This window comes from Stegostoma tigrinum, chromosome 25, assembly GCF_030684315.1.
Source record: "Stegostoma tigrinum isolate sSteTig4 chromosome 25, sSteTig4.hap1, whole genome shotgun sequence".
NCBI classification, from domain to species: Eukaryota; Metazoa; Chordata; class Chondrichthyes; order Orectolobiformes; family Stegostomatidae; genus Stegostoma; species Stegostoma tigrinum.
In genome coordinates this window covers 2976087-3120265 of record NC_081378.1, presented here as the reverse complement: position 1 = coordinate 3120265, position 144179 = coordinate 2976087, and the positions used below count along the sequence as shown (strand labels likewise).

The 144179-nt window shown below is 43.4% G+C and overlaps 1 protein-coding gene across 2 annotated transcripts; it reads left to right on the top strand.

Annotated features, from left to right (window-relative positions):
• The first annotated feature begins 25288 nt into the window (after positions 1-25288).
• On the top strand, positions 25289-142483 carry elapor2b (endosome-lysosome associated apoptosis and autophagy regulator family member 2b). Of its 2 annotated transcripts, XM_048554024.2 has the most exons (22): positions 25289-25552; positions 72853-72973; positions 76497-76689; positions 77939-78086; positions 83443-83529; positions 87820-87925; positions 95036-95188; positions 102930-103018; positions 106467-106647; positions 107726-107854; positions 109887-109977; positions 110076-110178; positions 113598-113735; positions 113843-114106; positions 119409-119582; positions 121495-121684; positions 125976-126072; positions 126968-127069; positions 129022-129148; positions 132223-132401; positions 137278-137443; positions 138606-142483. In XM_048554024.2, exons 1-22 carry the CDS (start codon positions 25448-25450, stop codon positions 138663-138665), a joined length of 3003 nt encoding a protein of 1000 aa, XP_048409981.1. In that variant the 5' UTR covers positions 25289-25447; the 3' UTR covers positions 138666-142483. The 2 variants fall into 2 exon arrangements, with proteins under 2 accessions (XP_048409981.1, XP_059510800.1); XM_059654817.1 differs by lacking the exon at positions 119409-119582.
• Positions 142484-144179: the final 1696 nt, after the last annotated feature.

Here is a 144179-nt window from a genome sequence, read left to right as displayed (position 1 = left end):
AAACCCAATCCACAGATTGAGGAAACCTTCTGAATCTCCAGTTGATAACTGTTAACCAGGGCTGCCTCATTGGCTTTCCACATTAAGCAGAGGTTCACCTGCACATCTGCCAATGTGGTATACTGTATCCATTGTACCCGGTGTGGCTTCCTCTACACTGGGGAAACCAAGCGGAGTCTTGGGTGCCACTTTGCAGAACACCTCCGCTCAGTTCGCAACAAACAACTGCACCTCCCAGTCGCAAACCATTTTAACTCCCCCTCCCATTCCTCAGACGACATGTCTATCGTGGGCCTCCTGCAGTGCCGCAACGATGCCACCCGAAGGTTGCAAGAACAGCAACTGCTATTCCAATTGGGAACCCTGCAGCCCAATGGTATCAATGTGGACTTCACCAGCTTCAAAATCTCCCCTTCCCCCACTGCATCACAAAACCAGCCCAGCCCGTCCCCTCTCCCCACTGCATCCCAAAACCAACCCAGCCTGTCTCCGCTTCCCTAACCTGTTCTTCCTCTCACCCATCCCTTCCTCTCACCTCAAGCCGCACCTCCATTTCTTACCTACCACACAATCCCGCCTCCTTGACCTGTCCGTCTTCTCTGGACTGACCTATCCCCTCCCTACCTCCTCACCTATACTCTCCTCTCTACCTATCTTCTTTTCTCTCCATCTTCGGTCCGCCTCCCCCCCTCCCTATTTATTCCAGAACCCTCACCCCATCCCCCTCTCTGATGAAGGGTCAAGGCCCGAAACGTCAGCTTTTGTGCTCCTGAGATGCTGCTTGGCCTGCTGTGTTCATCCAGCTTCACACTTTATTATCTTGGATTCTCCAGCATCTGCAGTTCCCATTATCACTGCCTCATTGGCCCAGGTTAACAAAACCATTCAAGGATCTCATAGTCAAGGAGATCCACCTGGCCCTGGTTCCAATCACTACAGAGACCTTGCAGGATCAGTTTCAGGAGTTAGGGAGGAGGTTGAAAAACAGGACCTCCAGGGTAATAATCTTAGAAATACTAACCGTGCCACAAGCTTCACCATTTAGTCAAAGACAGATCAAGGAGATAAATGCATGGCTTGAGGGATTATGCAGAAGGAAGAGATTTTAGATTTTGGGATATTGAGATCACTTGTGAAGGGAGAAAGCTGTTCAGTAGAGGTTGGTTTCATTTGAGCAGGAAAGGAAATAGTCTCCTGTCTGAGAGTGTAAATAGTGTAGTGGGATGGATTTAAACTTGCAATTTTGGGGTAGGTTGACAAATGGCATAGTTTGGGAGTCTCACAGAAGGCAAAAGAGAGAAGATGGGGAAAAGAAAGTTAAGCAAGGCTTGAGTGTTGATAGTGAACATAGAATTGATTGCCTTCCAATAGGCAAGAAAATGACAGCACAGAATAAAATTGTATATATGTAAATGAATGGAGTATCATGATGAAAATTTGGGAAGTGTAAGCAGAACTTGGTCAAGAAAGGTATCATTGATGAAAAGGTGGCTCAAACCAGAACAGGACTGGGTACTTGACATCCTGGATTATAGGTAGTGAGTAGAAACAGGGTGAATTAAAAGGAAGGAGATGTAGCAATCTTGGTCAAAGATAGCATTATTGTCTCTGAACAGGATGCAGTTCTTGAATTAGAATCCATATGGTGGGAGGACAGAAACAGGAAGAAAGTAGTGACCTCGTGGGAAGTTTGCAGATGACACTAAGATTGGTGGGGTAGCAGATAGTGAAGGGGACTGTCAGAGATTACTGCAGAATATGGATAGACTGGAGAGTTGGGCAGATAAATGGCAGATGGAGTTCAATCCAGGCAAATGCGAGGTGATGCATTTTGGAAGATCAAATTCAAGGGTGAACTATACAGTAAATGGAAAAGTCCTCAGGAAAATTGATGAACAGAGAGATCTGGGTGCTCAGGTCCATCGTTCCCTGAAGGTGACAACGCAGGTCAATAGGGTGGTCAAGAAGGCATATGGCATACTTTTCTTCATTGGACGGGGTATTGAGTGCAAGAGTTGGCAGGTCATGTTGCAGTTGTATAGGACTTTAATTCGGCCACATTTGGGGTACTGTGTACAGTTCTGGTCGCCACATTACCAAAAGGATGTGGATGCTTTGGAGAGAATGCAGAGGAGGTTCACCAGGATGTTGCCTGGTATGGAGGGTGCTAGCTATGAAGAGAGGTTGAGTAGATTAGGATTATTTTGATTAGAAAGACGGAGATTGAGGGGGGACCTGACTGAGGTCTACAAAATCATGAGGGGTATAGACAGGGTGGATAGCAAGAAGCTTTTTCCCAGCGTGGGGGACTCAATTACTGGAGGTTATGAGTTCAAAGTGGGAGGAGGAAAGTTTAAGGGAGGTATGCGGGGAAAGAAGGCATACAGTGTTTTAGCTTTTATTAATAGAGGGATCGAGTTCTGGAACCAAGAGGTTATGGTGAAGCTGTACAAAACTCTGGTGCGGCCACACTTGGAGTATTGTGTACAGTTCTGGTCACCGCATTATAAGAAGGATGTGGAAGCTTTGGAAAGGGCGCAGAGGAGATTTACTAGGATGTTGCCTGGTATGGAGGGAAGGTCTTACGAGGAAAGGCTGAGGGACTTGAGGCTGTCTTCATTAGAGAGAAGAAGGTTGAGAGGTGACTTAATTCAAACATATAAAATAATTAGAGGGTTAGATAGGGTGGATAGGGAGAGCCTTTTTCCTAGGATGGTGACGGCGAACATGAGGGGGTATAGCTTTAAATTGAGGGGTGAAAGATATAGGACAGATGTCAGAGGTAGTTTCTTTACTCAGAGAGTAGTAAGGGAATGGAATGCTTTGCCTGCAACGGTAGTAAATTCGCCAACTTTAGGTACATTTAAGTCGTCATTGGATAAGCATATGGACGTACATGGAATAGAGTAGGTTAGATGGGCTTGAGATCGGTATGACAGGTCGGCACAACATCAAGGGCCGAAGGGCCTGCACTGTGCTGTAATGTTCTATAAATCCTTTACACAGAGGGTGGTGGGTGCCTGGAACGCGTTGCCAGCGGAGGTTGTAGACGCAGACACGTTAGTGTCTTTTAAGATATATTTGGACAGGTACATGGATGGGCATGGAGCAAATGGACACAGACCATTAGAAAATAAATGACAGGTTAGACAGAGGATCTTGATTGGCACAGGCTTGGAGGGCCGAAGGGCCTGTTCCTGTGCTGTAATTTTCTTTGTTCTTTGTTCTTGTTCTTTATTACAGACTTCCAAATAGTCAGGAGGAAGTAGAAGAGAGCATTTGTAGGCAAGTTATGGAAATCTGCAGAACAAGTTGGGTTGTGTTGGTTGGTGATTTCAATTACCCTTTAGAGTGGGAAAAAGATAGAGTGTGGGGCACAGGAGGGTAGAAACTCCTGCAACATGTGTAGGAGAACTTTCTGGAACAGTGTACTTCCAGTCCTACCAGGGAAGGAACTGTCCTAGGAAATGAGGCAGGCTGAGTGAAGAATGTCAAAGTGGGGGACCATTTGGGAAATAGTGATAATAACAAAATTAGGTACCATATTAAGTTGGAAAAGGATAAAAATCAGTCAATGATTAAGATCCCAGAACTGGAAAAGGGCAGATTTTAGGTAAAACTTGAACTGGAGCATATTGATTGGAAATTCAATTTGGCGGATAAAACTATGGATAACAAATGGGTGAATTTCAAAAGAGAGATGAATAGTGTGTGCTAGGTACATACCCATGAGAAATAAATATGGGATATGTAATGTTAGAGTATGCTGGATGACTAAAGATATTGATGAAAAAATAAGAAAGATAAAGGGGGGATATGATGCATGTCAGAATAATATTAGCAGTAGAAATGTGGAAGAATATTTCAACTGTAGGCTATAATTAGGAAGGCTAAGAGGAAGCATGAGGAAAGAATGGCAGTCTCCACTCAAACAAATAGTAAAATGTTCTTCAAACATATTAATTTTAAAAATTAGTGAAGGATAAAGTGGGGTCCATGAGGAACAAGCAGGATGAGCTACTCACTGAAGCAAAGGATATGGCAGATATACTAAATGAATACTTTGCTTCTGTCTTTACCAAATTAGAAATTGATGATAATTGATGATAGTTGAAACTATGGATGTTAAGCAACTGATTAGTATATTAGTAGAGAAATAAGAGGTGCTAAAAAGGCTGGCATGCTCCAGGTGGGAAATTTGCCAAGCCCAGGTGAGATATGTACTGAGGGAGGTAAGGGAGCAAATTGCAGAGCCTTGGGACAGAAATTTTTCAGGCCTCTCTGAACATGGAATTAATCCTGATAGACTGGAAGGTCACAAATGAGACACTGTTGTTTATGAAAGGGCCAAAGGATAATCAGGAAACTACAGACCTGTCAGCTTGACATCAATGGTGGGAAAACTGATGGAGGCCAGGGTAGGGGATACAGTAGAGAAAAATAAGTTGGTACTATATTGTCAACATGGCTTTGTTAGGGGCATGTTAGACAAATTTCATTGAGTTCTTTGACAAGGTAACAAAGGCAGTGGATGAGGGAGTACTAACAGTTTGTATTTTTGGGCTTTAAGAAAGCATTTGATACGGTGCCACATGGCAGGTTGGTTAGCAAATAAGAAATATTTGGGGTTGATGAGACCTTGGCAGCATGGACTTGAAACTGGCTAAAAGATAAGACACAGAGGTAGGTATAGATGGGCAGTTCACAGATTGAAAACAAGTTGAAAGTGGTGTTCTCCAAGGATTAATGTTGGGGCCCTTGCTTTTTTGATTTATATAATGTTTGCAAGTGTTTGTTGAGGGCCAAATCTCGCAGATTTAATAAATTCACAGATGATATTAAACTAGGGAGAATAGTGAATTGTGAGGATGATGCTGAAGAACTTCAGAGAGATATTGACAACTTGGTATGTCAGTAACTAGGGATCACAATTTCAAGACTGTCAGCAAAGAGCTAAAAGTGAGATGAAAAGAAATTTCTTTACTCAGAGTTGTTAGGGTTTGGAATGATTTGCCTGGGAGAGTGGTGGAGGAGGATTTAATAGAAGGTTTCAAAAGACAGCTGGATGTGTATTTGAAAATGGTGAATCTAGAGGGCTACAGACATAGGGCCAGAGAATAGGATGAGCTGGGTAGCTGTTTCAGGAGTTGGTACAGAAACAGTGGGTCAAATGGGCTCCTGTACTGTTAAATTCTATGATTCTGTAAATTAATGCGCAGAAGCAGTAAAGGAGGGTGAAAAGGATTTAACAAAGATAAAATCAAATGATAAAAAGTCAATAAATATCACATTTGTTGAAGTTTGAAATGCAGAAGCTCCGAATGGTTTTAATGGCAGTGGTCAGTCTGTGAGTAGCTCTCATACCTCTGATTCATTATCAGTCACTAGTCGGAGTATGATAAAATTCTCTCCACTTGTCTGGATGATTGCAGCTCCAGCAACACTCAAGAGGTGTACTCAAAATAATCCAGGATAATAAAATTGGAGATAACACAGTGTGGAGGTGGAGGAACATAGCAGGCCATGCAGCATCAGAGGAGCAGGAAAGTTGATGTTTTGGACGAAGAAGGGTCCTGACCCGAAACATCAACTTTCCTGTTCCTCTGGTGCCTGACTTGCTGTGTTCCTGCTGCTCCATATTGTGTTATCTCTGACTCCAGCATTGGCAGTTCTTACTGTTTCTAATAAAAACTGAAATTGCTGGCGAAACCCAGCAGGTCTGGCAACATTTGTGGGAAGAAAGCAGAGTTAACATTTCTGGTCTGGTGACTGTTCATCAGTTCTGATGCCAGCAATTTCTGTTTTTTTTTTCTGTTTCAGCTCTGCCATCTGCAGCTCTTTGTTTTATAATCAAGGATAAAGTTGTCTGCTTGTTTGGTATCCCATCCATCGCCTTCAACAATCACTCCCGGCATTATCTGTGCATAATATGGGCAGTGTCCACCAGTCTAAAAGGTACACTGCAGCAAATTGCTGTGGTCCATTTGACAACATCTTCCAAAACCTGCAACCTTGATCAACCAGAAGAACAAAGCCAGTAGAGGCATGGGAGCAACACCGTAACTTACCCTCCAACCCACACGACATCCCGACTTGGAAATGTATCAGTGTTTTTGTCAGCATTGCTGGTAATAAAAACTCACAACTCCCTTCCTAACAGCATTGTTAGTATGCCTACGCTGGATGGACTATGGCGGTTCAAGAAGGTAGCTTGCCATCACCTTCTCGAGGGCAATCAATACTGGCCTAGCCAGTGGGACCTACGTTGCATGAAAGAATAAAAGTAAAAGTCAGAAAATGGTAGGCTTAAATTCCACACCGGGGTTTGAAAAAATTTGTCTGATACCCAGGCAGAAAAAGAATGCTGTATTATCAGATATGTTATCCTTCAGATGAATGTTAGAAGATCCATCTACCATAGATTGATGTATTGGAGCCCATTGATCTATTTTAAAGAATAGGAAGTATAACCCCAATATATTTGTACTTTAATAAACATTGGAAAATAGATTATCTGGGCATTGCAACTTTGCTGTATGTATAAAGTAAGTAAAGTCACCACAATTGCATTGTCTCATTAGAGAGAAGTGACTGGTAGTGTTTTGACTGAAGTTCACCATGAAGGAAAATTGTGGTAACCTCATCTGGTGCAAGAACTGAACCCATTCTGCATCGCAAACCAGCCACCCAGTTAATCAATCTCCTTTACTGTAACTAAATCCCAGATTAGAATAGAGTCTGCAAATCAAAAGGTACTTTTTATTCATGTTATGTGAATATCTTTGCTCATTCCTAATTCCGTTGGAGAAGATGATGGCGAGCTGCCTTCTTGAACTGCTGCAGTCCATTTGGCGTAGAAACAGCCACAATGCTGTTAGCAAAGAAGTTCCAGGATCTTGGCCCAGCAACACCGAAGAAACGCGATTGTATTTTCAAGTCAGAACAATATGTGGCTTGAAGGGAAATTTGCAGATAGTGCTGTTTGCATGCATCTGCTGCCTTTGTCTTTCCAGATGGAAGAGGTTTCAGATCGGGAAGGTGTGTCGAAGGAATAAAATTGGCTATAAGTACTTAGGGATGTTGTGCGAATGTGAAACAAGCATTAATGTAAGTCTTCTCCCAGGTCTTCAACCCCTACCTCGTGGTATTTGGATGGAACCACTGGAAGTTGCTCAAAAAAGCCTAAAACGTTTGCAAAGGTTTGTACTGTATGAGGTTAGAAGGAACATTCTTTCTGGCTGTACAAAAGAATTGTGACTTCTGCTCACCGTCCTCACACAATTGTACTTTTCTGGGCTTACTAATAAGACTCCGTATGCAACAAGTGCAATTGGAGAGGTCTCTGCTGTGAGTGTCAATGAGGTTTATTCTGACAATGTCCTGAGGAGGAATTCAGTTCTTTACTTGAACCTGTCCAATCTGTCCAGATATTGCAGCTAGCCTGGGATTCTGCTGAGATATTTAGACTCCCATGTTACGAATTGTATGACATCTGATTTGTTAACCTGGTCCAATCAGGGAGCCCTGGCTGACAGAAATAAACAGGAGCGTCAGCGTTCTGGTCACTCTTGAGAACTGGCTCTGAGGAAGTCGAACCAGAGTCACGGACTATGCACTGTAAATAAAGGATGACTTGTGACAGGATACCAGCCTCTCTGGAGTTACATCACAAGTCACCCCGGAAATGAAACTTATTTTCTTTTCCTGACAGCTCCAGTGAAAACAGTGACTATCATTTCTGTATTTACCAACCTTTTATTTCCTTGTTACAACAGATTTCAAAGTGTAATCTTAACCTGTTTAACTCTGCCACTTCAAACAAAGAACATGTAATAGGCATGGTATGTGTTTACTCCCACACTCTCAATATACGGCATGTCACTGATTTGCCAACCAAATAAAACATTAAAATCTTGGACACTTACAATATCCATGTAGAATTCAACCAAAATGATTTAATGAGAGGAGTAGGTTTAAAGGGTATAGTTTTCAAAAATTGTTAAAAGTCTGTTCAAGCTAGTATTCTTTTAACACTAAATTTCACAGGCACTTTAAACAGGTACCTCTCAATTCCTGAATTAATAGAAAAAACTCCTCTATTATCTACTTTCTTACAGGCAGTAATTTTGCTGCTGTAATATTCTAAAAGCCTTGCATTCTTCAAGCAAGTTCCTGTTGTTCATAATTTAGCCGTAGATGGTGAATATTGGAAGGCAGTATTACAACTGCCCTTCAACATACCACGATAATTCCGTGCCAACATTTCTGTCTCGGACTTGCTGTGGTACTCTAATAAGGCTCAGTGCAAACTGGAGCAACAGCATCTCATTTTCTACTGCAGCCTGAAGGACTTAATATCAAGTTCAGTCATTTTCCCCATGTGCTGTCATGACATGAGCTGCTTTTAGCACAACCAAGACATTTTTACCCATCCACAGTTTCCAACTTTTTTCCCTGGTGCGCTATCAACAATATCTTTGTTCCTCTCTCTTTCTATCTAGTCTATATTTCTAATTCCATTCTAATTCCTTCACACCCACTAACCCACTCAACCCTTTCTTACAATGATAAATACCACCTTTTGTTTCAGATGCTATCAGTTCTGAAGAAGACTCACTGGATCTGAAATGTTAAGTCCCTTTCTCTTTCTACAGATGATGTCAGACCTGCGGGGTTTTTTTTAATCATTCACAGGATGAGGGTGTCCCTGGCTAGGTCAGAATTTGTTGCCCATCAACATGTAGGCCAGACCAGGAAAATAAGGCAGTTTCTTTCCCTAAAGGACCTGCTTCCACACTGTAGGGATTCTGTGACAGGACAAAAGGACATTAGTGAACTGAATGGGTTTTCCCCAATGATTGGCAATGGATTCATGATCACCATTAGACTCAGAATTCCAGATATTTATTGAACTCCTCCATCTGCTGCAGTGGGATTTGAACCCAGGTCACCAGAACATTGATAACAAAGTGTGAAGCTGGATGAACACAGCAGGCCAAGCAGCAGCTCAGGAGCACAAAGGCTGACGTTTCGGGCCTAGAGCCTTCATCAGAGAGGGGGATGGGGAGAGGGTTCTGAAATAAATAGGGAGAGAGGGGGGAGGCGGACCGAAGTTGGAGAGAAAAGAAGATAGGTGGAGAGGAGAGTATGGGTGGGGAGGTGGGGAAGGGATAGGTCAGTCCAGGGAGGACGGACAGGTCAAGGAGGCGGGATGAGGTTAGTAGGTAGGAAATGGAGGTGTGGCTTGAGGTGGGAGGAGGGGATAGGCGAGAGGAAGAACGGGTTAGGGAGGTGGGGACAAACTGGGCTGGTTTTGGGTTGCAGTGGGGGGAGGGGAGATTTTGAAGCTTGTGAGGTCCACATTGGTAGCATTGGGCTGCAGGGTTCCCAAGCGGAATATGAGTTGCTGTTCCTGCAACCTTCGGGTGGCATCATTGTGGCACTGCAGGAGGCCCATGATAGACATGTCATCTAAAGAATGGGAGGGCGAGTTAAAATGGTTCGCGACTGGGAGGTGCAGTTGTTTATCCGCCTCCCCCTCTCTCCCTATTTATTTCAGAACCCTCTCCCCATTCCCCTCTCTGATGAAGGGTCTAGGCCCGAAACGTCAGCCTTTGTGCTCCTGAGATGCTGTTTGGCCTGCTGTGTTCATCCAGCCTCACACTTTATTATCTTGGATTCTCCAGCATCTGCAGTTCCCATTATCTCTCACACCAGAACATTGTCTGGGTCTCTGGATTAACAGTCTAGTGATAATACCACTAGGGCATTGCCCAGCACTTTCTGTTTTTCCATTACAATCTCCGTTAATCTGATCCTAATCTGAAGTCTACAATGTGCAATTTGCAGTAGGGATGGTGATCAAGGAATGTCAATGTTACATAAACTTTCTCTTTTTCAGCACAGAAACCAACTGGAAGGACTGCCTGTCCAATCTTAACTGGAATACATTTATGACTTTCTGGTTAAAAAATAAAGATTTGGCCAGCAACATTTTTTTTTCAAAAATAATGTCAAAGTAATAAAAATTGGTCAGGTTTATCTGGGAAAACCCAAAACTGTTTTATATCTATCAGATGCTGTCGAACTCTTACATCTCAGATTGGACAGAAGATGTCAATTTCACTGCAACATATTTTAAAGAAAAGCTGTTTAAATAAATCATGACGAAAGAAACATTTTTATCATCATTGCAAGGAGATTTCTCCTTGGTATTTACTGACTGTGTTGTAAGATTTACAGGATTTTTTTTTCTTGACGATGTTAGTTGAATCCTATTGCGGTTTACCATGTTGTGACATGATAAAGAACTCATTAAGCATTTTGATATAAATACTCTTGATCCCTGATATGACCAATATTTATCCTTCAACTAACATCACTGAGCAGCAGAATATCTGATCATAATCCCATTACTGTTTATGAGAGCTTGCTGTGTGCATTTTAGTTGCTCATTTGAATTAGCTTTCAAAGATACTTTGTGTTAAGTTTTCTAAGTGTTTTGAGATGTCCAGAGGTCATGAAGGGCACTGTAGAAATGCGAGACTTACTTTCAGGAAATCAGCTTTTGATGAATTGCTACAAAACAAATTACTTTTCAGCTTTGAAAAGTGTTGAACAAAAGATAATTTATCAGAGCTATTAAGGTATTAAATGGATTAGAAAATTATCACCGAAATCACATTTTTAGTTAAACTTTATCTACAGGACAAAATGGCATAAGTTGCAGAACGAACACGCATTTATGCAGGATTTTTTTTACATTTCACAGAATCATTTCAGTCATGTTTCAAATTTAATGAATTCCTTTGAAAGGAAGACGCTGTGGTTATGTAAGCAAGTCTCCAGCCAGTACACATAGTAATATCTTGTAAACAATAAATGACTAGTCAATGATAATGGGAACTGCAGATGCTGGAGAATCCAAGATAATAAAGTGTGGAGCTGGATGAACACAGCAGGCCCAGCAGCATCTCAGGACCACAAAAGCTGACGTTTCGGGCCTAGACCCTTCATCATGACTAGTTAATCTCTTTTTATTAAGGGACAAATTTTGATGAGCTGAATTAACAACAGTTCTTTAATAAGTGCTATGAATTCATAGACATTCTCCTGAAGTATGGGACTGGGTCCTATGTAATTTATGTGTGGTATTTGGCATCTTCAGAGGAAACTAACCTGCACCTCACCAGTCTGAAAGCCTTGACAGAAACGTAATCTATCAGGAGCCTCGAGACTGCAGCATGGTGGCTCAATAGTAAGGATTGCTGCCTTACAGTGCCAGGGACTCAGCTTTGATTCCACCTTCAGGTGACTGTCTGTGTGGCGTTTGTATGTTCTCCTCGTATCGGAGTGGGTTTCCTCCGGGTGCTCTGGTTTCCTGCCAGTCGAAAGATGTGCAGGTTAGGATTGATTGGCCATGCTGAATTGTGCCAGTGTCTATTGATGTGCGGGCTAAATGGGTTAGTCATGGGAAATGGAGGATTACAGAGATAGGTTGGGTGGGGGAAGATGTCTGGGTGGGATGCTTTTTGGAAAGTTGTTGTGGCCTTGATGGGCTGAATGGCCTGCTTCTACACTGTCAGGATTCTATGATGACCCAAATTCATCTTCTGAGGTTAGTAGGTAGGAGATGGGGGTGGGGCTTGGGGTGGGAGGGTATAGGTGGGAGGATAGGTTAGAGAGGTGGGGATGAGTGGGCTGGTTTTGGGATGCGGTAGGGTGGTGGGAGATTTTGAAGCTTGTGAAGTCCACATTGATACCATTGGGCTGCAGGGTTCCAAGCTGAATATGAGTTGCTGTTCCTGCAACCTTCGGGTGGCATCATTGTGGCACTGCAGGAGGCCCATGATGGACATGTCATCTAAAAAATGGGAGGGGGAGTTGAAATGATTTGTGACTGGGAGGTGCAGACTGAGCATAGGCGTTCTGCAAAACGCTTGGTTTCCCTGATGTATACTGCATCCGCTGTTCTTGTTCTGGCCTCTCCTACAACCAAACGGAGGCTTGGGGACCACTTTGCAGAACGCTTACGCTCGGTTCGCCCTAAATAACTGCACCTCCCATTCCTCACATGACATGTCCATCCTGGGCCTCTTGCAGTGCCACAACGATCCTATGCGAAGGTTGCTGGAACAGCAACTCATATTCCGCTTGGGAACCCTGCAGCCCAGTGGTATCAATGTGGATTTCACAAGCTTGAAAATCTACACCCCACCACTGCATCCCAAAACCAGCCCAGCTCGTCACCACCTCCCTAACCTGTTCTTCCTCCCGCCTATCCACTCCTCCCACCTCAAGCCCCACCCCCATCTCCTACCTACTAACCTCATCCTGCCTCCTTGACCTGTCTGTCCTCCCTGGACTGACCTATCCCCTCCCTAACTCCCCACGTACATTCACTTTTACTGGTACCATCCCTGCCTCTTTGACCTGTCTCTCTCCTGTCTACCTATCTTTCCTCTATCCATCTTCTATCTGCCTCTCCCTATTTATTTCAGAACCCCCTTGCCCTCCCCCATTTATGAAGAAGGCACTAGGCCTGAAACATCAGCTTTCCTGCTCCTCTGATGCTGGTGGACCTGCTGTGTTCATCCAGCTCCATACCTTGTCACCTCAGGAAAGGAGCTTGGCTTTTCACCTTATCTGTGCCTCTCATGATTTTATAAACCTCTATAAGGTTGCCTCTCAGCCTTCAAATCTCCAGGGGAAAAATGTGTCTTGCAGATGATAATAAACTCTTTTTTTAAAATCTACCTCCACATTCAAATGCAACTAAAAATTGCATAACAACATTGAAAGTTGAAAAGGTAGCATGTTCCCTCTTTCATTGAAAGCGTTTGTGGACTGAGATTCTTGGTGTTCCACAGCTTGGAACAACATTTCTTCCACTCTTCACTTCATGAATTATGGTGTTCAAGATGCATTGTACTGTTAGAGAAGTGGAAGCACTCACCACTGATGGCACCATAGTTACAGCACAACTGCATACCAGACACAGTAAGCCCAGAATGTGTCCTCACATTGTTGTGCTGAAGCCACTAAATTCAGGATATGGCCCAGAGGAAAGGAAAGTTTACTTCTTGCTTTGCACACAAGGATGTAAAGATGTTGGTGGACCGGGTTGTGAAAAGGACGGTGGTCCATTTTCCAGGTGATTCCCTAGAGAAGGCAATGCCAACGGACCAAGCCAACATGGGCACACATTGTGTCCCACGTAAAGCAAGAAGTAGAGAAAAATGATCATTGATCTGCTGCACACAAAGGTAAATGCCACTGTATTCTCGCTGCTACCTCACACTTCAAGGTCACCACTCACTCTAACCTTGCCACTGTAAACACACACATTTCACATGGCTCGAGGACTACAAATCTCAGTATTGTGCACAATAATAAAGTGTGAAGCTGGATGAACACAGCAGGCATTAGTGAACTGAATGGGTTTTCCCCAATGATCGGCAATGGATTCGTGATCACCATTAGACTCAGAATTCCAGATATTTATTGAACTCCTCCATCTGCTGCAGTGGGATTTGAACCCAGGTCACCAGAACATTGATAACAAAGTGTGAAGCTGGATGAACACAGCAGGCCAAGCAGCATCTCAGGAGCACAAAGGCTGACGTTTCGGGCCTAGACCCTTCATCAGAGAGGGGGATGGGGTGAGGGTTCTGGAATAAATAGGGAGAGAGGGGGAGGCGGACCAAAGATGGAGAGAAAAGAAGATAGGTGGAGAGGACAGTATAGGTGGGGAGGGGATAGGTCAGTCCAGGGAAGACGGACAGGTCAAGGAGGTGGGATGAGGTTAGCAGGTAGGAAATGGAGGTGCGGCTTGGGGTGGGAGGAGGGGATGGGTGAGAGGAAGAACAGGTTAGGGAGGCAGAGACAGGCTGGACTGGTTTTGGGATGCAGTGGGGGAAGGGGACGAACTGGGCTGGTTTTGGGCATCTTGGGGCCTGGGATGGGGTGAGGGAGGAGGTGTGGGCGGCAAGTGTAGCACTTCGTGCAGTTGCAGGGGAAGGTGCCGGGTGTGGTGGGGTTGGAGGGCAGTGTGGAGCGAACAAGGGAGTCACGGAGAGAGTGGTCTCTCGGGAAAGCAGACAAGGGTGGGGATGGAAAAATGTCTTGGGTGGTGGGGTCGGATTGTAGATGGCGGAAGTGTCGGAGGATGATGTGTTGTATCCGGAGGTTGGTGGGGTGGTGTGTGAGCCAAACTCGTCCTCACCCTCAACAACTTCTCTTTCCATTCCTCCCACTTCCTACAGACAAAGGGGGTGGCCATGGGCACCCGCATGGGCCCCAGCTATGCCTGCCTCTTTGTAGGTTACGTGGAACAATCCCTCTTCCACACCCTACACAGGCCCGAAACACCACCTCTTCCTCCGTTACATTGATGACTGTATCGGCGCCACCTCTTGCTCCCCAGAGGAGCTCGAACAGTTCATCCACTTCACCAACACCTTCCACCCCAACCTTCAGTTCACCTGGGCCATCTCCAACACATCCCTCACCTTCCTGGACCTCTCAGTCTCCATCTCAGGCAACCAGCTTGTAACCAATGTCGATTTCAAGCCCACTGACTCCCACAGCTACCTAGAATACACCTCCTCCCACTCACCTTGCCACAAAAATTCCATCCCCTATTCCCAATTCCTCCGCCGCATCTGCTCCCAGGATGAGGCATTCCACTCCCGCACATCCCAGATGTCCACGTTCTTCAAGGACCACAACTTTCCCCCCACAGTGGTCGAGAACGCCCTTGACCGCGTCTCCCGCATTTCCCGCAACACATCCCTCACACCCCACCCCCACCACAACCGCCCAAAGAGGATCCCCCTTGTTCTCACACACCACCCCACCAACCTCCGGATACAATGCATCATCCTCCACACTTTATTATCTTGGATACTCCAGCATCTGCAGTTCCCATTATCTCAATGTTGTGCACATTGTGTCCACTCCAAAGCCCTCACTGACATCATCCTCCCAAACTACTAATTCTTCTAGTTCTTTTCACTTCCTACTCATTCGCTGGGGACAGATTACCTCTCCTACGAGTGTATCACTAAATGTTCTTCCATCCACATCCATCATATTCAAGCCTGCATTTGTTTCATTGCAGGAAAGACTGGCCCACTCGCCACACTCTGACTGATGTGCATGTAAATGCCAGACTGGTTGCAAATGACCTGCTAGATTGAGAGTTGTTCAATCCTTTTAACTGCAAGGACATGGATTCTTGGACTCAGATACACCAAATGTCTGACTGGCTGAAGGCAACACCTGGACTGGAATAGGATGGCTGCCTTGACTGACTGTAGTAATACCCTCTGAGTGACCATAGTTCCTGGTAAACCCCACTAAGAACTGCTGTCTTTTGATGTTCACATATGGCCATCTGCTTGATGCACGTGTGTTTACCATGTAAAATCTAACACATAATGCAGGTGTGACATTGCCAAAGTGTAGAGCCACACAACAACATGTCCATCCCCCTTGACTGTTCAGATTTGCCCACAATGGCAATCTGCCTGCCTCTCTTTCTCAGTACTAAATAGCAAGCCACAGACGTAGCCTGTATCTGAACACAAAAAAAACCCCATGTATACTAAGAAAGCAATGTTGGTCACACAGAGGCTGGCAGCCCGTAAGTCAGGGAATGCAGAATGAAAGCAACGTGAAGTATCCAGAGACTGGTAACCTCCAAGTAGGTGCAAAGTAACTGAGCACTGAGAAAGCTATCTGAGATATTGAAGAAACATCAGTGAAGATGCACGATAACAAAGTGTGAAACTGGATGAACACAGCAGGCCAAGCAGCATCTCAGGAGCACAAAAGTTGTCGTTTCGGGCCTAGACCCTTCTTCAGAGAGGGGGATGGGGAGAGGGAACTGGAATAAATAGGGAGAGAGGGGGAGGCGGACCGAAGATGGAGAGAAAAGAAGATAGGTGGAGAGGAGAGTATAGGTGGGGAGGTAGGGAGGGGATAGGTCAGTCCGTCGAGGCGGGATGAGGTTAGTAGGTAGGAAATGGAGGTGCAGCTTGAGGTGGGAGGAAGAACAGGTTAGGGAGGCGGGGACAGGCTGGGCTGGTTTTGGGATGCAGTGGGGGAAGGGGAGATTTTGAAGCTTGTGAAGTTCACATTGATAGCATTGGGCTGCAGGGTTCCCAAGCAGAATATGAGTTGCTGTTCCTGCAACCTTCGGGTGGCATCATTGTGGCACTGCAGGAGGCCCATGATGGACATGTCGTCTGAGGAATGGGAGGGGGAGTGGAAATGGTTTGCGACTGGGAGGTGCAGTTGTTTATTGCGAACCGAGTGGAGGTGTTCTGCAAAGCGGTCCCCAAGCCTCCGCTTGGTTTCCCCCATGAAGAGGAAGCCACACTGGGTGCAGTGGATACAGTGTACCACATTGGCGGATGTGCAGGTGAACCTCTGCTTAATATGGAAAGTCATCTTGGGGCCTGGGATAGGGGTGAGGGAGGAGGTGTGGGGGCAAGTGTAGCATTTCCTGCGGTTGCAGGGGAAGGTTCCGGGTGTGGTGGGGTTGGAGGGCAGTGTGGAGCGAACAAGGGAGTCACGGAAAGAGTGATCTCTCCGGAAAGCAGACAAGGGTGGGGATGGAAAACTGTCTTGGTGGTGGGGTCGGATTGTAGATGGCGGAAGTGTCGGAGGATGATGCGTTGTATCCGGAGGTTGGTGGGGTGGTATGTAGGAACGAGGGGGATCCTCTTTGGGTGGTTGTGGCGGGGGCGGGGTGTGAGGGATGAGTTGCGGGAAATGTGAGAGACGCGGTCAAGGGTGTTCTCGACCACTGTGGGGGGAAAGTTGCGGTCCTGGAAGAACGTGGACATCTGGGATTTGCGGAAGTAGAATGCCTCATCCTGGGAGCAGATGCGGCGGAGGCAGAGGAATTGGGAATACGGGATGGAATTTTTGCAGGAGGGTGGGTGGGAGGAGGTGTATTCTAGGTAGCTGTGGGAGTTGGTGGCCTTGAAATGGACATCAGTTTCTAGCTGGTTACCTGAGATGGAGACTGAGAGGTCCAGGAAGGTGAGGGATGTGCTGGAGATGGCCCAGGTGAACTGAAGGTTGGGGGTGGAAGGTGTTGATGAAGTGGATGAACTGTTCGAGCTCCTCTGGGGAGCAAGAGGCGGCGCCGATACAGTCATCAATGTAACATATTAGTGAAGATGCATGAGATATGTATATGTCCCTGCACACAAAGGGTCTTCACAGATGTGTGCTGTGGAGGTGTTGGTGTTGGACTGGGGTGGACAAGGTCAGAACTCACACAACACCAGGCTATAGTGTCACAGGTTTACTTGAAAAACACAAGTTTTCAGAGTCTCTGTCCTTCTCCAGGTGTTAGTGAGAAAGGTAGTATCCAACACAGAATTTAGAAGTAAAAAATCAAAGTTCACACCATTGATGAGGATGTATTAAACAAACCGGAGATGTTGTTAAATCTTTCATCAGTTAGAAGGTTTTAATTAATATGTATACAAAAGTCTCTGAATTTCTTTCAAGTCACGGTCCTGAGAGAACTAAATGTTTTGTCTGTGTAAAGAAGGGGTAGCATTTTATGTCAGACAATGCATGTTAGGTGTGAGACCTTGTTTAGAATCGGTGTTTTAGTCTGGAATCAAACTGATTTTATTTCTAAAGTAAGTAAGTAGTAAAATGCCATATTGACTGACTATCTGTAAATTGTGCGTTTTTTGAACAAAATAAAATGTATCTCCAAATACATGAATAGGAACGGAAAAGAGGGGTACATTTCCTGTAAGTGAAGACAGTTTTAGTATGGAAGTGCAAAATCTGCTGGCGCAGGCTTGCTGTATTGTTCTCTGTTTTCTTTGTAATTCCCCTCTAAGCCACTCACTATCTTGATTTGCAAAATATATCACCGGCTCTTCAGTTTGGTTAGGAAAAGAAATTCCTGGAACTCCCTCCTGAACAACATTGTGGGTCTATCTACAGCACATGGGCTGCAGTGGTTCAAGAAGGTGGCTCACCGTCACTTTCTCAAGGGCAACAAGGGATGGGCAATAATTATCCAGCTGGCAATGCCCATGTCCCACAAGTTTTAAAAAAAAGTGGCTGTTTAAATCACAACAGGCCTCTGACTTAATTGAAATTGTCTCTAGCAGCAGCTAGTGGTGTCAATATTGAGAGCTAGGAGCGCTCAGACATCTGGTTCTAATCCAGATTCCTGTCCTACTTTCTACTGATTGTCTCATCAATTATATTTTTTGGTAACTGATATCTGGAGGGATCTTTGCAGACACAGTTTGTTCAGGAGATGTGGAGAAGAAATATTTCAGAGGTTTTCAGGTGAGTAGAGGGATCAGTATTTCAGTTATCATACTGGACCATCAACCGTGTTTTTTGCACTCAACAGGACATTTTGCAAGAATGAAGATTCAAGGGGAAAACCAACATTTATCCTGCATGAGAGAATGCTGATTAGTTGGTTATAGGACTGTGATTGGTCAAAGTTTTTTCAAGGTCAACACATTTATTAATGTTGATTGGCAGTTAATTATTAAATTTTAAACCAGGCAGGTTGGTCAGAGTATTGCCCAGAGAAATGATCCAGCAAATGGCTGTCATATGATTTGTCAAGTTGAAACAGATGCAGAACAAATGCATGTTCTTTCAATCTGCAAGGAACACAGCTCTGCGTATGAATGAATATAGCTTCTGGTACATACAAGTATACCGTGCTGTGAGCCCGAGAGAAAATCCTTTTCAGCAATACTCATGTTCTGTACTATCAAACATAACTAGGACTGTGAATTGGGCTTCAAACCAAATAGTGGGGGATGTGGGTTCAGGTGCATGGAGAAAGTTAAAGAAGAGGAAGGCTCAGCAGAAGTTATTAAAGTTTCTAGAACAAGTTCCCCATGGAAGGCTCATTCAGAAGGTCAGGAGGAATGGGATACAGGGGAACTTAGCTGCTTGGATACAGAATTGGCTGGCCAACAGAAGACAGCGAGTGGTAGTAGAAGGAAAATATTCTGCCTGGAAGTCAGTGGTGAGTGGGGTTCCACAGGGCTCTGTCCTTGGGCCTCTACTGTTTGTAATTTTTATTAATGACTTGGACGAGGGAATTGAAGGATGGGTCAGCAAGTTTGCAGACGACACAAAGGTCGGAGGTGTCGTTGACAGTGTAGAGGGCTGTTGTAGGCTGCAGCGGGACATTGACAGGATGCAGAGATGGGCTGAGAGGTGGCAGATGGAGTTCAACCTGGATAAATGCGAGGTGATGCATTTTGGAAGGTCGAATTTGAAAGCTGAGTACAGGATTAAGGATAGGATTCTTGGCAGCGTGGAGGAACAGAGGGATCTTGGTGTGCAGATACATAGATCCCTTAAAATGGCCACCCAAGTGGACAGGGTTGTTAAGAAAGCATATGGTGTTTTGGCTTTCATTAACAGGGGGATTGAGTTTAAGAGTCGTGAGATCTTGTTGCAGCTCTATAAAACTTTGGTTAGACCGCACTTGGAATACTGCGTCCAGTTCTGGGCGCCCTATTATAGGAAAGATGTGGATGCTTTGGAGAGGGTTCAGAGGAGGTTTACCAGGATGCTGCCTGGACTGGAGGGCTTATCTTATGAAGAGAGGTTGACTGAGCTCGGTCTCTTTTCATTGGAGAAAAGGAGGAGGAGAGGGGACCTAATTGAGGTATACAAGATAATGAGAGGCATAGATAGAGTCGATAGCCAGAGACTATTTCCCAGGGCAGAAATGGCTAGCACGAGGGGTCATAGTTTTAAGCTGGTTGGTGGAAAGTATAGAGGGGATGTCAGAGGCAGGTTCTTTACGCAGAGAGTTGTGAGAGCATGGAATGCGTTGCCAGCAGCAGTTGTGGAAGCAAGGTCATTGGGGTCATTTAAGAGACTGCTGGACATGCATATGGTCACAGAAATTTGAGGGTGCATCCATGAGGATCAATGGTCGGCACAACATTGTGGGCTGAAGGGCCTGTTCTGTGCTGTACTGTTCTATGTTCTATGTTCTAAGTAATAGAGCAGAGACTATGGAAAGGGTCAGGAATCTAGCTTCAGGTACAGAATGTAAGGGAACAGCACTGGAAAGAGGCAGTCAACACAGGACTGAGGGTGTTGTAATTAAATGCACACAGTATGCAAAACAAGGTAAATGAACTTCTTGTGCAGACTGAAATGAGCAGGTATGATGTTATGGATATTACAGATACATGTCCACAAGGGAATCAGAGCTCAGAACTAAATATACCAGGTAGGCATCCTATTGTAAGATCAGGCAGACGGGCAGAGGGAGTGGGTTGCCTTGTTCGTAAGAAATGAAATATATCAATAGTAAGAGACAAAGAAGGGTTGGAAGGCATTGAATCTGTGCGGGTTGAGTGAAACCACTGCAAAGATAAAAACGACCCTGCTGGAATGATGTTCAGGTCTTCTAGCAGTTGTCAGGATGTGGGGCAGAAAAGAAATCAGGAGATAGAAACGGCTGGTGTGAAAGACACTATTATAGTAAGCATGTGGGACTTCAATATGCAGGTGAACTGAGAAAACCAGGTTGGTAGCTGATCCCAAGAAAAGGAATTTGTGGAATGAAGGCTCCCAACCCGAAACATTCTCTGCTGCCAGATTTGCTGTGCTCCTTCAGCTCCGTGCTGTATCAACGTCTACAGGATGGGTACTTTGGAATAGTTTGTGGTAGACTGCACTAGGAAACGGGCAGTTCTGGATTTGGTGATGCGTAATGAGGCACACTTGATTTGGGTTCTGAAGGTGAAGGAACCCCCTCGAGGACAGTGACCATAATATAATAGTATTCACCTGCAGTTGATTAAACGATTGTGTTATCCTGTGTCGTGACCAATGGAGTGACGGATTAGAGAGAGAGAGTGCACTTTGCAAACTCGGCCACAACATCAGTTAAAACATTAGTTCGATGCAAAATAGACATCAAATAAAATAGTGTGCAAGCATCCAAAATGAAAGTAGAAGCTATTACCATTTCAGTATCATATATTTCCATTTTTCATTCTGGCACTGTTGCAGCCCTGAGACCAGACAGACATTCATCACGTTGGCCTCAGCTGAATTTACCCTCTGGTCTGAAAGGAAAAAGTCAGTATCTCACCCAGAACGCCAACAGGTTCCTTACAATAAGGGTTTTTAATTGAAGTTAATAAAAATTCTGAAGCGCTGCAATTTTCAGTTTAAATCAGAGTTTACCAATAATTGACGTGTTTGTAATCTCATGTAACCCACTGTGATCTTCTGTACTATAATTAAGACATTTCAGCTGTGTTGTTGATGGAATGTTTTTGTTTCAGTTTGTTAGCATTTTTTTTCCCATACCATTTCCTCCCTTCCTTTCCCGAAGACATGGATTCCTTGCCAAGACTATGTTTCTACAAATGCTAGTCATGCTCTGCCACTTTCCTGTACTGAGCTATTACTCAGGTTTGAACATGGAATATGGCTGTTACCAGGTTATGTCGGTGAAATGGGCATCAGAGATAAACATTGACCTAGTGAATTGAAAATTAACCCACATTGTTACTGGACTTGTCACAAATGTGAAAAAATTTAGTCAAATCATCCAAAGTCCTTAACTTTCTTGACTGACGAATCCAGGTTAGAAGAAAACACTCATTGTGATTTTGTACTCAACAAGAAAATATCAGCTGGTTGCAATAAAACAACAGAACTGTGGATACTGGAAATATGAAACAAAACCAGAAAATGCTGGAGAGACTCATAAATTCTGGCAGCATCAGTGGAGAGATAACAGGGTTAGAGTTTCGGGTCCAGTGACTTTTCTGAAGAAGTGTGGACTTGAAATGTTGACTTTGTTTTCTCTCCACAGGTGCTGCCAGACCTGTTGAGTTTCTTCAGTATTTTCTGTCCTTGTATCTATTTGTTTCAAACGGATTTTATTTTCTGACATTGGGTAAAAACAGTCTAATTACTAACTTCTAACATAAAGATATGTCTATCACTCAAATTCCACGCACATGTTGTCTTTTTGTGAATTTTATACATGTATATTACAGGTAACGAAGAAACAAAAAGGGTCAGTAAAACACACATCCGGCAGCAGTCTGGATCGCAGGAATCAATTAGATTTGATTTCTTCAACTCATTGATGAGGACACGAGTTTGTGGTCACGTCGATTCTCAACATTGCATTCACCAGTTGAAGATTCACTCTTTAGTGTGTCTGAAGATGGTTTTCCCCTTTATCTTTCAAGAAGGCAACTTGCAGAGAGAGACAGAGCGATGAGTTGCTAAGTGTTAACTTCAACTGCTCCAATCTCAGAAAGAAGATGCTTTCTCCTTCACCGACTGGATGTTTCTGCTATGTCGTCCAAACACAAAGCTATATCCACTTACCGAGGTACCAGTCAAGAAGTTGTTATTATGCTGAGTAGTCCTGAAGATGCACATCTGGTCCTGCTTGAAAAACCAATCAAAAGTCTCTCACTGAGCGGAGCTCAGTTGTCTAGTTGTTCTTCATCAAGTGTTATATTATCTCCATATCTCTTGATTTGCTATTTGTGCCCAAAAATCATCAACCTCAATCTTGATTATACTGAATAACCAAACAACCACAAGTGTCTGGGACAGACAATTCTACAATTATTAACCTTTGAAGGAAGAAACTTCTCTGAATCCCACTCCAAAATGGTTGAGCCTTTTTCACCGATTGTGACCTCCAGTTGTAGAATACAGCAGAAGCACAGGAGGTTGTTCAGTTCATTGTGCCTGCACTGTTTCTATCTCCTATTGCCAATTTCTTGCCTTTTCCCAATATTCCTGCATACTATTTCTGTCCAGAGAATCATCCAATTCCCTCTTGAATGTCTCAGTTGATCCTGTCCCCACCAAATTTCCAGGCAGTGCAATCCAAACCCTAACTACTCACTTTTCCTCACATCGCCCTCGCTCCTTTGGTATATTGCTTTAATGTATGTGCTCTCTTTTTGCTTTTTCCAGCAGGAACAGCTTCTCTGCACCTATTCTGTCGGACAGCCCACTCATGGTATTGAAAATCTCTATCAGATCTCCTCTTAGCCTTTTTCCCTCCAAAGACAACAGTCCCAACTTCTTCCATGTATCCTCATCACTGAGGTTTCTCATTCCCGGAACCACACACATAAATCACTTCTACACTCTCTCCATTGCATTCCCATCTTTCCTATAATGTGGTGCTCACAACTATTACAGTATTCCACTTGAGGTCTAACAGGTATCTTATACCAATTCAACATCACCTCCTTTCTTGTGTACTCTAGGTCGCTCAATGTATATTTTATTAATTGCTCTTTCCACCTTTCCCACCATCTTCAATAACCTGTGCATGTGTACACCCAGGACCCTCTGTTCCTGCAACCCCTTTACAGTTATACCCCCTTTTTTATCATCTTTCAAATATCACAAATTCTGGAATATTTTGGATTCTGGCACAGGAAATGAAATAGCTGGGCTGAACTTCAAATCTTAATTTTCAACTTTTGTTTCTTTTGAAGTACAGCAAAAGTGATGAGTTCCATTTCCAGGCTGGAGAGATTGAATTTGTAAGGATGGCACAGTGGCTCAGCGGTTAGCACTGCTGCCTCACAGCGCCAGGGACCCGAGTTCAATTCCAGCCTCGGGTGACTGTCTGTGTGGAGTTTGCACATTCTCCCTGTGTCTGCGTGGATTTCCTCCGGGTGCTCCAGTTTCCTCCCACAGTCCAAAGATGTGCAGGTTAGGTGGATCGGCCACGCTAAATTGCCCGTAGTGTTCAGGGGTGTGTGGGTTATGGGGGATGGGTCTGGGTGGGATGCTTCAAGGGGTGGTGTGGACTTGTTGGGCCAAAGGGCCTGTTTCCACACTGTAGATAATCTAATCTAAAGAGTAGAGGAAGTAACAGTGATTTCATATTATGGGAAAGACTGGTTTAGGCAGGAAAACAAACAACCCTTAAAGGCCAGCCTAATCATTAGCAACTCCTTTGTCTGTCCAACTGTGTTTCTCTCTCTTTGGGCTCTATCCTATTGTTTACTCCCTACCCCACCCACCTCCCTATTTTCTGCTGACAACAAAATGTGAAGCTGGATGAACACAGCAGGCCAAGCAACATCTCAGGAGCACAAAAGCTGACGTTTCGGGCCTAGACCCTTCATCAGAGAGGGGGATGGGGAGAGGGAACTGGAATAAATAGGGAGAGAGGGGGAGGCGGACCGAAGATGGAGAGTAAAGAAGATAGGTGGAGAGGAGAGTATAGGTGGGGAGGTAGGGAGGGGATAGGTCAGTCCAGGGAAGACGGACAGGTCAAGGAGGTGGGATGAGGTTAGTAGGTAGATGGGGGTGCGGCTTGGGGTGGGAGGACCGAAACGTCAGCTTTTGTGCTCCTGAGATGCTGCTTGGCCTGCTGTGTTCATCCAGCTTCACACTTTGTTGTCTTGGATTCTCCAGCATCTGCAGTTCCCAGTATCTCTCACCCTATTTTCTGCTGACGTTTTCCCAGCCACCATCAGTTCTGAGGAAGGGTCACTGGACCCGAAACGTTAACTCTGTTTTTTTCCTTCACAGATGCTGCCAGATCTGTTGAGCTTCTCCAGCAGAGATAGTAGGAACTGCAAATGCTGGAGAATCTGAGATGACAAGTTGTAGAGCTGGATGAACACAGCAGGCCAAGCAGCATCAGAGGAGCAGGAAGGCTGACATTTCGGGCCTAGACCCTTCTTCAGAATTTTTTTTTATGCAGAAGTGTCTGGGCCTGAAATGTCAGCCTTCCTGCCTTCGGTTTAACCCTCAAAAGATTTTATTTTCTGACATTGGGTAAAAACAGTCTAATTACTAATTTATAACAGAAAGTTAGATTGGGGAAGAGTCATAGAGTAATACCGGCCCTTTAGCCCAAACTGGTCCATGCGACCCATGGTGCCCATTCATCTAGCTCCAATTGCCCACATTTGGTCCATATCCCTCTAAACCCTTCCCTATCCAATTTTTTTTAATGTTTCTATTATACTTGCCTGGACCACTTTCATTCCATGTACTCTCCACATGAAGAGTGCAGCTTCACCAACCACTTATGTACTGTAACATAACGTCCCCACCTCCGGTACTCAATGCCTTTTGGAACTTGGAATATGTCTGATGATGATCATGGTGGCGCAGGATATATTGATAAACAGGCACACAAGTTTGAAGTGTGCGTGCACCGTGGTGCCGAGAACCGGCGCGCGGTCGACCAGGCACAGGGGACGCGCCTGAGAAGGGGTGCGCGCATGACGTGCCGGCTGGTCCCTGGGAGGTGTACGCGCAGCCTGGGTGGAGGTGGTTGGTTTTATTTGTGTCACAGGGAGAGGGTGAAAGGCAGAGTCCGGAGCTCTGCACTGCCTGTGTGTGAGTGTTGAGAGCTGCTGCCTGGTGATCAGTGCACAACAGCAGCCAGATGTTTTGGTTAGAGCTTGCCCCTGCCTCTTGGGTTCCGAAAGCTTTCATCCTGGGTTCGCTGCTGCTCTCGGCTGTGGCTTCAGATCTCCGAGTGTGTGGCAAGGTGAGTCCTTGAGACAGCTTCCTCGCCCTTTCGTCTGCCATGATTTAATGACTGAGGGGCTCTGCTGCCAGGGTTTGATCGCGGTTGGGGGTGGGTGGGGGGGAAGAATGTAACGATGAATGCACAGCATCAATGTATCCTTCTCCCACTCCAGGCAGCATCGCCCCCTTTAACATTCATAATCATTATTTCTATGTTGCATTTACAACAGTCCTTTCAAATGAAGGTGTGTTGCGCCTTGTCAAGGATCTAACCGACTAGCTGGCCTTATGATTCTGAATTCACTGTGTTTCAGCAGTTTCCAGAAGCCTGTCTGCCTTATCGCGTCGGGTAGTAATTGTTGTGTTTTGGGTGAACGCTTAATCCTCTGGGACTGTGCTCTGAAGCATCGGAGTCATTTCCAACGCTGCGATGCAGTGAACTAATGTCATTTCCTCCTTCTCTACAAAGCGTGAAGTCGGGAGTTTTGAGGGATTCCAAGCTCCCCTCTGGGGTGGTGATCAAACAAAAATCTTACTGTTTGTAGCCAGGGATTGAAGCCACTGAACTGGAACTGCCTGCCTATCGCTTTAAACCCTCTTTAATTGCCCCAGTCTCCTCTCTGACAACACAGCAGCGTTAAAAGCACAGATTTGTAACATGACATCTTGCCTGTTAAAAGAACCAGCAGAGACTAAACCGCAGTGAGGTTTTCCTAGCCGTTTATCGACAGGTGAAAGCAAATTACAATAGACTTGAAACCAAACGAATGCCTTTTGTTCTGGTTTTTAAACTATTCTGACAACTTTTGGGGATCAGTAAATAATTGAGAATCCGTTTCATTGTACGCAGGTTTCAAGTTTTTTTTAAGCTAACATTTTGAGAATTTGAACGGCGTTTTAGTTCACGGCAGAGGCTATTTGGAGGGAGGGGGCTGCGGAGTGTCACGGGAGGGAATGGGAAGATATTGACTCAAGTTCATTTTCTGGAGAAACTGGGAACACTGCTTTCGACAGCTCACCTCCAACCCTACTGTGGCATCTGCTGTTATCTGTTAAAATGTGCTTGTTATTTGCAAAAGCTTTTTATTAATTTTATATTCTTCTTTAATTACACCCAAATGGTTGAGCCAGCACCTATGCACTTCATATCCACCTCATGACTAACCAGTGAGCAGTTTTGGTCCCCTTGTTTGAAGAAAATAAGTCATTTTATTGGAAACAGTTCAGAGGAGGTTCACCAGCTTGACCCTGGTGTGGTCTGATGAGCAAAGGCTAAAAATGTTGGGACTCTACTCACTGGAGTTGGGAAAAATGAGAGGTGTCTCATTGGAACATACAGGATTTTTAACAGGGTATGTGCTGAGAGGATGTTTCCCCTCATGGGAGAGTCTAGGGCCAGAGGGCACAGTCTCAGAGTAAAGTGGTGCCATTTTATGGAGGCATTTCTTCTCTGAGGGTTGTGAGCCTTTGGAACTCCTTGCTACAGAGAGCTGCGGGGGCACGAACCTTGTGGATATTTAAGGTTGAGTTAGGGAAATGATCATTCACTTTAAAATGGGGGCTTTTTGGGTGCAGTGGTAATGTGAGCCAGGAGTCCTGTGAGCCAGGAGTCCTGGATTCATGTTCTCTCTGCACCAATTGTGTGCAGTAGCCTCTCTGACTAGGTTGGGGGAATTGTATTGAGATGGATCGAAAACTGGTTGGCAGACAGGAAATAAAGAGTAGTAATTCATAGGTCCTTTCAAATTGGCTGGCAGTAGCTAATGGGGAGCCACAGGAATCGGTGCTGGAGCCTCAGCTATTTGTAATATATATTAATCATTTGGAAGAGGGAACAAAATGTAACATCTCCAAATTTGCAGATTCCAAAGTGAGTGGGAGGATGAGCTGCAACAAGGATGCAGAAGTCCTTCAGCATGATCTGAACAGGTTGGGGTAGTGGGCAAATCAATGGCAGTTGCAGCTTAATTTGGATAAATGTGAGGTTATTCACTTCAGGACTAAGAATAGGAAGGCAGATTCCTACCTGAGTGGCTGTAAATTGGGAGAGGGGAGTGTGCAGTGGGATCTGGGTGTCCTTGTGCATCAGTTGCTGAAGGTAAGCATGCAGGTGCAGCAGGTGGTAAAGAAGGCAAATGGTATGTTGGCCTTCATTGTGAGAGGTTTCTAGTACAGGAGCAGGGATGTGTTGTTGCAGTTATATGGAGCCTCGGTGAGGCTACGCCTAGGATATTGTGTGCAGTTTTCATCTCCTTTTGTGAGGAGAGATGCTCTTGCTCTTGACGGAGTGCAGCGAAGGTTTACCAGACTGACTCTGGGGATCGTGTGACTGACATATGAGAAGAGGTTGACTAGGCTGAGATTGTTTGTTTGTTTTTGCTGGAGTTCAGCTGAATGAGGGGGAATCGCATCGAGACTTACAAGATTCTACCAGGAGTAGGCAGGCTAGATGCAGGGAGGATGTTCCTGATGGTGGGTGTGTCCCAAACCAGGAGTCACAGTCTGAGGATTTGGGGTAGATCATTGAGGATGGAGATAAGGAGATGTTTCTTCACTCAGAGAGGTGAGCCAGTGAAATTCATGACCACAGGAAGTGGTTGATGCTAAAATATTGAATGTATTCAAAAGGCAGCTGGACATAACACTTGGGGTGAATGGGATCAAAGGTTATGGGGAGAAAGCAGCATTAGCCTATTGAGTTGGATGATCGACCATGGTCGTGATGAATGGCAGAGCAGACTGGATGGGCTGAAAGGCCTCATCCTGTCCATATGCTGATGAAGGGTCTAGGCCCGAAACATCAGCTTTTGTACTCCTGAGATGCTGCTTGGCCTGCTGTGTTCATCCAGCCTCACATTTTATTATCTTGGATTCTCCAGCATCTGCAGTTCCCATTATCTCTGATACTATTTTAACCTCACTGCGAAGCCTCTTCCAGGGATGCCTAACCTGAAGAAGTTACCCTCCTCCCTCCGGACCAACCTCAGGGAATCTCTCTCCCATTGCAACTCTCCATCTTTGGTCCGCCTCCCCCTCTCTCCCTATTTATTCCAGTTCCCTCTCCCCACCCCCCTCTCTGATGAAGGGTCTAGGCCCGAAACGTCAGCTTTTGTGCTCCTGAGATGCTGCTGGGCCTGCTGTGTTCATCCAGCCTCACATTTTATTATATTGGAATCTCCAGCATCTGCAGTTCCCATTATCTCTGCTCCTATCTTCTACGTTTCTATGTTTCTACATTTTTCCTAAAGGGAGATTCTCTTGAAATGGGAGTAATACTGTATTTGAAGGTGATTCAGTTTTGGCACAAAAATTATAGAGCAAGATGTTTTCTACATTGCACTGTATTTAGTGGGAGTGGATGTGTACTGGTAATGCCACTGACCTAATAATCTAGCACCTGAGACTCTCAAGCTGGTCCAATGGTGACTCTGTAGCCACTGGAAATTGTTGCAAGAACTCAATTGGTTTATTAATGACCTTTCAGGAAGGCAATCTAAGCTTACCCAGTCTGGCCTATGTGTGTGTGGACCCACAGTAATGTAACTGATTCTTAACCGCTCTCTGAAACACCCTAGCAATTAATGACTGGTGACAAATGTTAGCCTTGCCAGCAAGGCCCTCATCCTATGAAAGCAGAGAGAGGAAAAACTATAATCTTGTTGAATGACAGAATGTGCTGAAGGAGCTGAATGATTTCCACCGCACCCCTTGTTCATATATTCCAATGTCGAGGAACGTAATGTTGAAATGACGTTTGAAAGATAAAGTCAGTATTTGTGCATAATTTCTACCTCAAATCTGATTTAATTTAATTACGCTTCTCTATTCTAATTTGTTTTAGTGTCCTATGTCAAAATTTTAATTGAAGTAAACTTGCTGTGGTAAACAGATACTGTTTTTATATGTAAATACAGCATGACATTTGGGTCACTGTCATGTGCTATTGATATCATGTTGCAGTGTGATTCGTCATGGAGTACTGTTTGTTTACAAAGAAGTTTATTTTTTGTAAAGACTATTTCCATTTTGAATTGAGCATCCATTATGTATGAATAACCTCTTTGTTAACCCAACATTCATGTCGTCTTCTGTTTTGTTGATGTACAAATACCCAATAAAGCCTACATGATTGACCCTTCTATCATTTAGTGGAATTTTAACAGATCAGAGTCTTGCACAAGACATGGTCACATTATATCAGAGATAATGGGAACTGCAGATGCTGGAGAATCCAAGATAACAAAGTGTGGAGCTGGATGAACACAGCAGGCCAAGCAGCATCTCGGGAGCACAAAAGCTGACGTTTTGGGCCTAGACCCTTCATCAGAGAGCTGATGGTCTAGGTCCGAAACGTCAGCTTTTGTACTCCTAAGATGCTGCTTGGCCTGCTGTGTTCATCCAGCTCCCACACTTTGTTATCATGGTCACATTATATATTATTTGTATTTTGTAGTTTTCTTCTGAATAGAATTGCATAATGTTTCTTTTGTTGGGGTGTTGAAAGTATTTACAGTACTTCAGGTGTAAGGCCTAAGTTTGAGGACTCTTGATTGTGTGCTGGAGAAGGGCTTGTTGGCTTAATTATGGTGAATAATGGGGTTCAGTTGCAAAATTTACTAAGTAAAATGACAAAATTTATTGATAGAAAAGCTTTGCTATTGTATATAATTTGCATTATATATAAACGTATTAGAATAGTCCTATTATCATTTTAGTTATCTTTATTTTGTGGAATGACCATGAACATTTTGATCTGAAAACTGAGTTTCCACACCTGTCATATTGATCCATGGAGCTGCTTTCACTGCAGCAGACACAACGTGTGATGCATTCACATTGGCTGTTTCTATTTTCATCTCGTCAATCTTGTGCTGTTTACCTCTTCTTCACCTCAGCCAGTGTACTTTAGGGATATCAGTTGGGCCCAGGTGCGCTGTGTGATTTGCAAACATGACACAATCCAACCTAATAAGGTGGAGAATTGCAGAGGTTATGCTTATGTGGAGGGAGGGCCAAATTCAGATAAAACATTCTACCTCCAATGGTTTTAAAACGAAGCGTGAAGTGTGCTATTTGGACACTAATCTTTATAGTTACACTTTGAACAAAACACATAACTCATCACTGAAATGTTAACTTCTTTAAAATTCATTTGTGGGGTGAGGGTGTTTATGGCTGGCCTGGAATTTATTGCCCGTCCTTAGTTGCTCTTGAGAAGGTGGTGTTGAGCTGCCTTCTTGAACTGCCGCAGTGCAGTAGGTGGACCCGCGATACCCTTAGTGAGACAATTCCAGGGTTTTGACTCAGTGACACTCAAGGAATGGTGATATATTTCTAAGTCAGGATTGATCTCTCAGATGCTGCCAGACCTGAGTTTCTCTAGCACTTTCTATTTTTTAATTTCAGATTTGCAACAACTGCAATATTTCTTTATTTGAAAAATTTACACAGTCCGTTATAATTTTGTAAAGAAAACAGTAACAGCAACATATCAAATGGGTGGCAGAGGTGGCTATTTGAGCAAATTTAATTTTAAGTTCTGAGTTATGATAGTGGAAATCAATTAACCAAAGGTGTTAGATGTAATTTAGCTCCTGGAGTGCCAAAGGGATTGTAAAGGCTACTATTATTTATAATACGTTAATGACTTGGATGAGGGAAGTGAAGGTTCTACTGCCACATTTGCAGATGACAGAATAATAAATAGCAAGGCAGGTGGTGAGTGTGACAAAGAGTCTACAAAGGGATACATTCAGGTTAAACAAGTGGGCAAAAGCATAGCGCATGGAATATAATGTGGGAAAATGTGAGGCTATGCATTTTGGCAAGAAATGTAGAGGACCTGAATATTACTTAAATGGAGAAAGACCCCAGAAAGCTGCAGCACAGAAAGATTTGGGAGTCCTCTTGCATAAACGTCAAAATGCTAGCATCGAAGTTCAGCAGGTAATAGGGAAGACAAATGGAATGATTGCCTTTCATTCAGAGGAAATGGAGTATAAAAATAGAAAGGTCTTTTTAAAACTGTGCAAGGCACTAGTCAGGCCACACCTAGAAGGCTGTAAAAGTTCTCTTCCCCCCCAGATAAGAGAAATATTTTTAAAGCGAAAATAAAATTAAAACATTATTTTTGAGAAAAAAGTATCTTTTCCCATATCTGAGGAAAGGTATATTGCCGTTGGGGGCTGTCCAGAGGAGGTTCACTCATGTGATTCTGGCTATGGAAGGATCTTCTTGTGAGGAGAGGTTCAATAGATTGGGCCAATCGTCAGTGGAATTAAGAAGGAATGAGGTGTGACCTTATTTTTTTCTTACGGGGCTTGATGGTGCAGACACTGAGAGGTTGATTTCCCCTTGTGGGAAAATCTTGGACAAGGGGTTAGAATCTCAATGTAAGAAGTCACTCACTTAGGATTAAAATGAGGAAGAATTTCTTCTCCAAGGTTAGTGAATCTATGGAATTCTTAATGCAAAAGCTGTAGAAGCTGGTTTGTTAAGTTTATTGAAAGCTGAGACAAACAAATTTTAACCAGTAAGGGAATCAAGGTTTACAGACAAAAGGCAGGAAAATGGAGTTGTTGATTATCAGATCAGCCATGAAGTGGGCTTGATGGGCTGAATGACTTACTTGTGCTCCTATGTTTTATGGTCTTAATGTCTGTAAGTAGAATAAGCCCATTGTTAGCAGATTGTGATATATTTCACATTGCTTCTGGAGAAAGGAACAACATCTTCCAATTCTGTTTTGTGTCTTTGAGGATTTCAGAAAAATCAAAGAAAATGTTGTTTTTGTTAAAATGATTTTGCTGACGAGAATTCGGTTTTCTGTGCTGACTACTAACACAAAGAAGTGCTTTTGCCAGTGCTCGTTTTCTCAGGCTTATGATGTTTAACTGGGTGGCATACCTCTCCCATGCCCTACTGTAACTTGTTTGCCTCAAAACAGGGCAAAGTTTATGAATTGCACTGAAGCAGCAAAATTGCTTGATTTGCTTGTACCATTCCCCTGCTATCAATATTAGTTGCATTCAAAACAGAAGGGCCTAGGCCCGAAACGTCAGCTTTTGTGCTCCTGAGATGCTGCTTGTCCTGTTGTGTTCATCCAGCTTCACACTATATTATCTTGAATTTAAGGTAATATGTTTCCTAGGAGACGGCCTTTATTTGAAATAACATTTAACATTATTACAGAACACTTTATGACAAAGAATTCAGTATAGCCAGAACATTATTTCCGTTTTACAGTAAACGATACAGGATTTCAATTAGTGGAAAGTTCACTTTTAATATAATTAATCATTTCAAATATTAATTTTGGACCTGCATTTATTGGCGATCCCTACTTGTCCTTGAGAAGCTGCCTTGGTGATCAGCTGCTCCCTTATTGGCCAATGTGATATAAGTACCACATGGTACCATGATAGTGTTAGTAAAGGAGCCCTAGGGTTTTGGCTCAATGTTAGTGAAGGAATAGAGATAGTTCCAAGTCAGGATGATGTGTGCTTCAAAGGGGAACTTGCAGGCACCTGGTACCCTTGCCTTTCTAGGTGGTAAAAGTTGCAAGTTTGGAAGTTGCTTTTGAAGGCACCTTGGTGTATGTGGCTACATTGCATCTTGTAGATGGAAAATAGGGGAGGGCAGTTAACAATCAACCCTATTGCTGTGGGTCTGGAGTCACGTGTAGTCCTGACCGGGTAAGGATGGCAGATTTCCTTCCCTAAAGGACAATAGTGAATCAGATGGTGTTTTTTTTTTACAACAATGACTTTATGGACACCTATAGGCTTGATATATAATTCCAGGTTTGTTTTGAATTACAAGTTTCATCATCTGCCTTGCTGGGATTTGAACCCATGCCCTCAGAACATTAGCTTGAGGTTCTGGGTTACTTTAACACTACAACACCACCTCTAAAATTCTACAAAGTTTGCTTGACGTTTTATCATGTGGAACTACAATAGATCACTTACTGGTTGGGGAATTGAGAACATAAGGTCACAATCCCAGACTGAAGGATTGGCTGTGCCTGATTGAGATGTGGGGGAGCGCCTTCACTCAGAGTGCAGCAAATCTTGGAATTCTTTCCCCCAGAGACCTGTGGATGCTTAGATCCTGGATTCAAGACAGAAATTAATTTGGGCATTAAAGAAATCGCGGGACCTGGGAGATGGGGGTTGAGGCAAATGATCACACTTGTTGAATGGTAGGACCAGTTTGAGGGGCTGAATGGTCTCCAAAATTTGTTATGCTGTTGTTTTCCAACCAAGAGACAACTGTAAACCTGGAGCACATCATATAAATCAATGGCATGTTGTATACGGTTTGTAAGGTACTATGGTGTGTTGTAATAGTTTGCAGTATTGATTTTAATCCAGTAGCTCAGAGTTGGACAGCTAATTACAGGCCGGTGAGCCTTACGCCAGTGGTAGGGAAATTATTGGAGAGGATTCTTCAAGACAGGACTTACTCCCACCTGGAAATCAATGGGCGTATTAGCGAAAGGGAACAGGATGTTGTTTACGTGGACTTCAGTAAGGCCTTTGACAAGGTCCCTGATCGCAGGCTGATACAGAAGGTAAAATCACACAGGGTCAGAGGTAAGCTTGTAAGATGGATAAAAAAATTGGCTCGGTCATAGAAGACAGAGGGTATCAGTGGAAGGTGTGTTTCTGAATGGAGGGCTGTGACTAGAAGTGTTCCTCAGGGATCAGTGTTAGGACCTTTGCTGTTTGTAATATATATAAATGATTTGGAGGAGAATGTAACTGGTCTGATTAGTAAGTTTGCCGATGACATAAAGGTTGGTGGAATTGCGAATAGCGATGAGGACTGTCAGAGGATAGAGCTGGATATAGATCTGTTGGTGACTTGGGCAGACAGATGGCAGGTGGAGCTTAATCTGGAAAACTGTCAGGTAATGCATTACAGAAGGCGTAATCCAGATGGAAAATATACGGTAAATGGCAGAACCCTTAAGAGTACTGACAGGCAGAGGGTTCTGGGTGTACAGGTACACAGGTCACTGAAAATAGCAACGCAGGTGGAGAAGGTAGTCAGCAAGGTGTATGGCATGCTTGTCTCCATCAGCTGGGGCATTGAGTTTAAACATTGGCAGGTAATGTTGCAGCTTTATAGAACTTTAGTTGGGCTGCGTTTGGAATACTGTGTTCCAATTCTGGTCATCACACTACCTGAAGGATGTGGGGGCTTTGGAGATGGTACAGAAAAGATTTACCAGGATGTTGCCTGGTATGGAGGGCATTAGCTATGAGGAGAGGCTGGAGAAACTTGGGCTGTTCTCACTGGGCTTGCGGAGGTTGAGGGGCAACCTGATAGAGCTGTATAAGATTCCGAAGAGCACGGACAGAGTGGACAGTCAGAAGCTTTTTCCCAGGGTGGAAGACTGTTACTAGGGGCCATGGGTTTAAGGTGCGAGGAGCAAGGGTTAAAAGCGATGCATGAGGCAAGTTTTTTACACAGTGGTGGGTGCCTGGAACTCGCTGCCAGGGGAGGCAGTGGAAGCAGATACTATAGTGACTTTTAAAGGATATCTTGATAAATACATGAATAGGATGGGAATAGAGGGATACGGTCCCCGGAAGGGTAGGGGGTTTTAGTTGTGACAGAGAGCATGTCGGTGCAGGCTTGGAGAGCCGAAGGTCCTGTTCCTGTGCTGTAATTTTCTTTGTTCCATGCAGACACAAATTTCTAATTGTCATGCAATGCTTCAAATGTCCCCTATATCTCTGGTGTTGTATATTCTCAATGAATAATAACATTGACAAGAGATATTACAATTTATTAGACCCTTTACAAACTGAGGCACAAACATAGGAACAAGAGTAGACCACTCAGTCCCTCAAACCTGTTCTGCCATTAATAAAGATAATGACTGATCTGATTACTCCACCTTAAGATGAAGGAACCCCCAGGGAACAGTGACCATAATATGATAGAACTCATTCTGCAGTTTGAGAGGGAGAAGCTGGAATCACATGGAATGATGTTCCAACTGAGTAAAGGTAACTACAAAGAATGAGGGAGAAACTTGCCAGAGTTGATTGGAAGAGGAGCCTAGCAGGGAATACAGTGAAGCAGCAACAGCGGGAATTTTTGGGGGTATTTTGGGAATCACAGCAGAATTCATCCTAAGAAAGAATAAACATCTTGAGGGGCAGACAAGGCAACTATGGTTGACAAGGGAAGTCAGGGACAGCATAAAAGCAAAAGAAAAAGCATACAATGTGAGGAATATTAGTGGGAAACCTAAATAACCAGCAGAGGACAACTAAAAAGCGATAAGAGCAGGGGATGGTGGCAGTGTGAAATGGGGAGGTAAGCTAGTTGGTAACATGAAAGAAGACCGCAAGAGATTTTTGCGTTATATAAGGGTTCCGCCAGGGCCAGTCAGCTCCTGACCTCATTACAGCCTTGTATCAAACATGGACAAAGAGCTGAATTCCAGAGGTGAGATAAGAGTGACAGCCCTTTACGTCAAGGTTGCATTTTCCCAACTGTGGCATCAAGGAGACCGAGCAAAATTGGAATCAGTGGGTATCAGGAGGCAAACTCTCTGGTGATCATTGGATAAACATACGGATGATGATGGAATAGTGTAGGTTAGATGGGTTTCAGATTGGTTTCACAGGTCAGCGCAACATCGAGGGCCGAAGGGCCTGTACTGCGCTGTAATGTTCTATATGTTCTATGTATATATTGAAAAATGAGGCTGGAGAAGTATTAATGGGGAAACAAAGAAATACGCAGAAACTGAATTTGTACTTTGCACAGTGTAAGATACCAGTAGCATACCAGAACTTCGAGAAAATCAGGGGGCAGAGGTAAGTGTAATGGCCATCACTAAGGAAGATGCTGGGGAAGCTGAAAGTGGATAAATCACCTGGACCAGATGGACTACACCCCAGTGTCATAAGGAAGACAACTGAGAAGATTATGGAGACATTGGAGGTGATCTTTCAGGAGTCACTGGAGCCCAGGAGAGTCCCAGAGCTTTGGAAAATGGTGAACTTCCATGTTTAAGAAGTGATAGAGGCGGAAGATAGGAAACTATAGATTAGTTAGCCTGATCTCAGTCATTGGAAAGATTTTAGAGTCCATTATTAAGGATGAGAATGCGGAGCATAATAAAATAGAACTGAGTCAGATGGCTTCATCGGGGGAGGTCATGCCTGATAAATCTGTAAGAAGTCTTTGAGGCAGTAACCAACAATTCAGCAATCGAGAGCCTTTGGATGTGATCTATTTGGATTTACAGAAGGCCTTTAACAAGGTTCTGCATAGAAAGCTGTTAAATAAGATAAGAGCCCATGGTGTTAGTGGCAAGGTACTAGAATGGATAGAGGTTTGGCTGACTGGCAGAAGGCAGAGAGTGGGGATAATGGGGTCTGGATGTGAGTTTGCTCGCTGAGCTGGAAGGTTTGTTTTCAGATGTTTTGTCACCATTCTAGGTAACATCATCAGTGAGCCTCTGACGAAGCGCTGGTGTTATGTCCCACTTTCTATTTATCTGGTTAGGTTTCCTTGGGTTGGTGATGTCATTTCCTGTTCTTTTTCTCAGAGGATGGTAGATTGGCTCCAAATCAATGTGTTTGTTGATGGAGTTCCGGTTGGATGTCATGCTTCTAGGAATTCTTGTGTGTGTCTCTGTTTTGCTTGCCCTAGGATGGATGTGTTGTCCCAATCAAAGTGGTGTCCTTCCTCATCTGTATGTAAGGATGCTAGTGATAGTGGGTCATGTCGTTTTGTGGCTAGTTGATGTTCATGTATCCTGGTGGCTAGCTTTCTGCCAGTTTGTCCAATGTAGTGTTTGTCACAGTTCTTGCAAGGTATTTTGTAGATGACGTTCGTTTTATTTGTTGTCTGTATATAGTCACCAACCCAAGGAAACCTAAACAGATAAATAGAAAGTGGGACATACACCAGCGCTTCGTCAGAGGCTCACTGATGATGTTACCTAGAATGGTGACGAAATATCTGAAAACGAACCTTCCAGCTCAGTGAGCAAACTCACATCCAGAACCTCAACCTGAGCTACAAATCTTCTCAAAACTCGTTAATAATGGGGTCTTTTTCAGGATGGCAGATGGTGACCAGTGGAGTTCCACGGGAGCCAGTCTTGGCACGAGAATTATTCATGTTGTACATTAATGACCTGGATGAGGGAACTGAGGACATTGTTGCTAAGTTTGCAGGTGATACCAAGAGAGTTGGAGGAACAGGTAGTGTTGAGGAAGTGGAGAGGCTACAGAAGGACTTGGACAGGCTAGGAGAGTGGCCAAAGAAGTGTCAGATGGAATACAACGTGGGAAAGTGTGTGGTTATGTACTTTGGTAGAAACAATAGAGGCATAGACTATTTTCCAAATAGGGAATGGCTTCAGAAATCTGAAGCACTGAGGGACTTGGGAGTCCTCGTTCAGGATTCTCTTAAGGTTAACATGCAGGTTCAGTTGGCAGTTAGGAAGACACATGTACGATTAATATGCATTTCAGGAGGGCTAGAATACAAGTGCAGAGATGTACTGCTGAGGCTGTATAAGGCTCTGGTCAGACTGCATTTGGAATATTGATAGCAGTTTTGGCCCTGCATCTAAGGAAGGGTGTGCTGGCGTCGAAGGGGTCCTGAGGAAGTTTACAAGAATGATCCTGGGGGTGAAGGGCTTGTCGTATGGGGAGTAGATGGGGACTCTGGCTCTGTGCTTGCTGGAGTTTAGAAGGATTGGAGGGAACAGATTGAAACTGACAGAATACTGAAAGGCCTGGATAGAGTGGAGGTGGAGAAGACGTTTCCACCAGTAGGAAGAGTAAAAGGGGTGACCCTTTTGAACTGAGGTGAAGAGGAATTTCTTCATCTAGTGGCTGGTGAATCTGTAGAATACATTGCCACAGAGTGCTTTGGAGGCCAAGTCATGGAGTGTATTTAAGACAAATAGGTAGGTTCTTGAGTGGTAAGGGGTTGGAGTTTTATGTGGAAAAGGCAGGAGGATGGGCTTGAGAAACATTATCAGCCATGATTGAAAGCTGCAGCAAGCTCAATGGGCTGAATGGCTTAATTTGCTCCAGTACCTTGTGGTTTTATGTTCTTATGTTTAAAGGTGGTGGATTGAGTGTTAATCAAGTGGGCTGCTTTGCCTTTGATAGTGTTGAGCTTCTTGAGTGTTGTTAGAGCTGCACTTATCCAGGAAAGTGAGGAGTATTCCATCACATGTCTGATTGATGTCTTGTAAATGGTGGACATGAAGTAATTTATAACTTTTTGTTCTCATTTAGAGTCAACTTAGTATTTCCCTGATAATACACATCTGTTGTGTTCGAGCTAGTCAATTCCACAAACGCTTAGCTTTGACATTGTTAGTAGGATTTAAGTAACTGTCCCACAGGAGAAACAGCTGACTGCAGATGTTCCTTACATCCAAATAGCTTGTTTAATTTTAGTAAGCCCCCAGGTGTGTAATAAGCAACCCAAATATTTTATGGTTCTGCAACTTCTCTCTTCAGGAAACACATTTCCCTAGTTAAGGAAGTGTATAAGATATTAAGATTTGTCTTGGTCGTTGCAAAAACTTAAATGATCCAATTTACTAATTTTACAGCTGTACTAACAGAAATTAGCAAGCAGTATACGTCAATTTGATTAGTATATTGCTGTGCCATAAACTAACAGAAGCTGTAATGCCAAATCTAACAGAATCTGATGTGAGAGATAATGGGAACTGCAGATGCTGGAGATTCCAAGATAATAAAATGTGAGGCTGGATGAACACAGCAGGCCAAGCAGCATCTCAGGAGCACAAAAGCTGACGTTTCGGGCCTAGACCCTTCATCAGAGAGGGGGATGGGGGGAGGGAACTGGAATAAATAGGGAGAGAGGGGGAGGCGGACCGAAGATGGAGAGTAAAGAAGATAGGTGGAGAGGGTGTAGGTGGGGAGGTAGGGAGGGCATAGGTCAGTCCAGGAAAGACGGACAGGTCAAGGAGGTGGGATGAGGTTAGTAGGTAGCTGGGGGTGCGGCTTGGGGTGGGAGGAAGGGATGGGTGAGAGGAAGAACCGGTTAGGGAGGCAGAGACAGGTTGGACTGGTTTTGGGGTGCAGTGGGTGGGGGGGAAGAGCTGGGCTGGTGTAAAACCAGTCCAACCTGTCTCTGCCTCCCTAACCGGTTCTTCCTCTCACCCATCCCTTCCTCCCACCCCAAGCTGCACCCCCAGCTACCTACTAACCTCATCCCACCTCCTTGACCTGTCCGTCTTCCCTGGACTGACCTATCCCCTCCCTACCTCCCCACCTACACCCTCTCCACCTATCTTCTTTACTCTCCATCTTCGGTCCGCCTCCCCCTCTCTCCCTATTTATTCCAGTTCCCTCTCCCCATCCCCCTCTCTGATGAAGGGTCCAGGCCCGAAACGTCAGCTTTTGTGCTCCTGAGATGCTGCTTGGCCTGCTGTGTTCATCCAGCCTCACATTTTAGAATCTGATGTGATGTTGTTTGCAACTATTCAAGAATATCTGAGAACATGTTGCAATATCTAACAATAGAATGTCCATCAATATTTAAAGTTTTACCTGAAAGGCCTGAGTGTAAAGAGTTTTTCTCTCAGTGGGAGAAATATTTTTAGAGATGTATTATCTAAGAGTCCCCAATACTTCTGAAATTTCAATGAAGTGGTCTTGTTTGAACTGCTCTTGCTTTGCAAATGTGGGTATATGCTCCTCCCACTTATATATGATACTGCATCATTTTTCACATCATTCCTTAATTATTTGATAAAGATTCCTTTATGAAGTTTTGAGCTTTTATCCAATCAATATATTTGTAATGTTTTATATTCTTTTTGAATATTTCTTACATCTCTTCCCTATTCTTTTAATATTAAAATCATTCTTTGATAAAGGTTTATCAGTTTAAAAAAATTGTTTGTGTGTTGTCTTACCCCACTTTCCAATGGTATTGTGATAAGCATCTTTTCCATTCTCGACAGTTGGATGGTTCCATTCCTTTTTTCTGTAATAAATATTTTGCTTTCATGCCCGAGAATGATTTTGCCATGTGTCTTTTCAGTGATTAACCTATTCTTAATTCTGTATTCTCTGTGCTGAGTGCTAAGTTAATTATTGTATATATGTGACATCTTCATTTTCCCCTTTTTGGTACATTAGGTATATTCCCTCTTGCGAGTTGTGATGGAGCCCTTCAAGATTAACTCCAACATGAATCTTTATTTTTAAATTGTTTTAACATTTATGTGCATCCTTTCATATTAGTCATAATTATTTCTCAACCAAACCTTTATTTCTAACCAGATATCATTATAGCCAGGCACCAGGGAGCCAAGAGGTGAATATCTCTTCACAGAAATCTCAGCTGCTGACTTGCTGTTACAGTCACTGTATTTGTATGGCTGATTTTGTTCAGTTTCTGATCAGTTGTGAGCACTGAGTTATTAATGGGTACGGGAATTCAGCATTGATAATGCTGTAGAATGGTAAGAGAGATGCTCATTTGCTTTGCATTGGCTAAGTGCACATATTATTTGCCTCTTATGAGCACAAGCCTGGATGGGTCCATGCCCTGCTGTATATGGACATGAACTGCTTCCGTATCGATAGATTTGTGAATGGTGTTGAATTCAGCGCCGCCATCATTGCACATCCTACCTATGTCCTAATAACACAAGAATAATAATTGTTCTCTGGTTCCACGTCTTTTGACCTTCGTATGAGTCTGCTGTGTGGTACTTTTATCTGTCGTGTTCGATTCATTTTTGTTGAAGTGTGAGAGGTTGATAACTGATCTTCACTCTCTATGCTTGAGTGTTTAACCTTGGATGTTTTACTTCAACTATGTCTACACAAAAGGTTCTAGAATTGGGATAAGTATGGTGCAGATATTGTATGCTTGGATGAATATTTTAAAATACTTGTAAATAAATCTTGCACAATTATAAACTAACTTTATGTCTGCATTGCACAGAAGTATATTAAAGAAAAGCAAACTAGCAAAATATATTATTAAAACAAACACAGACTCCAACTGGGGAAGCTCAGCAGGTCTGGCAACATCTGTGGAGACAGAAAAACAGTGAACAGTTTGAGGCCAATATGACTCTACTTTGAAGAGTCTTCATACCGTCATGTCCAGGTCTGTTTTTCTGACCTTATTTCTGCTACCTGGTGAAGTGTAATTTTTGGGGGATGCCCTACTTTTATCTGGAGACCAAAAAGACTGCAGATGCTGGAATCCAAGGTAGACAAACAGGAGGCTGGAAGAACACAGCAGGCTTGGCAGCATCTGGAGGAAGGGAGAAGTCAACATCTTGGGTATTACCCTCACACCCAGCCCTGAAGAAGAGTAATATCCAAAACGTTGACTGCTCCTTTCCTCCAGATGCTGCCTGGCCTGCCTCCTGTTTGGATACCCTGCTTTTATCTGCTTAATTTGAGGAGAGGAATAAGTTAAAATTTAAGGCACAGCTAAAACAAAAATATTCAATAGAATAGTTTTTAGCTTTACATAATGTTCACACTCAATTAGTCAGTTTAACACGCTGAAAAAAACTCACTTTAAACTAATGATAAGTTCTGATTGTTCATAATTGGGTCAAAATCTACCTCTAGCAGAAGGGCTGCAGCGCTTCAATATGTCAGTTCACCATAAGCTTTTCCAGGGCAATATGGCATAGGCAATAAATGGTGAACTTGCCACCAATATCCACATCCCCTGAAGAATGGATTTTGAATAGTAGGCATCAACACCAAATCAAATCAGCTCTGATCGTATTAACTAGTGGACTGACTTGAGGTGCCAAATGGCCTATTTCTGCTCCTACTTCTCATGTTTAATGCATCCAGCTTCTGGAATAACACAACAAAACCAGAGATAGTAATCTAAAATCAGGACGCAGATGCAGTAGGAATCACTAGGCAACCTGCCTGTCAAAGAACAGGACTGACAATAAATTGTTGCAGGTTACAGCCTAATTAGGATCGTCAGAGCAGGAGAATCACATGGGGTCGCAGTACTAATTCGAGATAACATAATGCAGAAGGCAAAAAGACACTCAATTGCAAAAGATTAAAAACAGACACTCAATTGCAAAAGATTAAAAACAGATTCCATGTGCATTTAAATAAAGGATAAGATCGATCACATTAATCAGAGTATACTACACTCCAGCTAATGGTAGAAAAGAGAGGGAGGAAGGAGTAAGAAAATGACTGAAATGACTAAAGGACTTTGATTAAAATCATGTGAGATATTACTTATTAGCAAATGAATTGAGAGAAAAAGTAGAAAAAGAAATATGAAGAATGGATCTCACAATACAAGGTATGTATAGACTTCCTTCTTACCTGGTATGTTAAAACAGTCCTAAGAAGGACCATTGAAACAAAAGCTGAAAGTGCTTCAAAATCTCAGCAGGTCTGGCAGCATCAGTGGAGAGAGAAACAGAATTAATGTTTCGAGTCTGATACAATTTTTCTTTGAAACATAACTGGATACTATGACAGGAAATGAACCAAAGTATTGAAGTGTAGTACATGCAGGAGAATGACTTTGCAATAGCAGTCGCAAAATGACATCATTTTAAAGGATTGCAAATGACAGAAATAAGACAAAAACCAAAGTAATAAATTGTGGGGAAAGAATAACTGATTTAAAGGATGAGAATTAGTCTAGGTAAGTAAACTGGAGTGGGAACAATAAAAACAGTGATCAATACAGTTTGGAAAAATATATCCTGATAAAGCAAGTGAAACTAAACAGTAATAGCACATCATGGAATAATTTGGATACAAGGGAAAAAGTGAAACCAAAAAGAAAGGGATCCGTTAAGTATGTACTCCAGTTTCGACCACTGGTGCCATAAACATGTTGAAATAGACCTCCGACATATCACTACGGTGCAAAACTGGAAACAGAACTACACACCACAACGGGCCGGACCACACAAATTCAGATCACAGCAGAACAACAGCACTTCAGTGGAAGCCAGACAGCACTGTAGGTGCCACCTAGAATGGGAATGAAACATTTGCACAAAAACCAGTCAGCTCGGAGAGCCAACCAATAATTCTGTAAACCATAAATGAGAGAGTGATAAAGGGAATGGTGACTAGGAAATAAAGAATCCAAAGAACCATCAGAAATGCAAAGATAAATGATGGACTTCAATGATCCAAGAATGTAAAAAAAAAGGAAATATTCCTTATACATGAATAACAAAGGAGAAGTTCACACTGGATTGTAATGTGCATGTCAAAAGAAACTAGGTTGGATCCAACAGATGTACTATCACGTATACATTTGCCTATATACAACAAACACTCATACATAAACATACAGGTTTACAGCACAGAGAAGGGTCCTTTGGCTCGTTGAGTCTGCACTGATCAAAAACAGCTGCCTAACTACAGAACACGACATTACCGTCACGATGGAAACGCTGGCAGACAGCTAATTTGATTTTTATATATAAAATAGAAGCTTTGAAAAGTTTGCCCTACATATAAAAAAAGGAAGCCTAAAAAAGTTTGCCCAAGATCTTCAAGCCAAGTCGCTTCCCCTACGCATCACCCTGCCTCTCAGGAGGTTTAAAATCCAGCCCCAAAAATCAAAAATGTAATGAAGAGTAACTTTGCCAATTCCAAAAGGTTAATAATTTTTATTGAATTATTTTGAAGAATTAACAGAGAAAGTGAATAAGGTAAATGTGTTAAATGTAACATATTTGGATTTTCTAAAGTATTGCAGATGCTGGATATGAAAGAATGCAATGTGTTTTCCAGCATTTGTGAGAGACAGAATGAATGTTTTGAGAGGGAACAGACAATGGGTCAGTGGACCTAAAATGTTAATTTTATCTTTCTCTCCAGAAATGGTGCTAGACCTGCTGAATTTCCCCAGCACACTCTGTTTTTGTAGTGTTGTATTGTTCCCAGTTCTGTATTTTATTTTAGCAGAAATACGGTAGTCCTGAAGTCTGTGCATTCTGCAAGACGAGAAAGTGATAAGTTTTGTTTTCAGATTGTAAATGTGTAAGTAGTTTGAAATGTTTGTAGGCCGTTGAATATGAAAACCCTTTTAAAAGTATCCAAAATCTCAACAGCAGAGTAGCCCTCCCTGATTCCTTACCTTGAAGCAATGGATTATTTGCTAGCAAAAGTAGATTTTCTTTAGAAAGTGCTAAACTTGATTACTGAACCCAGGCTCTCTCCAAATAGAATCTGGAATTGTTGAAATTTTTGGACGGCTTATATTTCATATTGTTACAGGAAACTGTTAGCGTCCTCATGAGTGCATGAAGAAAACGACCTCTGAACCTAAACATTTTGTCCTTGGTTTTTTTAATGAAAATCGTTTGACTCATAAGGGTTGTACAGCACAGAAGCAGACACTTCAGAACAACTCATTTATGCCAACTCGATATTCTCCATTCATCTAGTCTCATTTGGTTGATATCACTTTAAATCTTTCCTTTCATGTACCCGTCCAGATGCCTTTTAAATGTTGTAATTGTTAGAAAGTTTATGTTTTTGAGAGTGCCTGCAATGGAAATCATTTCAGTTATTTCACCCTGAATTTAATTCGAGTATCAGTGATTTACCTATTCAAATGGAAATCGGCTGCGAGGTATGAAAAGGAAGAAATTTCCCTGAATGGGTACAAATTGTTGATGGATTTTAGTTGTTTGCTTTTTGGAAATGGGAGTTCACCCTCAATTTCCCAGCATTTTGAAATTTCTGCATTTATACATTAACTATTCAGTCAATTTAATTTGATAAGGACATGTCCTGTTTCCTCATTGGTGCATGTATCAGTTTACACTTTCAGCAAACCATGCTGGACCTGAAGAGCACAGGGCCAGATCTGACTAATGGCTGAGGAGATCAGGAACTGTACCCTGTTGCAGCAAAACCTACTCTATAAATTGTAACATTATCAAAATGTTGCTGGAGAGATGAAAGCAGCTTTGGCAGTGATTTAAGAAAAAAAAATTCCCCACATTTCAGCTTTCTGGCCCATTGGGTAAATCAGGTGCTTGGAAATCTTACTCTCTACTCGCCTCATCCTTTTATCCCCTACTCCCAATTCCTCCACCTCTGCTGCGTCTGCTCCCAAGGTGGGGAGTTCCACTCCCGAACATCCCAGATGTCCTCTTATTACAAGGACTGCAACTTCTACCCCCTTCAGCGGTCAAAAATGCTCTCAACAGCATCTCTCGCATTTCCCGCACCTCTGCTGTCACATCATCTCCCCGCAACAAAAACAAAGACAGAATCCCCCTTGTCCTCACGTAGCACCCCACTAACCTCCGGATTCAACATATCATTCTCTGCCACTTTTGCCACCTGCAATCTGACCCCACAACCAAGGAATATTTCCATCCTGACCCCTATCTGCCTTCCGTAGGGACTCTCTGCGACTCCCTCGTCCGCTCCACACTCCTCACTAGCCCCACCACCCCTGGCACCTTTCCCTGCAACTGCAGCAAGTGCTACACCTGCCCCCTCGCCCCATCCAAGGAATCAAAAAAACCTTCCACATCAGACAGATGTTCACCTGCACATCGAGATGTAGTCTATTGCATCTGCTGCTCCTGATCTGGCCTCCTCTACATTGGTGAGACCAAGCAGAGACTCAGAGACTGCTTTGCAGAGCACATACGCTCAGTTTGCAACAAACGACAACACCCCCCATTTGCGAACCACTTCAACTTCCCCTCCCACTCACTGGATGATATGTCCACCCTGGGCCTCCTGCAGTATCACAATGATGCCACCCAAAAACTGGAGGAGCAACACCTCATATTGCTTGGGAGTCTGCAACCCAATGATCTCATTGTGGACTTTACCAGTTTCAAAATCTGCAACCCCCCCCCCAACCAATAGCCCCATCCCATGACCAACCCTCCCTCTCATTCCTACCTCCTTGACCTGACACAACCTGACTCTCTTCTCTTCCACCTGCCTGTCCCTCCCACCTCCCTGACCAATTCCCAACCCCCAACCTGCCCCACCTGCGCTCACCCATCACCATTCCATCAACCTTCTCCAGCCTCACCCCCTCTCTCTCTATTTATTTCTGAGCTCCTTTCCCCCTACCCCATTTCTGAAGTAGGATCCTGACCTGAAACGTCACCTTTCCTGCTCCTCTGCTGCTTGGCCTGCCGTGTTATCTCAGACTCCAGCATCTGCAGTTCCTACTATCTCTTGGAAACCTTTTTGTTCCTTTATTACTTTTTGCAAACCATTTCTCCCATGATTTGCTAAAAAAGTTGCCGGATAATATGCTTCAGTTTTTATGGTTTGTTCACAATTGCACTGCTCCAGCCTTTTATTAAGTACTTCACAGAAGTATCTAGTTGAATTCTTTTCCAAGTTCAGCAATGCAACAAAATAAAACCGATTAATGCATAGACAAAGCATCTTATACAGGAGAAGGTCATGATTAGAAGCATTGCAGGAGATCAGAAAATAATCTTCAGTAAGAGTTTTCTGGCCCTACAAGTAAACTTTCTGATTCTACTTCCAATAATAAAATGCTTTGTTTCTTTTTACACACGCGCACGCACACACACCTCTTGCTCCAATACAGACTGTACAAACAAAGCCTATGCTGTTTAAAATATTTAGAGGCGCTACATTTTAAGTTAAATTAGATTAGATTCCTTACAGTATGGAAACAGGCCCTTCGGCCCAACAAGTCCACACCGCCCCTTGAAGCATCCCACCCACACCCATTCCCCCTATAATCCACATACCCCTGAACACTATGGGAAATTTAGCATGGCCGATCCACCCAGACCGCACATCCTTGGACCGTGGGAGGAAACCCACGCAGACACAGGGAGAATGTGCAAACTCCACACAGACAGTTACCCGAGGGTGGAATTGAACCCAGGTCCCCGACGCTGTCCTAATGTTCGCAAGATTAAACTCAGTTGCTCCATGGGGTTTTTGTAGTGCAGTGACAGCGACCCCACCTTTGATCCAGGAGGCCTGGGTTGAAATCTTATCTGCTCCAGAGGTGGACCATCTGTCCTGTATCACGACAAGTCATTTCTCTCTAATGAGGCAGCCCTATGATCCACTGGAACAATGGCAACTTTACCTTTTAGGCTCTTGTGAAGCAGTAACAAAATTTGTTGATATCTTTGTGAATGTTTGTTTCTCTACGTTGCTTTATTTCCCAGACAATATTTTTGAGACAGCAAGGACAGAGAGGCTTCCAGCCCTTGCTGTCACCAATCCATATTTCGCAGCCTCTCTTGCTGTTCAGAAGCAGCTGCAGGCCTGAAACGTCAGCTTTTGTGCTCCTGAGATGCTGCTTGGCCTGCTGTGTTCATCCAGCTCCACACTTTGTTATCCTGAAATATGGTTCCTTTGTATATTCTTGAGTCATTGCCTATCCAAGCTGGATAATCCACAGGCAACACTTCATCTCCAATATGTACCTCATCTTAGACACATACAATTTGAAACACAATGTCAGTTCGTTGACACCTGACTGAGTAGCTGGTTGGAACATCTTTAAGTAAAATGATAACTGCACTTCAAATGGCTTTGTTTATTTCACTGCAGTTTTCTGAATTTGTCTTAATCTGTGGTTATGGTGATTGCTTTTCCTTTTTAAAATCACTTAAGTCTGTGAAAGGTCCCAGATATTAAGATCAGACTATTGTGCCACTCATCTATTGACAGCAAAGAGGTTTGTGAGAATTTTACGGGAGAAGCTGTCAGTCTGCCTCTCTCCATTGTAGAGGCTGGCATTTCACTGGCTTAGAGTATTGGACATGTGTAGAGCGTCTTTTGTCCACCTGCTATTATATCACTTCCTCTTTCATTGCTCTCCAGTCCAGTCTGATCTATAAATGCTTCTGAAGTTGTGTTTTCTGCCACATTGATTAGATTTGATGTTGAAACCAAGGAGTTGAACGTTCTTTTTAATGCAGCGCAGTTCAGGGGAATCTTTTTGCCTCTGGTTCCCCTGAGTACATCTCTGATACTCTTCTTCAATAGATAAGTAAAAGTGACTTAAGACAAAAATGAAATACTGTGACAAAAATCTAGATTTTTGATGTTTTTCTCACAGTTGTGTTGGAAACAGCAAATGTGAAGAGTTTTTAACCTGCAGGACCCACAGATTTCACAAGCAGGTATCAGCTAACAGATCTGCCAGACATTTGGCTGTCGTGGGCATCAGAAAGTGAGAGTAGCTTGGTTCAACACAACAGATTTTTCCAAGATGTTGGTGTGCGATGGTGCCAGCCGCTTCAGCTGTCGCACACATGCTCACCTTCCATACAATCATTGAATCCCTACGGTGTGGAAGCTGGCCATTTAGCCCATTGAATTTACACTGACTCTTCAAAAAGCATCACACCCAGACCCACTCCTCTGGTCACTGTAACCCAGCATTTCCCATTGCTAACCCACCTTGCCTGCATAGCCCTGCACACTACGGGCAAATTAGCATGGCCAATCCACCCTCGTCTGCATGTCTTTGGACTGTTGGAGGAAACCAGAGCACCTGCAGGAAGCCTATGCAGACACAGGAGCATGTGCACACTGCACACAGTCACTTGAGGTTGGAATCAAACCCATATCTCTGACGCTGTGACACAGCAGTGTCAACCACTTTAAAAATTGAATTCACATTCCATTGTCTGCCACGTTGAGATTCAAGCCAGATTCCCCTGAACATTAGAGATAACACAGTGTGGAGCTGGATGAACGCAGCATCAGAGGAGCAGGAACTCCCCTCAACCTTCTAAACTCTAATGAGTACAATCCCAGGATCCTTAGCCGTTCAACATATGTTAAACCTACCATTCCAGGGATCATCTGTGTGAATATCCGCTGGACACACTCCAGGGCTAGTATGTCGCTTCGAACGTACACTAATCTGTGTTTTGAATTGCTTGTCGGTATGTTGCCTATATTTTGTGCGCAGACTAAAGGTTGTCTCCTTGGATCTTGTGTGTTTTTATTGTTTGTTTTGACAGAAAATAATAACTATACTCCAGATTATAGAAACCACGAGATCCAATTATGAAGGTAGCCAATGATGTTGAGCCTGAGAGGAAACGGCAGCAAAACTCATTTTTCACCAATGCATCTGTATTGACTGATAGAAACCATTTGGATACATTTAGCAACTTTAAGTTTTTTTTAGATTGTGAGTATTCAGAGCACAGACTTAAATATATTGTACCAGAGTATGCAACTGGAAGACGATTTTCCATATCCCAATATCGGCTTCAACAACCTTGGATTAACAAATAATTTGGCAGTTTCAATTTCTGTTTTTGATGGATTAATTTGGCTTTTCAGTGGGAGAGCTCTACAAGGAGTTCTATAAGTGCTTCACAATTAGCTGCCCTTAAAAGAGTTTTAGCTTCATAAATAAATTCGAGCGGGAGCTGCAAGCTTAATGTTCTGCAGAGATCTAACTTCAGTGCCAGCTCTTGTAATGTTGTCGAGTCCTGACAAATGGTTTTGATCTGAAAAGCTAATTCCTTTCCTCTCTCCACAGATGCTGCCTGACTTGCTGAGTGTGTCCGCCTTTTCTGTTTTCAAGTTTCCTATTTTAGGAATGGATGAAACGTTGTGGAGAACTTACAATCCTGCCTTAATAACACTGAACTGTTGTGAGCCCTGGAGCATTACCTTTGGAAGCCTGCCTATTGGGTCTGCAATATAATGGGCTGAATTTTAGCAAATGTTGACTTATGATTTCATGGAATTTCATGAAGGCTTCTTTATGTGAGCTGTATGAATTATCTCTATTTTCTGCTGTTCACTTCATTACATGTATATGCTGTCTCTCGTGATATCTTGTCCTCAGCAGTGGCAAAATGCTTGCTGGTGCTGGAACCTTCTGATGTTCATGCCGTGGGCTCTATATTTAAACGCCAGCTGTGCACCATGCCAACCATTGCCAGCCTGGTCTGAAGCTGCCACCCAGGGATAGTCTGATCTACAGATGTTTTGGAGATTGTGGCTCAGGGGTTGATATTGCTGCCTTATGGCACCAGGGACCCGGCTTCAGTTTGAGCCTTGGGTGAATGTGTGGAGTTTGCACATTCTCCCTGTGCCTCTCCTCCCAAGGGCCAAAGATGTGCAGGTTAGGTGGATTAGCCATGCCAAATGTGAGGTTACAGGGATAGGGTAGGGGTGTGGGTTTGGGTGGCATGCTGTTCAGAAGGTTGGGTGGGACATGATGGGACAAATAGCTTGCCTCCACTCTGTAGGGATTCTCTGATTCATCACCGCAATGAGTTGAATGTTGTTTTAATGCAGTGTCTATGGGCTGGAGGAATGCTCAGCAATGCCACAAGAGAGTCAATGACTTTTCCTGTCTGCCACAGTAAGTGCCACATGCTTCCTGCTACCTCACATTCACTCTATCTCTGCCATCGCACCCATCTCACAGTGAGGGTCATTCTCTTACCTGTCACCCTATTGCCTGCACTATTTTCCCACAAAGAGCGTGTATCACCTCCAACCCACACCCCCCCCACCATCAATCTACTAACCCTTTCTACCCTCAGCACTTTCTATTCACTCGAGACAACTTGCTCCACTCCTTTCCTGACTAAAACATCACTAGCCTCCTGACTGACCATCATCTCCCTACCTTGATCGTGGTGCTAACCATTTCAAGGTAGGTTCTATGGGCAGTGAGCATCTGAACCCACCCTTGTCCACACAGGTCAGCATCAGACACACGACACCGCACCATGTCACCATGGCATATCCCTGACACACTTAGTGGGGGGGGGTGTGGGTTGGAGGTGATACACGCTCTTTGTGGGAAAATAGTGCAGGCAATAGGGTGACAGGTAAGAGAATGACCCTCACTGTGAGATGGGTGCGATGGCAGAGATAGAGTGAATGTGAGGCATATACATGTAATGAAGTGAACAGCAGAAAATAGAGATAATTCATACAGCTCACATAAAGAAGCCTTCATGAAATTCCATGAAATCATAAGTCACTTAATAAGTTGCCTGGCTTTCTGTCCGTGCTAAATGCGAGGCAAGACAGACATGGTGAGTATCCGAGTAGGCACAGATAAATGAGCATTAAGAAATCAAGCTAAGAGCCCTGAGCTGCACCTTGTTCTGATGCATGAAGTGGAAGCCTGGCCCTGTGTTTACAGTGACATTGCATTACACAGTGCGTCCCCACTTTTCCCCTGGCTGTACCAGCACTAACCACTGTGTTTGTCTTTATGTCTGTGGCAGGGGGAGGGGGGGGGTCTGTATAAGGCAGGGCTTCGTATCCCTTTGAAATTGAAGCTCCCTCCGTCACAGAATGAAACTGAGTTTAGTGGCAGCTATTTTCAGCTCCATTGCAACACTTATTTATGTTGCGATGGAAGGAGGCAGTGGTCAGCCCTCCTACAGTGAGTCTCAGGCTCAGCCTCTCGTTTTTTGGTGGGTGTTTACATGTACAAGCTTCCTACCGGGTAGCAATCCCTGTCAATCCCATTGGATCTGCACCTTGGCACAGCAGCTGAATGGTTAGCATTGCTGCCTCACAGTGCCAGGGCTCAATTCCACACTCGGGCAACTGTCTGTGTGGTTTGTACATTCTCCTTTGGCTGTGTGGGTTTCCTCCCATAGACCAATGATATGTGGGCTAGGTGGATTAGCCATGGGAAAGGATAGGGTAATGGATTGCGTCTGGGAGGATTGTTCTTCAGAAGGACGATGTGGAGTCGATGGACCAAATGGCCTGCTTCCACACTATAAGGATTCTATGATTCTCTCTGACCCCTATGAATGCCAGGGTACCACTTATATGTGGTGAATTCCTATTCTTCCCTCAATGCTCTGTCATCTCTCTCCTCGGAATGTATTGAGCTGCCCCCTTCAACATTGTAATCCTTTCTGCATCCCAACATTCCACCTCCAATTCCCAGAGAAAGATTTACCTGACTTGCCTCCCTTAGCAGTAGCCCATGATAACTCCTTCTTGACTTCTAGGTGGTCAGATCACTGGCACTGACCATGGCCCACCCACTTGAATAACTTAGAGTCAAACGATGGGTGACCAGACCCCTGACCCCTGTTTGTACAGCTCCCCAACTGTATTCCTGCAACTGTTGACTGGACCCACAGGACTGACCATAGACCCCTTCCAGATTGTTCAGGTGTAGACCCCTTGACCCTCCCAAGTGATCATGTCCAAACCCCTGCACTGATTACAGAAACCACCTTTGACCTGTTGTGCCCAGAAGAGAGAGTACCATGATGAACTTGACTGAGGACCACTTCCCTTAGACTTTCAGGCATGGCCTTTAGTTTGAAGCACATGTATTGTGTTTGTTGCGCCTGTACCTGGTATTGTAGGTGCAACACTGACGTAGCACAATGCTGAACAGCAACACATCCAGCCGTTCACTGGCCACTGCTGACAGCCACAAAATTTGTGCTGAAAGGCATGGAGAGACAGAAATAACATGAAGGTATAAGTTCTGATGTGGCAAAGCACATAAAGGCCAAAAGAAAGTGAAGGCAACACAGAGGTGCTGTGAGGATCCACATAGCACTAAGTGAGTAGGTGCCAAGAAAGCAAAGCCCTGGGAGTAAGCTGTTCTGATCGATGAGCTGGGTACCCCTCCACCAACCTGAAACCACCATTGCCATAGAAAGTGCCAGTGAACTCCACAGTGGTCAACTGAATTCTAAGTGTGTCAGGGATATGCCATGGTGACATGGTGCGGTGTCGTGTGTCTGATGCTGACCTGTGTGGACAAGGGTGGGTTCAGATGCTCACTGCCCATAGAACCTACCTTGAAATGGGGAGGCAATGGCCTAGTGGTATTATCACTGGACTATTAACCCAGAGACCCAGGTTCAAATCCCACTAGGGCAGATGATGGAATTTAAATTCGACAAAATACCTGGAATTAAGAATCTAATGACGACCATGAATACATTGATTGTCAGCAAAAACCCATCTGGTTTGCTGATGCCCTTAGGGAAGGAAACTGCCATCCTTACCTGGTCTGGCCTACATGTGACTCCAGACCCCCAGCAATGCTGTTGACTCTTAACTGCCCTCTGGGCGATTAGGGGTGGGCAATAAATGCTGCCTGGTCAGTGATGCCCTCATCCCACGAATGAATAAAGAAAAAAAAAATTGTCGTCCAAGAAAGAATGAGTGGCAAGCTGGAGTCACCAGGTATCTGCTCAGAACTTCACGTCAGGAATTGTTGCCGTCTAGTTTCTCTCCACTCTTCTTTATTCATTTATGGGATGAGGGCATAGCTGGCTAGGCAGCATTAATTGCCCATCCCTAATTTCCCAGAGGGCAGTTAAGAGTCAACCACATTGCTGTGGGTCTGGAGTCACATGTAGGCCAGACCAGATAAGGATGGCAGTTTCCCTCCATAAAGGACGTTAGCGATTCAGATGGGTTTTTCCTTACAATGGGCAATGGGTTCACAGTTATCATTAGATTCTTAATTCCAGATAGTTTATTGAATTCAAATTCCACCATTTTCCTCCCCAGAACATTATCTGAGTCTCTGGATTAACAGTCCAGAGATAATATCACTAGGCCATCACTGCACTCCACGCCCCCCCCCCCCCCCCCAAACCAAGCATTGGAGGGTAGGAAACTGAATGTATTTGAGGTGAGCTGGTAATGCTCGTACATCAGTTTCTCACCATTCCTCAGTCTCCTGTTCAAATCTTGGGTGGAAAGTTGAACTGTTCTCTGGACATTTGATTATCTCGTTCTTCTGATCTCACCGTACTTTCTAACCATTGCCCATATTGTTCGGGGCTGGGAAAATTCTGACAACTGAAGCACATTACACCTTTTTATATTTAATATATTTACATATTTAATTCTCACAAATCAGTGATTTTGTTTCAGTATTTATCAGTATTTCTCGTAGAGTGATTTATCAGCGATGTACTTGCGCAATGGTAGATTTGATTAAAGTCATGTCTGTCATTCTCTGAAGCTGTATACATTCTGAATAATGTGGTTGGAGCGGGTTCTGCCAGATTTTTCTGGTCAGGATTCGTACAATGCTGAATTGCCACATTGCCAAAGAAGCCTGAAAATTCCTCTGATGGGCAGTTCTTTGTGACTCATGAATGATTGAAGAGTATTGGTTGGTCTGCTTGCTCTGCTTCAAAGTTAAATTTTGACAGTTCTGTGCTGAGAATTGGTAACTGTCAACAAGATGTAAGACCTGGGTTTTCTTTGAGTTTTGGGTTGGTGTGTTTTGAGGTTGAACAAATTTACTTTTTTGGGCAAGGTGTCAACTAGAGATAAGAGGGACATATTACACTCCAGTGTGGAGCTTGCCATATGAAGTAGAGTGAATACACACCTTTGTAGGCAGAAGGGGTAAATGTTTCCTGATTACATATTGTATAAAATGTGGAGCCAGGAAATCAGGTTTTGTCAGGTTGATGGCATTTTACCTGTAATAGGGAAGGGTGCTCTCAATAGTCCATAGCCACAGTCTAAATTTAACCCTTGCATTGCTTTCAGTTATCAGGAATTTTAAGTTCCTTCGGTTATCGAGTCTTTGTCAACACAAATTTGGCCAACGTATGGTTAAGAAACTTCCTTTGAAGAATTAATCATAAACTTATGTAATAGTGGAGTGAATGTATTGAGTGAGTGACAAACACCCAGGGTCAGCAATTTCTATGTCCTTGCTCAGAAGCAAAGTACTGCGGATGCTGGAGTTCTGAAATAAAAACAGAAGGTGCTGGAGAAACTCTCCAGTTTTGGCACCATGCATGGAGGGAGAAATGGAGTTAACATTCCAAGTCAGATGTGACTCTTCTTCGGGAATGTTTTGATGTTCTGAAGAAGGCTCATTTTAGCCTCAAAATATTTAATGCAGTTTCTCCTCCAGCTGCCAGACCTGCTGAGTTTCTCCAGTGTTTTCTTGCTCTGTGCTAAATGAGATCTTGGTCTAGATGGGCATAGTAGGTTCAGATAGTATTCGGTTATTATTTATCACAGAGTCCAGCTAGAGGGGCACTAGTGAATTTGGGATCAAACTTTGTTCTGGTGCAATACCCTCCACCCACCTTTTCTAAGGAGGTCAGTGAATGTACTATTGCCAGGTTTGTGGATGACCCAAAAATAGGTGGGAGAACAAGTGGTGAGGATGGCACAGACTCTGCAAGGGGATATAGACAGGTTAAGTCAGTGGGCAAACACTTGGCACATGGAATATAATGTGGGAAAATGTGAGGTTATGAGCTTTGGCAGGAAGAATAGAGCTGAATATCATTTAAAAGTAAAAAGACAGCAGAAAACTATGCTACAGAGGCATTTGTTCTTGCTCATGAATCACAAAATTTCAGCAGCCAAGTTCAGTGGGTAATGGGGAAAGAAAGTGGAATATTTGCCTTTATTTCAAAGGGATTGGAACATAAAAATAGGAAAATCTTGTGAAAGGTATCCAAGGCACTAGTCAGATCATAGTTGGGATCCTGTGAACAGTTTTGGGATCACTTATCTAAGAACAGATATACTGGCATTGAAAACAGTCCATTGAAAACGGTCACAAGGCTGATAACAGGTATGGAGGGAATGTCTTATGAAGACAAGTTGTGCACGTTGGGCTTGTACCTTTTGGATTTTGGAAAAATGAGAGGAGGCCCTAGTAAAACATTTAAGATTCTTAGGGGTTGACAGGGGAGATGTGGATAGTTATTTCTTTCTGGTGAGTGAGTCTAGACTCAGAGGACATACATTTCAGAACAAAGGGTCACAAATTTAAGAAGAAATGAAGTGGATTTTCTTCTCTTAGAGGGTTGAGAATCTGTGGAATTCTTCACTGCAGAGGGCTGTTGAGGTTGGGTCATTAAGTATATTCAAGGCTAGGATAGATTTTTAATCAATAAATATGTAAAGATTCATGAGGAAAGGTAACAGAGTGGAGTTGAGGATTATCAGATCAGCCATTTGCTTGTTGAATGGCAGGGCAGATTCGATAGGCTGAATGGCCTATTTCTGCACCTGTGTTTTATTCTGCCATGTAGAATCACCTGTCAGGCTCGTGCATGACTGTGAAATACAATGATACATGAGGAAAAAGAATGATTGCATTTCAACAGCACCCACCCTAATATTGGAAGGAAATGGCTTACTTATATTGTGCAGTGAAAAAGGTGAGGAGGTACGAAAGACTAAGAAGGGAGAAAAAGTATTTTGACTGCTGACTTTTTGAAGGCAGTTTCTGTCGTGAGGAGCGATCTTGAGAATGGAACTAAAATAGGACATGACTTTAATCCCTGGTACAGGAAGTGGGGAATAAATTGGTGTCAAAAAGGTACATGTTGGAACATTGTTCTCGAAAAGATAGTTAAGCTCGGGTGTGGTGATTCCCTAAAGGGATTTGAAAGTACCAGGAAACATTGTCGCTGTCCTTGAAGAGGGGAGATTATGGGTGTGTATGGTGCTGCAGTGTATGAATAAATTGTATTAAAATAAAAGCAAAGTAATGTAATTGCTGGAAATGTGTAATAAAAATAGAAATGTAGGGACAGGAACAAAGTGAATATTTTGAGTCCAATATGAATTTTTTAGAAATGAAAGGGTCTCGAATTAGTACTAGGTTTTAACGAAAATTGTGTGTTAAGAAATGGGAGCAGGGTTGGAGCATTCTGCCCCTTGAACCTGCTACATTCTTTATGTAGAATATGACTGATCATCAGCCTTATCTTCACTTTTTCTATTCCCTGTATTCCTAATCCTAACAGATGAAGGTTCTCAAATGTTGAGCATCTTCAGTCACCAGAGGAAGAGAATTGAAAAGATTCACAACCTTTTGGAATAAAGAAACTCATTTTCCCTTTAATTTATTCACTGGAGTGGGTGGCTCAGCCAGCTTTTATTGCCCTGGAGAAGGTAGTGGTTAGCTGCTGCCTTGAACCACCGCAGTTTTATTAGGGAGGGACTTCCAGAATTTTGATCCAACAACGGTAAAGAATGGTGTTATAGCTTCAAGTCAGAATGACGGGTGACTTGGAGAATTTCTTTTTGGAAGAATGAATGATAAGGTTTTGGTAATTTGTTGGACATCACTTGCAAGGATGCCAATGATAATTCCAAATACAGTGATAAAATAATTTAAAAACTTCAGTTTTGGGATAAGGCTGAGATTTATTGCTTATACTTAACTGGTGATTGGCCACCTTCCTGAACTCCTTTTGTCTCTGTGATGAAGATGCTGTCATGTTACTGATTGATGTGAAGCTAAAAGGGGACTATATAATTTATAGCCAGGTGTTTGATTCTATAAAGTTAGTTTATTTGGCCAGAAAATACTGATTAAGTTGTGAGAGGAACTGGAAGAAAATGAAAGCTGCCATTGCTCGTGAATACAAGAGAATCTGTTTGGAGCATTAAGATGAGGAGCACTGGGGCAATGAGACAACATAACAATAAGGCTGTCTCTTACATTCATATTGAGTTAATATTGTGTGCTGAATGTATTTTATTAAGTGTTGAACAAACCGATATTATTACTAACTAAGAAGAATGTTTATTATTTGATGTCCATATTTGCGTTTGCTAAATTTGAAATGCAGTTCATGAAGCTAATTTCTAATTTGCATAATGTTGGTGCAACACTGTTCAGAGAGGAAATTATGTCAATAGTTTTAATTATGGTGGCTATTTAAATAAAATGTTTCAATCTTTGACAGAAATGAACAATTTAACAGCTAATGATCAAAGCTGAAAGCACTGGATTTGATATTCTGAGGGACTGCTGGTTGCTAGACTTCATTCTGTTTGTTCAGTCTCTGTATATTCCCATCATAATTCTACTTCTTCAACACATGCAATCTTCTGCTTGGTCCTTATCCCGTTTGGAATTCTTTACTGTAGAGGGCTGTCGAGGTGATGTCATTGTGTATCTCAGGCTTGAATATACTCAGACAGATTTTTTTACTAGGAACCAAGAATTATGGGGAAAAGCTATGACTGGTGGGGCAGACACAATGGGCTGACTGGCCAATATGTTCCTATGTCTTATGTTTCATTTTGTTTAATGTATTGAAAATGAAAGTTTTATGTGTTTACCTCTTCAGTGATAATGATGATGTGGAGATGCCCATATTGGATTGGAGTGGATAAAATCAAAAATCACAAAACACCAGGTTATAGTGCAACAAGTTTATTTGAAATCACAAGCTTTCGGAGCACAGCCCCTTTGTCAGGTGCAGTGAGAGGAGAGCATACAGACACAGAGATAATAGGCAGGCAGATGAAGGGCTGAGAGATCAAAGGATCATACAACTGTGTGAGCAGATTGAGATCACGTTGGATCTAACCTGGCACTGGCATCATGAGAGATAGTAAGAACAGCAGATGCTGGAGTCAGAGATAACACAGTGTGGAGCTGGAGGAATACAGCAGATGGGTCCCGACCCAGAACACCAGGATTTCTGCTCCTCTGCTGCCTGGCCTGTTGTGTTCCTCCAGCTCTACACTCTGTTATCTCTGGCACTTGCATCATGTCACTTTACTTGTAAACTCTACAATACAGATTTTATCCCATGCATGGCAACCAGGAAAATGAGCAAACATTAACCAAAGTTATGGAGTCTGAAAGAAGGAGGTTACCGGCACCAGAAGCTAGGAACAAAACTACACAGTGAATCTTGCAGTGCTGGCGAGAGGCAATATTATGGAAAAAACTCTGTTTAAAGAAGTGGTTCGCTGTGACGTTTGTTCTTGAATTGTGGACTTTCTAGAAAGCTTCTAATCAACCTGTTCAGAGATGTTATCACACACCAGGTGGGACATGAATGTAGGCCCCCGGCTCAGAGGTAAGGACACTACCATTGTACCACAAGAGTCCCCCTCGTGGACTTTCCAAATTTAGCTCAGGCCCCCGATGTTAAAATATAAAAGTGCTTGACTGAAAGAATTGATTAAGTTTGTTTTAGAGTTGCTTAACATTCGTATGAGCTAAAGTTATTCAAACAAACATGTTTCTTAGGTGTTTAAATGCCTTATTTTAATGAAATGTAAAATCCAGTTTTTAAAATGTTGCATGACTAAGAGCTGCTAATTGATTGTGTCATTGTTCTGATGAAACAAATGTTCAAACATGTATTTACTAGACAGAAATGCACATCCTTGTTAAACATGAATAATTATATTTAAATTGCCTGAGACAGCAGAAAATTCTAAGAAAGTATCCAATGCTGAGCCCTGTAACAAAGAGATGAAAGCTGTAAATGTTTACATAAAATAAAACCGTCCGTTCTTCGTTTTAGAGAACAATCTGTGTACCTAGTTGTATTTGAATTAGAATTAGCTATAAATAAAGATCAAATAAATTTGATAATTCATATTTGAATATCTGCTTGAGTTATGTTCCATGTTTTGCCATGTAATGTACTAAGATGTGGAATTAACATGCACGGCATCGTTTCCAATTTGAAAACTGTATTAAAACGTTCAAAGCATTTCTTGCCATTCTGATTGGCACTTGCTCAAGGCCAAAGGAAATGTGCTTTAATTGTGTGAGAAAGACGTAAAAAGCATGTGAATATTGATATAGCTGGACGTATAGGAGATGTATTTATTGGTTGGCTATTGATGGACAGGCTTTTATATGGATTCCTGTAAAATAGTAAATATAGAATAAATAACACTTTTGCCACTACATTCATTTTCAGATTTGAATTGAAGGATATTGCACTGTGATCTTGTATTTCCAGACTCGTGATTGAGAGTGTGCAGATTCCATTGTGATAGCTTGAGGATTTGTATTCAGTTTAAAACAAACCAATCTGGGATAAAATGGTATTGATTAGGGGAGGAAGTGAAGCTATCAAATTATCATAAAAAGCTAGCTAGATATCTGATCCCCATACACAAAGGAAATCTGCTGAATTTCTCTAATCTGGCTGATATGTAACTCTGTTCTCACAATGTGGCAGCTCCTAACCTAACTACATTCCAAGGTTACTGAGACTCCCGGTGTATCACCTGCTTCTCAGGAGAGTCAGCCTTATCAGTGATACCACTGTCCTAAGAATGAATAAAAAGAGGCTTTAAGCATATTAAGAGCTGAGATAGATTTCTAATCAGTAAGTGAGTCAAACATTAGGGAAATAAGGTAGAAGTGTGGAGCTGAAGATTATCAGATCAACCAATGGCCAAGTAATCTACTCCTGTTCCTGTGTCTTATGGTCTTAAGTACGTTAAATTAAGCTGAATAGGTATTTCTTCCTTCTTTATTTGTCAATCTTGTTCGAATACTCTCATGGCAAACCTTTGATTTGGACAATTCAAACATCACTCCAACTTCAGCACCTAATTCAGGCAAATGCTGCAGAGCACTACCGATGGAGCACTGTAGTGTTGAAGGAGCTGTCTTTTGGATGGAATATTAAAATGAGAACCCTTTGGAGTTACATTGCATCACTGACATGAGAGCAAAGTATTTTTCACAGTACCTTAGTCAACATTCAGTGCTCTCACAATATTGCGAACCAATGATCTCATCATTTATTTTGTTACTGGTTTTGGGGGCTTGCTGTGTGCAATGTGGTCGCTAATTTTCCACCACTGCAGCAGTGATTGATTTTCATTGGTTGTAAAGTACATGGGGTCACCCTGAGGTCATAAATGTATCTGTTGTGTATAAATTGAGTTCTGAAGAGGAGAAATGTTGGACTCATACCATTAACTTTCTCTCCACAGATGCTGCCAGACCTTCTGAGTTTCTCCAGCACTTTCTGTCTTTATTAAATGAAAGTTTTTAGTGTTTCATTTTGAATCAGAAAATAGGTGTTGCGTTTCTGGCTTGTGTCAGTTTGTTGTGGTAATTTAGCTCTTTTTAGACTGGTTATGATATCTCCAGGGAGAGAAACTGGTCAAGCAGGTTATTGAATTTCCATCGTGGCAAATATTCAAAGCACATATACAGGAATGTACTTCTGGTCTACTTGTCAATCATGTTCAAGAAACTGCTTAAAAAACCCTTGCCTGATATTTGATTAATAACTGATGGTTTGGATCAATTCAGGAGTCGATAGTCTTAACCTGGTTCTCATTCTAAATTGTGATATGCTATTCTGTTTTTTTGTGGCCAGCTGTATTGTCTGATACTGCAATGTGAAAGGCTGATGAAAATACTCAATTTCTGTTCTGTACTGCAGAACATTGAGCTTCCACATGGTTTGTCTTAGTGTTATGATAATCACAGTAATCCTTATAATGGAAGGATATTTACAATAATGAAGGGTCTAAGTTGTTTGGTCAATGAGATCGTCTCCTGGGAATGGCTGCTGGTTGCTGGTCACCACCAGGTTATCATTACCCAGATAATCTTTGTCTGCTAATGACTAATTCCAGACTAACAAACTGTAATCAGTGAAGATGGACAACTGTACCTCCTCCATGATAAAACTCAAGACTGCCGCCCCCAAGGATATGTCCTCAGCCCCCTACTGTGCTTCCTATACTGTTTGGCCAAATTCCGAGGGAACACCATCTACAAGTTGGCTGTTGACACCACAATGGTAGGCCAGGTATCAAACAATGATGAGTCCGAATACAGGAAGGAGAGCGTGGTCTTGGTGTCGTGATACCATGATAACACCCTCAGTCAATGTCAGCAAAACTAAAGATCTGATCATTGACTTCAGGAAAAAAGAAGGACATGTGCCTTATTGTGAAGTTGAGTAGAGTACTTGTGGATTGGGAGACAGGAAGTTGGAATTTGGTGCTTGTAAAATGCTAGAGGGGAAAGCATTGTGTAGTCCCTTTAAAAGATGTTGTGCTTTTTCTATGCTTGAAGATTTAATATGGATGTCTGTGAGCAGCAGCTTGAAAGTTTGCAAGTGCGCAAAGAGCACCAGAATTGAAACATATTTGTATTAAAAGGTCATGCAGTTAGCAAGCCAACCAGCAGTTTTACCAAGCCCACACCTGGAGTACTGCCACAACAAGTAAGTAGCTGGAGGAACAGGGCAGGCCAGGCAGCATTACAGGAGCAGGAAAGTTGACCTTTCAGGTCAGGTCCCGATCTCTGTCCTGGAGTACTGTGTACAATTTTGGTCCTTACTTGAGAAAGGATGTATTGGCACTGGAGTGGGTACAGAGGAGATTCACTAGTTTGATTCCAGAGTTAAGAGATTTGGCTTATGAGAGACTGAATAGGCTGGGATTATATTCAATCGAATGTAGAAGAATGAGGGGGGGATCTTACAGAAATATATAAAATTATGAAGGAATAGATAAGATGGAAACAGGGGGATTGTTTCCACTGATGGGTGAAACAAGAGAAAGAGGGCATAGCCTCAAAATTAGGGGCACTAGATTTAGGACTGGTTTGAAGAGGAACTTCTTCACCCAAAGGGTTGTGAATCTGTGGAATTCCCTGCCCATTGAAGTAGTTGAGGCTTCCTCATTAAATGTTTTTAAAGCTAAGAAAGGTAATTTTTTGAATAGTAAGGGAATTAAGTGTTATGGTGAAAGAGTGGGTAAGTGGAACTGAGGCCATAAAAAGATCAGCCATGATCTTATTAAATGGTGCAGCAGGCTCAAAGGGCCAGATGGCCTACTCCTGCTCTTGGCTCTTATGGTCTTATGTTCTAACAAATTTTGAATATAACCAATCAATTTGAACCAGGCACTTAGATTCCAAAATAACAAGTGTAGAGCTGGATGAACACCAGCAGGCTAAGCAGCACCTTAAGAGCACAAAAGCTGACGTTTCGGGCCTAGAACCTTCATCAGGAAAACTTTTTCTGATGAAGGGCCTAGGCCCAAAACGTCAGCTTTTGTGCTCCTAAGATGCTGCTTGGCCTGCTGTGTTCATCGAGCTCCACACTTTATTATCTCGGATTCCCCAGCATCTGCAGTTCCCATTATCTGTCACTTAGATTCCAAAAACTCTGTCTAAGCACCCTATGATCTGTCCTTGTTTGTTAGGATCTGTCTGTACTGATTGCAAAATAAACATCTTCACTGTAATTAGGTACATGTGACTCCAAATCAAATCAAATTAAAAATTCGTTAGTGCCTTGACATATTTTTAAAAAATTAGAATATTTAGGTGCTTCTTGTAACTGGCACAGAATGATGGGCCTTTTTCTGTGCTGTAGACCTCTATATTCCCTGACAATGAGCCTTTTCAAACAGTCTCAAACATATGTAATCAGTGGAAACGTGTCATGCTCATTATATCGATGCAGGTTAGGGCCAGATTCCAATCTAATCTTTCTTTTAACCAACGTTAAACATCATGGTAATTACGTTGGATATGACTGTGCTTAAAATTCCTCATCTCTCTCCTCTAATTTGGTTGTTTTCAGTCGAATTGTGGAGCAATGAAAACTTGGCAAAGGATGTGAAGTTTTATTGGAATGGAGCTACGTGATTTGGATACAGTTAGGGTTGCTAGATAAAGGTCAAGGTTTCAACTTCCTTCAGTAGCTTATAACTTCAACTTTTGTTATGTCTATTTGACTAAACACCATACAATTGTTTAGTTTCATGCCGAGAAGAATAGTAAATGTTTGAAACTGTCTTCTACAAATGGCGGTGGATGCTAGGTCAGTTGTTAATTTTAAATCTGCGAGATTTTCTTGTTAAGCAAAGGAATTAAGGGATATGATCTAAAGGTAGGTATATGGAGTTAGGCCACAGATTAGCCATGATCTCATTGAATGGTGGAATAGGTTCGAGGGGCTGAATGGCCTACTCCTGTTTCTATGTTCCTAAGAATGCTCTTAGAGAAGTAGCAGGAAAATAAAGATTAAAAGGATGGATTGCGAGAGGAACAGCCTTTCCATTGGAACTCTGAAGGTAGCTAAGTTGTTGCATACAGCTTTCATGTCCATTAGTGACATTTACCTGTGATTATTAGTTGCCACCAAAAGTCATTGCCAGCTTACTGTGTAAAATAAAACAGAGAATGCCGGTAATTTTAATGGACCTGCTAGCTTCTGTGAAGAGTCAAAATGGAATTTAAATTCAATAAATATCTGGAATTAAGTATCTAATAATGACTGTGAATCCATTGTTGATTGTCAGAAAAACCCATCTGGTTCACTAATGTCCTTTAAAGGAAGAAAACTGCCATCCTTACCTGTACCTGTTCTCAGGAAGGGTTAGTGGATCTGAAACGTTAACTCTGATTTCTCTTCACAGATGCTGTCAGACCTGCTGTGCTTTTTCAGCAATCTCTCCTTTTGATCCTTACCTGGCCTGGCCTACATGTGACTCCAGACTCACAGCAATGTGATTGACTGATAACTGCGCTCCTGGGCAATTAGGGACAGGCAATAAATGCTGCCTGGCCAGAGTCAGCCCTCCAGCCATCCAGTGAATGAATAAAAAAAAGGGAAGCCATCACAATCGAACTCTGCTGCCTGACCTGCTGAGTGCTTGCAACGATTTCTGATTTTATTTGATTTCCAGGATCTGCAGTATTTTGCTTCTGTTCACAGTTTGTTGAATAAGACTGTAGATGTGGGCACAGAAGTAGGCCATTCAACCCATCAAGATTGCTCTCCCATTCAGTGAGATCACGGCTGATCTAATAATCTTCACCTCCACTTTCTTGTCTTTTCCCCGTAACTCTTACTGATTAAAAATCTATGTCAGCCTTGAGTATACTTAATGATCCAGCCTCGGTAACTCTATGTGGTTAAGAATTCCACAGATTCACATCCTTCCCAGAGGAAGGAAATTTTCAATCTGCGCCCCTTATTCTGAGATTATGCGGAGATAGGTTTCACCATCTGTTGTTTGTTCTGTATTCATTCAGTGGCTGTAGGTGTTTCTGACTTGGCCAGTGCTTATTTATTGTCTATCCTGTATTGCAGTGGGCCATAATGAGTCGATCGCATTACTGTGGGCCTGGATCACTGGTAGTGCCAGACTAGGTAAGGATGGGTTTTTTCCCCGACAGTAGCAGCTTCACGGTCATCATTGGACTCTTCATTGAATTCAAATTCCACCATCTATCATGGCAGGATTTGAACCTGTGTACCTAGAACATTGCCTGGCTGCCTGGATTGATAGCCTAATGATAATACCACTTGGCCATTGCCTCCTTTGCGTGAATGGGTGATTGTAGAAAGTGAACTGATTTCAATCATGTGGTCCAGCTATTTAAAAGATAATTTCTTTTTCCCTGGAGAAAAGTGCTTCTGCATGAAGAAAAGCTGAGTGAATTGTGCTGCCAAATGTGAACGTTGCAGTCAAGTTGATACAGGCTTGTCTCTGAAACAACTTTTCATGAAGTTAAGCTCCATTTAAATGTACAAAGCTCAAGCAAGATCGTCAATAAATACCATTACTTTGCTAATTCCATCTGATATCAATTTGGTTTGTTGCCCTGTGAATTATTAGCACATACAAGACAGGCCCCTCACGATATGACAGCTAAACAAAAGATTTAAAACAAATATAGGTGTTAGTACCAATAACTTCTCGCCTTTTAAAAACTTAGTACTCTTGCCTTGATAGTTTTAAAGTCTTCTTTTTCCCTGGTTACTTTAATGGTTGAGCCAGTTGATGTCAGTGTTGGAAAGACCGTCCGAGTCTAGAGTTATACAGCATAGAAACAGACCCTTCAGTCCAGCTCTTCCATGCCAACGAAATATCCTAAGTTAATCGAGCCCCATTTTCTAGCATTTGGTCCGTATCCCTCTAAACCCTCCCTATTCAAAAAGCCACCTGGCCTCTTGAATGTTGTCATTGTACCAGCCTCCCCGACTTCCTCTGGAAGCTCATTCCACACACACACAACACACCCCCATTTGAAAACATTGCTCCTTAGCTGCTTTTTAAACCCTTCTCCTCTCCCTTTTCACCTTGACCTTCGTTTTGGACTCCCCCACCCTGGGTGAAAAGACCTTGGCTATTCACCCTATCCATGCTCCTCATGATTTATAAATCTTTATAGGGTTACCCCTAAGTGTCGGATGCTCCAGGGGAAATAGTCACAGCCTATTCAGACTTTTCCTACAGCTCAAACCTTAAAATAATGAAAGTTGAGTTTGCCATTGTCTGACCAGACCATGGGTTACTCTCTCATTGGAGAGAGACAACTGTTGTTGGTTTAACCTGAGGGTCACTACACCTCGGGTCAGGGGAGAAGTTGAGAAGGAGATTCTTATTTGGTAAAATCAGCCGGTGTGGGAAGTGAACCAATGCTGTAGTACCCTTTTAGTACCAATTAACTTGATCAAACACTACGTAGCACTGGCAAGGTGCAAAGCAAAGTTCCCTGTTTGTTGCCCTAAATAAGCAATAATTGATCTAAACAAAAACATCATAAACCTCCATGGTTTTATCACACTGACCTTTCTTGTGTTTTGTTACGGGCTTGAGTATCAGTTTGATGCTGAATTTAAGAGTTGAGGATCAAACTGTTGAATGGGACGTGTGAATTCTGTATGTGAGAGATCAAGTAGATGCCCAAGAGCTTGGAGTCAAATCTTGAAGATTTTGTTTATTCATCTGTGCCCTGATCCAACTGCGATGAATAAAATGTTTGGATTAAAACGGCTGAAGCTGAACATTAACGTTCAAAGGAGCAATTACAACAATTTCTCATGTGCTGTACCTTTAGCATCAATGAGCCTCCATGTGGAATTCTGTAAAATAAAATAGATTCCAATATGAAGAAGATATTATAGATGACTGAAAGCTTGTTTGAAGAGCTGGTTCTTAAGGAGTCCTTAAATGTGAAATGGAAAGATGTAGGGCTTTGAGAAGAGAATCCTAGATCGTGGGGTCTTGACTCTTTTTAATAGCTATCAGTGGGGAAGTAAAGGGAGGGGTGAAGCAGTCAGAATCAGTCCAACAGTGAACCAAGAGAGATTAGATGGGAGTGTGTTGGTGGTGGTTATTTGGCTTTGGGAAATTATAACCTACATGGATGAGAATTTTAACTTGTGATTTAAAAAAGACTGGAAACCTCTTTGTACCAATATATACCACAGTGAGAGGTGACGAGCATGGCACAGAGTAGGATGTGTGGAGCAGAGTTTGAAGTGTTTGAGATAGAAGAATGAGAAGACAATTTTTGAAGTTTTATTTATTGTTTGAATTATGGCTGTGAAAATTCATTTCTCATCCCTAGTTGCTGCCGAGAAGCTGCTGCCTTGAACCGCTGGAAATCATATGGTGTAGACACAAACTTGTTGTTAGGAGACAGAGTTTCAGGATTTTAACTCAGTGATACTAACTCAGTAACACCAATGGAATGGCAATACATCTCCACATCTGGATTGTGAGTGGCTTTGGAGGCTTAAATTGCAAGTGGATGTGGTGTTCCTATATATCTGCAGTCATTGTCCTTCTAGATGGAAGTGGTCATCAAAATAGAAGGAGTTGTCTAAGGAGCTTTGGTGAGTTGCTTAAGTACATCCTATAGATAGTACACGTTGCTGCTACTGAGTGTCGGTAGTAGAGGAAGTGGATGTTTGTGGATGTGGTGTCAATCAATCTGTCTTATCCTGGATGGTGTCAAGCTTCATGAGTGTTGTTGGGGCTGCAGCCATCCAGGCAAGTGGGGAGTTTTCCATCACACTCCTGACTTGTGCCTTGTAGATAGTGGAAAGACTTTGGGAGTCAGGAGGTGAATTAGCTCAGAGTTTCTAGCATCTGACTTGCTGTTTCAGCCAAAAGCCTGATTATTGTCTAGTCTTACTGTGTATGGGCATGGATTGTGTAATTTGTTGAGGAATTGTGTATGGTGCTGACTACTCTGCAGTTGTCAGTTCTAGAGTTGATTGGACCATGGATTCAACAGCAGGCTGAGTGAGGTAGAGGCAGCAATGTGTTAAAATCTAGAGGTGAAGTCGATCATTGCGGTGCAGTGCAGTATATAAATAGGAAGCTCAAATGAGGCCAAATAGATTTCAGGGATTGATAACAGTTTAGCTAGATATGGTGGCCTGAGTGATGATGGTATTGGTGACATGGCAACATCAAAGCACTCCACTCAGTGAATGTTATTCATCAAATGAATGGCTGCTTGAGTATTTCTCCATTTCCCAGTATCCTGAAAGAAATTCTTGATGATTTTAGGTAATAATTTTCCAGAAACAACATTTACGTTGAGTTACGTTTTAAGATAATGTCTTAAGTCTTAATTTGCTGAGTAGACAACATAGGCAGATATGAACTTTATCCTTGATTTGCAGCCAAAGAGAACCCTGTGTGTAAATTTTGGAACACTTCCAAGCTAAGTGATTTTTAACTGAAGGAAACAGATACGCTTGTAATCTTGAAAGTGCCTCTCCTTCCAAACAAGTACGCCAACGCATCTTTCAGGAAGCTACAGAATATGATGCTTGATGGCCTAACTAATTTTCTTTGGCCTTATGTGTGGGGAGGAACAATATTTAGATGAGTATATAATTAGCTTTTCTAAAAAAGTATTCTTAGTTTTATCGAGGTTCAGCCTGTCAGTTTCTCTGGGCCCCTGTTGGGTCAGTGTTGATATCAGGCTGGTCGAGGGTCCGCCTGTCAGTTTCTCCGGGCCCCTGTTGGGTCAGGGTTGATATCAGATTGATATTTCTGGGAGTGACAGAATGAAATGAAGACTTCTCCTGCTTGCTGACTACAACATTTGAAATATCTTAGCATTTTCCACCTGTTGAGGATGAGGTGCTCAACCTGTAACATGTAACGTGTGCTCTCACCACCTATTCTTGGATGACTTTCAAATTTCTGTACTTTATCTTGGGAAGAAAATTATTTGTTTGGACTGCCTTTCCGATCCTTCCGAATTTGTCGTCCCTTGTGCTGGTTGTTGGTGTTTAGTATCCTGTGTTGGATTCCTGTTTAGCAGAATTAGAGCCAAATGGTTCTAGGAAGAGGGAGGGGCTGGGATAAAATGAAAACAAATCCTGTCGGTGAACTCCTTATCACCAAGTTTGCTCAGATTTATTAGTGAAGTGTTATTCTAGGCAGTGCCTTAATAAACAAAGGAGCCATTGGGTTATTAAAAGAATGAAAACCTGTCAAGAACCTCTCATCGTTCTTCTGTGCGACAATGCTTAATAGTTTTAAAATGAAATATGCACATATTTACGGCGCTTCCTATAACTCTCTCTTTTTTTGTTTTCTCCTTTTGAGGGCATTTGTTTACTGTATCTCAGTGGCTGTTGCTCCTTTGACCCCGCCCACGAATATCTGAAGTTTGTGTCGGGGCTGGGTGATCACTTTCTGTGGGATATGTGATCAGATCTGGGACCACCACAGCCTGGCTCCCTTATTCGACTCTAATAACTACTGTACACCATGGAGCTTTTCAACGATAGCCGGAAGTACTACGTTCCGTCATCTGTGGCCTTGTCTCTTTGGCTAGTGCATATGGTAGCTCAACTTATGGTCTGAGTTTGCCAAAATCTTCTGGCCTTTAGTGACATATTTTATTACAGAATACTCCTGTAAAGTGCCTTGGGATTGATTTGCTGTGTTAAAGTTAATTTGTTATTGTTAAAGGTAGGTAATAACTCATTGCTTGTCTGTGAGATTTAATTAAGGTGTGCGAGAAAGAATTTCAATGTGGCTTATTGAGAGTGAATCATATATCCAGAGGTTGTATTGCTGCAATCAACATTAGTGTCAGATCCCATCAGGAATCTGGTCACCTGATCATGGAAAGCAAACCATTATTTTGAGAGAGGGCAGCAGATAGACGATCGATAATTCCTTTGTAATTTTATGCTAAGTGAATGGCCAACACTGTGACAGGTGGAGTTCACTGCAAGCAAATGTGAGGCTATCCATTTTAGTCCAAGAAAGGATAGATTGTAGTACCCTGTAGATGGTATGAAGTAAAATACGGTGAATATCCAAAGACACTTGGCAATTCTCGTTCATAGATCTTTAAAATGTCATGAACAGGTACAGAAAATAATCAAGAAAGCTAATGGAATACTGGCCTCTACATCGAGAGGACTGGAATATAAGGAAGCAGAAGTAATGCTGCAGTTGTACAAAACCCTGGTTAGACCTCACTGGGAGAACTTTTGATTAGATCTGTCCACCACACCTTAGGAAGGATAGATTGGCCTTGGAGGGATCACAGTGTAGGTTTATAAGAATGTACCTGGACTCCAGGGATTATGAAAAGAGATCATACAAACTTGACTTGTTTTGTCTAGAATTTAGAAGGTCAAGGGGTGATTTGATCAAAGTCTTCAAGATATTAATAGGAAAACACGGGGTAAATGAGAATAAACTAATCTCACTGGTTGGGATTCTACAAGTCGGGACAACGACTGAGAATTAGGGCCAGGCCATTCAGGAGAGATGTTAGGAAGCACTTTGACAGGCAAAGGGTAGTAGAGGTTTGGAACTGTCTTCCACAAACAGCAGTGGGTGCTGGATTAGTTGTTAATTTTAAATCTGAGCGTAATAATTTTTTTGTTAAGCAGAGATATTAAGGAATGTAGGCCAAAACCGTTATCAGGTGTTAGGATGCAGATCAGCCGTGATGTCATTGAATGGTTTGAGGGGTTGATTGACCTACTCCTGTTCTAAGTAAACAAAAATTCTCAGCCTGGGAAATGTAAGGTTTTGAAGGAAGTTTGATAGTTTAAGGTATGGAATTTAAACTTTTAAGATTGTGATAGTGATGAAGTAGTTTATCAACACAGTTTGATGAAAGAGGACTCATTACCATGAGAATAAAATTTACCAAGGTAGCAGCAAACAAATTCATATACATTTTTGTCACGATGCCTACTTAATTCTTCTCCTGTAATTTGCCTATCTTTATCTGTCCAACAGTTCTTCCAAAATTGTCAGAAGTTCCTCTCCTATCTATAAATATGACTGTCTTACTTTTCTCCTTAATAACACAACATGCTGTAAGTACTCAGCAGGTCTGGCCAGAGTTAATGTTTTGAGTGAAGCATAACTTCTTCAGAATTGAAGAATAGAAAGCGGGGGGTGGGGTGGGTCTAGGATAGGGTAGAGGGTGGGAGAGATGAACTGACAAAGATGTCTTGGAAGAGAAGGCAGAGGGAGTGATAATGATTGTAATAAAGGAACTAAGTACTAATCCGAAGTGCGTGTTAGTGAGCAGCTTTGTCCAAAAACAAAAACATGAGAAACAAAATTGAGACTCGCACGTGGCAAAAAAACCAATTCGAATGGAACACAGAAGTCATAGTTTGAAACAGTTGAACTCCATGATGAGGCTTGGAGGCTGTGAAGTCCTGAATTGTAAGATGGTTCTGTTCCTTGAGCTTATCTTGAACTTCACTGGAACATTGCATTCAGCACACAATATGGACGTAAGCGTGGGCTGGTAAATTAAAATGACAAATAACAGCAACCTCATTCAACTACCCGTTTCAATATGTTCCTCCCGAAGTCTCTCCCTTGCAGTCCTCCTCAAAATAACTTCCTGAAAACCCTCCTGTTTGATCATGCTTTTTATCTTATTCCTTGGTTTCCTCTGGTTTGACATGTGGACATTTGGTATATTTCAAATCCCAATAAAGCACTCGTGCTCAACTAAATTGTACACTGTGTAATTTTGTGTTTGAAGTAGCTTAGCACAGGCGAAATATAGTAGATGATAAAAAACACAGCACTAATACCAGATTATGAGAAGAAAAGTCTTCTTTTCATGTAAAAACTGAAAGATATGCAGATGCTGTAAGTCAGGAACAAAATCAAGTTGCTTCGAAATTTCAGCAGGCCTGGCAGAATCTGTGAAGAAAAATCAGTGTTAATGTTTCGGGTCTGGTGATCCTTCTTCAGAACCATTCTGAGGAAAAGTGACTGGACTCAGTTAGCTCTGATTTCTCTTCACAGATGCTGCCAGACTTACTGAGCTATTCCTGCAACTTCTGTTTTTGTTGTATTGATGTGTCTTCTCGGGCTCAGTAGCCCAAACGTCCTGTACAGTTGATAGAAGTACAGAGTCTATTCTGCTGTGGAGAAGCTTTGTAGCTGTGTTGTGCATGGTAAGCACTCCCAAACAGCAAGGAGAGAAGGAGAATGGCTGGACAGTCTATCACATCAATGGTTGAGGAATAAATGTTGCCTGTTTCCTTCACACAGGGTGATTAAATTGTCAGAATCAACCTTTCGATGTTTTCTATCTGACTCCCTTGAATCTTCATTGTATAGAAATGGCATAACTGTGTGAACACATGGCAGTGTGAAGATAATTATGTCTGAGATTTGGAAGGTGCTATCCCTACCCCCCAGTTTATGTTTGGCAGGTGTTGTACTGTCCCAGATCAATTCCTTTCTCTAATGTAACAGACGTTCCTGTTGTATTTTTAATATACAGAATGATTATCACTATGAGTACACGGAATGCGATAACACTGGGTCCCGGTGGAGAGTTGCCATTCCTAAATCTCCAGGGATGTGCACTGGATTACCTGAGCCAATCAAAGGCAGAGAATGCTGTAAGTTGCTGTTTAAACTGCTCATTAGCTTAAAATCAAAGTATTTAAACAATTTCATCGTGTACAGTACCCCATTAACTGCTGCTATTTCTGTAGTCAAAAATGCATTTTATTACCAAAATTTGCAAATTTTGGAAATAAAGTGCATTTTTAAAAACCAAAGCAATTTTCAGATTGTAGATTATGAATTTGTGAAATGAAAGTTGACATAGTCCCAGGGGGCCACAGAATGCTCTTCCATCAGAGAGAGGGAGAGATGACTGATGGTGGGTTTAATATGAAGGTCACTGTGCCTCAGCTAGGGACAAGGCTGAGACGTCTGAACAGGTACATGGATAGGAAAGGTTTAGACAGATATGGGCCAAATGCAGGAAAATGAGCCTCGTTCAGTTTAGGAAACCTGGTTGAAATAGATGAACTGGGCTGAAGGGCCTACTTCTGTGCTGTATGACTTTGAGAAGGCAGGGCCATCATGGTGACCTCAGGTGGTAAGAGGCTTGAATCTTTACTATTGTTATCACACCTGCATTGCAACGCAGCCATTCAGTCAACTGAGCTAACCCATTCTCAGGTTATTCTAAATAGAGGGCACAGTAGCATCATGGTTATGATGCTGGACTAGTAAATCCAAGCCTGTGCTAATCACCTGAAGGCACATGTTCAAATCTCTTCACTCTAGGGAAATTTAAATTGCATTCGTTGACTTTGTGATATTGAGTTTTAAAGAAAAAAAACTGGAAGTGCTGGTAATCTGAATAAAATTAGAAATTACTGGAGAAACTCCGGTCTGGCAGCATCTGTGGAGAAAGAAACAGAATTAATGTCTTTTATCCAGTGAGTTCTGACAGAAGGTCACTGGACTCGAAACATTAACTCTGTTTTTCTCTGTATGGACGTTGCCGGACCAGCTGAATTTATCCAGTGTTTTCTGTTTCTGTTTGTGATATTGGAATGGTTTCCTCAAAGCTGAAGACCCTACAGCGTCTTACCCCAGAAACCATCCTTTTCTGTGAGTGAAAACCAGCATCTAACCACAAATTCTTATGAACAGTCAGTCAGGTCAATTGTGAATTTTGTCCACAGATGCTGCCAGGTCTGCTGAGTATTTCCAGCATTTTCTGTTTGCATTTCTGATTTCCAGTGTCTGCTGTGTTTGGTACTTTAAAAATGAAGCAATTGGATTCAGAAAATTGATGCTACAGACTAATATTGACATGCCGTTGGTTTAGACAGTAACACAGTGGAAGTGCAATATTGCAGGACAAGCAGACCAAAAATGATAGATTTGATGATAAGAAATGATAATCTCTGACAATACTTGGAAATGACATGAAACCAGTCTGTACTCATAGAGTCAGAATTGTACAGCATGGAAACAGACCCTTTGGCCCAATTTGCCCAAGGTGACCAGATGTCCCAATCTGACTTAGTCCCATCTGCCAGCATTTGGCCCATATCCCTCTAAATCCCTCCTATTCATGTATCATCCAGATGCCTTTTAAATGTTGTAATTGAACCAGCCTCCACCACTTCCCCTGGCAGCTCATCCCATACACCACCCTCTGTGAAAACGTTACCCCTCAGATCCTTTTTAAATCTTTCCTCTCTGATCTAAACCCTATGCCCCCTAGTTTTGGACTCCCCTACCCTGGGGTAAGGACCTTGGCTGTTTACCCCATCCATGTACCTCATGATTTTGTAAACCTCTCTAAGGTCACGGCTCAGCCCTGGATGTTCCAGGGCAAAAAAAGTTCCAACCTATTCACCCTCCCCCTATAACTCAAACCCTCCAATCCTGTCAACATCTTGGTAAATCTTCTGTGCACCCTCAAATTTAATAATATTCTTCTTATGGAAAACCAGAATTGTATGTACTCCTTCCTTTGTTAGATGTTGATTGGATATAATAGAGCAGGAAGCAGACCCTGGCACTCAAATAACATTGAAAATTATTCCATTTGGTAGGGAATATATTTTGCTTTAATCTGTTAATCACTATTCTAGATATTAAAAATACATTTCTAACATTTATAGGTATAGAGAAACAGCGAGTTGTAACTAAGATCCAATGGTCAGAATACATCTTTCGTGAATCTGCCCCTGTCAGGCTTAATGATGTTAGTGTCAGATTGATTTATTCCCAGATTAATGGATGTTGGAATTGACATTGTTGTAGTTAAACCACCTACTGGAAAACTGAGCACTGAATTTGTTAATGGTTGTTCATGGCTGCCTTGTCAAACAGAACATTCCAGAAGTCATCAACAGGGTTGGTAATATCTGTCAAAGGGCAGAGTTAGCACAATAAGTTGTAGATTTTCCTCTCGCCATGAGGAGAAATATGGAAATATATAAAATAGAAACAGGAAGAGGCTATTCGACCCTTTTGAGCTCTCTGAGCCATTCAATATGATGGTGGCTGATCATCCAACTCACTTCCCTGTTCCTGCTTTCTCCCCCATACCCTTTGATCCACTTTGACTCAAGAGGTATATCTAACTTTTTTCAAACAATCAAAGTTGTGGCCTCAGCAACTTGCTGTGGCAGAGAACTGAGTCAATCCTGCTATGCCATCAGTCTGGTAAACCTCTGTTGTGCTCCCCCCATAACCAGAACACCCTTCCTCAGATAAGGAAACCAAAACTACATGTTATATTCCAGATGTGGCCTCACCAATTGTACAATTGCAGCAACGCATCCCTGCTCCTGTACTCTAATCCTCTCCCCATGAAGGCCAACAAACCACTTCCCTTCTTTGAGACCTGCAGCACCTGTGCGCTTACTTTCTAAACCTGGTGTACAAGGGCACCCAGGTCTCATTGTCCCTTCACCCTTCCCAGCCTATTGCCACTTAAATAATAATCTTCCTTCCTGGTTTAGCTCCTGAAGTGGGATAAGCACATATTTATCCACGTTATATTTCATGTGCCTTGCATTTTCCCATTCACTTAACTTGTCTAAGTCACATTGCAACATCTCTACATCCTCTTCACAGTTCACATTCCTGTCCAACTTTCTGTTGTCAGCAAACATGGAAATATAAGTTCACACATCTAAATCATTAATAAATATTGTCAATAGCCAGCATCTGAGCATCATCTCTGTAGTCCCCAACAAGTCTCTGCCTGCCTCTTCAAAAAAGACCCATTTCTTCTTACTTGCTGTTTCCTGTTTGCTAATCAGCTCTCGGTCTGTCAGTAGACTACCCTTAATCCCTTTAATTTTATATGCCACTCTCTTTTGTGGGACTTTTAGCAAAAGCATTCTGAAAGTCCAAGTAAACCACATTCACCGGCTTGCCCTTATCAACTCTATTAGTGCCATTTTAAAAGACGTCTAGTAGATTTGACAGTGGGCTGAAAGGCCTTTTTTGTGCTGTAAAACTATTATGTAAAAGTACATTAAGTGTCTCAGGAGTGAACCCACTTTCCAACTTGGGGATTTGAACATCTCCTATTGAACCAAAAAACAGACTGCAATCTGTGTGACCTGCAATCATGCCTTAATTTTTTCTGTTTTCCAGCCTTTTCTTGTGGATCAGGGGAGTTTCTGGAACTACAAAATCAGAACTGCAGTAAATGTGCAGCAGGGAGTTACTCCCTGGGAAGTGGCATTCGATTTGATGACTGGGATACTATGCCACTTGGATTTTCAACAGTAGCGACATTTGTAGACGATATGGGAAAGAGTAGTACCGGCAGTAATAATTGTGACTCGTAAGTAAACCAGCAACAGATTATTGTTCCATGCTGTCTATGCTGAAAGCTTATACAAGCCAAGCAAAAATTTCTGGAAAAGCTCAGCAGGTCTGGCAGCATCCATGGGAGAAATCAGAGTCAATGTTACAGGTTGTGTGGCCCTTTCTCAGAATGTTGGTTCTATATGGTCTGAGTCAGCCACATCACTGTGGCTCTGGAATCATGTAGGTGAGATGAGAACAGCATATTTTCTTCCATTCCTGAATCGTGTGAGCTTTTACTCCAATTAGTAGCTGTCATGGTCACAATCAGGACTTGGGGTGAAGAGGGCGTTTGGTGGGGCGGGGGGGGGCGGGGGGGGGGAGGGGTGATGCTAGTGCGGTGGAGACATCAGGGCCCAGTGCTCCAGTGGGTAATTGCATTGTGGTCAGGGCATGGGGTTGGGAGAAGCACTATGTGAATTCTGTCCCTGGCTGTGGCCACTATGTTTGGATTAGCCCTACGTTCCAAAGTTATTAGTTGAATTTCAATTCCAGACGCTACTGTGGAGAGATTTGACATTACAGCCACGCCACTATCTCCCCACCTTCTTCTACAATCGTTGTGTTGTGAAATCCAGTTAATGGATGTGGCCATACTACAATCATGTACTGCAAAAGAAATTCAGAATTGACGGACACACTTGTGAATGATTAGTGGGCAGTATATTCAATATCTAGCACTTTAAATCCCTCAAATACATCCCAAAAATCACAGCTTCCAGTCTGCAAGAAAGGAACTAGAATGTGGTTTGTTGTATTTTGAAATTGACACGCGTGAGGTTAGAATGCAGACCTCCGAATGATATTGCAGATCACTCACCAAATGAGTGCAATTGCTGGCCTTATTGAGTAATTTAAGTTTGCTGTTGCTGAGTTTGAGGATCCAACATGCTGGAAACCAGCACTCTGTCCAGTATTTACAATTTGCCATTGCAAATAAGCTAAGGAGAAAGTACGCAGCGCCGTTTCTAAAGAAGAGATTGTAAGAACTGCCGCTGCTGGAAATTGAGACAGTACAGCGTGGAGCTGGAGGAACACCACAGGCCAGGCAGCGTTAGAGGAGGAGGAACGCTGATGTCCCTAATGAAAAAGCCTCTCATGAAAGAAAAATGCGTACTCACCTCATTGTTGTTTCAATGAAACTTTCTAAAAAAAAGCAAGATCTGACTTTTATTTCTTTCATCATTTGGAATAATTTTACTCGCAATTAACCTGTGATTTTACAGATCCTCCTGGATTCCCCAAGGAAGTTACATTGCTTCAAACAGAGATGATTGCACAGTTTCCCTCATCTATTCAGTACACCTGAAGAAATCAGGAAGTGTTACATTTGATTATCAATATCTGGATAACTCTATCTTCTTTGAATTTTTTGTAAGTGCAGTTCAATTAAATATTTCTCACGAGTTAATGTGAATTAGCATTGGACCAACATTCTTTGAGATAAAGAAAGATGTTGAATTTAAATTGTGCCTTTGTTGTGCGCAAAATGAACCTAAGGACATCACTATTCATGGATAATTTTGAGGTATAGTTTTTGAAAACAGAAGCAGGTTGTTGTCCATACCAAGATTACACGCATAATAGCGATGCCAGTTAATTGGTTTTGCTAATAGTAAATGATGGAGAGGACACAGGGAACTGCAGTGTCCTGGTTTATGAACAGACTTAGTCATCAGCTTCTGTGTCTCAGCTGAATGTTGGCACCTTTCACAACATACAGAAGTATCACCTGGAATAGGGCTTGAAACTACTGTGTATCTGAGGACTCTCACTGAGCTAAGCTGAATCTAATGCTGTGTAATTTGGCCCAACTGCCATAATTTCTATGTTCAACTATTGTAAAAATGAATTTTTTTTAAAAACAATGACCATTTCAGTCTTTTTAAATTGCCTTCATTAAGTTGTTAACATTTTAATGTTGGGCATACTTTAATTCTATGTAATGAGGAGCCAAGTGATATCATTTGTTCCTTAAATAATTAGAAAAGAAAGTATGAAGGCAGTGGAGTATCGATTTGTATTTTGTAACTTCTTCAGGATTATAACTGTCAAAACTGGACAAGCTGACATAATTAGACAATGAAAAGTGCTCTCAGGAAGGTATCACTGGGATAAGATTTCATTAGATTCAAATGATGCCAGCTAATTGAGGTACAATTAAACTCTGATATATCACAAAATCAATCAAAACACAATTGCCCTTTTTGTAACAGCATGGGCCAGTTCTGGTTATTCAAGATCATTAATGGTGCAGCTCAGAATATAATCAGATATTGCTTGTGGATTGTTAGAGTATACTGTTCAGTGCCTGCGTAATTCTCATGATTTCAGCTGACATCTAAAGATGACAGCATCTGTTGAAGGGTTCTGTCTTTTTTTTGAAAAGGGTTCACCTTAAATCTTAAACAGAGAAAGCCTTACACACCTGGAATGTCGGCATGCCTGTCCTTGGTGGCCCTAACCTTGTTCCCCATCCTGGAACCATGCTTGTTTCATTATGGGGAGGTAAGGTTGGTACTGGTGGAGAAGAGGCTGCTTACAGGAGATAATGTCACCTTCAGTCAGAATAGAACTTAGAACATAGAACAGTGCAGCACAGTTCAGACCCTTTGGCCCACGATGTTGTGCTGATCTAATATTCTACAAAGATCAAACTACCTTGCATACCCTACATTTAACTATCCTCCATGTGCCTATCCAAGCGTAGCTTAAATGACTCTAAAGTATCTGACTCCACTACCACTGCCAGTAGCACATTCCACACACCCCCCACTCTCTGTGTGAAGAACCTACCTCTGACATCTCCCCTATACCTTCCTCCAATTACCTTAAACTTATCAGAGATAATGGGAACTGCAGATGCTGGAGATTCCAAGATAACAAAATGTGAGGCTGGATGAACACAGCAGGCCAAGCAGCATCTCAGGAGCACAAAAGCTGACGTTTCGGGCCTAGACCCTTCATCAGAGAGGGGGATGGGGGGAGGGAACTGGAATAAATAGGGAGAGAGGGGGAGGCGGACCGAAGATGGAGAGTAAAGAAGATAGGTGGAGAGGGTGTAGGTGGGGAGATAGGGAGGGGATAGGTCAGTCCAGGGAAGACGGACAGGTCAAGGAGGTGGGATGAGGTTAGTAGGTAGCTGGGGGTGCGGCTTGGGGTGGGAGGAAGGGATGGGTGAGAGGAAGAACCGGTTAGGGAGGCAGAGACAGGTTGGACTGGTTTTGGGATGCAGTGGGTGGGGGGGAAGAGCTGGGCTGGTTGTGTGGTGCAGTGGGGGGAGGGGATGAACTGGGCTGGTTTAGGGATGCAGTGGGGGAAGGGGAGATTTTGAAACTGGTGAAGTCCACATTGATACCATATGGCTGCAGGGTTCCCAGGCGGAATATGAGTTGCTGTTCCTGCAACCTTCGGGTGGCATCATTGTGGCAGTGCAGGAGGCCCATGATGGACATGTCGTCAAGAGAATGGGAGGGGGAGTGGAAATGGTTTGCGACTGGGAGGTGCAGTTGTTTGTTGCGAACTGAGCGGAGGTGTTCTGCAAAGCGGTCCCCAAGCCTCCGCTTGGTTTCCCCAATGTAGAGGAAGCCGCACCGGGTACAGTGGATGCAGTATACCACATTGGCAGATGTGCAGGTGAACCTCTGCTTAATGTGGAATGTCATCTTGGGGCCTGGGATGGGGGTGAGGGAGGAGGTGTGGGGACAAGTGTAGCATTTCCTGCGGTTGCAGGGGAAGGTGCCGGGTGTGGTGGGGTTGGAGGGCAGTGTGGAGCGAACAAGGGAGTCACGGAGAGAGTGGTCTCTCCGGAAAGCAGACAGGGGAGGGGATGGAAAAATGTCTTGGGTGGTGGGGTCGGATTGTAAATGGCGGAAGTGTCGGAGGATAATGCGTTGTATCCGGAGGTTGGTAGGGTGGTGTGTGAGAACGAGGGGGATCCTCTTGGGGCGGTTGTGGCGGGGGCGGGGTGTGAGGGATGTGTCGCGGGAGATGCGGGAGACGCGATCAAGGGCGTTCTCAATCACCGTGGGGGGAAAGTTGCGGTCCTTAAAGAACTTGGACATCTGGGATGTGCGGGAGTGGAATGTCTTATCGTGGGAGCAGATGCGGCGGAGGCGGAGGAATTGGGAATAGGGGATGGAATTTTTGCAGGAGGGTGGGTGGGAGGAGGTGTATTCTAGGTAGCTGTGGGAGTCGGTGGGCTTGAAATGGACATCAGTTACAAGCTGGTTGCCTGAGATGGAGACTGAGAGGTCCAGGAAGGTGAGGGATGTGCTGGAGATGGCCCAGGTGAACTGAAGGTTGGGGTGGAAGGTGTTGGTGAAGTGGATGAACTGTTCGAGCTCCTCTGGGGAGCAAGAGGCGGCGCCGATACAGTCATCAATGTACCGGAGGAAGAGGTGGGGTTTGGGGCCTGTGTAGGTGCGGAAGATGGACTGTTCCACGTAACCTACAAAGAGGCAGGCATAGCTGGGGCCCATGCGGCCCAAAACGTCAGCTTTTGTGCTCCTGAGATGCTGCTTGGCCTGCTGTGTTCATCCAGCCTCACATTTTGTTACCTTAAACTTATGTTCCCTCTTAATAGTTATTTCTGCCTTGGGAAAGAGTCTCTGGCTATCCACTCTATCTATGCCTCTCATCATCTTAGTCACCTCTCATCCTGCTTTGCTCCAATGATAAAAGTTCTAGCTCCCTCAACCTTTCCTCATAAATCCTGCCCTCCAGTTGAGGCAGCATCTTGGTAAATCTCCTCTGCACCCTCTCTAAAGTTCCACATCCTTCCTACAATGTGGTGACCAGAACTGAACACGATATTCCCAGTGTAGTCTAACCAGGGTTTTATAGGGCTGCAACATAACCTCGCAGCTCTTATACTCAATTCCCCTGCCAATGAAAGCCAAGGCACCATATGCTTTCTTTACAACCCTATCAACTTGGGTCACAACTTTGAGGGATCTATGGCCCTGGATCCAAAGATCCTTCTGTTCCTCCACACTGCCAAGAATCCTACCATTAACCCTGTATTCTGCATTCAAATTCGGCCTTCCAAAATGAATCACTTCACACTTTTCTGGGTTGAATTCCATCTGCCACTTGTTTGCCCAGCTCTGCATCCTATCAATGTCCCGTTACAACCTACAACAGCCCTCCACACTGTCCACAACTCCACCAACCTTCATGTCATTGGCAAACTTACTAACCCACCCTTCCACTTCCTCATCCAAGTCACTTGTAAAGATTACGAAGAGCAGACGTCCCAGAACAGATCCCTGTGGCACACCACTGGTCACCGAGCTCCCGGCTGAATACTTTCCATCTGCTACACCCTCTGTCTTCTATTGGACAGCCAGTTTTGTATCCAGACAGTCAAATTTCCCCGAATCCCATGCCTCCGTACTTTCTGAATGAGCCTATTATGTGGAACCTTATCAAATGCCTTGCTAAAATCCATATACATCACATCCACTGCTCTACCTTCATCGATGTGTTTTGTCACATCCTCAAAGAATTCAATAACGCTTATGAAACATGATCTGCCCCCCTCATAGCTATGCCGACTATTTCTAATCAAACAGTGTTTTTCCAAATAATCTCAAATACTATCTCTCAGAATCTTCTCCAATAATTTGCCCACCACAGAAGTAAGACTGACCGGTCTATAATTCCCAGGAATATCCCTATTCCCTTTCATGAATAAAGGGAAGACATTTGCCACCCTCCAATTACTTGGTACTATTCCAGTAGACACTGGGGATGCAAAGATCATTGCCAAAGGGGCAGCAATCTCTTCCCTCGCTTCCCATATTAACCTTGGGTATATCCCGTCTGGCTCAGGAGACTTATCTATCCTCATGTTTTTCAAAATTTCTAGCATATCCTCCTTCCTAACATCAACCTGTTTGAGCATATCTGCCTGTTACATGCTGTCCTCACAAATGTCAAGATCCCTCTCACTGGTAAATACTGCAGCAAAATAGTCATTAAGGACCTCCTGTGACTCCACGCACAAGTTCCCTTCACTATCCCTGATCGGCCCTACCCTCATTCTAGCCATCCTCTTGTTCCTCTCATAAGCATAGAACATCTTGGGGTTTTCCTTTGATCCTACCCACCGAGGATTGTTTAGCACAGCTTCGTGGGCCAAAGGGTCTGTACTGTTCTGTGTTCTTCCTCCTGGACCAGGATGTGCAGTAACTTGATCTCAATCCAGTTGATGAAAAAGTAAAGATTAGCCCAGAAGGGCCGTATTAGAAAGAGAAAAAGTGCCTTGTAGGTTGTTATAAATTCTTTACCCCCTCATGCTCTTCACCCATAAGGGAATGGACACTTTCAGCATTTAACAAAACTCAAGATGTTAGCTCATTCATTGGCTTCTGTAACTGTAACTTAGACAAGTGGTTACTCTTGCTGCTTGATTGTCCTTTTCCAATGAGTATGCAAATGAACAAGAACTGCAGCCAATTCCTTTAAATTGAAACACATCAGAAATTGAGCTGAACAGATTCGCAGTTCATGGACCACTCCGCAGACTCACCCAGCGTGGACATGACAAAGCAAAACTCTCTGTAAGCACTAACCAAATCATTGTGAGAGCCCTAAATATTATTTTGTTTATGTGTCTATGATGCTATGTTAATATTGTATGAAAAATGTTTTTTTCCTTGAAGTGGTGAAAAGAAATATACTTTTTTTTTTCACACTTCTTTATTTCCAAATCTGTTATTTCCAGGTACAAAATGATCGGTGTCAGGATACAGATATGGCAGAACAAAGATGGGTGTCTAAAACAGAGAGGGATGAATGGAAAAAATATTCAGTAAGTGGGACATAGCACCTGACGGTTCAAAACACAAGATTGGAAAAAGTTTCTTTTTCCAATGTTCCAGAATGACGTGGTAAAAGAAAGGTTGTTGTGAATAAAACTGAACCCTGTTCTGTTTGGAATGGAAGATGCTACAAGATCCTTTTCAGAGCTTGCAAATTAAAATGCATTATTTAGAACAGGAATTTTGCAAAAAAAAAAATGGGAATATATTTCAGTGAGTAGAAGAGCAATTGTAGAGAGAAAAGCATTGAATTTGCTTCTAAGCAAGAGCAAATTGCTTAAAATACTGAAATAGTTAATTTTAAATTTATTTATCAAGAGATGAAGTGGACGTTTTCTGTCTAATAATGACCTCTCCTGCTGTGTGCAGGCTTCATGCCTCTAGGTGAGAAATTATTTGTATCTGTTCAAATCAACCTATAAACACACTGATCTTCAGAATCTGTTTTCTAAATGAGCAATGTTGCACTCCTTTTGGTTTCTCCCTGGTCTGAATTTACCTGAGTTGGCATAAACAACTTCTCAGTTGGGATAGTTCACTGGCATTCAGTGGTTTTAAAATGGCAATTGATCATTTTGGAGATAAAATTCATATCGTGTCTTCAGCCTGGAAACCAAATCGCAAAGCTGTAAAGATGGTTGGATGTCAAGGTGGCAATTGAAAAACTGGAAAGAGTTATCAAAAACTTCCTCATAGGACTGGGATTTAAGGAGATGCCAAGGTGCGGAACTGGATGAACACAGCAGGCCAAGCAGCAGCAGGGGAGCAGGAAAGCTGACATTTCAGGCCTAGATCCTTCTTCAGAAATGGGGCGGGGGAAGGGTGTTCTGAAATAAGTAGGGACAGAGGGGGAGGCGGATTGAAGATGGATAGAAGAGAAGATAGGTGGAGAGGAGACACAGGTCAAAGAGGTGGGGATGGAGCCAGTAAAGGTGAGTGTAGGTGGGGAGGTAGGGAGGGGATAGGTCAGTCCGGGGAGGATGGACAGGTCAGGGGGGCGGGATGAGGTTAGTAGGCAGGAGAGGGGATGGAGCTTGAGGTGGGAGGAGGGGATAGATGAGAGGAAGAACAGGTCAGGGAGGCGGGGAGAAGCTGGGCTGGTTTTGGGATGTGGTAGGGGGAGGGGAGATTTTGAAGCTGGTGAAGTCCACATTGATACCATTGGGCTGCAGTGTTCCCAAGTGTTGCTGTCCCTGCAACCTTCGGGTGGCATCGTTGTGGCACTGCAGGAGGCCCAGGATGGACATGTCGTCTGAGGAATTGGAGGGGGAGTTAAAATGGTTCGCAGCTGGGAGGTGCAGTTGTTTATTGCGAACTGAGCGGAGGTGTTCTGCAAAGTGGTCCCCAAGCCTCCGCTTGGTTTCCCTAATGTAGAGGAAGCCACACCGGGTACAGCGGATGCAGTATACCACATTGGCAGATGTATAGGTGAACATCTGTTTGATGTGGAAAATCTTCGTGGGGCCTGGGATAGGGGTGAGGGAGGAGGTGTGGGGGCATGTGTAGCACTTCCTGCGGTAGCAGGGAAAAGTGCCGGGTGTGGTGGGGCTGGAGGGCACTGTGGAGCGGACAAGGGAGTCACAGACAGAGTGGTCCCTCCAGAAAGCAAAAAAGGGTGGGGAGGGAAAAATGTCTTTGGTGGTGAGGTCGGATTGTAGATAGCAGAAGTGTCAGAGGATGATGCGTTGGATCTGGAGGTTGGTGGGGTGGTACGTGAAGATGAGGGAGATTCTGCTTTGGTTGTTATTGCAGGGAGGGGGTTTGAGGGATGATTTGCGGGTAATATGGGGGAGACAGTCGAGGGAGTTCTTGACCACTGAGTGGGGTGGAGGTTGTGGTCATTGAAAAATGAGGACGTCTGAGATGTCTGGGAGTGGAATGTCTCATCCTGTGAGCAGATGCAGTGGAGGCGAAGGATTTGGGAATAGGGAATGACATTTTTGCAGGAAGGTGGATGGGGGGAGGTGTATTCCAGGTAGCTGTGGTAGTTGGTGGACTTGAAATGGATATCGGTTTCCAGGTGGTTGTCAGAGATGGAAACGGAGAGGTCCAGGAAGGAGAGAGAGGTATCAGAGACGGTCCAGGTGATCTTAAGGTTGGGGTGGAAGGTGTTGGTGAAGTGGATGAACAGTTCGAGCTCCTCGTGGGGGCACGAGGTGGCAATGATACAGTCATCAATGTAACGGAGGAAGAGGTGGGGTTTATGGAGCCGAGATAGGACCTGGACTGACTGCCCTGGTCGACCCCATTGTCTCCGTTACGTTGATGACTGTAACGGCACTGCCTCGTGTACCTACGAGGAGCTCGAACAGTTCATTTACTTCACCAACACCTTTCACCCCAAGCTTAAGTTCATCTGGACCATCTCTAATACGTCTCTCTCCTTCCTGGACCTCTCTGTCTCCATCTCTGGAAACCACCGACTCCCACAGCTACCTAGAATATACCTCCTCCCACCCACCTTACTGCAAAAATGCCATCCCATATTCCCAATTCCTTCGCCTCTGCCGCATATGCTCCCAGGATGAGGCATTTCACTCCCGTACATCCCAAATATCCTTGTTTATCAAGGACCACAACCTCCTCCCATCTCAGTGGTCAAGAATGCCCTCGACAGTGTCTCCCACATTTCTCGTAACTCATCCGTCACACCCCCTCCCTGCAATAACAACCAAAAGAGAATCCCCCTCGTCCTCATGTACCACCCCACCAAATCTGGATTCAATGCATCATCCTCTGACACTTCTGCTATCTACAATCCGACCCCACCACCAAAGACATTTTTCCCTCCCCATCTTTATGTGCTTTCTGGAGGGACCACTCTGTGTATGGGACTCCACTGTCTGCTCCACACTCCCCTCCAGCCCCACCACAACCGGCACTTTCCCCTGCAACTGCAGGAAGTGCTACACCTGCCCCCATACCTCCTCCCTCACCCCCATCCCAGGCCCCAAGAAGACTTTCCACATCAAGGAGATGTCCACCTGCACCTCTGTTAATGTGGTGTACTGCATTCGCTGTACCTGTTGTGGCTTCTTCTACATCAGGGAAGCCAAGTGGAGACTTGGGGACCGCTTTGCAGAATTCCTACGCTCAGTTCGTACTAAACAACTGCACCTCCCAGTCGCGAACCATTTCAACTCTGCTACCCAAAGTTTGCAGGAACAGCAACTCATATTCCGCTTGGGAACCCTGCAGCTCACTGGTATCAATGTGGATTTCACAAGCTTCAAGATCTCCCCTCCCCCTACCGCATCCCAAAACCAGCACAGCTCATCACCGCCTCCCTAACCCGTCCTTCCTCTCATCTATCCCCTCCTCCCACCTCAAACCCCACCCCCACCTCCTACCCAGTAACCTCATCCTGCCCCCTTGAACTGACCATCCTCCCTCGACTGACCTGTCTCCTCCGTACCCCCCCGCCTACACTCACCTTTTACTGGATCCATCTCCATCTCTTTGACCTGTCTGTGTCCTCTCCACCTATCTTCTCCTCCGTCCATCTTCTATCTGCCTCCCCCTCTCTCCCTATTTATTTCAGACCCACCCCCCCCCCACCATTTCTGAAGAAGGGTCGACGCCCAAAACATCAACTTTTGTGCTCCTGTGATGCTGCTTGGCATGCTGTGTTCATCCTGCTCCACACATTGGTATCTCAGAATCTCCAGCATCGGCAGTTCCAACTGTCTCTGGGATTTGAGGAGATTGATGCAAGCGCAGAGAGAGAGGTGTTTACAAGAGAATAAGGAATCTGGCAGCTGGCAGAATGAGGGGAAAGAGAGAGATGGTGGAAGAGGGATGAATTACAGTTGGAGTGGTTAGCGATGAAGACAGGCAAGTTCATTAGTGACTGACTGGGTGGATTGAGACGGATTAGTAACCAGCACAAGTAGGTGACTTCAGGACTGATTCGTTTAAATGATACTTGTCTTGGCTAAGTTTAGGCCATGTAGATCATGATTTTCAGCTGAGTTCTGATTGGAAGTCTTAAATTGCCATTGAAAGAGTAAGTGTCGTCATGCTGCTGGAATTGGAAGAGTCAGCATGTTCTGTAACTGATGAATAGTTGATCCTATTACAACTCATTCTGTCTGCAACCCTCAAGTTAATCCTCTTGATGTTTAAACTTAATGAGCACCTTTGCTAAAAGTAGCAATGGTTGTTTTAAAATCTTTTTGTTGCACTTCAAACGTCTTTTCCAGTTTGAAAGCTAACCTTGTGAAAAGTCAATTACGACAGTGAAAAGGTACATTTAATTTCTTGAACAATTCTTTCTGTAGATGGATTTGAATACTGGAACAAATGTCCTGTACTGGAGAACCACAGCAATTATGTTGGGTACAAAAATAACCAATCCAGTTCTTGTGAAAAACATCCGTATTGAAGGTAAGTTTTGCAAGATTCCTGAGAGAAGATTTTGTTGTATATAACAGACTGAGTTATTCAATTTAAAAGTATTGTTCAGAATTAGTATTTTGTGCACTGATATATTGGTAATCATTGTACAATTTATGGAATTAAACAAACTGAATTTATTGCATTTTTGGTTATTATGATCTAGCTAATATTACTTTTTAAGCATTTTCTCTAATTTCCATCCTTGTCATTTGCATTATAACCATCCCTGCTCAGCAAGCATTGGTAAGAAAACATTTTTACGGGTCTTAGTTTCAGGTTCGCCTCCAGGTAACAGCTCCACATCCTCTCTCCTTTCATAATCAATCATAATGAATTTTCCTTTTCTGGGTGTGGGAGCAAAATGTTTACATTCCATAATAAGTCATCCAGAGGCATGAGTTCGAACCTCACCAAGGCAGCTGAGGAATATAAGATAAGTTAAATATATCTGGAATAAAATGCTAGTGCTGTTAATGGTAACCAAGGGATGGCCAGATATTTGTCAAAACCCAACCGGTTTACTGATTTCCTTTGGGAAGGAAATCTGTTGTCCTCTTCCATTGTGGCCTACATGTGACTGACCCCAGACCCAAAGCAATGTGGTTGATTCTTAATTACCTCTGAAGTGGCCAAGCACAACACTTGGTATTAGTCAAAAAAAGTGGCTTGGCTTGTCATTCCCTGCTGAAGGAAGGTCAGCAATGGGCAATATTTCCGGGCCCAGCCTGCATTGCCTATTTATAGAGCCATACAGAACAGAAACAGACCCTTTGGTCTAACCAGTTCATGCCGACCACTATCCCAAACTAAATTAGTCCCACCTGCCTGCACTTGGCCCATATCTCTCCAAACATTTCTTGTTCATGAACTTATCCAAATGTCTGTTAAACATTGTAATTGTACCAGCACCTACCATTTCCTCCAGAAGTTCATTCCACCAACGAACAACTCTCTGTAAAGAAATTGCCCCCCCATGTCTTTTTTAAATATTTCTCCTCTCACCTTAACAATAACCCCTCAATCTTGAAATCCCCCTCCCTAGGGAAAAGGCACCTAATCTGAGCCCCTCCTGATTTTATAAATGTCAATAAGGCCACCCTCAACCTCCTATGTTCCAGTGAAAGAAGTCCCAGTGTGATGTATAAATTTGAAAGAAGTGGGACATGTTCCAAAACCCACCAATTAACCGACTTCTGGAGGAGATGGTAGATGCAGGTACAATTAACCAATTAATTAATTATTAATGGGAAGATTGTGCCATTCATGTAGTGGTAGCGATAAATCTGGAAATTAATTCGATTCACAATTCGACTTTCTATTGTTCTCAAAACCTCCGGTTTGCATGTAAAACCTGCATGAAACTTGCTTGGCGTTATAGCTGACTGTTTGTTTTAAATGCAATTTGGGGGATTTATGCCATGCAGCTTTCTGACTGAGACTGTCCTGTTAGCTAGTGACTAACCCACCACCACCATCAATGAGAGAACTCACCTGGTCACTCACCAGGCAGATCATTGAGAGCTGGTTGGTGAGTGAGAGCGAGTATCTCGCCGTATCACACGCCTTGACTCTGGTGACCTGCATCACATGAAACTGCAGGCCAATCAGAGGCCTTCAAATTCTGGGCATTAAAGGTCCACTTAGCCCTTGTGGGGTCCCAGTGGTGAGAAAACAAGTGATTTTAATCATTTTGTTGTGGAGTGGGGTTCGCGAGGAGCTGGGAGTTGGAGATAAGTGGGATAGGTGGGTTTGGAAACTACTTATTTGTTCCCTAATAAAAACCAAAAGAACTGTGGATGCTGTAAATTAGGAGCAAAAACAAGGTTGTGAGAAAAGCTCAGCAGGTCTGGCAGCTTCTGTGGAGGAGAAAATGGGTCCGGTGACCCTTCCTTAGAGTGTTAACTCTATTTTCTCTTCCACAGATGCTGTCAGACCTGTTGAGTTTTTCTAGAAACTTTGTTTTTGTTCCATTTGGTCCCTATCTGTTCTTCCAAATGCCCCTGTATCTGCACCATTGGAGGGTCCCCATTAAAAGTGCTCAGGATTTTTTTTTGTTTAAATGAAGTATCCTCTTACTGATCATCAGTGACTATAAACCCATCCTGTCCACCCTTGCTTCATAATACGAAGTGACCATTCCAGGCTTTAGTTTAATAAGACTTCTCTGAGCTGCCTGCATTGCATTGATGTCTTTCCTTAAATAAAATGACCAATACTGTTCACAGTTTTACAAATGCAATCTCGCCAAAACTTTGATTAACTGAAGCATTATCCCCTTTGGGGTGATACGGTGGCTCAGTGGTTAGCATTGTTGCTCACACCCCTGGGAAACCAAAAGTTTGGTTTCATGATGAGGTGATGGTCTGTGTGGAGTTTGCACGTTCTCCCCGTGGGTTTCCTCTGGGTGCTCCGGTTTCCTCCCACAGTCCAAAGCTGTGCAAGATAGGTGTATTGGCCATGCTAAATTCATTGTAGTGTTCAGGGATGTGTGGGCTAGCCATGGGAAATGGAGGGTTATAGTGATAGGATAGGAGGGTGGGTCTGGATGGGATTCCGTGGACTCGATGGGCTGAATGACCTGCTTCCACACTGTAGGGATTGTATGATTGTGCTAAATGATAACATTCTACTAGCTTTCCTACTTGATGTACCTGCATATTATCCCTTAGAGTTTCAAGCTGTTAGAAAGCAGAGGTAGAAAGCAGAGGTTGGCCACTCTGAGAACTGAAACCAAACCACCTAGACAGAGAAAAGTGGTGTAGCCTGCCTTTCATCAACATCTAATGGTTAACTGAAAGAAATCCCTGACACTCTCACTTTACAATCAACAAGTAACAATTTATGTATCTATCTCTAACAGTTAAGAAATTAACTAAACTATTAACAAACCGAATAAACCCCTGCTAACTATTCCTGAATAAAACAAGATTCTAGTAGTATGCTAGTCCAATCAATCCAAGTCCCACTTACATAAAATAAAATTGAATTTAGTCTCTCGAACATACAGCCAGGATACATGTCTTCCTGAATCTTCTGCCCCTTCTCTGTTGAATGTTCTGTCAGGAATATTAACTCCTTTGTGTCATTTAGTACCTTTTTGATTTTTAGATGGTGCTTTCTCTAAAACTTAAGAGGAGACTATGAGAGCCAGTGATTGTCTCATGAGAGCTGAGAGTTATTAACTCCGGTAGATGGCAGTTAGTTCTCCTATCTTTGCCCATCTGCTCCTCTTTTTATACCCGAGATGACATGTCAATTTCTTATAATAGGATTGGTCCTAACTTGTCAAAAAATAATCTGATTTGAATTTAATTAGTTTTTAGTATCAAAATGCCTGGTTCAAATTGTTTGGCTAAATTCAAAATTTGTTGTCTTGATTTAAAAACAACACATCAGCTGCTTGATAATAAAATGTGAGGCTGGATGAACACAGCAGGCCAAGCAGCATCTCAGGAGCACAAAAGCTGACGTTTCGGGCCTAGACCCTTCATCAGAGAGGGGGATGGGGGGAGGGAACTGGAATAAATAGGGAGAGAGGGGGAGGCGGACCGAAGATGGAGAGTAAAGAAGATAGGTGGAGAGGGTGTAGGTGGGGAGGTAGGGAGGGGATAGGTCAGTCCAGGGAAGACGGACAGGTCAAGGAGGTGGGATGAGGTTAGTAGGTAGCTGGGGGTGCGGCTTGGGGTGGGAGGAAGGGATGGGTGAGAGGAAGAACCGGTTAGGGAGGCAGAGACAAGTTGGACTGGTTTTGGGATGCAGTGGGTGGGGGGGAAGAGCTGGGCTGGTTGTGTGGTGCAGTGGGGGGAGGGGATGAACTGGGCTGGTTTAGGGATGCAGTGGGGGAAGGGGAGATTTTGAAACTGGTGAAGTCCACATTGATACCATATGGCTGCAGGGTTCCCAGGCGGAATATGAGTTGCTGTTCCTGCAACCTTCGGGTGGCATCATTGTGGCAGTGCAGGAGGCCCATGATGGACATGTCATCAAGAGAATGGGAGGGGGAGTGGAAATGGTTTGCGACTGGGAGGTGCAGTTGTTTGTTGCGAACTGAGCGGAGGTGTTCTGCAAAGTGGTCCCCAAGCCTCCGCTTGGTTTCCCCAATGTAGAGGAAGCCGCACCGGGTACAGTGGATGCAGTATACCACATTGGCAGATGTGCAGGTGAACCTCTGCTTAATGTGGAATGTCATCTTGGGGCCTGGGATGGGGGTGAGGGAGGAGGTGTGGGGACAAGTGTAGCATTTCCTGCGGTTGCAGGGGAAGGTGCCGGGTGTGGTGGGGTTGGAGGGCAGTGTGGAGCGAACAAGGGAGTCACGGAGGGAGTGGTCTCTCCGGAAAGCAGACAGGGGAGGGGATGGAAAAATGTCTTGGGTGGTGGGGTCGGAGTGTAAATGGCGGAAGTGTCGGAGGACTGCTTGGCCTGCTAACTGTGGCCTTTTGATACAGATGATTCAATTTGTGTGCTCTCTGTGTACTTGCAAACTTCAAAGCTGCTCACAGAGGTCCTTTCTAAATCTCTAAGCATAGAGAAAACACATCATCCTTTAAAGTTGCACTGCTTTCTCCCCTAACATTTTACAAACACCAAATTCTAACGTCCTGCCTCCTAATCCACAAGTATTCTACCCAACTTCGCAACAATGCATTGTGGAGCGCTGTCATCTCTCACCATCTGGATAGGATTTTTTAAAAAAAAAGTTTTCTTTCAAATGGGCAATTTCACAGTTTCCCACATTATGCTTCATTTGCTTTCTCTTTGTCAATCCATTTAATCTATAATATCTTTCTGTACACTCCTTATGTCTTCTTCACAACTAATTTTTTCATTTCTCTCTTTGTATGGTCCATAAACGTGGTGACTGTGCCTTCTGACCCTTCATCTAAAAAGGAAACAGTTGAGGTCTAAGCGCAGATCCTTGTGGAAACCCACTCGTTACATCTGGCCTACCTGAAAAAGACCTGTTCACGTTTACTCTGTGTTCCTGTGAGCCAGCCAATCTTGCATGCATGCACACCCATACCTCTACCTTTCAATCCGCACAATAACCTCTAACGTGGCTCCCTATCAAATCTCAGTTGGGAAACTAACCATTAATTGTCCACTAAAGGGCCCTTATTGCTGGAGCATCAAGACATTCCCTTGTTCAGCGCTCAATGATAGAGGTATACGCAAAGGAGGTGAGTCTTTTTCCAGAGCCAACACAACCCCTGATGTTCCCTTCTCAGACCTCCATGGAGGGCAAGGTTGCAACCTCTCTCCTTAGGTGTGACTCTGCAGCTCCAGTGTGAAAACAAGCAGAGTTATTCTGATCAAGTCAGTGATAGATAACCCAGCTTCATACTCATTGCACAACCTTATTCAAAACCACAGTTCACAATTAGCGGTTGCTGCAACATATAGCTGCATTTATCTCAGGAAAATGCTCCAGGCTACTCTCCAACCTTCACCATAGAAACGGGCCCTATGGCCCAACATGGCTCTGCCAACCACCAAACACTAAGCTATACTAATCCATAAACCTGTACCTGGTCCATAATCCTACACTGCCCTGCAGTTTAAGACAATAGACAAGAGACAATACGTGCAGGAGTAGGCCATTCGGCCCTTCGAGCCAGCACCACCATTCATTATGATCATGGCAGATCATCCACAATCCGTATCCTGTTCCTGCCTTATCTCCATAACCCTTGATACCACTATCTTTAAGAGCTCTATCTATCTCTTTCTTGAAAGTATCCAGAGAGTTGGCCTTCACTGCCTTCTGGGGCAGAGCATTCCATATATCCACCACTCTCTGGGTGAAGAAGTTTCTCCTCAACTCTGTTCTAAATAGCCTATCTCTTATTTTTAAACTGTGTCCTCTGGTTCTGGACTCCCCCATCAACGCAAACATGCTTCCTGCCTCCAGATTGTCCAATCTCTTAATAATCTTTATACGTCTCAATCAGATCCCCTCTCATCCTCCTAAACTCAAATGTATAGTGCTCATCCAGATGCTTCTGAGGTGATGTGAGAGTACCTGTTTCCACCACCCTGCCTGGCAGCACGTTCCACATTTCTACCACCTTCTGAGTGAAAGAAGTTTGTCTTAGATCCTGTCTAAACCACTTATTCCTCACCTTAGACTTATGCCCTTTGGTCTTAGACACTGCCATGGGGAAACAAATTCTCATGAACTAGTCTGTCTGTGCCTCTCATAATTTTGCACAGCTCAATGAGATCACCCCCCCCACCCCTCAACCGTCTCCTCTGCTCTAAGCAAAACAAACCCAGCCCATCCTGTCTCTCCTCATAACTGAGACTTTTCATTCTAGACAACATCCTGGTAAATCTCCTCTCCACTCTCTCCTCCAGTACAATCGGGTCCTTCCGATCGTGTAACAATCAGCACAGCACACAATATTCCATCCCTAACCAATGTTTTGTAAAGTTGTAACAAGACTCCCTTTGCCCATTTATTTCACTCGGTGGCTAATGAAGGCAGGCAACCCATATGCTTCCTTCACCACCCTGTATACCTGTGCTGATACTTTTTGGGGATCTGTGGACTTGTACGCCAAGGTCCCTTTGTTCCTCAGTACGCTCTAGGGACCTACCATTCATTGTGTATATCCTTCCCTTTTGGACTTCTCCCAACCAGTTCAGATCTTAGGTAGGAATGGTTTTTAGAGGTTTTATTAATCCCTCCTGGTGCTGTGTATCCAGTGCAAGCTGTCATCATAAAACTTTCGAGTTGTTCTAACCGGCACTGAATGACAGCCAGTTCAGAATCATCGAACCTCTGGAGTTTGAGTTGTTCTTTAACTTTCTTGATTCTAATAAGGTTGAGTTGTTCATTGATAAATCTGTTTTGCTGGTGACCCAAAACATTGGCCTGACATTTTCAGATTTGGGTGTGGGATGCAAGAAAAAGAGAGAGGCTTTTTCGCTGATCTACAATTTACTGTTTGAGTTCCCTCAGAAGCCCACAAGATACAAAAATAGCCTGAACTTTATTTTTTCCTTTACTTGGTGAAAGGCTAACTGTTTACTTTGAGCTTAAACAGAAAGTGTACAGTGAAGGTATATACAGTGAATGTCTTGTGTTATTTTCAACAGGTGTAGCCTATACTTCTGAATGTTTCCTGTGTAAACCTGGAACTTTTAGTGATACTGCTGGTTCTTCCATCTGTAAGCCCTGTCCTCGAAATACGTTTTCTGGAAGAGGAGCCAGTTCCTGCCAGAAATGTGATGAAACCAAGCAGTTCGCAGGTATAGCTGCTTTTTATTACATTATTTGAATGGGCATAACTCAATGTTTTTTTACCCAATTTCCCCAGTGCAAATTCCTGGGGTTTCCATGCATCTGGGAATTGTGAAAGCATTCTCTAATGATTGATTGCTGCGTTTAGAATTCTGAATGCTGTATTATTTCCACTGCCTCTGAAATGCACAGTGTACACAACACTATTATGCGGGAAAATATGAACTTACTCATTTTGGCAGAAAGCGTAGAAAAACAGTGTATTATTTAATTGAAGAGAGATTGCAGAATGCTGCAGTGCAAAGGGATCTGGGTGTTCTGGAACGTGCATCATAAACAGTTAACATATGGATACTGGTTTACAATGGAATTTTCTGTTCTTTATTCAAATTCAGGCCAGATTTCTAGGTTTGTCTTGAGTGACATTTATTAACAAAATATGTATGCAATGGTAAAGCTGAGACCTTCATGTTCAGAGGTGAACAAGCTCCAACCTTCTAGCAGAGTCCTATTAAAATGAGTACTGAGGTCACAACAACATCACAGCATACTTCAAAAACTCAACTGTGTATTTATTAAAGACTATTCCTACATGAATAGCATGGGATTAGAATGGCAAACGGAACGCTGTTTATAGCAAGGAATATAAAGGTAGAGAAGATTTCTCATAGCTACTCATAGCATTGGTGAGACTACATCTGGAGTAATGTGCACAGTATTGGTTTCCTTACTTAAGAAAGGATGTAATTACAATTGTATATCAGAGAAGTTCACTGAACTGATTGCTGGATGAAGGTTGATCAGGCTGGGCTGTATCCTTTGTAGTTTAGAAGATGATGTTTTTGAGACAGCTAACATACTGAGAGGACTTGGCAGGCTGGGTGCTGAAAGGATGTTCTCTCTTGTGGGAGAGGCTAGAACTAGGGACTACAATTTAAAAGGGAGGGACTTCTCATTTAAGGTGGAGATTGAGAAAACTTTTTTATTTTCCATCAGAGGCTCTTGAGAGTGTGGAATTCTCTTTTCTAAAGAATGATGAAAGATGGATAGGTCATGGAATGGTTAAAGGCAGAGGCAGATAGATTATTGATTAACAAGGAGATCACGGTATTGGAGATTGGGAGAAAACTAGAATAGAGACCACGGTCAGATCAGCCATGATCTTATCGAATGGTCAGCAGGCTTGAGAGACCTAATGGCCTACTCCTGCTGCCCATGTTTTAGTGTGTGTGTTTTTGTGTGTGTGTGTTTTTGTGTGTGTGTGTTTTTGTGTGTGTGTGTGTACACTGTCATGTATATAGTATGATGTACACTTTTGTAAATACAATGTGCAGTGTTAAATTGCAGCAGGAAGTTGAGATTTCAGATGACTTCAATAGTTAGATGAATTTTGAAGTCATTTAAAGAGCTCATGAAACTGAGACGGAGGTCAGGAGAAACATCTGACTCATGCATTCAAATAGTCCGTTAAGCTTAATTCAGTTCAGTTTTATAACAGTGACCTTTATGAAGTATAAATTTCTTCCTATCCAATAACATTACCTCATTTATATCACAATAAATAAATTATTGTTGCATCATTAAAAATGATTTAATTCTCTACATCGTTTTATCTAATTTAAATTTAAAAATAGTAATATTGAATAACTGCAAACCTTTACATTTCCTTTCTCTGTATCTGTTACACAAAGCCAATGGAACTGTACCCCTGCAGCTGAGTGCCAGTAACAGTACTGTGCAATTGTTGTGTATCTGACACCACCCACAAACAGTTTCGCATTACTGCAGTACAAGCTTCAACTGTCTGTGCACTGCAAAAAAAAACATAAATGTAGATTTGTATTTGCTGTCCTCCTGTTCCTTCCCTTTCCTTCTGGTCATGTTGAGTCAAGATTTTGCAAACAGCCCAGGCACTGTATTTATTTGCCAAAGCCCGTCTGGATTCAGCATTATTGTTGCTGGGTCAAAATTAGGGAACTCCCTCCCGAACAGAATTATGAGGAGATTTCTACTCTCAAAAGACTGCAGTGGCTCGAAAAGGCAGCTCAGAGTAGTGAGGGCGTGGAATGCCCTGCCTGCAACAGTAGCAGACTGCCAACTTTAAGGGCATTTAAATAGTCACTGGATAAACATATGGATGATAATGGAATAGTGTAGGTTAGATGGGCTTCAGATTGGTTTCACAGGTCGGTGCAACATCGAGGGCCGAAGGGCCTGTACTGCGCTATTATGTTCTATGTTCTATGTTCTATGTTCTATGTTCTATGTTTTATGCTCTATTTTGGAAAAGAACTGATTCGTTTCCTGGATCACTTTTCTCTTCCCCCAACGCCGAAATATATATCCCGGCCTTCTCTCCCTGCTATTGGAGATGACAGCAGGCCACAAGACCTTCAGAGATAGGAGCAGAATTAGGCTACTCAGCCCGTAGAGTCTGCTCTGCTATTTGACCCTGGCTGCTATGTTTCGCAACCCCATTCTCCTGCCTTACTATAATCCTGATCTCCGTACTAATCAAGAACCTATCTACCTCTGTTTTAAATACACTCAATGACTTGGCTTCCACAGCCTTCTGTGGCATTGAGTCCCACAGATTTCCCACACTCTGGCTGAAGGCATTTCTCCTCATCTCAGTTTAAAGGGTCATTGCTTCACTCTGAGGCTGTGCCTTCGGGTCTTTATCTCTCCTACTGTTGGAAACATCATCTTCTTGTCTACTCTATCTAGGCCTCTCCGTATTCCGTGAGTTTCTCTCAGATCCCCCTCATCCTTCAAAACTGAGCTCTGGTGCTAGACCTGCACGAGCAATGGTAGCTGAGGAAAGACCACCTTAGGAGCATCGAGAGCAGCAACATGATGGTGTTGTTACAGTGGCTGTTTGGTCTTTTTGTTGTCATTTAGTTAATCATACCTTTGGCTTGTAAGCACGAGACTCCTGTTTGTTTAAACTGGCAGATTGACCTTGTGTGTTATTGACTTTCTATTGCAGCATTGAATATTGCCCATGGGAACTCTTAGAACATAAATTGACTCTTCATTAATTAGTGCATAGTTTTTTACAAACAATGCAACAGTTTATAATAGTACTGAACATAGAAATGGACCCAAAGCATGTGTATATATATAAAATATACAGATAATTTAAGTACGTTTAAGTTGTCATTGGACAAGCATATGGACGTACATGGAATAGTGTAGGTTAGATAGGCTTGAGATCGGTGTGACAGGTCGGCACAACATCGAAGGCTGAAGGGCCTGTACTGTGCTGTTATGTTCTATGTAAAATTAGTGCACCAAAGAACTTGGTTGACAGTGCCACCCAATGGCTATGACCCATAATTTGCCAGTAAATTGTTAGTTTTGAAACCAAGAACAGTGGACGCTGCAAATTTAAATAAAAAGCTGAAATTGTGGGAGAAACCCGGCAGGTCTGGCAGCTTCTATGGAGAGAAAGCAGGGTCATCATTTCAGGTCCATAAGGTCACGAGGTATAGGAGCAGAATTAGGCCACTCAGCCCGTTGGGCCTGACTGCGATTTGATCATGGCTGATAAGTTTCTCAATCCCATTCTCCTGCCGCCTTCCTGTAACCCTTGATCCCCTTACTAATCAACATCCCTACATTTAACCTGACATTTTTGCAGATATCAATTTCTCAGTCACACCTTTTGTCGATCCAGTGTTGTAACTGTACTGGAAGAGCTTGATTAGGCGAGCGGCAAGTTCTGGAGGACAAGTCTTTACTACTATTGCCAGAATACTGTAAGGGCCTGTTGCTTTTACAGTACCCAGTACCACCAACTGTATTTTGATATCGTGTGGTGTGAATGGAATTGGCTGAAGACTGGTATCTGTAATGCTGGGGACCACTGGAGGAGGCCGAGATAGATCATTCACTCCACTTCTGGCTGAAGATTGCTGAAAAAGCTTCAGCCTTATCTTTTGCACTGATGTGCTGGGCTCTTCCATCATTGGGGATGGGGATATTTGTGGAACCTCCTCCTCCAGTGAGTTGTTTAATCGTTCACCACCATTCACAACTGGATGTGGCAGGACTGCAGAGCTTAGATCTGATTTGTTGGTTACAGGGTCACTTAGCTTTGTCTATCACTTGCTACTTACGCTGTTTGGTATGCAAGTCCTGTTTGGTAGCTTTGCCAGGTTGATACCTCATTTTCAGGCATGCCTGGTGCTGCTCCTGGCATTCCCTCCTGCACTGTCTGTTGAACCAGGGTTGATCCCTTGGCCTGATGGTAATGGTTAAGTGGGGGATATGCCAGGCCATGAGGTTACAGATTGTGCTGGAGTACAGTTCTGCTGCTGTTGATGGCCCACAGCGCCTCATAGATGGCCAGCCTTGAGTTGCTAGATCTGTTTGAAGTCTGTCCCATTGAGCACAGCGATAGTGCCACACAACACGATGGAGGTTGCTCTCAAAGTGAAGAACGGACTTTGTCTCCACATGGACTGTGCGATGGTCACTCTTAGTGTTACTGTCGTGGACAGATGCATCTGCAGCTGGCAGATTAGTTAAGGATGAAGTCAAGTATGTTTTTCCCTCTTGTTGATTCCCTTACCACCTGCCGCAGACCCAGTCTAGCAGCGATGTCATTTGGGACACGACCAGCTCGATCTGCAGGCTTGCTGCTGAGCTGCTCTTGGTGGTGGATGTTGAAAACCCACCCCCTCCCAGCGCACATTTTGTACCCATGCCATCCTCGGTGCTTCCTCAAAATAATGTTCATCATTGAGGAGTACGGATTTATCAGCTGTGGGAGGACAGTACGTGGTAATCAGCAGGAGATTCCTTGCCCATGTTTAACCTGAAGCCATGAGACTTTATGGGGCTCAGAGTCAATGTTGAGGATTCCCAGTGCAACACCCTCCCGACTGTATACCTCTGTGCTACCCCCTCTGCTGGGTCTGTCCTGCTAGTGGGACAGGACATATCCAGGGATGGTGATGGTGGTGTATGGCGCATTGTCTGTAAGGTACAATTCTGTGACTATGACTATGTCAGGCTGATATTTGCCAAGGCTATGAGACAATTCTCCCAGTTTAGGCACTAGCCTGCAGATGTTTAGGTTGTTGTTATTTTTGCTGCCTGGGTTGATGCCATGTTTTTCTTCTTGTAGCAATACCAATTTTGAGACAATTTATCAGTTTGATGCAAATGAGTTGTTTGTTCAGGTAGGTAAGAATCACCGACATTACTGTGGGTCTGGAGTCACATGTAGGCAGACCAGATAAGGACAGCAGGATTTATGAAAATTGACAATCGTTCCATGGTCATCAGCAGGCTCTTAATTACAGGTTTTTAACAAAATACAGAATGCCCTCAACACAGTAGGATTTGTACCTTGTTGCCCAGAGCATTACCTGGGTTTCTGGACTAAAAGTCTCATTGGCATCATCACCTCCCTGACAGCATCACTGCTCAGTGTCAGATATAAATTGCTGCCAGGGAATTGAAAATCCACATGTCAGAGATTGCTGAGTTCCTTGTGAGCAGTTTCCCCAAGGTCAGCAATCTGCACCATTGCGTTGCCATCAATCACAAAATTCTGCCCATGGATGTTGCAACAAGTTGCATTTATATAGTGCCTTTAATGCAGTAACATGCCTCAAGGTGCTCATTGAGAGTATTCTCAAACATGATTTGACGCAGTGCCCCGTGAGATGATATTAGGGCAGACAGCCAAATGATTGGTTGTTGACGTTGACCATATGATTTGAACTGAAGTGTGGCAGCTTACTGTGATAATGGGAACACCCAGCACCTTCCCCTGCAACCGCAGGAAATGCTACACTTGCCCCCACACCACCTCCCTCACCCCTATTCCAGGCCCCAAGATGACTTTCCATATTAAGCAGAGGTTCACCTGCACATCTGCCAATGTGGTATACTGCGTCCATTGTACCCGGTGTGGCTTCCTCTACATTGGGGAAACCAAGCGGAGGCTTGGGGACTGCTTTGCAGAACATCTCCGCTCGGCTTGCAATAGACAACTGCACCTCCCAGTCGCAAACCATTTCCACTCCCCCTCCCATTCTTTAGATGACATCTAAATGAGCCTCCTGCACTGCCACAATGATGCCATCCGAAGGTTGCAGGAACTGCAACTCATATTCCGCTTGGGAACCCTGCAGCCCAATGATATCAATGTGGACTTCACCAGCTTCAAAATCTCCCCTTCCCCCACCGCATCCCTAAACCAGCCCAGTTCGTCCCCTCCACCCACTGCATCCCAAAACCAGCCCAGCCTGTCTCTGCCTCCCTAACCTGTTCTTCCTCTCACCCATCCCTTCCTCCCACCCCAAGCCGCACCTCCATCTCCTACCTACCAACCTCATCCCACCTCCTTGACCTGTCCGTCTTCCCTGGACTGACCTATCCCCTCCCTACCTCCCCATCTATACTCTCCTCTCCACCTATCTTCTTTTCTCTCCATCTTCGGTCCGCCTCCCCCCTCTCCCTATTTATTCCAGAACCCTCACCCCATCCCCCTCTCTGAAGGGTCTAGGCCCGAAACGTCAGCTTTTGTGCTGCTGGGCCTGCTGTGTTCATCCAGCCTCACATTTTATTGTGGCAGCTTACTTCTGATTTCTGACTCCTATCTTCTGCCGAACAAAGTCAGGTTTTTTATAATGAAGCTGCTGTTTAAACTAAAGTGGATTTTATGGTGCAGACCAAGTGTAAATCATACAAGGACAATCACATGATTCTCTGCCACTTTTTAGTTTAACAGGAGCTATGATTTGGTGGGATTAGGGATGAGGCAGTGGAATGCATTGAAACACACATACACAGTGAAATAGATTCAGAAGGATGAGTCATGCTTCCTTCCCAGTTCCTCCTTAATTGGGACTGTCAACTACTTTGTTGTAGGGATTTGCAAAGATGATGAAGGCAAAATACTGCGGATGATGGAAATCTGAAACAAACGCAGAGAATGCTGGGAAACACAACACATTTAACAGTATGTGCAGAGAATACGGATTAAATCTCAAGTGTGGCAAGTTTTCTCTCCGCAGATGCTGCCAGATCTGCTGAGTTTCTCCAGCACTTCCAGTTGGTTTTTATGGGGAGGCGATGGCCTAATGGTATTATTGCTGGACTGTTAATCCAGGGACCCAGGCAATGTTCTGGTCACGCAGGTTTGAATCCTCCCATATCAGAACTTGAATCTGATAAACATTGGGTATTAAGAATCTAATGATGACTGTGAATCCATTGTTGATTGTTGGGAGAAACCCATCTGGTTCACTAATGCCCTTTAGGGAAGGAAACTGCCACCCTTACCTGGTCTAGCCTACATGTGACTCCAGACCCACAGCAATGTGGTTGATTCTGAACTGCCCTCTGGGCAATTAGGGATTTGCAATAAATGCTGCCTGGCCAGCGACGCCCTCATTCTGTGAATGAATAAAGGGGAAAAAAAGACAATGTCCGGTCTTTAAAAGGTAGACATGATGTGGGAGTAGGGAGACAGTGGCATTTTTCTTTGTTAACATGGTTAAGAGATGAAGTATCATGATACAATTGATTTGTGATGCATTTCACATACAGTTTCATTAAAATTGCTGAGAGGTTTAAAAATTTTAACGATAGAAACAAAATGATATCTGGAATTGTGCATTTTCAAAATGGATTCTTTAGCAGTTAATTTCCATTATGATTGTTTCTCAAATAAATAAAAGATCTAATGTTGCTAAATTACTTCTTAAAATCTTGTTGCTGTTTTTATAGATGAAGGCTCTAGTGAGTGCAAAGATCGCCCACCTTGTACAGAGAGAGATTATTTTCAGATACATTCACAATGTGACAATGAGAGAAAGGTTTGTACTTTTTCTAATAGTAGCCCTTAAATATAAACTCTAATTTTTATACGCTTATGAAATTTATTTCCAAGCCTACTTTTACAATGATTTGTAGGATCTAGGGTGCAGTTGGGTTGCTCTTCAGAGGGTCAGTATGGACTTGATGGGCCAAATGTCAAATAATGGACTCATGATATAAATGCGCAATGTTTTAAATTACTTTACGAGATGTAGTTGTCATTGGTTGAGTCAACATTTATTGTCTGCCCCTCGTTTGAGTTTGAGTTTGATTTATTGTTGTCACATGGTCCAAGCTACAGTGAAAAGTGCTGTTTGGTGTGCTAGACAGGCAGATCCTACCAACAAAGTGCATCAGGGTATCAGAACAGAATGCAGAACACAATATTAAAGTGGCAGAGAAGGTGCAGAGAGAGAGAGAGAGAGAGAGAGAGAGAGAGAGAGAGAAATCTCAAGGAGGTGGTGATCTGCCTTCTTGAATGACTGCAGCCCATGTACGATAGGTACGTCTATTGGTGGGGAGGGGGGTGAAATTTCCAGGATTTTGACCCAGCAGCCAAGTCAGGATAGTGAGTGGCAGGAATTTTCAGAGGTCCATTTTTATCTGCTACCCTTGTCATCCTGGATGGAAGTGTTAATTTGTTTGGAAAGCATGAACAGGAGCCTTGGCAAGGTGCTACAGTGCAGTGCTGCATTCTTAAATATGGACCGTGACCTTCACTTTCCCTGTCTGATGTCCGTGTAAATTTTGATTAATTGCATCAATATAGCTACGTTTGTCCTATCCATCAAATTTCTGATGTGAATTCAGCTTTTCGAGGATATTCTTGTTGCTCTTGAGAAGCCTTAGTTTTTTTTTCGAGGGCTTTGTTTGTGTTTTTTAAATGTTATTAATTTTATCACTTGCATTTTAAGTAAAATTAATTATTTTATTAATTTGTGCGATTGTGGTTGGTGCTGCTTAGACTAATTTGCCCAAACCAGTTAAGAATCAACCATATTATTGTAGGTCTGGAGTCATATATAGGCCGGACCAGGTAAGGACAGCAGACTTCCTAAAGGAAGGATTCTCTCTGTTAAGGACCTGAATGATTTGGCTTTACAGCGATCAACTGTGGTTGTCAACTGTGGATTTTTAGTCCAGTTTGCTATTCCAGTGTTTTAAAATTGGATTAACATTTCCACAATATGCCATGGTAGGACTTGAACCCATAACCCCCAGATAATTAGCCTGGGATACTTGTTGAGCGCCATTATCGCCTCCTCTCTCTGATCTCTGTGCAGTTTGTGCAAAAGTAAACTACATGTGACAGTGAAATCATTCTTTGATTAAATCACCTGATCAAGCTGCGTTGAATGGAACATTAATAAGATAGAATGGAAGCACATATTTCACAGTCATTTTGTAACTTTGCCAACTGCTTGGCCCAGAATTCTTTCGGAGATATCATAATTGTGGAATCCCTACAGTGTAGGAGCAGGCCATTTGGCCCATCAAGTCGACACCGACCCTCTGAAGAGCATCCCACCTGCACCCTATATCCTACAATGCTGCATTTCCCATGGTTAATTCTCTGAACTTGTGCATCCCTGGACACTACAGGCAATTTAGCATGGCCAGTCCACTAACCTGCACATCCTTGGACTGAGAGGGGAAACTGGAGAACCTGGAGGAAACCTACACAGACACAGGGAGAATGTGCAAACTCCACACAGACAGGCACCCCAGGGCGAGATCAAACCCTGGCCCATGGCATTGTAAGGCAGCAGTGCTAACCACTGAGCCACTGTGCTACCATGTGGTTTTGATATCACCATAAAATTACTCACTGGCCCACGATTACAGTGAAGGATTCCAGGGAATATCACCTCCAGGCCTCATTGTGAAATCAGTCAGAGCTGCTAATCTACTCAATGCGTGATGCAATCTCCCAGACAAAGACATTGTGCTCCCTTCTCTTTTATTTGCAAGAATGTTACCGCGGGCGGAATTTTCCCATTCCTCGCACAGCATGGGTAATAGGGAAAATATGGCAGGAATCAAAAAATCTGTGGCTTAACATTGAAAAAAGGGGAAAATCAGGATTTTCTTGAAGAATTTAACAGCAGGATGATAATATTACTGGTACCTGACTTCCTTGTATTTGCACCTCATTACTAGCCAACTTGCCTAATTTATATGTAGCTTGAAATTCTTTCTCCTCCTGTCCTAGAGAGGTAGTGGCATGCTGTTAATGTCCCTGGATTAGGAAAGCAAAACCAGATGGGCTAATGTTCTGGGGGCAGGGATTCAAATCCCACAATGGCAGATGGTGAAGCTTGAATTCAATAAAATCTAGAGTTAAGGGAGAGCCTAATTATTATGTAACCCCAGTTAATTGTTGTGAAAAACCCATCAGATTCACTAATGTTCTTTGAAGGAAGGCAATCTGCCAGCCTGAACTGGTCTGGCCTGTATGTGACTCTGGACAAACAGTGATGTGGTTGACTCTTAATAACCCTCTGAAAGACCCTAGAGAGCCAAGGCTATATGGGCCCCAATAGTAATGCTTCCACCTTGTGAATGAATAAAGGCAAAAATGGATATGGGCTTTTCATTGATCACTTTTTAAGTGCTATGTCTATGATTACTCAAATAACATTTACCTCAGTTGCAAATATGAAAAAGTAGCTCTGGCCTCTAGCCTGCTTTGATCTAAACCATTGCTTTCAGTTTTGGAAAATCACTAGCGAGAATTAGGTTGGGAAGATGGGCAGAAGTTCTATCTACCAACATCTTTAGAATAAGAGTCCATAGAATTCCTGCAGTGTGGAAGTAGACCATTCAGCCCATTGCATCCATACTGACCCTCTGAAGAGTATCCCACTGTATCCCTGCAATTCCCATGGCTAACCTGCCTAGCCTGCACATCCTTGGATAGTATGGGCAGTCCTTATCCACCTAACCTTCACAACTTTGGAACAGTGGGAGGAGTGTGCTAACTCCAGACAGTCTCCCGAAGGTGGGATCGAACATTGGTCCCAGGTGCACTGAGGCAGCAGTAGCTCACCCACTGCAATTGGTGCCTATAAGGATGGGAGTCAAAGCCATGGAATTAAAAGTGAGTTTAATGGCAACCATGTAATCATTCTCAGTGGTTGTAAAAACCCTGTCTGGTTCCTTAGGAAGGGGCAATCTACTGTTCTTACCTGGTCTGGCTTACATGTGACTCCAGAGCCACAGTAATGCAGTTGACTCCTAAATGGCCTAGCAAGCCACTCTGTTCAAGGAGCCATTCGGGTTGGACAACACTGGTTGGCGCAAATCAGCCCCACTGTTGACCCACATGCCATGAATGAGTAAAAAGAAATCAAAGATCACATGTTCAGGTATTCATATAATTCCACTATCAATATATTGAAATATCAAACCTCGTGAAAAATAGAGTGTTCCCTCCTTTGTTTTCAGACTCAGATCATGTACAAATGGATTACACCGAAGCTTTGTAGGGAGGATATGAAAGGTGCAGCCCAGCTCCCTCCATCTGGAGAGAGAAAGCCTTGCCCACCATGTAACCCTGGTTTCTACAACAATGACACTGCAACCTGTGCTCCCTGCCCTTCTGGAACCTTCTCAGATGGAATGAATCGTAAGCATCCTTGAATTTTGTTTATCTGCTTTATTTTATTACCTGCTTTATAAATGCAGCAGTTATTGTGCGCTTAGTGACTATGCTAGCCCAATGCCCGTTATAATTCATAGTCACTTAGACTGCTTTATTCCCAGCTTGTGCTGAAAATGTTGATTGTTATCAGGAAATGCGATAGAGGATAAGGTTTTGGAGTAGATTTGTAGCTCAGGTTGTGGGTGTTGAGGTTGGTTGCTCAGCGAGCCAACCAACCTCCGGACAGAGGGTAACCTTCAAAATTTCTACAGCTTTTCAATTAGTTCAACATTGGAAAGCGGGACATTGGCCCAAGTTGTGATGACCTTTGTGATTGAATAGCTTGTAAATACTCATTGTGAAGTTGCAGGTAAAAGGAATGGCTGTCTGGAGAAGAACTGGAAGGTTGCAGTTGGGCACCAGTAAGAGACATTACAAGAAGAAAGAAGTATTTGTTTTGGAGATTGAGGAAAGAAAATTGTCTACCTTTCGCTGGTTAACAAGGTGTGGGGCTGGATGGACACAGCAGGCCCAGCAGCATCTCAGGAGCACAAAAGCTGACGTTTCGGGCCTAGACCCTTCATCAGAGAGGGGGATGGGGAGAGGGAACTGGAATAAATAGGGAGAGAGTTGTATTTTAGAATCAGCTATGAGCTGATCCACTGGTGAGTTGGGTACACTCTCTGCTGATTTTCTGACAGAAAACCCATGGAATCTCCTTTCTCTGTGGATGTTCATTTCCCCAAGGCTAAACTTTCAGAAGTTTGTGTTATTGAGAATATGAAGATAAAAGCTAAAGAGACTGTGATTTCTGCCTTCTGTAAAGCGAGTTATAACCACCCTGATCCTCGACTGTGTAACTGCATGTTGCCCTTAATCAGGCTAATGTTTCATTAATGGCAGAAGTGTAACTTGGACAGTGGTAATGTTTGTCGTGATGTAGCTGGGCAGGTTGTTAAGTGTGGTCTGGATAAAATCGAGAGATAGAGAAAACCAGAGCGTTTAAATACACAAGATTTTCCTGTGTGTTTCAAGTGGTTTCTCTAATTTCATTTTTACACAGCATGTAAGCCGTGCCCAGCTGGTACTGAGCCTGTGCTGGGCTTTGAGTATAAATGGTGGAACACTTTACCAGCAAATATGAAGACCTCATGCTTCAATGTTGGAAATTCCAAGTGCGACAAAATGAATGGTAAGTTTTCATAAAGATTAATCTTGGAGCTTCATGGTCAAGTGCCTGCAGAGTCTCTGGCAGTAAGTTCACATTGAAATGAATGGGTCAGAGTGGATGTTCAATTTCAGTGAGAACAGCTGCTTTTACATATGTTTGCAGAGGAGAAATTTCTCACATGAAAGCTGCAACAAAAACTGTTTGGGGATTGATAGAATTCTAAGAAGGCATTGTTTATTTTAGCGTACATTATTTGGAAGCAGTTCAGAGAAGATTTACTCAATTAATATCTGGAACGAACTGACTGCTTCCAGAGGGATGGTTGAACAGGCTGGGCTTGCATCTGCTGGAGTTTGGAGGAATCAGAGGTGATTTATTTCGAACATACAAGATCCTGAAGGAAGTTTACCGGATGAATTAATCCTCTCCAAAGTTGGTGAACCTGTGGAATTCACTATGCTAGAGTGTGGGGGGTGCTGTGACATTGAGTAAATTTAAAGAGGAGATAGATTTTTTTTAATGTGTAATGGGTTGAAGGGTTGTTAGATTAGATTTAGATTAGATTCCCTACAGTGTGGAAACAGGCCCTTTGGCCCAACAAGCCCACACTGCCCTTGAAGCATCCCACCACAACCCATCCCCCTATAACCCACACACCCCTGAACACTACGGGTAATTTAGCATGGCCGATCTACCTAGCCTGCACATCTTTGGACTGTGGGAGGAAGCTGGAGCACCCAGAGGAAACCCACACGGACACAGGGAGAATGTGCAAACTCCACACAGTTGCCCGAGGCTGGAATTGAACCCGGGTCCCTGGCGCTGTGAGGCTGCAGTGCTAACCACTGAGCCACTGTGCTGCCCTATACAGGTTATACAGAGTGGGCAGGAAAGTGGAATTGAGGTTGAGGTAAGATCAGCCATGATCCTATTAAATGGTGGAGCAGGCTCGAGGGGCTGAATGGCCCAGTCCTGCTCCAAGTTTTTGTTCTTCTGAATGTTCAAAGGATGTTTCCTCTCGTGGAAGAACCTAGAACCAGCAGCCATGGTTTAAAAATAAAGGTGGTCCCACTTAAGACACATGATGTGAAAATGTTCTCAGAGTTATGAGCCTTTGGAATTCTCTTCCTCAAAAGGCAGTGGATTAGAAATCTTTAGATATTCTGAAGGCAGAAACAGATTGATTTTTGATGACCGGGGGATGAAAGATTATTGGGGGTATGTGGGAATGTAGAATTGAGATAAAAATCAGATCAGCCATGATTTTATTGGATAGCTGAACAGGCTCCAAGGGCCGAGTGGCCGACTCTTGTTCCTTGTTTGTACGTTTGTATTATTCTCTTTCAGAATATCTATAAAATTTATAACCACATCCAGGGCAATAACTTCAGGTTGAAGGAACAAAGTAGAAATGGAATTAGATGCTGTACGGTATGAATCTAACTTAAAAAAGCTTCCTGCAATAATAGCATTTGTTCATATTTTAGGGATTATTACTGGCTGTGGTTGACAGATGCTGCAGTTAAATTAATTAAGTAATAAGTCATTAATTATGCTTCTGTCATCAGCTTATGTTAGTGTTTGAGAATTGAACATAAATGTGACTTTAGTCAGTGAGTGTCAGGGTAACACATTATTAACTCTGCTATCACATGTTTGTCTGTGAAGTGAAGCTCTGTTCATTCTGTCCTATCAACGTGTTTTAGCTTCAAGGTGAGTGTGTGTGCTTTAGGAATTTTTCCACTGTCATCCGTCATCCCAGAGAAACACTGTGTCCCACACCACTGGATTCTGGTTAGTTTTGATCTGGTGGGAACTGGGTAGATTTCCAGAATAATTGTTGTTTTCAAAGAGTCATACTTGCAGTTTGGAGCGAGATGTTTTCCAGTGCCCTGTACAGTATTTGACTAGGGTACAACAGGAATAAGAGATGTTAATTGACAGCACCATCAAGCTGCCAAAGCAATGAGAAAGAAAGTGAAAACTAAATGCTTTGTGAAGAAAGAGATTTAGGAAATAAAGTTGATTTTTATTCTTGCTTTTTTGGTTGTAGGGTGGGAAGTAGCAGGTGATCACATTCACAGTGCAGTTGGAGGCTCTGATAATGACTATCTCATCTTAAATCTCCTCATTCCCAGCTTCAGGTTTGATTTGCGTACTTCTTGCTGACGTAATTCAAAAATTGATTGAAGGCCTTGCTAAAAATTGAAGTTTCTAATACAAGTTCTGCTCTTCTGTTTAGCCCATCGATTTCATCAGCACATTCCAATGGGTTGGAAGTGGGGAGAATCACCTTTATTTTTGAGACTCAGTGTGCTGGAGACTGTGAGTTATACTTCATGGCGGTAAGTGCTTTGAATCACAACTTTTCACAGCATGTGAGGCCCTTTGGCCTATTACACATGAGCTATCAATGCTGCCACTTTCCTCTTGTCTTTCTACCTTTCACAAATTTTTATCCATTACCTTGTTACTGTTTCTGGCAGGTTATTTTATTTCCTTACAATCTCTTCTCCAGAAATATTGCTCCTGATATTGTCATTTAACTGCCTCCTTTCAATTTGCTCTGGGTTGGACGATTATTTCTGATATGTCGAGCATTCCTTTGCTAAGTGACCTACTCGTGGTGTTCACGATGATTGACCTGGGCTCTAGGAACATTGCCATTTGGTGATGAGCTCACTTTGTGTGAGATGTGAGTTAAACAAACAACATTACAGTTTGGGGCAGTGAGCACCAGTTTTAGTGCAGCCCTTCCCAACAGCAGAATTCCCCTTAGAGGTCACATAGCCATACAGTTATACAGCACAGAAACAGACCCTTCAGCCCAACTCGTCCATGCCTACCAGATAGCCTAATCTGAAAAAGGCGCATTTGCCAACATTTATAGACAATAGACAATAGGTGCTGGAGTAGGCCATTCGGCCTTTCGAGCCAGCACCACCATTCATTATGATCATGGCTAATCATCCACAATCAGTATCCTGTTCCTGCCTTATCCCCATAATCCTTGATACCACTATCTTTAAGAGCTCTATCCATCTCTTTCTTGAAAGTATCCAGAGACTTGGCCTCCACTGCCTTCTGGGGCAAAGCATTCCATATATCCACCGCTCTCTGGTTGAAGAAGTTTTTCCGCAAATCTGTTCTAATGGCCCACAGCCTTCTAATCCTTCCTATTCAGGACCCCTGCAGCCACCTTTTAAATGTTGTAATTGTACCTACCTCCATCACTTCCTCTGGCAGCTTGTTCCATACATGTACCACCCTCTGTGTGGAAAAAGTTGTCCCTGAGGTCACTTTTAAATCTTTCATCTCTCGCCTTAAACCTATGCCTTCTAGTTTTGTATTCCATACCCTGGGAAAAAGATCCTGACTATTCAACCTATCCATGCCCCTCATGATTTTATAAACTCCTGTAAGGTCACCCCTCAGCCTCTGATGCTGCAGGGAAAGTAGCCTCAGCTCAGACCTGCCATCCCTGCGCACAGCTTTGTAAATCTTTTCTGAACCTTTTCAAGAGCCCTCGCAGGTTTTTGCTTCTCTCCAAGTGGATTTACCCTCTTGAGATTGTGGAAGAGAATTTGAAATTTTAATTTTAAGTGGGTCAGAGCTAAATATACTACACTTACTGATACTATAATAAATCTGTAATAAATCATTTTTTTTTATAGCCACTCCCAAGTTTTGTTCAGCTACAGTTTGTGGGTTTCACTGGCTAGCCCAGTGTTTCCTGCCTAGGATGGAGTTAAGAGTCAACCACATTGCTATGGTTCTAGAGTCACTTGGAGGTCAGATCAGGTATGCACAGCAGATTTGCTTCCCTGAAGGACATTAGTGAAGAGATGGGCTTTCCCTCCATCAATTGGCAGTGATTTCATGGTCATCATTGGATTCTTAATTCCAGGGTTTTACTGAATTCAAATTCCACCATCTGCCATGGCAGGATTTGAACACACCCTTGAGGATTAATCCGGAGTTCTGGATTACTAGTCTAGTGACATTACCACTATTCCATTGCCTTCCCCAACCCTCCTTGATACAAGCTGTTTAAGTGCTTACTTCGCTCATGTCTTTAGTAAACTATTCTGGTTCTTAATGCAATATTTAAATAAATAATTTTATTAAGACAAAGGAATATTTGTAGGTAAGCACGAAATATGAATTTAAGTTCTATTTTATAAGAGTATATTTAAAAAGACACTTAGAATGGTTTCTTTGTGAGGTGCGACTATTTTAATGTTAAAATGATTTTCTAATCTTGGCTTGTAGGGGATCATGCTGCTCTTTGCTTTCAGCAGAAGTAGAATTACCAACTGTCCTGTCTCAGTTCTGAGGAAGGGTTGCTGGACTCAAAATTTTAACTCTGCTTTCTCTCTACAGATGCTGTAAGACCTGCTGAGTTTTTCAGCAATTTCTATTTTGTTTCTGATTTTCAGCATCAACAATTCTTGTGTTTATTATTCTGTCTCTCTTGTCTGTTTATAAGGATACCAATAAAGGTCAGCCACAACCACACTGCAAGCTAACAGCTTTATTAAAAGCTGTGAACTTCTCCAATGTAGCGCGCACCCAGACAGACCCTGATAGTTTCAAATATCTCCTTGTTTGTAGTTTGTACTGGAACAAGGGACCTCCAACCTCTCACGCCTTGAGAATGAAAGCAGCCATAATTCCCATTTCCTGACAACTGGCCAGGAGCCAGTGCTGGAAAACAATTAAGTCCGAAATGGGATTATACTTGATTCTCCTACTCCCCGTCAGAAACCAGATGCTAATTTGGTAAGGAGCCATTTTCTAGACAACACCGCCGTCATCAGGAGGGCAAGGGAGGTACGTTGAGGGTGAAAAGACACTAACTTGTAGATAGCTGTAAGAATATAATTGAGGTTGATACCCTCCAAGGCTGTGATTAAATACCACCTGTAGACGGCACAAAGAGGAGCCATTGTCACTGGTCAGTGAATGGGAGACAGCAGTCTCAGAGATGGCACTGCAGAGTGTGTGTGTGCGTGTGGGAACATTCCTCAGACTGATTTAGACTTTTGAAGAAACAATACATTTCATTCTGAGCAACCAGCTCACTGCCACCACACCACCCCCCCCCCCCCAAACCTGTGCCATCCCCCCCAAACCCTCTCCCTCCCCCTACTGACCCACATCCACCTGCAGCTCAGAGTGCAGGCCAGCTCTTGTCTGCTACCCCCACCTCCCCAGCTCTACCTTCCCCACAACCCCCCAGGCCCCACTTCTGCCACACTCCCTCTACCACCCTCAGGCCTACCTTCCTGTCACCTTCCCCTACCCCCCAGCTCCACCTCTCCCACACACCCCACAACCCCCCAGATCCACCTCCCCTGTGGCTCCACCTCTTCCCTCCCCCCACCTCTAGGTTCCCCAACCCCCACAGCTCCACCACCACCCCCCCCCCCCTCCTCTTGCTGCCCACAGTGTGTGCGCAGTTGCTAATGTGACTGTGCATGGAGCGTGGTGATATCAGTAACACCCATGCAGCTGCTTCCTGCATTCTGTCACTGACATCACAGGCCAGCTCTGCACATACCCAGAATTGTGGATAAACTTCTCAATTCTCACAGTTAGTTAAAGCAGAGTCTGTTCTGTCGGGAGATTCTTCTCGCTCTGTCGGGAGATTGTGATCTTGGCACATGTGTATAGGGAGATTTCTCCTAGGAATAACCAGTAACATTATTACGATGTATATATGGAAGGTACCAGCAGAAAATGATCTCCTTTTAACTTTCAGGATATAAACAGAAAGGTGACGAGTGTTATCGAGTCTTGGGAAGGTACTAAAGAGCGACAGTCGTACGCTCATGTCCTAACGAAGAATGTCCCAGTTACTTACACTTGGGCTTTCCAACGATCAAGTTCTCCTCAAGAGGTAAAACAGGATTAGGTTTTCAGTGTCTTCATTCTAAATAGAAAACATTTCGGTTTGAACACTGGGGATATGAAGGTGTATTTCAATTTGTCAAATTAATGTTTCAGGTCAGAAAGTTTCTGAATGATAACGTGAAGATCTACTCCATCACCGTGACCAATGTGGAAAATGGCGCGTCTTCACATTGCCGGCCTTGTGCACTTGGCCCTGATCAGCAGAGTTCTTCTTGTGTGCCTTGTCCACCTGGACACTATATTGAGAAAGACACAAATCAGTGCAAGGAATGTCCTCCAAACACCTACCTCTCAGCCCATCATGCGTATGGTGTGGAGGTATGCATTCCCTGTGGACCTGGCAGCAAAAGTGATAAGGTCTGTATGTGCAGAGCGAGCCATTAAAACTTGATGCTGTGTTGGTTACAGATGAATAGAGGGATTCTGTGTTAGCTATTGGCTGAACCTAACTTGATTTCACTCAGCCTGAAGCCTACAATTGCCGTCAGCCCCTGTAAGACCAAGAATCTAACTCTGACCCCTTTCTTAATTATGTTCTGATCCTTAGGGACATAACTTGTGGAGTTAAAGTTTAGTTTATGAGTACCTTGTCTTTGCGAGCATGCCTTTAAATACTCTCTGTGCTGTGTGCATACAATGTTGTGACTCTGCCTGGTCGTTAGTCTGTTCTGAGTTGGTAATCTGCGCACACAAATCCGTTGACTTTTGCAATGTCTGCTTAATTCCATGCTATGTGTTTTAAATAAACTAACTGACAGAGTTAATAACTGGCACACAACTAATTATTAGGCCACTAACATGACAGTTCTTACTGATATCCTGAAAGCAGATGGGCCTACCTTGCTGTCGCCACCCTGAATGACTGACTGTCACTGTACCCTCTGACTGATTTGCTGCTATCAAAGCCTCTATGAGCAACAATTTCCTATAATAAAGCATTGGTAATTCCATCTCAATCCTCTTCTTCTGCTGCCAAAAAATCCACGAAACTCTGGGCTCAGCTTTTAACCCCATTGCTAATCATGATCAAATGCCTGCCTCCACAATATCACCCACTTTACCCCCAGTGAAAGCCCCTATTCAAAACTCTTGCTACCTTCAGACTCTGGGACTTAATATTTGCTTCTGCTGTTCACAAATATCATCCCAAAGTCTTATTCTCCTCTGGCCCCTGTTCATGTTAGTCATTGTTGCTTCCCCTATTTCCAGTGAATTGATTTCAAAGTTCTGTGCTCATCCTAAAATTCCTGTATGGGTCAAGTGCTGTTTGATCTTTCAGCCCCAACTGCCATTGTACCCTCTGTACACTGTGGAGTGATCAGCCATGATGTCATTGAATAGTGGAACAGGCTCAAGGGGCCGATTGGCCTACTCCTGTTCCTGTGAACCCTCTGCTCTTCCAGCCCTAGATTCCTGAAAATATTTTTTGCAACACCTAGAATAGTGAAACATTTAATACACAATCATAGAGTCATACAGCATGGAAACAGACCCTTAAAACCAACTCATCCATACTGACCAGGTTTCCTAAACTGAACGATACCTTCTTGCTTGCATTTGGCTCATATCCTCGAAACCTCTCCTATTCGTGTAACTGTCCAAATGCCTTTTAAATGTTGTAATTGTGCTGGTTAATCCCTGGACATTCTGGGACATTCCAAAATTTCAGTCTTCTTGCTCTGATGCCAACCAATATTGCTTCCCAGTGTACTACTGATCTTAGCTCGGTGTATTACCTTCACCACAACTTGTAGCACCCTTTCCTTTAAGCCAAGGGAACTGCTTTGTGTCAATCTCTTGTGTTAAATTGTTGTGGTGAAGCTTTGTGTCAGAGGAGGCAGTTCACGAGCACATTGAAAGACCAACCAAGTGAATAGAAATTAAGGTCTACGCAACTGGACAGGATGCAGGATTTTTGGAGAGCAACTGAGGATCTCAGGTGGCTGTTACTGAAATAACTCCAGAGAGGCTGTTGTTCTGTTACTGAGTCACTCTTTAATTACACTCGGAAAGTCCTTAAGACTGATCCAGCTCCTTCACAGCCATCTCTGAGTGAACAGACACTCCTTTTATTTCCGGTATCCCATCACCAAGTCACCCTTTATTTAAGATAACAAAGCGTGGGGCTGGATGAACACAGCAGGCCAAGCAGTATCTTAGGAGCACAAAAGCTGACGTTTCGGGCCTAGACCCTTCTTCAGAGGGTCTCTGATGACCCTTTATTTACTTGTGCGCAGTGCATTGGCTGTAGCCAGCCACCTCGGAGTTAGTTCCCTCGACTCGGGAGATTCTAAATGCCCTATATGTTATTTTTCCACTTTTTATTTTGTAAGTGCAGGGACTCTGAAGACACTGTGTGCAAAAGAGTTTACTCAGTGTTTCCACCACGCAAGGTACACCTCCTGTTCTTAACTGTCAGCCAGGTCTCCCTGATTGGGTCAGGTTAATAGCCCCAATTGGGGAACTTATATTCTACGAGGACCACCTGGACGACCCCCTTACAATCACTACACCCCTTCTCTCTGAGTCTGACAACACTGGTTGATTCTTCCTCTTATTGCTCCTCCTGGGTCATTTTAGCACCAGGTCAGCTTCCTCCGACTCTGTGTCTGATATAGGTGGCATGTAATATGCAGATACTCGCCTCAGTATAGGCATTGAGGCGGTGACATCTCTGTGAGATATCTTCAGTACTTGATGGAATGGGAGAATCTGGAGGTCCTGGAGCAGTTGGAAAGGCGGTCGAGGGGCTGGGCATGTTTTGCTCCCATACCGTTTGCGATTTTGCCGCTATCATATGGTCTCTGTGCTTGTTCAGGACTATCACAACGTCCTGAACTTTATATGTCAATGGACCTGACCTTGGGTCAACCACGCCTCTTACTATTGCCAGGACCGCTCCTGAGGTTCCTGCACCAAACTTCATCCCCTGAGGCAAACTGCCTCTCTTGCTTTGTGTCCAGCATTGGTATTCCTGATGCCATTTCACCCTCACCACCACCACCAACCTCCTCGGACTTACCCATACGTTCCTAAGAATGTGAGAGGGCTGCTGACGGTAATTTTTGCCCTTGTTGGCAGTCTGGGCACTGTCCCACTAAAGCGACTATGACTGCGTCCAGTCCTGGCTGCCAGACATAACCTCTCACCAGCAACTTTATTTTGGAGACCCCTAGGTGACCCTAGTGGAGTTCGGCCAGTATCTCCGGGCAACCTTTGCTCAGGACAATCACTCTTGCTCCCAATAATAATATGCCATCCTCTACTGTGATCTCCGGGTCCAAAAAGGTCTCATTTCTGATCGTGATGGTCCTTTGCTATTCCCTCTCCCCGTCAGCTGTTTAAGTTTAACCAGAATGGGATCTTTCTGTGTCCAAAGTCTGATATTGTCAGATATTGTCCAGGAAATTTAAAACCGTTACGGGCTCCACCAGAGGTGTACCTGCCAGTGGGAGATGGCTCAGCGCATCCACATTCAGTACACCTTCCAGATGGCGTTCCAACTTGCATTTAGTATTAGAGCCCACCGCGGAATTCGGCCTGAAGCAATGGCAGCATTCCCTATCCTCTTTAAGTAGAGCCAGCTGGGATTTATAGTCCGCTATTATTACAAATGTACATATGTAAAGGTTTTGGTGGCACTTCCTGACTCCAAATACAACTGTCAAAACTTCTTTTTCAATCTGGGCGTATTTACGCTCTGCATGAGCTAAAGTCCTAGTTGGAGGCAGCCTCTGGGCTAATACTACCCTGATAGGGAGGCATTGCACAGCAATCCCAGGTCTTGCTTGGAAGCATAGCGTGCCAACACCGGAGAGGATGGCAGCTTTCAGGGAAGTGAAAAACCACTATGGCTTGGCTACACGACCAATTGCGAGGCTGACCCTTTTTTTAGGAGTTGATGTGAAGGTGCCAGGATGGAGGTCAGTTTATGCATGAGATTTTGGTAATAATTCACCAGCCTAAAGAAAGAGCTAAGCTCCACTACTGATGTGGGAACCAGGCCACCTTTGATTGTCCTCACTATCTTCCAATGGGCGTAACCTTGGTCTTGTCGACTCTGTAGGTAGGTCACTCAGGGTACCTGGAACGTACACATTTATCCCTTCTAAGGTGTACGCCTGCCTGGAAGGAACATGTCCAAGTTCTGTAATTGTTCCTTATTGGTATTTCCCTGTTATTAGTAAACCATCAGGGGAGGCAATGGCCCAGTGGTATTATTGCTGGACAGTTAATCCAGAGACCCAGCTAATGTTCTGGCAACCCGGGTTCTAATCCTTCCATGGCAGATGGTGGACTTTTAATTCCAGATTTTTATGGAATTCAGAGTCTAATGATGACCATGAATTCATTGCCAATTATCAGGAAAAACCCATCAAATTCACTAATCTCCTTTTAGGGAAGGAAACTGCCATCCTTACCTGGTCTGGCCTACATGTGACTCCAGACCCACAGCAATGTGGTTGACTCATAACTGCTCTCTGGGCAATTAGGGATGGGCAGCGATGCCCTCATCCCCTGAATGAATAAAGAAAAAAAAAATCTAGACACATGGTGACCTGGGGTAGGCCTTGTAAAATATTCTCTCATTGTCTACTAAAACTGCACAGGCTGACGGTGCCCCAAAAGGCAGTCCCATCAATTGGTACAAACCCTTATGGGTATTAATTGTAGCAAACTTCTGGGAATCCTCAACCAACCGCAATTACATGTACGCACGGCTCTTGTGCAGCTTTGTGAAGGATAGCCCCGCTGCCAGCTTTGCGTATAAATCCTCTTTGCAAGGAATTGGGTATCTATCCAGCTGGGCAAAGCAGTTTACCCTTTGTTTAAAATTCCCACAAAGGCAAACCGACCCCATTGGGCTGATAGTCGGTACGGCCGGTGATGCCTATTCCACAGAATGGAAGAGTTTGATGATTCCCTCACTTTCCAGTGGCCTGATTCCTGCCTCTACTTTTGTGTGTAAGTCCCATTCCTCTGGGTGGGCGCTATAGAATTGTGGAATTGCTTCCTGGTCAACACGCAAGATGCCCTTGTCTCCCTTGATATTCTCTAGACCTTTCTGAAAAATTTCCGGGTATTCAATTAGGACTTCACTCAGGTAGCCATTTTCAAGTTGATAAATGTTGCGCCAATCAAAGTGAATCTTTTGCTACCAGTTTCTCCCCATCAAGCTTGGGTCCGAACCATTTACTACAATCAGTGGGAACTGAACCAGCTCCTTCTCATAAGAGACCACAACAAAGTTGTACCCTTAGTCTGCAGGGGTTCCCCTGTACAGGTTCTCTGTGTAGCCAGTGTCCAATGTCTTGTGCAAACTGAAGAGTTGAAGCCCCAGAGAAAAATTTGTTAAAGACTGGTTCTGTGGGTATTGACACGGTCGCGTTGGAATCGATCTCCATTAGAACCAGGTGACCATTAACCAGATGTTTATTTTGATTGGTTCTGATTTGGATGTTGCTGAGCAATTTAACTGTTCCAAACCAGATATAGGTGGACTTTCCAGGATGTGTGCATTCTCCTGGATACAGGCCTATGATTTCTGGAAGTCTTTCTGGACAACCAAAAAAATGCCACAAGGTTTGTATGAGAGTGTGAAGGGCGATGCTGTAATTTGACTTCAAAGCTGATTGTCTTCACTCTCTTTTTAAAACAGGAACATTCAATTTGTTTTAGTGATTGTTCTTTTACACACACTTTGGAGAATCGTACTTTAACATTCGAGTTCAGCAATCTTAGTGGTGTGGCTTCCTTAATGAATGGACCCAGTTTCACCTCAAGAGGGACAAAGTATTACCATTTTTTTAACATTAGCTTATGTGGAAATGAGGTAAGTTTTTTTTTCTCTCCACAAATATTTCAATTCGATCTCATCTGTAATGATGCAGATTTGCTGAAGCAGAGAGATTTCTGATTGGCGCATTTTGCTAATGTAGTTTATTCATTAGTAATTCAATCAGATTCTTTTCCACTAAATTGAGCATTCAACGTAAATTTAAACATAAGATGCTTAATTCATTTTAAACAAAACAATGAGCTTAAATAAGAGATAAAACAGTGTGGAGCTGGATGAACACAGCAGACCAGGCAGCATCAGAGGAGCAGGAAAGTTGACGTTTTGGGTCGGGACCTTCTTCAGAAAATGCTCCTCTGATGCTGCCTGGCCTGCTGTGTTCCTCCAGGTCCACACTGTGTTATCTCTGACTCCAGTATCAGCAGCTCTTACTATCGAGTTTAAATGCTTGCATTTTGTATTTTTTGGTGTTCAAATCAGTTTAACACAGAACTGTGCAAATAAATTGCAATCTGAACGGATGTCATCAGATTTTATGATGTGCAAAATTTTACTCTTTCATGATTAAAGAGTGTTTTATATTTTATGGGGCCACATTCTGGTTTTGAATTTTGGAAGTCCCCTGTTCATTGCAAGCTCCAATGTTACAGTTTTATTACCACATTTTCAATGTGGAACAATGACTGACTACAATTCATTGAATCATTGAACCATACAGTGCAGAAGATGCCATTCAGCCCATCGAGTCGTTACTACCAAAGATACACTGAATCTACATAGTCCCACTTTCCAACATGTGACCTGTAGTCTCAATCACTTAAAATGTTCATCCAAGTACTACTTAAAGTTGTGAGGATTCCCACCTCAGCTACCTTCTCAGATATGCCTCTCATAATCTTTTACATCTCAATCAGCGCCCCCTCAGCCATGAAATAAACAGCCCAAACTTATCCAGCCTCTCATCATAGCTAAACTGCTGCATCCCAAGTAACATTCTGGTGAATCTCAACTGCACCCCGTACAGTGCAATCACATCCTTCCTGTCCTCTGCAGACCAGATCCTCGGGAGTCTAGCTGTGGCCTGACCCAAGTCCTGCAAAAGCTCTGACATCCCTGCCCTTATATTAACTTCCCTTTTAACCTGTCCTGCCACCATCAGGGATTTCATAGAATCCCTACAATGTGGAAACAGGTCCTTCAGCCCAACAAGTCCACACCAAACCTCAGAGCATTCCACCCAGACCCTTTCCCTTGTAACCCATCTAATCCACACCCCCCTGAACACTATGGGCAATTTAGAATGGCCAATCCACCTAGCCTGCACATCTTTGGACTGTGGGAGGAAACCGGAGCACCCGGAGGAAATCTGCACAGACACGGGGAGAATGTGCGAACTCCACACAGACAGTCGCCTGAGGTTGGAAGCAAACCTGGAGCCCTGGCGCTATAAAGCAGCAGTGTGAACCACTGAGCCACCGTGATTTGTGGACAAACACCCGCAAGATCTCTCTGGTCCTCTGAGCTTCTTGTTACCTGCCATTTGTTGAGTACTCCTTTATCTCCAGAATATTCTATGAGCTTTTCAAGCACTTTGGGATGTCCTGTAGACATGAAATTTGCTTTTGAATGCAAATTCTAACCCCGTTTAATGCTATGTACACACATTACAGTCAGTGATATCTGAGGAACATTAGCAACAATACCAATCTAAAAGCTTTGACCATTTTATCCTAAACATTGTTAAAATTACTTGAGTATCACAGTATGCATTTGATTACAGTTTTTTCAATTTCTGGGTATTAATTTCTCAAAACAATCCCTGATTTTACATGTTGCAGGATCCACAACTGGTTAAAGTCACTTTTTCCATAAAGTAACTAGTTTTAGATATTTGTTAGAATTCTGTCTCAATGCTGAACTGTTCGAATTCCTCTCTCTCTCTTTGTAGGGGAAAAAGATAGCCATTTGCTCCGATAACGTAACTGATGTAACAGTCCAAGATGTACAAAGTGATCCCAATGAGTTGAGCAATTCTGTTGCTGCTTTTCTGTGCCAGTCAACTATCATTCCTTCAGATGGGAGGAGTTTCCGAACTGCGCTGTCGTCTCAGTCTATCAGTCTGGCTGATGCCTTTCTAGGTCAGTGACAATTGAGTAATTTTAGGGCAGATTGAAGAGGTTTCTTTACCAGAATGTTAGAACATGTCACATTTTAATTCAGTAGGATGTGTTATCTGTGTTTCCCAGTATGTGATTGTCCACATCTTCTGGTCTCTGCATAGTCAGAGATACTGCATACCATATCAGTCCTGATGCACTTTGCTTGGAAGTTAAAACTTCAGATGGACAGTTATCCTGCATCAGGAACCTTCTGCTAAAGTCCATGACTTCCTTTTTTGATTTGATTTATTATTGTTACATGTATCTAGATACAGTGAAAAGTTTAGTTTTGAGTGGTACAGGCAGTTCATGCTATACAGAGTGCACTAGGGTAATAGAACAGAGTGAAAAATACAAAGAGCGAGATCAATATTAAATGAAAAATTTGAGAGGTCCATTCAGAAGTCTAATAACAGTGGGGAAGAAGCTGTTCTTGAATTTGTTGGCATGTATGTTTAAGCTTTTATATATTCTGCTCGACGGCAGATATTGGAAGAGATTATAAGCGGGACTGGAGTGGCCTTTGATCATGTTGGCTGCCGTTCCGAAGCAGTGGTACGTATAGGTGAAGCCTGTGGATGGAACGTTGCTTTGCATGAAGAACTGGGTTGTGGTCGCAGTTCTCCATAGTCTCTTATGGTCCTGGGCAGAATAGTTACAATACCGAGCTCTGGTTCCTCTGGAGAGAATGGTGCGTCTAGAAGAATTGGTAACACTGATTTACAACTTTTCAATTCTGGAATCAGTGCGACGAGCCTTCTCTGAACTGCTTCCAAAGCAATCATATCCCTCTTTAAAGACGGAAACAGGGCGGCACGGTGGCCCAGTAGCTATCACTCCGGCACCTCACAGTGCCAGGGGCCTGGGTTCGACTTCAGCCTCTGTGCAAACTGCAACAGACAGTTACCATTCTCCCTGTGTCTGCGTGGGTTTCCTTCCATGGTCCAAAGATGTGCAGGTTCGGGTGGATTGGCCGTGCTAAATTACCCGAGTGTGCAGGGATGTGTAGATTAGTGTGTTAGACATGGGAAATCAGGGGAGTGGGTCTGGATGAGAGGCTGTTCAGAGGGATGGTGTGGATGGGCCGAATGGCCTGTTTCCACACTGTAGGGATTCTATGAAACCAAAACTGTAAGCAGTATTCTAGGTTCCCTTTCCCTACTCTTACACTTTAACCTCTTGTAATAGAGGCCAGTTTCCCATTTATCTTCCTATTAGTTGTCCTAAGTGCATGCTGACTTTTTCTAATTATATAGACACATCCCTCTGCACTGCTGTGTTCTCTCTGCTGTGTTAATATAAAGTTAGACATGAAGTGTATGATAGAAGTGTAAACCACAGCTGGGAACCGCAGCCGAGTGAATTACTTTTCAGGATGGTTTGATTTTCTATGATCAGCAATAATTGATGGCTGGCAGTCATTTATTGAGCTTGGACACACAAGAGTTTCTGGGATTATTTCCATGGAAGCTTCAGCGATTGGACATTTTGAACGGTATGACACTATCGAGAGGGATTTGGGATGTGTATGAACAGGAAAAGTAAGACCTGGGTGAATTTTATGTGGTAGGAGTATCACTCACTTCACTTGCCCTCTTGCCCCACTTCAGTTGAAAATGCAGTTGGCACCAACTGATCTGACTGCCTTTGGGATACTGCCCCAGAGGGTGGTCAAAATGTGACCGAAGGAACTCCCTCCCCTGGGCACAGGAAGCTCTTCCCTCAGGTAGCTGCCAGCCAATCCAATTGCCCGGCTAACTGCAGAAACAAGTGACGATCCTTGTTGGGACCAAAAGGAACCTTGTGAAGAAGAGGGATTCTGGACCAAGTCTGGAGATTATTGTTGGAGAGGGAATGGGGTTCCTGGCAAGGGGGTAGTGGTGATTGTGTTCCAGAGATTTGGGAGTGTGGAGGAGCAAGGTGTAGGAGCCACACAACAGGAGTGATTACCATTTTCAGGGGTTGGGGGTGTTGTGTGGAGGGTGTTGATGTACCTCTGATGGATACAGGGAATAGCTTCTTAGTTTCCACCCACCCCGCCCAACATCTCACTTCCTGCCTTCCTTCCCACCTTTCTCTCTGAGCTGGTAGAGGTGTAGGCTGGTGATTATGTTTCTTTCCACATACTGTATCCAAGAGCCAGAGGAGAATGAGATCCTTGGATAGCCTTTAGTTGTATTAAAGGTCTGATTAGGGCTAAGTGTGGGTCAGTTGTCTTAGCTACCTCCTGTGACATGGAGAGCCCTTGGGGCTGTGTAAGCTAGCACTGGCCTGGCTGCTGGTTTTATTTTATATGGGCCCCAGGAGGCTGGGGGATGTGGAGGAGGTGCAAAATTCACACCATCTTTTCACCTTAACCAGTCATTGACAAAATCCTTCTGAGGACATGGAGGTGTAGGTTAAAATTTAAACTGAGTGCCAAGTTACACAGAGAGAAAATGATGTGAAGCGTCCTGACCCGTTGGGATATTGAGCTGGAAATTAGACCCCACTCTTCCCAGGTTTATGACAATGTGATGAGTTAGTCCCTGAAATCCCCATTCAGCTCTGACTGACTGCTCCCGGTTCAAGATGTCGGCAGCCCAGTAGCAGCGCAATGTCTGGGCTCTTGCCCAGAAATCATCTGTTCCATAGGCTTTTACATTTTTTTCTTTCCTCTTCCTTCATTGCTTTTTTTCTTACTTTGACCTCATTCTGTGGAGAACTCAGCAGCTTCAGCAAGTTTGATATGAGGTTTGTTCCTGGTGGTGGTGGAGGGAGGAAGAGGTTGGGCCCAGTGCCCAAGGGGGGACCCAACAGCTTTAGCAGTGGCTGCATTGCTGAGATCAGCCCCAGCACAGGCTCATGGCATCAGCCGAAGCAAGTTGGCTTTGAAGAATGGCAACGCGGTTCTGCAGTGGCATCATGGACCGAAGATGGCACCGAGAACGGTGACTGCATACACTCTTCACTGCTTGTATCACTGTACTTGAGTACATGTGACAATAAAATTTATTTCTAATTTCACATGACAAAAATAAACCGCAACAGATTCCGTCAGTAACAATAAAAAATAATTCCATTTATTTTAACACATTGAAATGAAGAAGATTGGGATTTGTAACTTAGGTATCTTAAATGTTACCTGATACACACTCACATGCACATACAAATACAGACACGCATATGCTGATGCGCTAACAAGCACCACAGGGGGGGGAAAAAAATCAGTCAAGAACCGAAATATTACGAGCAGATGGACACAATATTAAGAATAATGTAGTTCTGTATTACCAGACCATGATCACAAACCTGGATTTGTGTGTTTCCCAATCCTCAATCCTTTGATGATGCCTCATTGGTTAGTACTTCAGCGATGGTCAGTCTGTAGTTCACTGGCTGCTTGGTTGGACCTTGTTTGTGCTTTAGAATTATTTCTTGCAGTTTGACTGCCTGTAGCTTTTCTGCTCGTTCATAAGAACATTCAGGAATGAAAGTTTGCAGAGAGAGAGATCGATACAGATTGCGTCTGGAGGTCTCCTTACTTCTCCCTCTCACTGTCTTCACAGGGTTAGTATTAAACTGCAGCCTACTAGTCAAATGGTTGTTGCTATGCTGAGCTCTCCTGGCCCCACAACAAATGGTGGCAGAGCATTGGGACTTAATGGCCCCAGAAGTGTGCATTGATCACTTCACTTGTGTTTTCCAAGATAAAACAACTCCTTGTACTTTCTGCCCATTTTAAAGACACATTCCATTTTTCTTATTTTCGGTCAATAGTCCAAAAATTAAAAAAAAGTCTTACAAAAGAGAGAGAAAATAGAGATATAATTCTGAGTTGAAAAGAAAGTCAATGTAAAATAAAATGGCATCTCTAAACCATCTCTAGCAATAATTGCAGTCTTAAGGAATAAAATATAGCACTTGTTAGAAATTAATTTTCAGCACCAGAGATGTAGTTCAGAGATCATTAAGACTTAAAATGAAAATAAAGCCCTAGAATGGGTAAATGTTAATCTTTTCTGTGAATTTAACGTATACTTTTCAGATAAATACTGTAACTTCATCCTGCTCCATGTGTTTCAATGCCAGCTTTTTTGATAGACTGATATAGTAGACTGAATGAGCAGTGTAACCCGAAACAACTATGTGGCTCTAGGTTTAATTGTGAATATTTACTCACTGGAGGTTGTTGCCTGATTAATTCCTCAGTAACATGGAAAACTAATAAACCAATGTTTTTTCATACTTTGCATTTAAATATTTTGTTTTGAAACTTGTGTTTTGCCAGGTGCAACTGTTGAAACATCTGTGCAAAATGTTACTGCGAGACCAGAGCTATTTCCTGCCCCTACAAACCACATTCCAGATATTAATTTCTTCTATATGTAAGTGGACAGAGTGTGTTGAGATCACTAATCAATCTGTGCAGCTTGGTAGTTTTTGGTAATGTACAGAATACATCTAGATTTTCCACACACTGTCTTTCTGCACCCCACTACAACCACAACAACTGAGTGCTTCCCAATGTGGACAGGAAGGATAATACAGTGACTTAACCTCCATTTTATTTTTCTGTCAAAGTTCTGTAGTTTGTAAAATGTTTTGTCTTGAGCAATTTGATTCTTCAAAGGCATTGTAAAAGTTATAATGATAAAGGTGTAAGTTAAACATAATGTTGACTTGGAAATATCTCGCTGTTCCTTCACTGGCACTGGACCAAAATCTTGGAATTCCATCCCTGAGGGCATTGTGGGTCAACCTACAGCACAAGGACTACAGTGGTTCAAGAAGGCAGCTCGCCACCATCTTCTCAAGGGGCAACTAGGGATGGGCAATAAATGCTGGGCCTACCCAGTGACACCCACATACCAGAAACACATTTTTAAAACATGTGGGTTGTCACTTCTGATTGTGATTTGGTAAATCTTTGTAATTAAGTAGGGCAATGCAATTTACTACCAAATACAAAACCATTTTCATCCCCCATTATAGACATTTCCCCCTCCCCACCCCAACCCAACCGTATGTAAACCGATCCTCATGTTCTCTGAGTGAAATAGGAGGCTAGATGCCAGTCTCTCCTCATGTGGTTCGGAGCAGAGTGAGAAACCTTGTGTCCCTTTCATTTCATATCAGACTTCCAATTATTGTGAAGGTCACAGATTCGGTTCTTTGTTTTGGATGTTCTTTTGCTGACTCTGGGTTGGGTTCAGACTGGTTCATGCATGGAGGATTTTGAGGTAAACCTGAAGGAGTTTCTTGTCTGATTTATTACTGCAGGTCATCTCTGTCAACAACGTCATGTGAAAATGGGCGTGGAACTGTCATAACAGTTCGATGTAATCCAGGAAAGGATGGCAAAGGAGAAATCTCTGTACCAAGGTATTCGCTGCAATTGCTGAATAAAAAGTAAAGTTGCCATAGTTCCACTCTCTCATTAGAAAGAGCTAATGGTGGTGGAATGGCCTAATTCTTCTCCTTTATTTTACAGCTTGATCTGAGGGTCATCATGCCTCAGTGAAGGGAGAGGTTACCCTCACGGTAGTGGGAATCAAACCCACACTGTTGGCATCGCCAAACCAGCTGTCCATCCAACTGAGCTAACTGACAGATTCAGCAACAGCAAACATACATGTAGTGTCATGTCACAGTATTAACATTACAACATATGGCAATGAGAAAAATAGTATGCACCAATTCACTCATGTTAAACTGGCTGCCTTTAAATAATGAAAACATTCAAGCTCCCATTTGCTTTTCTTTTTTTGTCCCCCCCCTCCCTCCTGGTGACTCTTTATTTCTCCCCATACCCCCCTCTGTTTCTCTTTGCTCTCTCTTCCTTGCTTTCGCATTCTCGATGTTTCTATTTATCTCGATGTTTGTTTCTATTTATCTCATTCACCTGGTGTCCTGTTCACTCTCCCCCTCTCCCTCTTTCTCTAGCACTATCTTTCATTATCTCTCTCTGTCACTCTCTCTGTCACTCTCTCTGTCACTCTCTCTGTCACTCTCTCTGTCACTGTGAATGGCCTAGCTTCTGCATCTTATACTTATCAGTAATGTGAGGGAGTGAGGGCTAACTTTCCATCCACTGCCACTTGTGTGTAGCTGTGGGACTGAGGCGGAAGTGGAAGGGTCTGGTCTGCTGTGAATTTGTCAACACACTAAGATAAGTCGAGGAACTTTAGTGCAATTGGCTGTTAGTTGGTACGTGTGGTCTGAAACGCTACACATCTGAGTGTTGTACCAGGCGCCGATGGAAAGCTTCTTCTCACACATGTGCCTGCCCCAAAGTTTGAGAGAGGGAGGTGATGGCCTTGTGGTACTATCACTGACTTATTCCAGAGACAGTGTTCAAATCCTGCCGCGGCAGATGATGGAATTTGAATTCAATAAAAATCTGGAATTAAGAGTAAAATGATGACCATGAATCCATTGTTGATTGTTGGGAAAAACCCATCTGGTTCACTAACGTCCTTTAGGGTAGGAAACTGCCATCCTTACCTGGTCTGGCCCACATGTGATTCCAGACCCACAGCAATGTGGTTGACCCTGGGTGGGGCAGTAAATGCTAGCCTAGCTGGCGATGCCCTCATCCTGTGAATGAATAAAGAAAAAAAGTAACCCACTTGAGGGATTTTATTTTCCAGTTCAAAAGAATGGATTCCTTACAAAAAAACTCTTGCTTGCATTTCCTTACTGCATTGAATTATAAAATCCCTACAGTGTAGAAGCAGGCCGTTCAGCCCATCAAGTCTACACTGCCCTTCTGCAGAGCATCCTTCTCAGACCCACTCCCTACCCTATCCTTGCATTTCCCACCCTCGACACTCCTGGCAATTTAGCATTCCGATCCATCTAACCTGCACACCTTCAGACTGTGGGAGGAAACTGGAGCGCCCAAAGGAAACCCACACAGACACGGGGAATGTGGAAACTCCACACAGACAGTTGCCGGAGGCTGGAATTGAACCTGGGGTCCTGGTGCTGTGAGGCTGCAGTGCTAACCACCGAGCCACTGTGCTGCATTGGAGTGTTTTACTTTCCAGAGGCTGTTTTTGTGTTTTATTGTCATTGGCTGGGAGACTTCAGGAGACAGAAGGGTTAATCAGGGAGCGAAAAGTACTGAGAAAAGGCCACTCGACCTGAAACATTAACTTTGATTTCTGCCCACGGATGCTGCCAGATGTGCTGGGCTTTTCCAGCAACTTCTACTTTTGTTCCTAATTTTCAGCATCTGTGGTTCTTTCAGTTTTTATTAAGGAAGAATATTCCCAGTTTTCTCCCTTGTAACGAGCTGTTTGTCTGAGCTGCCGTTTCTCTTTCTTGTCTAGTGTCTGTCCGGGTGGAACTTGTGATGGATGTACATTCCTTTTCCTGTGGGAAACTGTCCAGGCCTGTCCGCTCTGCACAGCAGCTGACTACCATGGAATCGAGGGAGCTTGCAAGGCTGGTCTTCAGGTATACTGCAGGAGAGAGCTGCCTGAACGCTACATCATTGAAATGAATCAAATTTTTACTTTAGCGACATTGAATGTTCATGAGGCAATGGTCATTTCTCAAATATTTATTGATTATTTAATGAATGAGCACTAGTAGATTTAACGAGTAAAGGACAGGATTAGAACCTTAGTGCAGAGTCTGACTGAGCAGAGCTACAGTGACATTTATGGCAGAATCAGCTGAGAATTCTGGCAAAGCCCATCTTGACATTGGGAGCATCTCGCTCCAACTTTTATGCTTATGTCAGCCAGTGTGGTAAGGTTTTCACAAGGCAGCAAGAGTTAGCAATCGATAAGGACTAGTGCATTTTAAACACTTCATTAATATTCAGCTTCTCATCTTACCTGATACGCCGTACAGACTAAACTCTCTGAGCTCTCAACAAGGACTGCATGAGGCCAGATCTCTGGGCTTTTCACTCATTGCCAGAGCGCTCACTCACACTGAGCCTACCCCAGTGCTCACACTGAACCTGCCTGGCTTTGCTGTTTTAGTGCAGACACAGAGTCAGGAAGCATGTCGTGGTTGTCATTAGTCCTCTGTCAAGTCAAGGGTGATGGCCTTTGCTTGGGGAGCCCTGGCACTGAAGGTAAAGGGCAGCCCCTGATACCAGTCCCAAGGTTTAGACACAGGCAGTAGCACAGACCAGCAGAGTCAGGAAGCTGTTCATGTAAGGAGTGAGGAGGCAAATATCTCACAGCCTACTTCCTGCCTTGTATGCTGTTGGGGGCTGTTTTCCTCCTGGACTGTGAGAGGGACAGGTATTCAGGGAGATAAAAGTGGGTGGCACAGTTGTTACTGGTGCAAGTGAGTAGGTGTCCTGAATGAGTGAGCGGGCAGTGCAGGGTTTAATGATATCAGGGTTGGGGTGGGTGAGGGTGAGCGAGGGGAAAGTGTCACGGGAGTTAGTGAGAGTGGGATGTGGGTGCGGTGGTGGAGATAGTGAGTTTGAGGTAACAGAGAGAACCTTTTTCCTACAGTGCTGGGCATCCCTCTACACCCTGAGACTGCATTGATCCAGGTGGAAACCAAGGCCCAGAATGGGCAATGACTGGTGTTGCGGCCTCCTCTGCTGATCCTGGGGGAGAGGATGTCCCTTTTGTACAAAGCCCCTCCACCAAAAAGTCCAGGCCCAGCCCACAAAGCAGGGTGCAGTTACCCCCTGCCTGTTGTTTCCATGCCAACTGTCAGGAACTATGCAGGGCAGCTTTAGGGGGCCAATGGTAATGTTACTGGGTTGGTTGCCCAGAGGCCCAGGCCCCACCACGGGTTCAGGCCCCACCACGGCCACTGGTGGTACTTAGATCTAGCTCATGATCAGTGATGATGCTGTCATTGATTTGTTGTGAAAACCCACTGGGTTTGCTAACGTCCTTTAGTGAACGTGATCACCTGTTCCTACCTGGTCTGTCTACGTGTGACTCCAGACCCACTGCAACGTGGTTGACTCTCAACAACCCTCTGAAATAGCTGAACAAGGATGTTCCAAGGACAGTTAGGGCTGGGAAACACATGCTGGCCTTACCAGCAACGCGTATGTTCCTCGAGAAAGTAAAGACCAAATGACCACGAGGAGGGAAGGATTTGATATAGTCAACCTCGAAAACTGTGCTCTTCCAGACAGAGTTGAGGGAATTTGTATGTACCATCTGAGCTTCACTGTGAATAATAAGTGTTCTCTTTACAAATCAATTGTTAAACTAACATTGCACCCAAAGCCAATTCGTTAAATGCCTACTCAATGAAATAATGCAAGCCTTATGTGTTCTTGGGCATTAATATAACACTACAGCCCCCACCTTAGCAATAATATTTTACATATAATTATTTCTGAACCCTTGTCACGCAACCTTTGCAAAAATTATAAGACCATAAGAGAGAGGAGCAGAATAAGGACATTTAGCCCATCGAGTGTGCTACAACATTTGATCGTGGCTGTTATGTTTCTCAACCCCATTCTCCTGCCTTCTCCAGGTAATTTGCGATCTCTTATTAATTAATACCTGTCTATCTGTCATAAACATCAAAAGAACTGCAGATACTGTAAATCAGAAACAGAAACAGAAATTGCTGGAAAAGCTCAGCAGCACTGGCAGCATCTGTGGAGAGAAATCAGAGTTAACGTTTCAGGTTTGGTGACCCTTCCTGGGAACCAGGGATCCTTCCTCGCCTCTGAGGAAGGGCCACTCAACCCGAAACATTAACTCTGATTTCTCTCCACAGATGCTGCCAGTACTGCTGAGCTTTTCCAGCAATTTCTGTTTTTGAACCTATCTATCTCTGCCTTAAAGACACTCAATGACCTGGCCTGCACAGCCCTCCCTGACGATGAGTTCCACAGATTTGCTACTCTCTGTCTGAAGAAATTCCTCCTCATCTCAGTTAAAGTGTCGTCCCTTCCCTCTGACTGGATTACCCGAGATCATTCTTGTTAGTGAAAAAGTCAGGAAAGTAGCGCTGAGAATTATCAGATTAGCTGTGATCTCACCGATTGGCCCACTTCTGCTCCAATGTCTTAGAACGGATAACATAGAAAAGTACAGCACAGTACAGGCCATTCGGCCCACTCTGTTGTGCCGTGGAATAATCCTAATCCAAAATAAATAACCTAACCTACATTCCCCTCAATTCACTGCTGTCCATGTGCATGTCCAGCAGTCGCTTAAATGTCACTAATGACTCCGCTTCCACGACTACCACTGGTAAACTATTCCATGCGCTCACAACTCTCTGGGTGAAGAACCTCCCTCTGACGTCTCCTCTATACCTTCCTCCTAACACCTTAAAACTATGAGCCCTCTTGGCCGTCACTCCAGCCCTGGGAAAAAGTCTCTGGCTATCTTGTACTATTCTGGCCAACCCACTTATTCAAAGCTCGAATAGTGGAAGTTAGATAGTTAGGAATGGTGTTCCATTGTTATAAATTCTCAGTTGGTAGAGGTGAAATGTGTTTTTCGGGGGTGAGGAAGACCACTTGTGGTATGCTGCAGTTGTTTTGATGGTCAAATGTAATAACTTGCTTCGCATTTTAGGAAACCACGTACGTGTGGAAGGAGCCAAAGGTGTGCATCAAAGGAGTCAAACTTCCTGAAAAAAGAATCACCAACTGTGAGATGATAGATTTTTGGCTGAAAGCTGTTGTAGGAATTGGAGCTTTTACTGCAGTGCTGCTGGTCATATTAACCTGCTATTTCTGGAAAAAGAACAAGAAGTAAGTTCACAAAGATGAATGTGCAGAGATCTGAATGTTTTAAAATAAATGTTGTTTATTTCTAAACAAATGTAATTTAATTAGTTTTTCATATGGTCATTATGCTGGAACTGTATAAAATGTTGGCTGGGCTACAGCTAGAACATGCTGTTCAGTTCTGGTTTCGGTACTATTAAGACCGCAAGACATAGGAGTGGAAGTAAGGCCATTCGGCCCAACGAGTCCACTCTGCCATTTAATCATGGCTGATGGGCATTTCAACACCACTTACCTGCACTCTCCCCGTAGCCCCATAGCCTTATAGGACGTATGTGACAGCACTGGAGGGAGTACAGAGGAGATTCACCAGGATGTCCCCTGGGCTGGAGACTTTCAGTTATGAAGAGAGATTGGACAGACTGGGTTGTTTTCTTTCGAGCAGAGGAGATTGAGGGGGAACATGATTGAGATGCATGATATGATGAGGAACATATGGACAAATAAAGAATCTCAGTGAAGGTATCAGTGACCATATCATGTTTGTTTAAGGGATTAGAGAGGATATGAGGAAATGTTTCTCATCGAGAGGATAGTGGGTATCTGGAACTCACTGCCTGTAAGGGTGGGAGAGGCTGAAACCCTCATCACGTTTAGAAGTATTTGACCTTGTGATACCATGGCATTCAAAGCTGTGGGCCAAGTGCTGGAAAATAGGATTAGAATAATTAGGTGGGTGTTTTGACCAGCACAGGCTTGATGGGTCAAAGGGTCTTTTTCTGTGCTAATGACCTCTATGAATCTATGACATGGAAGTTTTAAACATTGGGAGAGAGTATTCAAAAGTTAAATGCTATGTGGGTGTTAGCTCAGCACTTTGACACAGTTTCGTTTCAGCCTCATGAGCATCCCCAATTTTAATCACTGGCCCATTGATGGCTGTACCTTCTAGTTTCCTAGACTCTTAGCTCGGAAATTCCTTCATCAAACCTTTCTACCTTGCTTTCCTACTTTAAACCACTCGCCAAAATCAACCTCTTTGACCACGACCTTTGCTATCTGTGCCGATATCTAGTGACCTGACTCGGTTTCCTTATTCTCCTGTCAGTCACCTTTGCACTTTTTATTAAGTTACAAGCGACATATAAATACTTGGTTATGTTTTTTACATTAACAAGAAATTTGGCAACAAGAGGTACTTGTGAATGAATAAAAACAGAAACTGCTGGAAAATCTCAGCAGATCTGGCTGCATCTGTGGAGAGAAATCAGGATTAATGAGTCAGGCCTGGTGTCCCTTCATGAGAACTGATGGTAGCTGGGAAAAGGATGATTTTTATACAGGATTTGGGTTGGGGAGAGTGGGGACAGTAGGTGATCAGTTGAGATAGAGCTCAAAGAGAAAAACAATTGTACAAAGAATGGTTAATGGTCAGCCTGGGATGATGAGTAGCTGACAATGGGCTGTGTGTGGTAGCAGTGCATGTGATGACAAGGCCTGATGAGTAGTTTGGAGGAGAGCTTGGGGAAGGATGCTCAAGTCCTAAAAATGTCAAACTCGATATTGAGTTCAGAAGGTTGTGGGGTCCCCAGGTGGAAAATGAGGTGCTGTTCTTCCAGTTTGTGCTGAGCTTCTCTGGAGTAATGCAATGAGCCTGAGAGATGTTGGCCAGAAAAAGGGTGCTGTGTTGAAGTGGCAGACATCTGGAAGCTCAGGGTCTTTTTTTTTTGAGAACAGACGGTGGAGGTGTAACCCAGTCTGTGCTTCGTTTCCCCAATGTAGAGGAGACCACACTGTGAGCAGTGAATGCAGTAGGCTAGATTCTGGGAATTGCAGGTGAAGCGTTGCTTCATCTGGAAGGTATGTTTGGGCCCTTGGACACTGGGGAGGGAGGAAGTAAATGGCCAGGTGTTGCACCTTCGTTGGTTACAGGTGAAGGTGCCATAGGGACATGGAGGGGGGTGTTGGGGGTGAGGGAAGTGTGGACCGGGGTGTCCTTGGGGGAATGGTCCCTGCAGAAGATGGACAAGGGAGGGGAGGGGAAGGGATGGTGGTGGTTAGAGGTAGTGGTACTGGTGGCTGATGATCCTCTAGATATGAATGTGGGTGGGATGGTAGCTAAGGACAAAGGGAACCCTGTCGTTGTTGTGGGCGGGAAGAGCTGCAGGAAATGGATTGGGCCCGCCTGAGTCCCCTGTGGGGAATCCTCGGTTGAGGAAGAAGGTGGACGTTTCAGAGGCTCCCCTTCCATTTCTGACTCCTCCCTTACCTCTCTGTTTCCATATCTGCGGATAGGCTGGCTACCAGCATCCACGACAAACCAACTGACTCCTACAGTTATAATGGGAACTGCAGATGCTGGAGAAACCAAGATAATGAAATGTGAGGCTGGATGAACACAGCAGGCCCAGCAGCATCTCAGGAGCACAAAAGCTGACATTTCGGGCCGAGGCCCTTCATCAGAGAGGGTGATGGGGTGAGGGTTCTGGAATAAATAGGGAGAGAGGGGGAGGCGGACCGAAGATGGAGAAAAGAAGATAGGTGGAGAGGAGAGTATAGGTGGGGAGGTAGGGAGGGGATAGTTCAGTCCAGGGAAGACAGACAGGTCAAGGAGGTGGGATGAGGTTAGTAGGTAGGAGATGGAGGTGCAGCTTGGGGTGGGAGGAGGGGATGGGTGAGAGGAAGAACAGGTTAGGGAGGGAGAGACAGGTTGGACTGGTTTTGGGATGCAGTGGGTGGAGGGGAAGAGCTGGGCTGGTTGTGTGGTGCAGTGGGGGGAGGGGACGAACTGGGCTGGTTTTGGGATGCGGTGGGGGAAGGGGAGATTTTGAAGCTGGTGAAGTCCACATTGATACCATTGGGCTGCAGGGTTCCCAAGCGGAATATGAGTTGCTGTTCCTGCAACCTTCGGGTGGCATCATTGTGGCACTGCAGGAGGCCCATGACGGACATGTCATCTAAAGAATGTGAGGGGGAGTGGAAATGGTTTGCGACTGGGAGGTGCAGTTGTTTATTGCGAACCGAGCGGAGGTGTTCTGCAAAGCGGTCCCCAAGCCCCCCAAGCTTGTAACTGATGTCAATTTCAAGCCCACCGACTCCCAACGCTACCTAGAATACACCTCCTCCCACCCACCCTCCTGCAAAAATTCCATCCCCTATTCCCAATTCCTCCGCCTCTGCCGCATCTGCTCCCACGATGAGGCATTCCACTCCCGCACATCCCAGATGTCCAAATTCTTCAAGGACCGCAACTTTTGCCCCACAGTGGTCGAGAACGCCCTTGACCGCGTTTCCCGCAACACATCCGTCACACCCCGCCCCCGCCACAACCGCCCAAAGAGGATCCCCCTCGTTCTCACACACCACCCCACCAACCTCCGGATACAACGCATCATCCTCTGACAGTTCCACCATCTACAATCCGACCCCACCACCTAAGACATTTTTCCATCCCCACCCCTGTCTGCTTTCTGGAGAGACCACTCTCTCCGTGATTCCCTTGTTTGCTCCACACTGCCCTCCAACCCCACCACACCCGGCACCTTCCCCTGCAGGCCAACCGCAGGAAATGCTACACTTGGCCCCACACCACCTCCCTCACCCCTATCCCAGGCCCCAAGATGACTTTCCACATTAAGCAGAGGTTCACCTGCACATCTGCCAATGTGGTGTATACTGCATCCACTGTACCCGGTATGGCTTCCTCTACATTGGGGAAACCAAGCGGGGGCTTGGGGGCCACTTTGCAGAACACGCCCGCTCGGTTTGCAATAAACACCTGCACCTCCCAGTCGCAAACCATTTCCACTCCCCCTCCCATTCTTTAGATGACATGTCCATCATGGGCCTCCTACAGTGCCACAATGATTCCACCTGAAGGTTGCAGGAACAGCAACTCATATTCCGCTTGGGAACCCTGCAGCCCAATGGTATCAATGTGGACTTCACCAGCTTCAAAATCTCCCCTTCCCCCACCGCATCCCAAAACCAGCCCAGTTTGTCCCCTCCCCCAACTGCACCACACAACCAGCCCAGCTCTTCCCCTCCCCCCACTGCATCCCAAAACCAGTCCAACCTGTCTCTGTCTCCCCAACCTGTTCTTCCTCTCACCCATCCCTTCCTCCCACCCCAAGCCGCACCCCCATCTACCTACTAACCTCATCCCACCTCCTTGACCTGTCCGTCTTCCCTGGACTGACCTATCCCCTCCCTACCTCCCCACCTATACTCTCTCCACCTATCTTCTTTACTCTCCATCTTCGGTCCGCCTCCCCCTCTCTCCCTATTTATTCCAGAACCCTCACCCCATCCCCCTCTCTGATGAAGGGTCTAGGCCCGAAACGTCAGCTTTTGTGCTCCTGAGATGCTGCTGGGCCTGCTGTGTTCATCCAGCCTCACATTTTATTATCTTGGATTCTCCAGTTACCTTTCTGTACATCCTCACACCCTGCTTCTAGTAAAGACTGTCTTTCACTCTCCCAGTTCCTCCGTCTCTGTCACATCTGTTCTGATGATGCTAACTCTGAGGAGGAAGATCATATTTATTCCCCTTTAACTGATTCTTCGTCCAGTTGGTTTTTCTCTCCTTTTGGGCTCCATCTCAATCTATTATTCACTCTCCCCCCGCACCCCCCCCCCCCCCCCCCCCCGCCTCCGCTCCATATTCTCTGCATCCATTTTCTAGCTGCCATCAGCTCTGAAAAAGGGTCACTGGCCCGAAACGTTAACTCTGATTTCCCTCCACAGATGCTGCCAGACGTGCTGAGCTTTTCCAGCAACTTCTGTTTTTGTTCCTGATTTCCAGCACCTGCAGTTCTTTCGGTTTTTAGAACTTGTGAGAGAATTGTGTTCCCACCAGCTCCCCCTCATTTCTCAGTCTTGTCTTCCTTTCTCCTTTCAGGCTAGAGTACAAATACTCAAGACTGGTGATGAATGCAAACTCGAGAGAAGTGGAGCTTCCTGCAGCTGATAGCTGTGCTATAATGGAAGGTGAAGATAATGAAGATGAAATTGTTTATTCCAATAAACCTTCCTTACTGGGGAAGCTGAAATCATTAACTTCAAAGGTAGGAAGCAACTGTACTCTTTCTAATGCAGTAGGTTTCTCTGGTTGTTATAAATACTTCTATAAATGGCACATAATGCAAAATATTGAAAAAGGATTGAATCATCTTAGTTAGTTCATCAGATATAACAATATGGGGATGTGATGGACTAGTGTTAATATCCCTGGGCTACTAATCCAGAGCCCCGGGCTAATGAAATTTAAACTCAAAAATTTGGAATTAAAAGATAGTCTAAGGCATTAATGGGAGTGCATTTGAAGGATTGCATATACTTTGATCCTCTTGCTTTGAGGAAGAATGTAGTTATATTGGAGCCAGTTCAAAGGATTGATTCCAGAGGTGAGGGGCTTGGCTTATGAAGTGAGCTTGAGCAGTTTCGGCCTATACTGTCTGGAGTTTGAAAGAATGAGATGAGATCTAATTGCGGTCTATAAGATGCTAAAGGGGATTGACAAAGTAGATGTGGAGAGGACATTTCCTCACGTGGGGTGACCTGGAACGAGAGGTCATAGTTTTAGGATAAAGGTAACAGATATGAAGCAGAGATGAGGAGAAATTACTTCTTTCAAAGGTCATGAATCTGTGGAATTCACTGCCCCAGAGGCAGGTGTATGCTGCAACATTGAGTCAATTTAAGGAGGAGAGAGAGAGATTTTTAATTAGTAATAGGTTGAAGGGTTATGGGGAGTGGAGAGAAAATGGAAAGTTGAGGCCTTTGGTGAGATCAGCCGTGATTGCATTGAATGACAGAGCAAGCTTGAGGGCCTGAATGGCCTCCTCCCGCTCCCCATTTTACTCAGTCTCTTATGTTTTACACATATGGAGTTGAGAACAGGGTCAGAGGGTGTGAGGATATTTGAACCAAGGGTTATGTAAGGGACAGGAGCCAGTGAATGAAGGTTTACAACTGGCAATGATAAAAGTGTAGTGGGATGAAGCAGGAGGATGGTATGGCCACCCTGAAAGGGGAGTGGGTGAAGCAGTATGGCATGAGACATGAGCAAATCCAAAGTTTTAATACGAAGAAAGTTGAGCTCTCTCTTCCCATTACTTGGGTTTAGTTTTAATTTGTACTGCTTTAGTCAAATGGCCAAGTATGCTGTAATTAAATCACCAGGAACTGAATCTGATTAATAATCTTTTATAATTTTTCTTACGCAAGGACAAAGAAGATATTTTTGAGTCTGTTCAACTCAAGTCACCAAGAGCTCGCAATATATGAATATGGAAAGTTGGTTACAGAAATGTTGGCAGTAATCCCTATTACAAAACGCATGGACGTGTACCAGCTTGAACCATGAAGACATCTCAAGTACTACCGTACCTGAAATACTACTGAAAAGAAACATTTGCAAACAGTCACTGTTTGATTGCCTTATTGTGCTAGTTGTAGGGAGTATCAGACATGAGTCGCCAAATGTAATGAACATGCTGGTTGCCAAACTGACAACATAAATCTCAGGAAGAGCTTATGTTCATTCTTCTTACTAACTTACCAATATAATTGGACATTTTAACACATTTATTTTTCTTCTACCATTTGTGCGGTTGCAGGGATATTTTTCTGTTTTCCCCTTGTTTCTCTCTGCAGTTAACTGCATTACTTTATTTCCTAGATTTTCAATGTAGCTGTGTACTGCAAAAGTAGGTTCCGTAATGTAAAATGATAGATTTAATCTGTGGATTATATTTATAGTGTGCAAATCAGCAGGTAAGCCAGTGACGAAAACAATCTTGTAATGTTTACAAGGCAGTGAATATCACATGATTTTAAAAGAAATGAAAAGCCCTCTAACACCGTCCCATCTTGTCTTGTCCTCTGGATGAAACTTTGTACTAGGAAGCTTAAACTTTGTGGAGTGTGCATTGAACATGTTTCAGTCTGTGTGCCATTAGAGAAAATGAATACTTGTTGCAAATACCTAACAGACTGTTTAAAGTGTTGGTGTTGGGCTGTGATAGCTGGTGTCTTCACTGACAATGGTTTTAATTGACACTTCTGATCTGAGGTGTAGCCAGTTCATGGTGTTCCCTGAATGTCATTTCACATTAATTCAGTAATGTTTACTATTGATGCCACAAAGCCGCATGCCCAAATACATTGTGTTCGTTATTTTCAATTATTGAGAATGGAAATATGATTCAGTAGAATTAACCAGTTTTAATATAACATGCAAACACCTGCCTGTTTTTGGCACAATGAAACACAGGCTTGTAGCTCTTTGAGAAAAGTTGCTGAAATAAGAACTGAATTTTTATGCTTTGTCTGATGGAATGGTGATTGCTGTCAGAAAGCCCTAAGGGTTTGGGGCAGGATGTTGCAAGGACGGAATAAGGTTCTGTGTTAGACATTGGACTGTGTTGCCGAAGGGAGCAGAAAAACAGTCACATTTTCACAATTCAATGCGTAAAATGCATACTGAATGAATCTATTTCTATACGGACTATGTAAGGATTGATCTGTGTGTTAAATTATAGAAATTAAATGCTAAGGAAAGTTGAATAAATAGTTTTGCTACAACAGGGAACTGCTTAATAACTGAAGAAAGGTTCTGAACAAGTTGTATCAGACTTAAAACGTTAATTCTGTTTTCTCTCCACAGATGCTGTCAGACCTGCTTAGTTTCTCCAGCAATTCCTTTTTTTTGTTTTGTATCTCCAGCACTGTTTTGCTTTGAATTCGTTAATAACTGGAAGTGCCCAGGAAAGATCTTCTACACAGATTGTTCCTGCCTACAACCATCAGGTGGCAGCAAGAACAATTAAAATCATTTGCAAGTGTTAGTGGAGCGAAAGTATTAAACAAGTCTTACTTCATCAAAGTACTAATCTACATTACCCCTTTTCCCTCTAGATCTGATGATATGTTATCTTTACCAGTCGGGGCTTATATTATCACAAACTTGTCAATCAAATCAAAGTTTTGCTTCTCTCATGAGCAAGGCAGAAGAGTCACAAAGCATCCTTCAGGTGACTGAAGATGACCACAGATATCTTACTATTTTTATTAAAAAAAAATCTCAACTAGCCAGACCAAATATCCTTTCCTAGGCAGTGCTGTTTTGCAAGTTCAGAGGGAAAGACCTTGTCTTTTGATCTTTAGCTCTGAAGCCTGTAACGTTTATGATAATAAATGAATTAGTGATTTGCATTTTTGAAACTATGAAGTGGGGGTGCAATTTTTGATACTAACACGGGGGTGAAATGTTCCTTTGTAATTTTGTTTATTGCAGTTGTGGATGGACTGGTTACTGAGAACACACTGCTGCTGGATTCCCATTACGTTAAATCAAGGGGCATTTTATTTACAGTGAACTATAAAATTATATACACAAAGATATTTTAGTTCTATGAGTGTCTTTTGACCAAAGGAGAGATGTTTTATTTGCTATGGATTTTTGTTATTTAATAATCAGCTAATTTAGCTGTAAAACTGAACTGGAAGATTCAGAGTTTAGAAAAGTGATTCAAAACTAACGAGCAAACATATCAGCACACTTAGAAAGTTGGAAATGAAGAATGATATTTTGATTAATGTCATGCATTATTACTCTAATGCACATAATTGACTTTTAATAAAGCAGCTTAGTTAGATATTAGTTGCCAAAGATAAAGTAAACTCATTTGGCTAGAACATCAAACTTTCCTGCTCCTCTGCTGCTTGGTCTGCTGTGTTCATCCAGCTTCCCTCCGTATTATCTATGGCTAGATGGCTGGTTTGCAATACAGAATGACAACATAGGTTCAATTCCAATGTCGGCTGAGGTAACCATAAAAACCAAATCCATCTTAACCTCTCCCTCTCTGATGAGGGAGCAGCTGTATGGCCCAGGAAGACTCTGGTCACTTTACAAAGGTACTTTTGCTCTATGCACAACCATAATTTGACACAAGAGGGCAGTGTTTCCACAGTGGAGGTGACGGGTGTTTGGAGCGTACAGTCTACTGTATCTAAAAATGTGTTATTTTGGCTAATTGCTCCCTGTCTCCTCACCTTCTCCTGAGTTTCTGCTCAAACCTGTTTTCATTTTGATCTGTGTGACATCTACACTGAATCAGTAGCTGGGCAACATTTTAAAAACATGATTAAATTTTTAAAAATATTATTTTCAAACAATATTCCTTAATGTGCTAGATAATTTCAAAAACTTCAATTAATACACTTCAAAATAGATTTATTGCAAAAAATAAGCATTTTGACTCACAGCATCAGTCCAACTGTAATTTTAAATATCTACACGTACTTTTAAAGTATATACAGAGCTATTTTGTAAATTGGGGCAATCAGTTGTTTTGAACTTATTCTTTTTAATTCAAACCCTTTTGTAACTTACCTAATAGTCACTTTACACCCAAAGGTTCCAGTGAATTCAAGGACCCTGCTCAAAATTCATAACTGGGTGCTGTGGGTGGAATCTTGGCAGGGTAATTCAACTCATATTGGGGACATGACCCTCCTTTTTGGGCCCTATCTAGTTCCAGTGTGGAGCTTTTTAAAAACCAGCACAACGTCTTGGGAAGCTTAAGTTACACTTGAAATTTCACAACCCATTACGCGATATTGTGCAGATATTGCATGTAATAGCACCGTGAAAAATGGTGAGGGTAATTGGAGAGTCCAGATCAGCAACATTACATAAAACTCTTTATCAGTTTGATTTTTTTTTGAAGTTGCGTGCTTAGTTATAACAAATCAGTTTTCTGCTGAATATTACTCGCACTGTTAGATTCTTGTTGCTTTAAGTCCACTGCTGGTCATTTTTTTCAAATACGGTGAAGCATAAATACATAGAGAAAAGAACTTTGTTTTATGAAGTACAGATGTATGACACTATGTTTAGAGACAAAGGTTATACCATTTAAAATCCCTTCCACGTGTTGTGAATTCTAGTTTATTTTTGAGAATGGGTGCATTGTTTGTATACTTTGGAACCATGCATTATATGTTTTGTTTTGCTGAGCTGCACACTCTTTGTTAGCCAAAATGGTCATGGTTTTTGGTGTCCACTTTCTTAAAATAAATGTGAGCAGTTTTGGGAATTTTTAGTGACTCATATTCTGTTCTTTAAGTTGAAAGGTACAAAGTAGTGAGTGACTGATATCACATTGTCTCAGCACTGTCCACAATCAAATAGCGCAGCAGAATGGATTTTAAAATTACTTTCATGGGAAGTTCTGGCTGAGTCAGCATTTATGTCCGTCACTGGTTTCCCTTCAAAAGCTGGTTGGGAGCTGCTTCCTTGAACTGCTGTAGCCCATGTGCTGTGGTTGACCTACAGTTGCCTTGAGGAGGGAATTCTAAAATTTTGGAACCCAGCAACATTGAAGGAATGGCGATGTATTTCCAAGTCAGAATGATAAGCGGCTGGGAGGGCAATTTGAAGGTGGTGTTCCCATGTATTTGTTGTCCTTGACCGTACTATTGGATATGATCACGAATTTTGTACAGTACATGCTATCGAGCCAAAGATCTGATCATTAGGTTTCAAGTGACAAAACAAGATTTTCACATTGCATTGCTTCATTTTGTAGTCAGAGATCCACAGCATAAAAAAACACCCTTCATCCCAAAAACATTCACCTAACTATTCCAATCTCATTTTCCCACATTTCGCTCATAGCCTTGTCTGCCTGGGAATTGCAAGTGCACATCTAAATACTTCGTCAATGTGATGAGGGTTTATGCCTCCACCCACCCTTACAGGCAGTGATTTACAGATTCCCAGCAGCAGCATGTTGCTGAGAATGGAGGATTTGGGGTTTAAATAAAGGCTGGATGGCTGGGACTTTCTTCACTGGACCTGAGGGGTGGCCTTGTGGAGGTTTATAAAGTCATGAGGGGTATAGATAGGGTGAATGACAGGTGTTTTTTTTTCTCTAAGGTGGGGGATTTCAAGACTTGGGGCACGTTTTGAAGGGGAGAGGAGAAAGATATAAAAACACAAGGGACATTTTTTTTACTCAGTGGTTCGTGTTTGGAATGAGCTTCCTAAGGAGGTGGTAAACGCAGGTACAGTTACAGCATTTAAAAGACATTTGGATAAGTACGTGAAAAAGAAATATTGAGAGAGATGTACACAAAGTGCATAGAACATAGAACATTACAGCGCAGTACAGGCCCTTCGGCCCTCGATGTTGCGCCGATCTGTGAAACCAAACTGAAGCCCATCTAACCTACACTATTTCTGCTATCATCCATATGTTTATTCAATGACCATTTAAAATGCTCTTAAAGTTGTTGAGTCTACAACTGTTGCAGGCAGGGCATTCCACACCCTTACTACTCTGAGTAAAGAACCTGCCTCTGACATCTGTCCTATATCTTTCACCCCTTAATTTAAAGCTATGTCCCCTCATGCTAGCCATCACCATCTGAGGAAAAAGGCTCTCACTGTCCACCCCATCTAATCCTCTGACCATCTTGTCTGTCTCTAATAAGTCACCTCTTAACCTTCTTCTCTCTAACGAAAACAGCCTCAAGTCCCTCAGCCTTTCCTCGTAAGACCTTCCCTCCATACCAGGCAACATCCTCGTAAATCTCCTCTGCACTCTTTCCAATGCTTCCACATCCTTCCTATAATGTGGCGACCAGAACTGTACACAATTCTCCAAGTGTGGCCACACCAGAGTTTTGTTCAGCTGCAACATGACCTCATGGCTCCGAAACTCAACCCTTCTGCCAATAAAACCTAACACACCGTATGCCTTCTTAACAACCCTATCAACCTGGGTATCA

What these genes read in the sequence shown, in the direction of transcription:
- elapor2b (XM_048554024.2), top strand. Translation starts at nt 25,448, where the DNA reads ATGTTTTGGTTAGAGCTTGCCCCTGCCTCTTGGGTTCCGAAAGCTTTC. An exon ending in GAAAAACATCCGTATTGAAG is followed by an intron (nt 87,926 to 95,035) that starts GTAAGTTTTGCA and finishes TATTTTCAACAG; the next exon opens with GTGTAGCCTATACTTCTGAA. An exon ending in GATATTAATTTCTTCTATAT is followed by an intron (nt 126,073 to 126,967) that starts GTAAGTGGACAG and finishes TTATTACTGCAG; the next exon opens with GTCATCTCTGTCAACAACGT.